Raw genomic sequence first — 144,179 nt, forward strand, 5'->3', positions numbered from 1 at the left:
CATTTATTTATTTATTTAATTTATTTATTTATTTATTTATTGCTTATTTGATTATTCAAACGGGGGTTTCTTTATGTAGCCCCGGCTAACCTGGAATTCACCAGGTAGCTCAGGCTGGCCTTGAATTTAAGAGAGATCAACCTGCCTCTGTCTTCCTAGTGCTGGTATTCTCTTTTATTTTTAAGTTATCTTTCCTAATTTTAAAAACACTTCTAAAACAGCATTTCCTTCCCTAGTTGTGTGGAAGGTGAAGGAGAGCTGGCTGAGATTTACGTAGGCTTCTTACTTTGCCCAGCGTTTCACTCATGTGCACCCTCCCCCCAAGAAATCCTTTATGGCTACCGGTAACTTAAGATAAAGCCTGTACAATTTCACACACAGCTTATTAAAATGCAGTTTATATAACACCCTAAAAATACTTTTCTTAAAAGCCCAGTTTTCCCAGTGCCTCAAATTATAAAGTAACGATTTTGCTCCTAAGTCTAGAGTCTCCCACAAGTACCTGGTGGCAGTTTACTGGTCCCTGCAGGGCCACACAACTGCACACCAAAATAGTCCTGCTTACCGCCGGCATAAGCTACCATTCTTCACCCTCCAGCTGGGGTGTATGTGGGAAAACATACGGGCAGCCAGGGGGAGGTGGTGGCTCCTTCTAGACCCTCAGTGTTCCCACCTTAACGTGGCTGCAGGAATGGCTTCCTACCCTGAAAGGCCAATCGTTCCAGCACTTGGAAAGACTGGGTTCCCATCTCATGAGCTACACAGAGGTTCCCAGTGACAGCCACTCTCCAAGCAGGACCCTGAGGGTGATCAATATGTCTGCTTGGGCATTCACCACCATGTGAGGTCTATGTGAGAGGGTAGGAGGCAGACATGAAAAGAGAATGAGGAACAGACAGACAGACAGACAGACAGACAACCAGGTATGGATAAAGGTGAATTAAGGCCACCACTGCAGACAGCTAGACTGGACTGTGAATAGGGAGTGAGAAACCAACTAATCCCAGATGTAAGCACACGGAGTCACTCATACCCCATCCCTGAGGGAGCCGGCTGGTCCTCAGACTGAGCGTCTGCTGTGGTCAGGCAGAAGCCCCTACAGGCACGCACGATTTGCTGGAGCAAACAAAATGGAAGATGCAGGCAGTGTGGTGACAGTGGCAGCTGGAGGCTGCCTATAACTGCCCACCCGGTTCCAGCTCCCCTTTTCTTCAGCCACAGCCTCTGACCTGGGGCAGGAGTCCCTTCATCCCCCATCCTTGTGGGTATCTGTGGTACATGTCGGCCAGCGGGTGAGCATCAGGGAGGCAGGCGGTTTCGGCTGCTTGCAGAGCCCTAAGGCATCGCAGTGAATCTGTGTGGCTGGGATGGGGCTGCGCATTCCACTGTAAAGAGGTTTACAGGACCTAAGTGAGGCCAAGTCTACAAGCAAATCCTTTGCTCTGTTTGGGGGTGCCACGTGGCATATCCACAGTGGATGCCGCTTTCCCCCCCAAATACGTCTCTTGCTAGCTATGGGAAGTTGGGGAAGCTAGAACTACCAGCTGCCACCTTGCTGCCTTAGGGGGAGGGGTATTTGAGAACGGGGTCTAACCAGAGAGTCTAAATCCTGCTCTGTTGCTGGACTCCTGCCTGAGCATTATGGGAAACCAACATTACCCCCTTACATCAGTTACTTGAGCCAATCCTGGTGTTGCCAGCTCTGGTTGCATTTTATGTCTCCAGCACCAAGAAAGGCTCTAACCAATAATTATAGAGTGTCACGACTGTCGCTGGGTTGGGCCATTGATGAGCGATTTTATCATCCCATACTGATCTTATACGAAACCCAGAGACTCCTGCTGGCTCTCTTCTAGCCTCTCACTTGCTTCCGCTTCAAACTTTGTCAGCGTGTAGCACGCACTGGCTTTCCAGGAGACTGGGGGGTTAACTCTGCCACCGCCTACCGGTGGGGTGGGCTGGAAACACACTCCAGGTCCCCACCTGTCAACAGAAAGGCTGAGGCGGGCTCTCAGGCCTTCCCGCACAGCGATTTTCTTTTTCTTCATGTTTGTATTTGGCCAGGCCAATGACGTCCCTAACCACCTCAGTGTTTCTCAACCTGTGGGTCAAAGGACCCTTTTATAGACCATCAGAAAACAGAGATATTTACATTATGATTCATTACAGTTACAAAGTAGCAAAAAAATTATATGGTTGGGGGTCACCACAACAGGAGGAACTGTATTAAAAGGCGGCAGCACCAGGAAGGTTGGGAACCACTGCTCTAACCCTTCCTTCTGCATTTCCTCTCGTAGCCGCGCTGGGCCCCTCCCCTTCTCCCTTTACTAAGTAAAAATTTGCCTTCGGTAGAGTCCTGCAGGTCTTCTCCTAGACAAAATATTCTGGATCGGCAAGAAGAGACCATTCTAATTCCCAAACAAGGTACCAAACTAACCATAAGCCCTGGGTTTTGTATTATTGGATGTGTCCCGCTTCCTTCTCCTATCTCCTTATGATTCTGAGTAGGCCTTTTGGGTATGAGTGTTTGAAATCCGCATAAACTTCAATTAGGAAGGTCTTGTGCAGACATGGTGGGGTGCGGGAAGGTGATACCAGTAACTTCCAAGATAAGGAGCAGGCCTAGTTAAGTGCTTCAACACACTGGACTCATGAAATTCAGAATCCTGTTGGGACACTTTCCATTCGAAGAGCTGGGTTTTTGTTTGTTTGTTTGCTTTGCTGTTGCGTTACCAAGTTCCAGGCCTTAACTTTGTCCTTATGAAGTGTATAATTTTATGAAATTGCTGCCATCACTATGGCCCAAGAGTTTTTTCAGCTCTCGTCCTCCCGTTTGCCTTATTGGTTTTGTTAAGACTCTGAGTTTGATGAGTCCAAAGCACCAGGGAAACTGGTTGACCGAGCCGGGACCAACCGGATGAGCTGGGAGGAGCCGAGCATGCTCTCTTAGTCACTTAGATCTCTAGAGGGAGGAGCCACTGATTGCGCGGCCCAACTGTCAAGTGCCCTCTGGCACTTGAGATGCAGACTGCCTAAATTTTAGCAAAAGCCGAGATGTCTTTATACTGCACCTTCCATGGACTTTGGCATCCAAGCCGTTCATCTCGGATAAAAACCATTGATGCAACAGCGTCTTCTTCATAGAGCTAGGCTGAGCCTGGGGTTCTCTACGCCTGTTTCCTGTGCCGTTTGTCCTGAACTCATGATGCTCCGCCCATCTCAGCCTCCTCCGAGCACCTTGGGACTACTGGGATGCGCTACATACCTGACTCCTTATGTTTTCACAAGACTTTGGGGAGGGGCCTAGGAATTGGGCCTTTGAAATGCTTTCTTGTTATGCGGCCTAGGCTGGCCTCAAACTACCATTCCTCCTGTTTCAGCTTCTGCCTCCCGAGTAGTGGAATTTCAAGTCTGTGCTCCCACATCTGTCACATACCATCTTTTAAAATGACGTGCAGACGTCAGCTCCCGAGTTAGTTAGCAAACCTCGTATGCTGTCGGGAAAGCAGAACTCAAGGGGACTTCCAGTTAAGACAGCGTGATCCGGAATGAAAGTTGCCAACAAGGGATAACGAGGAAGTATATGTTAAGCCTGGTGTGGTAGCACATACTGTAGCATTTTGGAAATAGAGGCAGCAGTATCAGGAGTTCGAGGCCATCCTCAGCTATACAGTAAACTTGAGGATAGCTTATGCCACATGAGACTCTATCTCAGAAGAGCAAAGTGTATAATAAAATGTTGAAATTAATTTGTGGTTAAAAAATATTCCAGGGGATGGAGAGATGGCTCAGCCGTTTGTTCTTGTGGATTACCTGGGTTCAGTTTCCCAGCACCCAGATGGTGGCTCACAACTATCTGTAACTCCAGGTGAGAGAGTTACAGTGCCCCTTCTGGCTCCCATGGGGGTACACACACACACAAACACACACACACACACACACACACACACACACACACACACAAACACACACATACACACACACACACCCCACACACACACCACACACATATACACACACACACACCATACACACACACACACTCACACACACACATACACACACTCACACACACACACACACACACACACACACACACACACACACACACACACACACACACACACACACACACACACACACACACACACACACACACACACACACACACACACACACACCACACCACACACCCCCACACACCCACCCCACACACATACACACACACACCCCCACACCCACCACCCCCACCACCCACCCCCACACACACACACACACACACACACACACACACACATCACACACACACACACACACACACACACAACCACCCACACACACAAACACCCAACCACACACACACACACCCCACACACACCCCCCACACACACCACACACACACACACACAACACACACACACACACACACACACCCCACACACACACACACACATACCCCACACACACACACCACACATACACACACACAAAGACTCATATACATAACTTTTTTTATTCATTTTATATCCATATTAATGCCCCCTATCTCCTCCTCCCACAGCTTCTCCTCCCATTCTCCTCTGAGAGGGTAGGGTTCCCCTACACCCTGATACCTCATGTTCTACACTGTCATTGGATGTATTGTTTGTTTGGTTGTTTTTTGTGTTTTTATACAGGGTCTCACTATGCAGCTCTGGCTTGCATGGAACCGGCTATGTAGACTGGGCTGTCCCTAAAAACCAGGCTGCTTCTGCCTCCTGAGATGCCAGGATTCTAGCTTTTTTTTTTTTTTTTAAGATTTATTTATTTATTATATACAAGTACACTGTCCCTGTCTTCGGACACACTAGAAGAGGGCATCAGATCTCACTACAGATAGTTGTGAGCCACCATGTGGTTGCTGGGATTTGAACTCAGGACCTCTGGAAGAGCAGTCATTGCTCTTAACCGCTGAGCCATCTCTCCAGCACAGGATTCTAATTCTAACTTTCTTTCTTTTTTTTTTTTTTAATTCTTTTTTTCGGAGCTGGGGACCGAACCCAGGGCCTTGTGCTTCCTAGGCAAGCGCTCTACCACTAAGCTAAATCCCCAACCCCATAATTCTAACTTTCTTAAAAATTGGTTCTTGTTTATTTATTTGGATTTTTTTTCTTTTTGAGTCAGGGTCTCTCTGTGTAGCCTTGGCTGTCCTGAAAACTCACTCTGTAGACCAGGCTAGCCTCCAACCTGGAGATCTGCCTGCCTCTGCCTCTCAATTGCTGGGATTAAAGGCGTGTACTAACACTGCATAGTTGGTTTTAAATTCCCCTTTTTTATTTATGAGGGTGACCTCCTGTAGAGGCCAGGAGCAACTCCCCCAACCTGTTAGCAAACTCAAGGCCAGCCTGTGTCACATGAGACCCTGTCTCAAAAGACAAAAGAAAGTGTAGCTGGTTAAACTGCCACACAGTGTTTCTATCTTTAGAGTTTTATTCATGTATTCACCTGTGTCTGTTCGATGCTTATCATCGGGCCTGGTTTTGACCTGTTCCAGTGTGTGCGTCATTAACCGTTACCATGCCATCAAGCTCAGAGCTCAACCCTGTTGGTCTTGGAGTGCTGTCGCCCACACACCTTCCTCTTCAGTGGTGCGTGTGCAGTCAGCAGGTTGTCTAGGGCCCTGTTCTTACTGGGTGTCCACGCTGAAGCGCTGGAGGTGATGTATGTCTTACTGAGGCATCTGGGGAGACTGATCACGAGTTGTGCCTCAGTTTCAGAGCCGACAAAATGGGAAACTGATGGACTGAAATAGCTCTGACGAGGCCCCCTTAAAGATTTATTTATTTATTATATATGAGTACACTGTAGCTGTCTTCAGATACACCAGAAGAGGGCATCAGATCTCTTTACAGATGGTTGTGAGTCACCATGTGGTTGCTGGGAATTGAACTCAGAACCTCTGGAAGAGCAGTCGGGTGCTCTTAACCACTGAGCCATCTCTCCAGCCCACGAGGTCCCCTTAGAGTGAGGATGGTACCCTCCCTAACCAATGAGCGACAGTGTCTGTCATCCAACAGATCAGACCAAGCGTGTTCTGGAAACTTGGGATTGGCACTAGCTTCTGTGGGGTGAGCACAGAAAGTGGGACAGGCCAACAGCAAGAGAAAGCAGGCCTCAGGGTTTCCCAGACCCTGTGTCTGGTCCTACTTGAGGCTACTCTTCTAGCTCCTGCATTCCGTGACATTCTGAAGCCTACCATGTATGGTTGAGCTGGCTGGCTAGTCCATGTTATTAACAAAAGGTTCCCTTGTGTTGACAGTTGTGTCTCTATGCCTCTTCTCTTTTTAGGTGGTAGCCTCCCCCACCTGTGGTTACAACAAAAGGTGGAACTGGTAGCACCCCCAATGCCTCCTTTCACCCTCTGAAGAAGCTGCCACTCTCCATCCTGGTGCTGTGGGTTTAGATCAGAAATGTCCCCTAAAGGCCAAGTATTGATGGCCCTGACACAGTCTGGGCTGCTGTGGGGAAATGGATCCTTAAGAAGTGGAGCCTTGTAGAAGGAAACCTCTGCTGCCTGGCTGCAGTAGGCACAAACCTCCTCAGGATATGCTCCCCACCATGATGCCTTGCTACAGGCCAAGAGGCAACAGGGCCAAGTATGGATTGAAACCCCCAGAGGCATGAGTCAAGCATCTCTCTTACAGATTACTCCCCATGTATTTCATCACACGGATAGAAAGCTGGCTAACATGCTCCGTACTTACTAGCCAAGTGACTGTACTCTGGCTACTACTGAGTTTGTGCCCAGAGGGAAACTTAGAGATGGTCTAGCAATGGAAACAGCACTGAGTCAGCCTGGATGCTCAGACTAGTCATTAGAGATTTCAAAGGTGCTGTCGAGTCAGAAAGAGGCTCGTATCCACAGACCGGCCTTGTGGGGCTGTCAATGGTCTCCAGAGAGGTAGGATGGATGAAGATGTAAAGTTAAAACATGTCATCTACACAGGCAGGAAAGAGATGCTTCCCATAGGTAGAGGAAGCTGTTAGCTGGGTCCTAGAAGGGAATTCCATCCAAGCATTTAGAGTAAGCTGGAATACTGACCAAGAATAAAATACAATAAATGTCTACAGACAAGTGATAAAAGGCAGGCTGGACCACCTGGTGATAGGCAGACAGCTTCTATTAAGAGATGGGGTTCACCTTGAGCGACCTTAAGTGAAACAGAGCTGAAGACGGTTGTCACATGCCTGTTTACAAAGTCCATGTGATATGATGGAACAACCTCAAAGGTGGAAACGTAGCAAGGACTTTGAATCTAAAATAAACAACAAACAGGTACAACTGAAGCGCTGGTGTTTGACTTGTCCCCAACATGACCAACTGTCACAAATGAGCAAAAGAGGCTGCCACGGATTGGTTTTGTGGTTTTAGTCTAAAATGCGTGACTAAGTCAGGCACGTGATTTTAATTTGGGCCGTGGGAGGGGATCAGCTAGTCAAACAGCATTAGATTGCTCACAGGAATTGATTTATGATATTTATAACAGTTTCAGTTGTTTTGTGCTCAGCAAGATGTCTCAGGAGTCTAATATCCCGGGGAAAACCATTAAAACTTGTAATTATGGTTTAAAGTGTTCAGAGGAGTTTAATGAGGTTTGCCAGTGGGGTTGTTTTGGGGGAGGAACTAAATCAGTTAAGATGAACAAATGATTAAAAAAAAAAACCCACAAGATGTGTACGATGGCCTTAAATGCCTGTTTTAATAAGGGGAGAAGCTAACTCAGTGGTGGAGTACTTGTCTGATTCACACAAGGCCCTGGGATCCATGCTCAGCACTGAAAGAGAACCTTTATCCTCAATAGACTAAAACCTAATTTGTGGGATAACTTGGTGGGGGTGGGGGGCACACTTTTGTTCAAACGACTTATGAGATTGTTAAAAATAAACACTTAAGAAGAACCATCCACCAGGTAAAGCTCTTGCCATCAAGTTTGGTAATCTGAGTTTGATCCCTGGAACCCACATGGTGGAAGGAAGCCAACTCCAAGTCATCCTGTGACCTTCTGAGTCACAGGATGTACACACATGACCCCTACCCCAGGTAAACAAATGCTTAAAAAAATATTTTTTAAGCACTGCTAAGGACATAGACTAACCACACCTTCAGAAACTGGAGCATCAAAATGCCTATACTCTGGGTCTGAAAACCCTGACCGCCTATATGTACCTTTAGCTAATTTGCATATAAATAGCTAAGAACAAGTTTGTCTGCCAGCTCAAGGTTTAGAAACCAGGATCAGCCTACTTCTGTGACTTTCTCCACATAGAGATACTCATTATCTTCCGATCTTCCCATTGTTCCATGGTAAACACAGAAATTTCCCAAGGCAAGTGCCAATCCCTCACCTAGTATCCTCAGTAGCCCAGGGGCCAATTTCCTAGGTTGAGAGCCCCAGAATGTCCCCTGAACCAATCCCTACAAGGTTTCACCACAGACTTCTCTAGCTCAGCCCAGAAAGTTCTGATGGCTGGTTCTCTTTCCCATGTAGGTCCCAGGGATCAAACTCAAGACCTCAGGCTTTGCCGCAGGGGCCTATCCACTGGCCTACTTGTAAGTGATTCTTCCAACGACACAGAATCTTTAAAGTGAGATTGGCCACAGCCAGCACACGTATGGACTAGTGTTCTCCACACGCCACCATCATGTTTATAATAGCAGCACTTAATGAATGAGAGTGTGGCAGAGAGCCAGCCACCATTTTTTAGGAGGCCCAGCCACGGATTTTAAAACCGACTCCAGGGGCTGGAGAGATAGCTCAGTGGTTAAGAACACTGACTGCTCTTCCAGAGGTCCTGAGTTCAAATCCCAGCAACCACATCTGTAATGGGGTCTGATGCCCTCTTTCTTCTGGTGCATCTCAAAACAGCTACACTGTACTCATATAAATAAAAATTAATAAAAAAATTAAAAGGCTAAGACATCTGGAAAAGGTTTAAAAAGAAAAAACTGACTCCTGGCAGAACTCCCAAACACATCTATATAACTACCTGAGAAGTTATTTTAACCATGATCATGCTTGCACTGCTCTGAAGCCTCGGGACTTCTGACAACAGGCTCCTAGCACCACCACCACCACATCGTCTATATCTTAGACAATAAATGATAAGTTGGAGCTTATCATCACGTATGTTTGGATATGGGGGGAGTGCTGGCAATCAATCTGCACTATCAATGACCAACAGCTACTATCCGAGGTACATTTTGGGGATTTTAGGGATTAAATTCACTTCTGGAAATCAACGAAAGGAAAATGGGCCTGGCGTATGCTCATTGTATATCCTGCCACCAAGCCTCCCTCTATGGGAAAGAATTGTATAGCCTGACACAATTTAAGCTGTCCCCTGCAGCAAAAACAAAATGGTTGGGGTCACAGAGAAGTCGCAGATGCTACAGGAAACAAAGTTGGGGCTTTTTACCAGGGGAGCCTCATGTACTCGTGACCTTTCAACCCCCAGTACACTGAGGAGACCATCTTTTCCTCTTCAAAATAAAGAAGAAAGACTAACCATACCAGGCTCGAAATCTAGAGGCGGGGAGATACGGGTACCACACAACATTCTTGACACAACCCAGCCCCCATTTCTGGAAATCAGCAAAAGGAACAAGCAAAGTAATCTCGTGGGAGTGTTGTTTTAATACAGTCTGTGCCAAGCAACATCATAATCTCCAAGTTTCTCCTATCTTTAATAGGCAATATTCAGAATTTAAAAAAAAACCAATAACAACACTGCAGTCATAAAACAGGCCAGCGACACTTTTGAGGAGACTTAAAAATGAAAAGCCATGAATTATCTTCTTTGAAAAGCAGCCATTTCAAAAGGTTTTCTTTAATATCATAAAATATTCTCATGGACAAGTGAGCGAGCAAACACACATGCACCAGTGTGCCTCTGACAAGAGTACCCACCTACCCCACCCCCAAGTGGACATGAAATTAGAGAAATGAACACAGCAGATGGAACAGGTAGAAGGAAAAAAATTCAGTAAAAAGAATGGAATATAACTTTGTGCTTGGTTATTTTCCTATGTCACAACAAAAACATTTCGGTGCAAATAGTTAATTTTTCCTCTTTTCCATTTAAGACTGGTGGAGAAAAAAATACTTTTTTTCTATAATAAAATATGTAGTTTTTTTTTTTCTTTTTAAACTTTTTTTTAAATGTAACTTTTTTTTTCCTTTTTTTGCAGAAAATAATTTTGTAAACTGTCACTTTGCGGGCAGGGAGGCTCGGTGCCGCCTGGGTCGGAGCTCTGTCCCCTTGGTGGCTGAGCTGAAACCAAACGCAGACAGCCATACTGGGCAGAGGAGGAGCAGGGTGGGGCGCACGCGCAGAAGGCCAGGGTGGGGGGGAGGCAGGGGTGGGTTAGAGGTCACTCTCGCCGTACAGCGCCGTGGAGAAGGACATGTAGTCTAGAGCACCCGGCACGGAGTCGGGGCCCGCGTAGGGGGCCATTCTCGCGATGCAGTACTCGGCTTGGTCAGGTGGCAGCTCGCGGCGCAGCTCATCCCCGGTGATGTAATTCTGCGGAGAAAGCATGGTCAGGGTCGCAAAGCTCGGCAGTGGCCGGAAAGCAACATGGCAGTGCCGCAACAATTAGGTCGTAAACTTGCCAGTCATGTTCAGCAACGCGGCACTGGCGCGATTAGGTCATAAGCTTGCCAGTAAGGTTAGGTACCTGTGTTTTTCCTCTCCTAGCTCTACTTGATCCGTATAATACATGCATGCATACATAGAACACAGACATCTATACGTATGTACATATATATTTTAAGTGCATATTACATATTTACAAATTATATGTCAGATGTATTTGTTATAAACATGTTATGTTTTTCATTTTAGTATCTACTTCAACTTCCTTCCAATCCTATTTTACTCGGACTCTTTTCATTCATCCTACTGGTATATTGTAACTACGTGCTGGCTCAGTGTCAACAGGTTGGTTGGTGGGACAAGTATATTCCCAGGAATCTTTCCACGTCCACACAACTGGCTTCTCTAGAGACCTCCCACCGTGTCTAATTGTGAGAGTAAATTGAATGTCTATTTTAGGCGTCACATCTACCGGCCATGCCACACATCTCACCCAGTCTGGGCCTCTGGGTTTCTTTTCCTTCCCCCACTGGGTAAGTCAACATGGAAGTGGCTGTTTTTAGGAGCTGAAGAATCTAGGGCAGTGGTTCTAACCTGAGGGTCGAATGACCTTTTCACAGTGGTTGCATATCAGATATTTACATTACAATTCATAACAGAAGCAAAATTGCAGTTATGAAGTAGCAAGGAAATAATTTTATGGTTGGAGTGTCACCACAATGTGAGGAACTGTATTGAAGGGTCACAGCGTTAAGTCACAGTTCTAGGACTCGCCAAAGACTTTATACCTCCAAGCTCTTCAACCAGGAGACCCTTGGGACCCAGTGTGAGGAAGAAATGGGGCTGCCTTCTGTTCACTGCAAAAGTCAGGGTGACCACTTCCTCTTTCTGAGCTTTTTACAAATTTATTCATCTCAACTAGATGGCTTCTTAGGATCCTACATACTCCGGCGACTCTACATTCGCCTCCCCTTCAACACACGTGCTTTTGCTGACTTGCTGGGTTCCTTGCAAAACCTATACCATGTCCTAATGGGCAGAGACGCACAACAAGGCCAATGGGACCCTGAGAGGAATGACTGAGATGCTCATATCCTAGCCCCGTGGTCCAAATGGTGCCTGAACCACAGGAGACCCACCTTATCTCCAGCCAGGATCTTGAAGGAAGCCATGACCTGATCCGCTGTATCTGTGTCAGCCGTCTCTCGGGACATGAAGTCGATGAAGGCCTGGAACGTCACTACCCCCAAGCGGTTGGGGTCTACAATGCTCATGATCCGGGCAAATTCTGCCTCTCCCTAGAGGAAACAGCCAACGCACACCTGTCACCCTAGTGGCCTACTGGGTGCTCAGGTGTACGTCCAGCCCTAAGTAGCCTATGGTTGGAACAGGAGGGCACAACAGACCTCTGATCTGGCTTGGGTTGCCCGGGGGTATGAACGTGACTCAAAGGTTGGGATTCTCAGGATTTCCCACCTCCCAACCCCCTGCAGTGCCCTTGGTTTCCTTTATAGGAAATGATGGCAGTATTAATTATAATGACAATAAAATCAACAATGGCTAACACCCACACAACACGTATTATATGCCATCTACTATTCTAAATTCATCTTGTCATCGCAACTGAATACAATCATAGTGTTCCATCGCATGGGAAATCTGAGGCCCACACAGGCTAAGTGACTTGCCCAAGGTCACACAGCTAGTAGGCAGGGAGCTGGGATTAAGGCTCAGGCAGTTTGGCTCCAACATTTGCTGTTTCCCTAACACTGTGCCAGACGTGTGCACAGTACTTGAAATCACTTTATTTAACTCTTACAACCACTTCATGAGGCTTCCTCACTTCATCTGAGACCACAAGAACTGGATGGCAATGTGATTTACTGAGTATACTTCTGGTCTAGCCTTTAACCCTGCTGGGCATCCCATGGGCTCCGTACTCGGTTCAATGGACACCCTTCTGTCCAGCTAAGGTCCTATCCTGCTCAGAAAGCCGGATACAGAGGGGACAGAACAAGACTAGAGAGAGGCCTGGGCCAAGAGTGGTCTGGATGGAGCTGTTATCTGGGCAGAAGTATAAACTTCCATTCTCATATGGGACAAAGCAGAATTATCACTCCATAAGCCTTGGGGTTGTCTGTCCATAGCTGGTGTCCACTGTGGGGGTGAAAAAACCCTTTTTCCACAGTATGTACCATAAGATAAACTGGTCAGAGACCATGAGGAGGAGGCCAAGCTTCCCAGCCACACCCTGATGCCACGGGTGGGCTATTTTTCAGGTGCCACTTTCCCCAAGGATGGCGATGAGACTCCCCCTGAGGAGGGCAGTTCTAACCTAAGAGCCTTCGTCCACCATTTCTAAGACTTAGCTTCTCCAGTCAGGTGGCTGCCTCCAGGCCAGGGCAAGAGAAAGCCTGGCAGGTGGAGGATGGGGTTTACATTACCATGTTGTAACCCATGGAGATAAGGCAGGCGCGGAAATCATCCGTGTCCATCATGCCCGTCTTCTTCTGTGGGCAGTGGTGCCAAGACACAGGAGGGACAGACAGGTGGGAAGAGGAGGGCCCAGGCAGAGGCCAGGAGGACAGCAGAAAGAGGAAGGGCCCGGTTTATGGTGTGAAGATTAGGAGGAGCCGAAGAATGTAGGAGGAACATGTCGAAGGAGGTCAGAGCAAAGAAATGCAGAAGTCCAGTCCACAGGTGAGATGTGACGAGGGAGAGGAGGCGGATACCCAAGCAGGTTCCCAGGAAAGATAGCCGAAGTCAGAGTCAGAAGTCAGAGGAACCCGACAGGGGGCAGGCAGGGAGAGCAGGAGAGGACGAGCCCCGTGGCCCACAGGAAGGGAGACAGGGAGAATTCAGACAGAAGAGAGAAGAAAAAAAGGAGAAATGAGTTATTTCTCGCCCCAGAGGCCACCCTTGAGCGTGCTCCATGCAGGAGGCGAGTACCTGGGGGTCGTTGCCAATATCATAACCCAAGCTGATGAGGCAGGCTTTGAACTCTTCGGGACCCAACGTGCCGGAGTGATCCTGGGGCCGTGGTGCGCCAGGCAGCGAGCCATGCGGTGCCAGGGAAGAGGAGACCGTGAGGGGGGTGGGGAGGTGGGCCATGCCTGGGTGGAAGGTGGTGTGGGGGGGAGACACAGGGACAAAGGCATGCGGATGGAGAGGGTGGAGGGGAAGGGTGGGGGAGAGGGGAAATAAAAGTGCACACAGTTAGACACACAGACAAGGTTCCAGAGGGGCGCCCTGTCCCTGGCACACACAGTCCTGCTTAGGAAAGCAGGGCTGGAGGGGGGAACATGATGAGCCACAAGGGTGAGAAGCTCCCAGAAGTGCCCCAGGTTACCTGATGTCTCCCAGAACCCTCCCCCCACACCTCGCCAGGTCCCTGGAGGGCAGTGAAGCAGGCAGGGTGGTGGAGAGCACCTGACCTCATGCCCAACCTCCCTTGTGGCTGTCCCCAAGCTCAGAGCACTGGGAATGTGCAGCCTACTGACAAGGCAGCCTGTCCTGAAGCTGATATGAGAATCCAGGAGAGTGGACTCTAATGTCCCCAATAGCGGGTCCCAAAGGCAGCCTGGGTAGGGGCAGAGTCTCTTTTTGTCCCTTTGTCCCAAGGCAGAGGTAAGGGACAGTCCCCATAGCCACAGGCACAGGGCTTTACTTGTGGCTCCAGCAGCCTCGTTTCCAGGGGTTGATTTCTCTCACAGGAGACACAGAGTGGAGAATGAAGAGGAGCTTCCTCTTCTCACCCACAACATTAGCATTCTCTCTAGGAATGCCGTGAAGGTTTACGGGGCAAAGTGGGATTTCCAAGGTCAGCTCAGAAAGCCTGGCTCTGTGGGGTATACTGAGTCAGGGCAGGCTGTTATCAGTTTCTTCCTCTCTCTCCTCCTCACCTACCCAAGGAGCAGGCTCATGCCCTGGGTGATGCCCTCCAGGGCTCTGGGTCGGGGGTTGGAGGTCACTCTAGGTGAGCAAGGATTGGGGCTCTCACCCGGTCAAAGTGGTTGAAGGAGGCCCGGAATTCGTTCATCTGTTCCTGGCTGATGCCTTTGGCATCCCGGGTCAAGATCTGGTTTTCCACTTCATTGATGGTCCTGGCAATGGTGGTGAGCAGCTGCTCCCAGCCCACACGGATGTGCTAGGGGCAAGCAATGAGCCCATCAGAAAGGAACGGCAGGCCTGGGCTCCAGGCTGTCCAACTAACGATTCCTCCTCCCAACTCAAAAATGGTGGTTAAGAGCATTTGTTGCTCTTCCAGAGGACCCAGGCTCACGACCATCTATAATTCTAATTCCAGGCCTTCTTGAACACCAGGAACAGACGCAGTGCACAGACACTCACTCAGGCAAAATACTCATAGCCATAAAATAAAAGACCAAAACAGTTAACTTGATCTTCTATCTGGAGTTATTGTATCAGCATCAGGAGGGACACAGCACACTCTACCAGGATGGCAGGCCTGCAAGAGGCTGGAAGGAACAGGCCTTTGCCCGAAGAGCAAAAGACCCAGATTTGCTATTGAACTCTGCTGGTGAAGGAAGGTAGATCTTGTGGTGGGAAAAGCGAAAAAGAAAAAACAACAACAAAAGAAACCAAAACAGAATGCCCCTGGTGGCACTACATAATGGCCTTCTGGTCAACGACAAGCCAAATACACCATGGTGGTCTCCGTGACTGCATAGTTAGTTATACTGCAGCCGGTGAAAACACACTCTGATATTTGAACAACGAGGAGACCACTTAACAAGGCAAACCTCAGAACATACCCTGTGGTTAAGGGATGAAGAGCTAACATCATTTAGGAAGCAGGTATCTAAGCCAGTGAGATCTTGAGCCTACTAGCATCAGAATCACTGGGGAGTGCTTGTTAAAAATTAAGGTTCATTAAGTTCCAGCTAGGGACCGGATGTGTACCCTTGCAACAAGTTCTCAGGCATCCAGAAGGTACTTGCAGACTGAAAGTGCAGAGTTTCAGGGGTAGAGAGCACACTCCTCCTATAGCCTGATTCAGTGGAAGATGCTACCCCAAGGAGGATAGGGAGAGCCCCAGGCTTCCTTCCAGAGACACAGGGCCAGGCCTATTTACCTCCATTGTGTAGTTGGTGTGCTTATTATCGAAGATAAGTGCCTCCTGGATGAGCTGGTGGTCGCCCTCCAGCTGGTCAATCTTTGGCTTATAATTGACGATGCTCTTTTCATACTGCCGCAGGTGGCTGAGTTGGTCCTCCAGGGTACCGTGCATCTCAATGGAGATCCTCCCAATCTCCTGCTCATCAGAAAAAGATGCATAACACCTTACTCTGCACTCGCGGGGCAGAGACCTGTCCCTATGGTCACTTCTCCTAGCCCTAAAGAGGTTAGCACTGGCAACACTTAGCAGGAACAGATATTTAGCACGGTGATCCTTGGTAGGGAGGCTGCATCCTCTAATTATACCCAACCATCTTCCATCTATCTCATGCTGAGCCCTCATACTTCTCAATTCACCTGATGTGCCTCCTCTACAACCCTGTTGCTTTGCCTCCTAGAAAGGTTGTCCAGTCCCTACTGAACCCCATTCATCTCCAGGAGCCAGGCCTAATGTACACTTCTGCCAGCCACTCACTCATGTAAATGGTTCTTGGTGAAAGCAAGTTCATTCAGTTCAGTCCTGTTAAAACATACCAAGCATTTACAAGTAGAGTCTTGGGGATGCATGCACATGAGTGTGTGTGTGTGCATGTGTGCTTGAGTGCACATATGTGTGTAAACTTGACTCGGACTCCACACACAAGATGTTCAGTGATCACACCCTGGTCATGCTCCTTCCTTGATTGATCCTTTCCATCCTACAAAATATTCTATACTTGTTGAGAGGCTCCATTCTCTTTCTGAAAAGAATCAGACCCACTGCCTAGAGAGCAGTCATAGAGACAAGACAGCCCAGAGGGCCTGAACTGACTATGTTGCTCTTCCTATGGGACTTTCATAGGTAGCTCCTTTATAGCATCCTACTTTGCTCCAACAGAGACAGGGACCAAACCATCGTCATCCCCTGCAACTGAATAATCATGGGTTTGGACCTCGAGACGTCATGGTCCTTCCTAGTAAGCAGGTGACTGGGCTGGCTGCAATGGTGCTAAGTAGGAAGAGAAAACATTCCCAGCCTGCTTCTCATGACAAAACTCACCTCCATCTTGGTCTGGATCCAGGGTCCAATGACATTGGCTTGTGCCCCAAACTGCTTGCGTAACCTCTCGTTGTGCTGCTGCCTTGAGTGCTCCTCTGTTAGAGCCTGGTCCCTCCGGGGCACCAGCTGCCGTACCTGGGGTGGGAACAATGGGGGACTCTGTGGGTGGGCCAGACACCTCTCAGGTGAGAAAGTGGGGGCCCCACTGAGGAAAAGGGGCAAGTCAGAACACAGCAAGAGTAAAGATGTCAACTTGGACTAGAAATTCATTCACTGATAAAGAAATGAAAGCCAACGAGATAAAGATAAAAATCCCGCCCTTAAGAAATGTACGATGGCTCAGCCTAGGCCCGTCCGCCCTTCAACTCACATGGTCCCATTTGCCATTGATCTCCTGAGGTGTGATGGTTGTATAGGGGTTGGTGCCTGCCATGTTGACATGATAGGTCTGGACAATCTTGGACACTTCATTGTGGATGCCCAGGATGGCCAGGCGCTCCTTGTCTGCATCCGGGAGGGTAGCCTTGAACTGCTCATGGGCTGTGGTCAGTCCCTGGATAGACAATGGCATGATGAGTACTGATACTCAGGGGGAGTCAGGGCTCTCCTCAGACGCAGTAAACAAAGCGAGTCCAAGAGGTAGGAAAGAAAGAGTTGAAGAGCCCTGAAAGCCAAGTTCCACACCTAGCAAAGACCTGGAGACATCAAATCAAGTTCTTAAGGCAGAGAACCAGCAAGGCAGGATAGCTAGAGAAAAGCAAGGGCAGAGCCCGCAGGACAACAGCTGTAGCCTGAGGGCTGGTGACTCAACAGTCACTGTTGGGGGATGTTCGATACCATAGCAGTCATATGGGGGTGGGGCAAGCCCTGTTCCCCAGGTAACTCTTCCAATACTAGTTCCTTCCACTTCCTGCAAATTCCCCTTTTCTTCCTCTACCTTGAGAATGCTAGGATTAAAGACATGCACCCACATACTCATTTTATGCAGTGGTTGGAATAGAACTCAGGGCTTCATGTGTGCTAGACAAGCATACTACCAACTGAGCTATATCCTTAGCCCCTGCAAACATTTGGATCTAATGTTCTATAATTACACAAGAAATTGGGGAAGATGGAGCCAATGGGAGCTCTAAGATTAATGTTAAAAGTCAAGATTTGGGATATGATATATAATAAAGTCTACATTTTTGTGTATACAAAAGGTACAAAGAACACATAGAGAAATGCATTTGTCTGTATACACGCAGACTCTGTTTATATATTACTTACCCCTGAAAAGGGGAGTGGGGGCCAGAGAGGGCTATGGGAAGACAACCTTGCATTAGTATCCCTTTATCTTTAGGATATTATACTATGTGCACATATTACCTTGTCAAAATAATCTAAGTGCTAGACTGGGTATGGTGACATACTCCTTTAGTCCCAGCACTTGGGCAGTGGAGACAGGAGGATCTCTGTGAGTTTGAGGCCAGCATGGTCTAGTGAGTCCCAGACTAACCAGGAGTACACAGTGAGTACAAAGACCCTGTAGGGGTAGGAGGTTGGAGAGATGACTCAGCAGTTAAGAGCACTTGCTGCTTTTACAGAGGACCAGGGTTCAGTTCCTGGTATACATGTGACCATCACCAACCACCTGTAACTCTAGTTCCAGGGGAATCTGGGCAATATATGCAAGTGGTGTACCTACATGCATTCAGGCAAAACACCAGGATATACAACATAAAAATAAATCATAAAAAAGTCATGTGATCTCACATGCCAATACTATTAATCTATGGAACCCTTAGGCTATTGTTCCTCAATTTATACTAAAAAGGACCAGCCTCTTGGGGTTGCCCACCTGGATCTCCTCAATGGTATGTACGATGAAGGTGTCTTGAAGGTCCTCCATGGCCCCCTCCATCCAGTTGTTGAAGGGTGCAGCCCTCTTGGCGTACTCCAAGTATAGCTGGTCGATGGTCTCCAGCAGCTTCTCTGTTCGCTGGGAGTATCAAGTGGGGCAGAATGTTTAACAGAGTGACACCCAGAGTCAGCACCCCACCCTCCCACCCCGACCCAAGCATCTTGGTCTAGGAGCACTGGACTGGATGAGGCAGAAGGAACCAGTTCTTGAGTGGGTCTGAGTCGTGGTTGTCAATTGACAGGACATCTCCCATTGGAATCAACTTGTCCTGGCCCTAAGAGGGTCTGGTTTACAGAATAGGACAGCTCTCAAAAGGCTAGAGCTAGGCTGACAAGTTCACTGAGCTGCAAGATGAGTTAACGTTGAGACAGGAGGAGGGTCTCTGTAGTGAGAATTCTGGTTTCTTTAAAAAGACAGAAATGTTATGGGAATATGTATCTGTTTTAATCCCTGGTATGGGACACGGGGCTGCTCTAGATTGTCCACAGCAGCTGATAATGATTTGCTTCGTGCTCTAGCAGGGGCATGATTTTGCCAGCTGCAGAGAGTTTCTGCAAGTGTATGACATTTGAAATTCTGGGGACTCTTGACAGGGCATATAAATGCTAGGGCCCCAAGAGGCATTGTAGGTCGGTGATTGTTGTGGTTTGTTAAATAGTTGTGTACAAAGAAGAAACAGTAAGAAGTTCAAAACAGTGAAGATCAAACTTGCTCCAAGGAGCTCAACGCTCCTAATCAGCAGGAAATAGACTATCAATAACAGTATCCCTTTCCCTTCTATCCCCTTTTCTCTCCTAATTAGTGTTAGGGAGTAGAAAGGGTAGAAGAAGAGGGGTGGAGGAGGGTGGAAGAAAGAAGAACCCACAAAGTAGCAACAGATCTCCACTTGCACACTCTAATCAAAGAGAGTCATTCCAACAGGTCAGAGCAAGGGATGGTTCAGAGAATCATGGGAATTCATAAAGCAAAGAACTGAGGAAGAGGGTCCTACCTCTAAAGCTTCCCTCCGCTTCTGAGTCAGGGCCCCTAGATTGTCCCACTGGTCACAGATCTTTTGGCATCGAGCGTTGACACTTGGTGAGTCGTAATAGTCCAGCTCGCTGTGGAATGAGAGGAGACAAGGAGTCAAGTGACAGTGACACAGACTGAGGGGTTTAAGGGGGTACTGCTGTTCCTGTTCTTGGGAATGTTGGGAACACTAATGGTGCTGATGGAAATGAAAGTGCCCTCCTCCACACACCATCCAGCACCCTCCCATTCCTGCCTCTTTGGCATTTAAGAAACGGGAAGCAGGGAAGGTGGCCGCTCCCCTCCAACAGTCCCTGCCCCAACCAAAGTTGATGGTAACTCTAATGACTGATGACAGGAAGCTGCTGAGGCCCAAGGGAAAAGCTCAGGGCCACAGACCAGGGCTTGGGAGCTGGGCCATGGTGACTCATGCCTGTAATCTCCACAGTCTCCTAAGAGACTGAGACAGGAGGATTGCCACATATTTGAGGCTACCCTGAGCTACACATTGAGTTCTAGGCCAGCCTAGGCTACAGAATTTGAACCCGGTTTCAAGAGAAAAACAAAAACAAAATCTGAGCTGGCAAGAAAGGGCACCATGTGCAAGCCTGAAGACCTGAGTTCAAGCCCTGGAGCCCACAGTAAAAACAGAGGAGGAACCAACTCCTTCAAGTTGTCCTCTGACCACCATTGCACCATGGCGAGCATATGCCCGCGTGCACACACACTCTCTCTCTCACACAATTTAAAAACAAGACAAAAAAATATAAAAATGCGGTAGCAAACGCTATGCAAACCCTAAAAAACAAAAGGCAAAATCAAATAAAATAGGCTGTGAGCACCCTCTGGTCTTGCCCTGGTGATAGGTGAGATAACCAAATGTCTGCACAAGAATGGAATGGTTGGAGCTCTCTCCCACCAGGAAGGGGCCTTGCCTTCTGTATTGCCTCCTTTCCCACGTGGGCACAACTCTCCTCACCCCCACGCCGAGCACCACCTGTCTGTACAGTCCCTTATTTCCCACCCTCATCTACAACAGCTGAGAAAGCAGATCTCAGACGCATGCTGGGGCACCAAAGGGAGAGAGGTCAGAGCAGGCGTACTTAAGCTCCTGGGCAATGGCCGCAATCTGCTCCACGCGGTCCTGGTGGGCAGCCAGGTCACTCTCAAAGGCCTCGTGCTTCTTGAGTAGGGCCTTGATCTCGGACAAGGTGGCCGTCTCATAATCCTTCTGCCGCAGCATGGCTTCTTTGCCTGGGGCCGGGGGGTGGGAGGGAGAGACATGGATGAGCAGGAGCTCGGCAAGCATGTTTGGTCTAGTCCCAGCTCTGCTTGTCAGGGTATTTCTCATGGAGGTGCTTGCTGTGTAGCACTGTACAGAGAGTGGACGTGCAGCCCGAATATCCAACTGTGGGGAGGGACTGGAAAGACCACTACCTCAAGGGAGGGTTTCCAGGCCATTTAAACTAGTTGTGTATGCAGGTTACACAGGTATGTGTAGAAACACATGAAGCAGACATTCGCTTCCTAACCTCAGGAAACACAGCAATATATGCTATGTGGGATAACCAGGAAAAACCAAAGCGAAACAAGCCAAGCACTTCATCAGTACCCAGGTTTCGAATGTCCCTGTCCCTGTTACTATGGATGAGTCCTGAGAGCCCAGCAGGAATCCCCTTCCTAGACATTCTCAGTGCAGTCAGAGATCTGCACTCTCTGCTCCACACATCCATGGGGTTAGAGCCTTCTCGGACCATCGGTCATGTCCCAGCCTAGGGCAAAGGCAGCTCTTGTAGTTTTGAACCTGTTCTCAGAAGAGGAAGGCAGGGATGAAAAATAACCTCTCTAAAAACCTTCCGAGCTGCCTCAGGAAGGACCTTCTCAGGACAGGGGCAAACTTGCTTACATGTAACATCCGCTATGCTGGGCCACCACAGGATGTCTGTACCTTCTTGGTCTGTGAGGTTAAGCTATGCACAACAGTAAAGCATTTCTGTCTCTCTTCTGGTATTGAATTCCCCCCCCATTCCCTTTAAAATTGTAACTCAGTGACTTTAAGATTTAATTTACAAATAAACCCATTTATCTATTCCTATATAAATTATGTTTTCTGCCTTCAAACTACTTAGTAGCACACGTTATCAGAATTACTACTTTGGCTTCATGGTCTTCCTGGATACAGTGGTCCTTCAAGATCTGTAGGGGACTCATTTCAGGACCCTTAAGGATATCCCAAGATGCTCAAATCCCTTATATAAGACGGCACAGTATATGCATATAATCTCCATATATTCTTCCCTATACTTTAAACCACTCAGGTTGCTTAGTATAAATGCTATCCAGCTAGCTGCTCACCCATATTCTTCAGGGAATTATGACGAGAAAGCATAAGCGCAACCCGGACATAATTCCTTTCTGTTCTTAGTACTTTGCTTCAAAGCTGGTTGAATCCTGAGACACAGAACTCATGGATATGAATATTTTCTTGGCCAGACTCCTTCAACAGAGCTTCTCACTGCTCTGTGGGGCACCACACCCAACCCCACCCCAGCTTGACCCATGGCAGATACCCCTGTGTGCTTCCATGGCTAGGGTTAACTCCTTAGTCTCAAGAAATGAATTCCTGTTGGGTGTGGTGGTGTGGACCTTTAATCCCAGCACTAGGGGGCAGAGGCAGTTGGATCTCTGAGTTCCAGGACAGCCTGGTCTCCACTCTGAGTTCTAGGTCAGCCAAGGCTACATGATGAAACTGTTTCAAATGAAAACAAAAATAAAGTAAAACAAAATATACAAATGGGTGAGTCAGGCCCAGCGATCGCCACCATGCCTGTCCACTCTGTACTTAATTATATGGGGTACTTAATAATATAATTATATTAATTATATTATATGTACTAAATGTGCCACTTAGCTGGTTGTTTTCTTACCGACCCAGGACACTCACATTTGGCTATAGACTGTGATCCTCCCTGTTCACTCCCAGCCCAAGGCCAAAGGGACATGACCTGGGGCTGAATAAAGAAGTCTTACAGCACCCAGTGACCACTGGCTCTGCCTCTGGGGCTCCAGCCAATGTGGCTAGCAAAGTGCAGGAAAATGGGTGGGAGCCATTCCACTCTCTACACCATGGCTCTCCACCTTAACGCTGCGACCCTTTAGTATAGTCCCTCATGCTGTGGTGAACCCCAACCGTAAAGTTATGAATCATAAATCATCTGCATTTTCTTATGGTCTTAGGTAACCCCAGTGAAAAGGACAGTTGACCCCCAAAGGGGTCCAGACCCATGGGTTGAGAACTGCTCTAACCAAAACCAGCTTCTGAAGAAAAGCCCCATCCTGCCTGACTGTCTCTATTCAGTTAACCCTCAGCATCACTAAGCAGACACCAGATACCAGCCTGGGTGACTACATGGGAGGGACATTAACATCTACATGTCAGAGATTTGGAAACAGGCAAACTGACCATGCTTCTCAGGGACAGTGTGTCAGCAGGACTGAGAGCCACACTGAAGGACTTGGGAAAACCAGTGGCGGTGATCCGAACAAGGCAAGAGTAGTGCTCTCACAAACTGCTCTCAGCGATCCTCAGCCTGCCTGCGATCTCACCATTTAGCCCTTACAGACCCACGAGGTTGGAACTACTAATGTCCCTACTTTACAAACACAGAAAACAAAGCAACCAGAGGTTAATGAACTTGTCTAATGCCAGAGAACTCTGAAGGGACAGATAAGATGCCACGAACAAAAGCAAAAGGAAAGGAGTTACAGCTGGTGGCTGGCTGGGTGGGCGTCGGAGGCGGGAGCTGGCTCTGCCTCACCGTCTGTCCAGGCTTCATGGATGGAGGCCTTCTGCCGGAACTTCTCTGCCAGGTGGTCCAACCTCTCTAGCCTCCGGATCTCATTCAGCAACCACTCCTCGTAGCCCTTCTCTGCCTGTTCCAGGCAGCCCCAGGCATTGTTGATATCCTGCAGAGATGGGAAGCACAGGCTCAGAGAACCCGGAGGGGCTGCAGCCTTCCAGGAAGAGATGCTTCCAGATCTTAGCACCCGTGCACACCACAGTCAACTGCTCCACACCCATTCTATCACCTAATTAGTGTTTCCCCGACTCTTGGATAGGAAAGGAATTTGAGTCCACATAGGCCATCCAGCCATGGAACCCCCCTTGCACAGATCAGCTTCCAACAGGATCCTGGCTAGTCTCAGAGGCCCAAGAACAAGCCAGAGGACCAGACCAATTAAGAATGAAGCAATCTGGGGTTGGGGATTTAGCTCAGTGGTAGAGCGCTTGCCTAGCAAGTGCAAGGCCCTGGGTTTGGTCCTCAGCTCCGGAAAAAAAAAAAAAAAAAAAGAATGAAGCAATCTGACACACAAGATCCAAGATATGCATCGTCCTATTACGCTAAGGATCCCAGATTCTGGACTTTAGGCTCTGGAGAGCAGCTTGGATGAGAGAGTCAGCCACGATCATGAGAAGAAAGAAATGCATATACCCTCTGTATAAGGTACCCAGCCGGAACAGCTAGGGCAGAGCCAGTGTGAGCACCATCTTCCTGGGCAGGCGGCAGGCGGCAGGCATTTGCCCCACATCGGAGGCACTCCTTTTATTTCTCAAGAGTACCTGTTAACTCACAGTGACTTTAACAACCCTAAAGCAACTGACTAAGCCCTGAGCTTTAAGGGACTGGTATTCCAAACTGCCTGTATGACACACACACAGGCCTATTTCCTCTATGCAAGACCACCTTGCTCCCACCTTCTCCCACTTGGCCTGGCCTCTCTGGCCCTGCTCAGTGTGTCTGGGTTTGGTTTGCTCGGTTTTTGTTGTTATTGTTACTCATTGTCTGAAGGGATAAAAGGTTCCACCTTGATGAGTTTGTCCTGTATTCTCCAGGCTCAAAAGCCCTGGGGAAGGATAAAGGGGAAGGAAGGGATGGTAAAAACACAAAAGAGGACATAATGGAGGGGCACTCCTGATACAGAAGATTGATTTTGATTGCAATATTAGGGTTTTGTTTTTGTTTTCCAGATAGGGTCTGGCTTATACAACCCGGGCTGGTCTCAAGCTTGCTGTAATCCTCCTGCCTCAGACTCCCAAGAGCTGGAATTAAAAACATGTGTCACACTCAACTCCTTATAGGTGTTTTTGTTTGAAAGAATCTTATATAAAACATGCATGGAGAGTTACTTAAAACTATATTTATACATAACGATTAAAACTGGACTTAATAGCACAGGCCTGAAATCCTAGCTACTTGGAATACCAAGGCAGGAGAATCCTAAGTCAAGGTCTTCATGGGCTACACTGGAAAGTCTTTGGCCAGCCTAAGGAGTTGCAAGACCCGACCTATCTCCCAGAAAAAAATAAAGAAGGGGCTAGCACTTGTATCAGAGCACTTGCCTAACATTCATGAGGACATGGGTTCAGTGCCTAGGATCACTACTATAATAATAATGATAATTAATAATAATAATGTAAATAAATAAATTAATTAAAAATCTTTTCAAATTAAAACAAAATTTATAGTAGGTAATAAGATCATAAACAACTTCTACTTCTTAATATTTTACTTATTAGCATATTAGAACCATACTACGAAAATTAAATTTTATTTAAGATAACAAAAGTGGGTTTGTTTTTGCTGTTGTTATTTATTTTGAAAGTAGTCAAGGTTATTATGAAATTAAAAATTAGCATTACTGTTCGGTTCAGTACGACCAGATACTCTGTTTAAAAGTTTATTTTTTAAGGTGTAGGGGTGTTTGGAATGCTCGGGGCTTGAGACGGACAAACTGGGCAGTCCGGGGGAGAAGGTGGCTGTCCCTTTGTGCCTGGGCGCACGCCTGAGTGATAAAGTGTAAGAAACATGGTTGGTAGGTAGAAGAAAGCCCACCTCCAAGCAGCTGGGGGAGAGAGGCGGCCAGGCAGGCCCCAGACTTGCGGCCAGCACTCACCGAGACCATCCTGCCCTCGGAGGGCATGAAGGCCGGCCGGTTGCTGAGCCGGAGCTTGGTCTGCAGGGTGTTGAAGTTGATCTCCAACTGGCACTTCTCCTGCACCTTGGGCGGCTTGTGCAGGCGTCGGTAGTCTCGGAAGTCCTCCAGCTTCTGCTGCATGGCCTGCATGGTGTTCTCGGGCACCCGATTCTCCAGCCATGGGATGGTGCGGCGGATCCACTCTAACAGCTGAGGTGGCAAGGCAGAGGAAAGAAGGGCACCAGGGTAAGGATGTGCAAGGGCCAGTTTGCCTTTTTTCCACAGGCCCTCCCCTCCCAGGAAGAGGGCTGGCAAAAAGTCTCTCCTGATGGCACACTCCCTTCAACCAACTACCTACGAAGACCTCACCATGCCATGTAGGAAGGCTTCTGCGTACTTCCTCCAAGTTGACCAGGATATGGTTAACTCAGAGCCCACATCCCTCATCTTCTCTGCCCCGACACAGGAAGAACCAAAGAACCATGGGCTGCTTTAAAAGCAGGGAGACCTGAGGTTAAGTCTGGCCAGGCCTCAATTTCCTCATCTTCACCAAGCAGGAGTGTAACAGAACGGGAACCTCTGGCCCCAGAGGAAGAGGCTAGGTTCTGGGACAGCCTAGATTTCTATCCTGGAGCCATGGTGAGGGTGAGGAAGAAGATGCGGGATTACTAGGGTGGATGACAGGAAGCAGGTGGAACACCTGCACGTTGCCAGGCATGACCCACAAAGTGACTCACAGGAATAATCATAGAAATACTACATGGTCAAGTGCTACGATCACCCCCTCACTGTAGAGGAGGTCCCCAAGGCTCTGCCAGGTCACGCAGCTTGCTGCAGTGACTGGCCGGAGTAGTGAAGCAGGGATTAAGGCCGAGGCAATTGGCTCTCCTCACTCAGCTGGAGGGCAAAGCCACTGAAGGCCAGGGGAAAAGTTCAAAGGGCTGAAGTCTGTAAGGAGGAAGCAAGCAGCACCTTAACCAAACAGCAGGTCAGCTGATTAACTCCTTCCCATCCTGTCCCCTGCTGGCCTGACTACTGAGTACTAAGTACTGCTGAGTACCAAGCCTGAGACAGTACTCAGCCCTCCCTGGCACATGTCTTCTAAGTACCTGGCACAGCCCTGTACTATCTAGTTCAGGCAAGCCTTCCCAAGGGGCAGTTTATCAGGCTGCAAATGCCTCTGAGGTCTAAAGGGCTCAACTCCCATTCAGTAAGTGAAGGAAAGCAAGAGGCAGAGAGGTGAAGGCATTTCCCAGGCCCACTGTAGCCTGGAGACCATCTCCCCTGACTTCACTTCTGCGCTCCCGGAGGCCCAGAACCAAGCGGCCCTATGCTAACGGTGGTTGACTGGATCATGCACTACACCAGCCTGGGACTGTGTGGGCAGAATGACAATACAAGTACAGATCCTGGGGGCTTCACTCTCTCAGGGTATAATACAGGGCCTTGCTGGGGCCAGGCTAGAAGAACAAACACGGGGGTACCCACATCACTGGCCAGCTTCTCATAGTCTTCCATAAGCTGTTCATTCTCTTGATTGACGGCCAACACTTTGCAGATGCGATTGGCTGCTGTTTCCGCCTGGTGACGAGACAGAGAAAGTCATGACCAGCCTGTCCCCAGCAGCAGGGGTACATGGACACACCTGTGCCAACAAACCCCTTCCACTCTGCCACTCCATGCGGTTGGAAAGAAGCCCCAGAGGCTCTGAGTCACATTCCCACCCTCCCCCAACCCCCACTGTCTTCTGCATCAGCACCTCTTTGCCAGCCCTGGACAAGGGCTGATTTCCATCATGCATGCTGGGAAAAAATTAATCAAGTAACCAAGGCATTCAAATATCTCAGGCCAGGTGGAGAGAGGAAGAAATTCATGCCCAGCCTGGAATTCCAGGCATCACAGGCCTTGGGAATCTTGAGCTGGATTTGATGGGATTTTGAAGATGTGAGGAGAAAGTGCTGGCTGACAATGAGGTCTCTTAGGGTCCCTGAAGATTCTCGAAGGCTCCTGGTTCAAACTCCTTTAGAGAAAACCTAAGGTCGTGGCAGTGCACGGAGGATAAGATGTAAGGGTCAACCCAGCACTAGGGGCAAGCCTAGGAAACCCAGCACAAATACTGATGACTCAGCTAAGATCACACGGTGGACCAGAGATCATCCTCAGCATCCAGAAGAATGAGGGATGGAAAGGTAGCCAGCCACAAGGCCTAGCCCCACGGAGACTCTGGTGGCTGGAAAAGATGCTCTTATCCAACACCAGCAGGGGCCCCGGGCTCCAAATCTACTTCAATTAAGTGGTTGGGGGTTTTGTTTGTTGAGACAACATCTTGCATGTAGCCTTGGCTATCCTGGAACTCAACTCTTGTAGACCAGGCTGGCCCTGAATTCATGGAGATCTGCCTGCCTCTACCTCCCGAGTGCTGGGTGTATATGTACTCACTGCCACCCCTGGCCCACTTGAGTGGTTCTGAAGTTGAGCTGTGTTTCTATACATGTGCCAACTCTACACTTTGATTCTGAAGCTCTTTTGGGACCACGGGGTAGAAAGGAGATGGTTTAGAGAGGACAATGCCTATGAAAAAGTAGATATGAACCCAGAGACCCTGGGACAGGTAACCTACAGAGGACACCTGGTGTAAGAGAAAAGGCGGCAAAACCTAAATCTGGTTAATGAACAGAAAGACCTTCTGTTACCACAAAATGAGACCGAGCGTGAAGAACTTCCCGAGAACCGGAAGGAAAGTCTATGACATGTGGCTTTTTCCAAGAAAAATTTCAAAGAGGAAAAGGCAACCAAACCCATGCCTGTGGGTAAGTGTGCTGGGACACACAGGGGATGGGGACAGAGCAAAAGTGTCCTAAAGCTCGCTCAAGGGAGATGTCAAGAGACTATCCTATGGTGTGTGGGTATTGGAACAGCTGGGGCTCCACGAGGAGAACATGGGAGTGGGCAGAGGGGATCTAAGAGTCGTCTGGATAGAGACTCTGGGACTCCTGACTGCCATGAAAGCCATCAGTCATCACCCCTGCTCTCAACTCAACCCTTGTCCTGGAGATGACATGGTCCTCTGTCAGACAGACGTCCTACTTGTCATCCTTCTTGAGAACCACTGAGTAACTATAGTGAATTACCTGAGGCACCGAGGAAACTGTTGTTTCTCAGGAGCCTCGTAGCCCTAACACGCAGGATCCACAAAGACTGCACTTATAGCACTAAGTCAGTATGCTCCATGAAGCTGGCTGAGGTGACAATCTTCCTGGTGTCACCAAAGCTACTTCTACTGAAGTTAGGGCAGAGGACCACAGGCAACCAGGAGGTGGTACAGCCGCAGACACTGCCACAACGAACCGTGGATAGATCCTCATTGTAGATAAACAGGCTGGCCCAGAACTTAAGATTCTCCTGCCGCACACCCCAGAGTACAGAGATCGCCGGTGTGCAGCACCGTGCTAGCTTACTGCTATAGTCTCTAATGTAAACAAATCTCACCTTAAGCGTGCTGTCCTCCAGATGCACCCTGAAATCCTGGGCTCAACAGCTATAAGTTTGCATCTTTTTTGGCTACCCTGGAACTCGCTCTGTAGACCAGGCTGGCCTGGAATTCACAGAGATCCACCTGTCTCTGCCTCCCGAGTGCTGGAATTAAAGGTGTGTGCCACCACTGCCCGGCTAGAGTTTGCACAACTTTAAGAGCGGTGCCAGGTAGACTAAAGCTTTACCACAGTCTGTGGACCATTCCACAGCCAAAGACGACTCCTTCGGATGAAAAGTGGGGAAGATTTCCACACGGGGGGCTCCTGGGGGCTTTTTGCAGGGATCTAACTAACCCTTTTACAAACGAAGCCTGCATCCTGGCCTAGCCTTTTCAGGCTAGCTTCATGGAGAGAGAAAGCCAGAGGACTCCACCGTACGCCAAAAGGACCTACCTTTGGTGAAGACAAGCCAACCGAACACAAGAGTGCTTTCTTTATAAAAGACCCATCCGTGGGTCACCATTAGGGACAGTAGTCCTCTGAGACAGAGGCTGTCCTCAGAACACTGGTTCTCCACTTCCTCTTTAACCCTGAATAAACCTTCCAGGGGCATAGGTGACATGAGTGCTCTCAGGTGGCCCCCTTATGAAGAGAGGCTAGTCACTACCAACCAACCTCAGTCAAAGAAGTGAGACAAGTCAGCCCAGTTGGCCCTGCATCCCTCTCTCATAGAATGAGGGGAATCAGGCTACAGATGGCAACAGCAGCCATCCCAAACATCTGGCTTCCCCTCCTCAGAGCTACAAGAAGCCCATGGCATGGTGGGAGCGGAGGTGGGGTCAGGGGAGGGGACAGCAGCACAGTGCATAAGCAACCCTAGCAAGGCTGCTAGAGATCAGAAGTACCAGGGAGGAACTTGGCCCAGGAGAGGAAAGGAAATGGACTTGGGAGAAAGGTGGAGTTGGCAGCCACCTCAGAAGAAAACCCAGGCTGGCTTCTGACTTTGGGTTTTCTGTGATGGAGTGGGCTGTTCTAAAACCCATACAAGAACCAGGCTGCTCAAGTTTCTCCAAATGACAGACTGTGTGCAAGCACAGATGCCAAGGGGCCGAGAAAATACTCCCAAGGAAGGGGCCAGATGTGTGTTTCCACAGTCTTTGTGACCACTTTCAACTGTACTATGCATACAACTTAACGTACGCATTATTTCTTTATACAGGGTTTCTCTATGTAGTTCTGGCTATTCTAGAACTTGCTTTGTAGACCAGGTTGCTCTCGAGCTCACAGAGATCCACCTACCTCTCTGCCTCTCAGGCGCTGGGATTAAAGACATGTATCACCAGACCTGGCCACATGACATTTAATTTTATATTATAATCGCTTTCAAAGCCATGAGCCATTGTTTTTTAGAGACTTAGCTATCCCATGCCAAATTTCCACCCTGATAATCAGAGTGCCAAGTCACCTATAGAGAGTCCTTCTATAGAGAGGCTATCATCAATTAAAGTGTCATCAAATATTCAAACTAGGCAAAGTGACATACCAGGGCTCCATCACCCACAACCCACAGTTCCTACCTATGATCTACAGGATCTCTAACTCTAGCTTGAATTACTTTTTCTTCCTCCCTGGTCTACTACCAACTACTACTGCCCGGTCTACCCCTTCCTCTGCCCAATCTACTACTACCCATCCCTTGGGTTTGCTAGGTCCAGCGATGGCTCCTAGCCCCAGGATTGGGCCTCCCCAAGACAAGCAGGCTGGGATGGGTTTGGGAACACATATCTATCCCTCTACCTGTGCCTCGATTTCTCCAGAACTCCCCATTCAGTAGTGACCTGGTAATAAGGACTTCCTCTCCTCTCACAGCTCGAAGCTTCTGCCTTCGCTGTGCTGACCTGAGCCACCACTGTTAGTAACTCCTCGTGATGGTCTCCTCGCCCTTCCCTAGTGGTACCCAAGCCTTTCCTGGAGGCACCTGATCTCAGTGTAAGCCTCCAAGCGCCAATCTGCTGCTCGCAGGAAGCACCCGGCAGCACCACAGCCGTCTCTTCTGCACAGACCAGCTGCAGTGCAAGCCCTGCTCCGGGCACTGCCTCCCTTCTTCTCCAGACAGCTTCTGTGAATGGGAATACTGTTTGTCCCTTAGAAGGTTTACTCTGGAGGACCGAGTGATTGATGGACAGGTGGATGGATGCAGGCAGCTCCATCTGTCCTTAAGCAACCAGAAACACCCGCATCAAATCAAGTCTTCCCATTCAAGAGCCAGGCCTAGAAATAGCTCCCAAGAGACCCCCACAGCACTAGCAGCATAAACAAAACCTTGATGCGCCCCCACCCATTCCAAACCTGGGCTGGGAAGGAAGGAATCAGACTGCAAACCAGCATTCTATACAGAAGTCGGTCTCGCCCAGCGAGGGCAGTCTCTCAGCAGCTGTGTACACTGTATGCTTGCATGTCAATGTATATAGGCATTTGCACATGGCTTTTATCTGGGAATTTTCTACTTCTATTATGTCTGACTGGCCAGAGAAAGGTGTGGAGAGGAGGGCGGGTCATGGATACAGCTCTGGAAGGTGTTTGTCACGGTGACCAGCCACAGAGGGAGTCAAGGCAAGAGTGTGAGATGCAGAAAGGCTCGTTCATCTCCTCGTCCCCCACACCAGAGGTTTGTATCCCTCCAGAGACGATCTTCCTAGGCAGGCGCTGTGGGATAACTCTGCTGGGGTCTCTGACCAGGAGACCCGAGGATCAAACAGTATGCCCCACACTCCGCCACACTGTCTATGCTCCCATTCTGGGGTATGGACAAAAGCATGAAATGGTTGCAACAGGGATGAAGAAAGGGAAGAGAGCACGGGGGAGGAGGACTCCAGAGGGATAGCCACACAAACCCCACACTCTGCCCACCATACACAGAAGAGATACACTTCATCCATGCCATGCATCTGTGCATGCACATGTACACACACACGAATGCACACACACACACACACACAAATGCACACCCTCCACCCCCTGAGCATCATCTCCAACCAGGCCACAGAGAAGGCAGCAAACACAGGCAAGGCCAGTGTCAGCAGGCATGAAGCCCTGGGCAGAATCCTTAAAGGTAAAGGATCATGAAAAAGAGGATCAGGATAGTTGGATGGAGGGGAGAGGCCACCTCAAGTCAGCCGGGCAGTGCACTCTATGTGGTTAGCAGGCTGAGTAACGCCCAATCAAGGCAAACAGAGAGGCGGCTCATATGCTGGCTAAGAGGTGGGGGACAGGGTTCAGGAGAGGTCGGGAGGAGAGCAGCAGAGGTGAGGGGACAGAGGAAGAGCCAGGAGGCCAGCAGGGAGGATCCCTTGGCAGCTGGAGGCTGGCCGCTGAGAACCAACAGGAAGGGTTGCATCCTCTATAGTCAGTAGAAAGGCAGGTCCAGGTGCCCATGCCCTGGGCCCCGGGGCTGCTGACTGCTCATCTGGTTGTCTTTGGACAATGTTTGGAGGTGCCTTTTCCTAAATTATTTCTATGAGAGAGAGGGGGGTGGGGCAGGCAGAGACATTTTTTTCTGCTGGACATGAAGCTTGGTGGTAGAATGTTTATCTAGCAAGCACAAGGCTCTGGGTTGAACCCCAGCACCAGAAGCCAGATGGTGGTGGTACAGGCCTTTAATCCCAGCACTTGGGAGGCACAGGCAGTTGGAGCTCTGTGAGTTCAAGGCCAGCCTGGTCTATATATCAAGTTCCAGAACAGCCAAGACTACACAAAGAAACCCTGTCTTGAAAAACACAAAACAAAAACAAAAAAGAAACCCAAGCAAACAAAAAACCAAAAACAAGCCAACAAAAAGACCAACTGAAAAAAAAAAAAAAAAAAAAACAAGAAAAGAAAAACAGTTTGCTGCTCTCTGCAGGGTAGGTTTTAGTAATGAATGTTCAAAGTTCCACGGTCTACGGCACCCTAGTGGTATTCTTATATTGTTTGCAACTATCCATGAAAGGCCTGTCTGGCAAGTGACATTCAGGACTCTGGCCTGGACACCAGGGAGAAGGCAGAAGACTTCTCCCCACCCTGACTGCTGCCTAGATTTGAGAAGATGGCCTTGATCAGGCAAGAAGAAGGAAGGTTCAGAGGTAACAGGGATCCTGGGTCTTTAAGGGAATGGCTTAGGATCCAGGCTCTGACAGTTTGTCTGCCTTCCCCTGTGAGGTCCACTATGCCCAGTGTTCACCAAGACACAAAGGAAGGCCACCAAGAGGCTGGGCTTCTCTGGCATCCCTAAGTGTGCTTGCCAGGATTCTGAGAGTGCCCTGTCCTCCGTGGGGATGGGTGAATTAACTAACCCTCTCTCACACAGGAACTACTGCTACTGTCCATCGAGGTGGACAAGATGGACCAAAGGGCAGCCGGGAGAGTGGGCGAGGCCGAGGGTGAGCTCACCTTCTGCGCACCGAGAAGGCGTGGCAGTGACATGAAACATTAGGTCACATGGCCTTCCCCTCCGGCCTTATCGTGCCTACACATCTGCACAGAGAAGGAGAAGAGGTTGAGGAGAGAGTAGAGCAGTACAGAGAAAACTCAAACAGCAGCAGCAGACGGAGAGCACAAGACAGAAGGGGAGTGAGCAGGAGGAGAGGAGCAGGCCAGAGGGAGGTGAGCAGACAGGGAAATGAGCAAGGGAGGTAGGGGTGGGGGCAGAGCCTCCCATCATGCACTTCTGACAGGTCACTCAGAGGTCATGAGGAACATGTGGCAGGCCTAGGGACCAAAGCCATGAAGGTTTGTGGTCACAGCCAATGTGCTGCTTCTGGGAGGGACGCCTGCTGCCCCAGTTAAGCATGGTACTAAGTGACAACTTCCAGTTTTCCAGTGCCCACAGCAGGAACTGGGCTCTGGTGTATTACAGAACCATACAACCTGGCTTTACCCTCTGCCTCCCAGAGCATTCTGGGACAGGATACCAGAAGTGGCCTCACTGCCATTCACATCCTCCCACGGGTCATGCTTACGTCTAAGAACAAAGTGTATAGTGGGGGGACCCAGGCAGGAGAGGGTTCAAGGGCTGGAGACTGACTTGTTAAATCATGCCTGAGGGGGCAGGGGTGTGACCACTTTGCAAACTGGGTAAGTGAAGAGAGGAAGTGTACCATAGCCCAATGGAAGCCCCAGTACTATTAAGACTGTTGTTTCCACAGGGGTGGGACTGCGGCTTTTGGTCTCCTGCAGCCGGGACCCACTGATCTCTCACACACCCCACCCTTCTGCCTGGGCCATGCAGCTGGGGCACGAGGTTCCAGAGGACTAGCACTTTGCTATATGTTTTCAGTACTGAGAGTTGGTGAGAGACAGCAGAAATGCAGAGTTGGGGAGGAGGCAAACAAGACCTCTTTAGAAACACAGCTAACTACCCACAACACCAGAACCAGGCCGTCCCTGCACTTGGATATGGAGGGATGGACGGAGGGAGGGGGCAGGAGGGCATGGCTGGGTTCTGGCATGAGGTGTGCTGGGTAGAGAAGGAGCAGGGGCCCGGGTACCTTCTGGGCTCCAGAGAAGGCATGGTAGAAGCTAGACACATAGGTCATAATGGCTTTCTCATCTGGCCGGGCAGTTCCGACGATGTCTGTAGAGAGACAGAGAGTTGCAGTTAAGAGCTACCTCGTAAGCACACATCTCTCAAGGGGATGCAGAAGCCGGCACACTATGAAGTGACCTTGCCACTTGGTCCGTCCTGAACCTAGCCAGCCTTCAGAGTCAACTTCTAGTAACAGGAACTTGGGTCACAGAGGTATGGGTGATGTGATGTCCCAGAAGGCTAGCAAAGACTACCTTACCTGACAGTCCTCCTCCAATCACAACGTCAGTGGCATCAATAGAAGGGGTCAAAGGAAGGAGGAAGTGACCTATAGAGCTCACCACCCAAGTACACGCATAGGTACAGCCAACCCACCCTCAGTGGCCATATTAAACTACAGGACTCTGGTCATGCACATGACAAGAGATATAATGGAATCACTGTCATGTTTGCTAGATGTGAAACTATTTTTGTTTTTGAAACAGTCTCATTTATAGGACCCAGGTTGGCCCCAGATTCACGATCCTCCTGTCTCAGCCTGAGTGCTGAGACTATAGGCACATGTCAGCACATCTGGTCCCTGGAAAGTATTTTAGTTACATGCGAAAACACCCGTTATCTTTAAGGCATGTACTTGGAAGGAGGTGGCGGTGACATGAGATTTGAGATTTAATACAGTCCAAGAAAGACAGCAAAAGGACACAGGAAAAAAAAAGGTGTGATGGAATGTCAAAAATCCTTCTGGAATGAATGGTGGGTGTTAGACCAGCGTATGCTTCTGTCCATGCTTGGAATCATCTTGAAGAAATTTTCAGATCTAAAGGGTTATCAGGAGGACAGCTAGGCTGGGGGCGATCTTGGACAATTTCCCTGCCCCAACACACCTCACCCTAGACTCTCTTCAGCTCCTCTATGTGGGGCTAAGGCACATGTGCATTAAGATCAAGAAGAGCCCAAGGGACAGTGGCTGTGGTGCATGATTCTTCCAAAGGCAAGGGCAGAGCAGGAAGGTCTACCTTCCCCTCTCCAAAAGATTGCTCTCTGCTGCTTGTGTGCTATCAGCCAGTGCCTCTTCCTCTGACCCACACGGAAGCCCTGGCAGGCAAGTGATCCAAGCTCTTTAAGCTGAGCTTGTCCAGGAAGACAGACCCACTCACTCCCTTCGTTCCTCGGCTGCTGCGGGGTGAGGGGACCGGGCACTGGTGGAGAAAGCCCTTACCTTCTGCATCCAGCATCTTAGGGATGTCCAAGTATCTCTCTGCCACATCAAAGGCTGTGTTCAGGTTTGTGAGTGGATCATCCTAAAGGAGAAAGTGACCAAGTGAGTGTGTGGAGAGTCACAGGTCACAGGTCACAGGTCAGTCCAGTTGGGAAGGGATGGGGCAGGCAGGCAGGCTGTGTGTGTGTGTGTGTGTGTGTGTGTGAGAGAGAGAGAGAGAGAGAGAGAGAGAGAGAGAGAGAGAGAGAGAGAGAGAACAGAGAGAGAGAGAAGAGAGAGAGAGAGAGAGAAATCCAGAGAGAGAGAGAGAGAGAGAGAGAGAGAGAGAGAGAGAGAGAGAGAGAGATGGTAGGTATTAGACCAGCGTATGCTTCTGTCCATGCTTGGAATCATCCAGTCCCCTCTCAGGTTCTGGGTAAGAAAGGCTGGCTGCAAGGCCTTTTTTAGGAGCCACTATTTAGAGGTTTGAAACATTCTCTTTCCCAATCATGCTTCAGTATGTCAGGGAAATGGGGTAAAAACATAGGCCCGATGTTTGAGTTGGGGTAGGAAAGAACTACTAAGAAGTGGGATTGAGAACCATCAGTTCCGGCAGGACACGTGGGTAGAGAACTCAGACTTAGTTTCCCCACTCTGAACTCAATAGTTGGGATGTGTGCTCCTACTTTGTAAAGATTGAGTGAGAAGTTGAAGGTGACCCACTGTGTATTCCCACGTGTTGGGTTATTCTAAGAAGCCGTGGCTTTCTTCATGCCTCTGTGATCTTCTCTAGAAAGCTAAAGGTGGCAAAGGACGCTGGGGACTCTGGGATCCCTGCAGCCCGGAGTGCATTTCAAACAAGGAGTTAGTGTGAAATGGAGTTAGGCGCCTTCTCAGCCCAGCAGGCCACACACCAGTCTCCTAAGGTGGTGTAGCTGCCATGGAGGACCGTATGGAGGGTCCTCCAAAAGTCACACTCCTGCATAAGGCTCAGGGATTATTGTGAAAGGGGGTGGGCGAGACTGTAGCTCCTATAAATGCCAGAAGCTACTCCCGTGAAGCCTTGCCACCGTGTCTGCCTACACGTGACCTGAACAACGGTGACACCAGTAGCCATGCTAACTCAGAAGGGGGAAAGCCTCAACCCTAGACAAAGAACTGCAGGCCACTTAGGAACTTAGGCCACTTAGGGAATTGGAGAGCGAGCCTTCCCCAGGGAAGAGCACGGCAAGCAGTTACCTAATACCACATGGTCAGCCCTGAAGACATAAGCATACAAGTACCATACGGACTGAGCGGTTTATATTTATGTATTTAGGAACACACACACTGCCACCAGCAGCAGCAGTGACAACAATAATTAAGGAAAACAACAGCAATGGTAATTAAAGAAAAGGTGGCTATGATTTGAAAGAGAGCAAAAGGGAGGAGATGATTCATGGGAGGATCCGGAGAGAGGAAGAGAGAAATGATGTAATTATATTAATAACCTCCAAAACGTATTTAAAAAGATTTAACATGGGATTCCCACTGGATCAGGATTCTGAGAGGTAAGCAAAGAATTGAAACTGAGGTGTGTGTGTGTGTGTGTGTGTGTGTGTGAGAGAGAGAGAGAGAGAGAGAGAGAGAGAGAGAGAGAGAGAGAGAGAGAGAGAGAATATGGGAGATGTACACTGGAATCTCAGGGCAGCCTTTTCACAGGTCAGAAAGTGGAAGCCAGGAGCTCTCCAATAGGCACGTGACATATGGGACATTCTGTGACATATGGGACATTCTCCCCCATACAAAGGCAGCTGAGCTGATAGGCTAGGACTCACTTCTCCCCCAGAAGTTAGCTTGAGACCAGTGGCTCTAACTTTGCACACAGGGCCAGGCCTCAGGCTCCTCTCCATTAGTGGAGGGTGGGGATGGCTAGAGGGTGGGAATCTGCTTTTTCTACCTCACAAAAATCTCTTTTTTTCCCCCTAAACCAGGGGCCCTACCACCACCAGTTGCCTGGGTAGGAGCCACCAGGGCTTTCCTGGTTCCTGATTAGCAAGAAGCCCCAGGGCACAGGTGTGTCTGCTTGAGGGTACCGGTAGGCTAGACACTGCCCTCAGGTATCCTGGGGGAAGGGGAGAACAGGCTTGTCCATCTAGAAGACCACCTGCCAAGAGGGCTATACACCAACAGGTTCCATTTCCATTCCATTCCAGAACAGCATAGAGCTGGGAAGAGCTCGTGACCCTGGCCTCATGGTAGATAAAAACATTCAGGACAGGCCTCACCAAGGTGTCTAGGCCAGTGCCCATTGACCAGCTCGAATACTTGGAACCACCATGAGTTTACAACAGCCCCACCTCCTCAGCCCGTGACATACACTTCTCATGCAAGAAAATCACCAAGTGACCTGACATCTAGATATAAATGAAGGTTATGTAATGCCACATGGCTTCAGTCCCAGATACCTGGGAGGTTGAGGGTCACTTGACTCTAAGACTTGGAGACCAGCCTGACAACATAGTGAAACCCATCACTAACTCAAAAACATAAATAAAATTGAGGGCCAACACAAGAGATCAAACCCACTGCAGTGCCTGCCTAGGACACAGGGACACAGAGACACAGGGACACAGGGACACAGGGACACAGGAACAAAATATCTCTTGGGATAAAAGACACTTTACATCATCAATTAATACTGTCGCCTTATGAAACCAGAAATGATGGAAGGGAGAAATGTCACTTTGCATAGCATCACTCAAACACTGCCATCTTGTGCTGGTGGCTTTCTTGGTGGGCTGTGTACGTACAAAGGGATCTGGGAAGTGCACACTGGGTAATGAATGGAAAAAGTCTTTCCCGCTTGCTTCCGGGTAGGGCTCAGTCTAGCTGGCCCATAGGCCAACAACTCTCAGGCTGGACAACAGGCTCTCAGAAGTGGTCCTGTCCTATCGTCCCTCAGCTGGTCTCCACCCACTAGGGACCAGTCACCAAGCAAGAGAAGACGGCTTGCGATCAAGTGAGCACAAGTACCTTTCGAAGCTTTCCATAGTCAATCAACTCGGGCCGGTGCCGGTGGATCAAGGCACAGAAACCAAGACCATCCTTCCAACTGTCCAGGGAGAGAGAGGTGGAGCATGACTTCTGATGTTTATTAAACAGTTCTTTGAAGCATGATTTAGAAGACAGGGATAGAAAGGGAGTTCTCTGCCTGCCACATTCCCAGGTATTGGGGTCGAGCTTTTTTGAGTGGTTGGCAAGTTGAGATGAATCCACCATACCCACCCGACCCCCTTGCTAAAGTCTTAGCCTGTTGGTCTAGAACCCTGGGCTTTCTGACACAGTCCTGGGGGTCTTCCCAGTGTCACAAATACCAACAGAGGTGTGCCAGGCAGTGGTCAGGTTTAAGACACCACAGGCAGATTCAAAGGGACAGAACCTTCCCAAGAAGAACTATAAGCCCTCCCCCCACTCTTCCAGCCAAGGGTAGATCAGGAGATGCCCTAAGGAGGCAGGCCAGCCTCCGTGTGACCCCCTGGCTCCAGCACTCACCTGATGTGGAAGTTTTGGATGTTGACATTTTTATATGGGGCTGTCTTCCTCTGACACCACAGGAGCAACCCTTCTTTAGCTGATGTCTCTGTGAAAAAAGGGGTGGAGGGAGGAGGTCAGTGGGCTCACCCAGGGAAGGGAGGACACTGCTCAGATGAGGCCCTACAGGGACCTTAAGAGCTCAACTCCATCGCTACAAGAAGGGAAGAAGTCTAGGCTATCATATCTATTTGCTAGGCAAAGTTGGAAAAGTTATTTAAGAATTAAAAAAGCAAGCCACTTACACCATAGACTAAACTGTCCAGACAGCAGCAGCTTTCTGAGGTAACCTGCCTCATTCCCTCCTGTTCAAGAGATGACTTTAATATAAGGGGAATCAGCAACTGGTGGCTGCCCCAAGCTGTAAGAGTCCATGAAACTTACATGACCAGAAGCCCCTGACAGAGTGAGCATGGAGAACCAGGAAGAAGGGATTCCTGTCCAGGTTCATCTGCAGTAAGGCTTCTTCCCATTACTGCACCGATCTGACTCTGGTGCCCTGTCATTCTATGTGGATCGGGTGGGCATCGGTAAAGCCAAGCACCTGAGGGGAATGGTGAACTCCCAGCACCCAGGCTGCGGGCTGCCCTGCCTCTATGTGTTCATATCTTTGAACTGCAGGTGATATCCTTTACTAAAACAGGTTCCTGGGCGACCTCACATAGTTAATTCACAAAATGGACTTAAAAACAATGATAAAGAATGAGTGCAAAGGTTATAATTATTCAAGTACAAGCAACCAATTATAAATCGACACAGGAGCCAGGTATGATACAGCACACCTTTGATCCCAGCACTCTAGAGGCAGAGGCAGGTAATCTCTGGGAGTTCAAGGGCAGCCTGGTCCACAAAGTGGGTTCCAGGCCAGCCAGAGGTACATGGTGAGATCCTGACTCTAAATAAATAATAATCTGTGAGTCGTCATGGGGCTGGAGAGGTGACTCAGTGCCCTTGCAGAGGATCTGAATTGGGTTCCTAGCACCCATGTTAGAATAGCTCACAATTGCCTGTACACCAGCTCCAGGAGCCAATGCGTCTAGCCTCTGGAGGGCACCAGGACTCACCTGCATATAACCACACACAGACACATACGCATGTGCATATTCATATAAAATTAAATCTTTACGGGACTGAAGAGATGGCTGGTGGTTAGGAGTACCTGTTGCTCTTCCAGGGCTCAAGTTTAGTGCCGGCACTCACACTGGGAGGCTGACAACGTAATTCCAGTGTCAGGAGACCCAATGCCCACTTCTGGACTCTGGGGCACAAGGCACGCGCACACAGTACACAGACATACGCGCAGGTAAAAACACCCACATGCGTAGAAAATTAAAGCTGCATATTTTAAAAGCATCTTATCTCAATCTCATCGTTTAAAAAAGTGTTTTTTGAATGTATAGATCATGTACATAGGAAACTGTGAACGGTAAGTGATAAAAGCAGAATTATCAGGCACAAAGTTTTAAAAAATAAATAAGTAAAATGGCTGGAGTAAGGAATACAGAGAGGGTTTACTCTCTCGTATCAGGGCAACCTGTGTACATCTGGTAGGTGGCCACCAGAGGGAGCAATGAGCACATCAGTGGACAAGGGCGCCTTCACTTTCCTAAGATTCCTAATTCTCATCCTAGCCTTGGCCTTCTCAAAGCCAGGAATGCTGCTGGGCCAATACTTAGGAGGGTTATTTGAAATCATACGAGGGAGTTCCGGATGAGGCTGGAGAGGAAGACTGGGTAGGCAAGGCAGGGGGAGAAGTGAGAGTTTGAGAAGGGACAGAACAAAGCAGAAACCCACCTTCCACAGAGATGTCTTGGATGGCAAAACGAAGGATGATGGTCCAGATCATGCCCAGGGTCATCTTCACATTCCCATCCACAATTTCTACAGAAACATGCAGGACATGTTAGGTGAACCATAGCAAGACAGATACAGGTTCTCAGCAGTCCCACGTCACATCACAAACCGCCCACTTACGGGAGGGAAAACAATGAACAGGTGACTCTCTTGAGACAGTGTGTCTTCAGCAAGGATGCTGTTCTACACCCTGAACCAGTCACCCGTCTGAGGGGACAGATTTCTAAGCCCTCACAAAGGTGGGGGAGGCGGGGCAATGAACTGGGGGTCTGTGGACAATCACGGCTCTCAAAATAGCCACTCCTGCAGGGAGCCCGGGGAACAGAAAGCTACACACGTCTGTTTTAAGAGGCGCCATTTTAACCAACCCTCTGATTGGTCAACCTCCAGATGCCCTAAGTTTTAAAATAGATTTTTGTTTTAAAATGCATTCAAGATGGCAGCTCAGAAACCCTGCTATATTTAGTGCTTGCACTTTTCAGATCTTAGATGCTACAAATTATATCCTATTTTCCTTCCTCTCCCTCCTTCTCTCCCTCTCTCTTTCTTTCATTCTATGTATTTTTTTTCTTAGTTTCTAGGCTTGGTTTCAAGAATAAATATATAAATCAAGGCTAGAGAGATGGCTCAGGAGTTAAGAGCAGGGGCTGGAGAGATGGCTCAGTGTTTAAGATCACTGACTGCTCTTCCAGAGGTCCTGAGTTCAAATCCCAGCAACCACACGGCCGCTCACAACTGTCTCTAATGTGATCTGCTGCCCTTTTCTGGTGTGCCTGAAGATAGCTATGGTGTACTCATATAAATAAAATGAATAAATAACCCCTTTAAAAAAAAGAGTTAAGAGCAGCGGCTGCTTTTCTAGAGGACCCAGGTTTGATTCCCAGCATCCACATGTGTCAGCTCACAACTGTCTCTAATTCCAGTTCCAGTTCCAGGGGCTCCAACGCCCTCTTCTGGCCTCTGCAGGCAAGCACATGGCATTCGTATAGGCAAACACATACGAAATAAAAGTAAATATATCTTAACACAAATGAAAACTATAATTTAGCCTAAACCACAGAGCTGTTTTGGTCTTGTGGGCTGAAAGGTGAGGTTCAGCTGAGGCTTTAATCCAAACCAGTTTGCAGAACAGTAAGCTCCTCTCAGTGAAAGGCAAAGTCTCCACTGGATATCTTGCTTATTGCTCTCCGCAATACTACTGCGTTGGGTCTGCACTGGCGTGCTGAGTAAAGGAACACCAGTGATTGCTTGGGACACAAGGCATGTTGTAACTTGCTAACAGAGCCACAGATAGTCATGGGCCACAGGCCCATGTTAGAGTCCCAGAGAGCTGTGGTGGCAGGCAACCATTTCCCCTTCAGTACAGTCAGCCAGAGCTCTGCAGGAAATACTAGAGGGAAGGCACTGGATCAGTCTGTAAAGCTGGGGTGGGTGGGGTCATGTACCCAGGCTGACCTGTCGCTCCTCCTACTTCCATTTCCCATAGGCTGGGATTACAGGTGTGTGTTGCAGAGCCCCACCTCATAATGACCTTTTTTTTTAAAAAAAAAGAAATGTGCTTTATCTACAACAGCTGTTCTGAACGCATAGGTCTTGACCCCTTTGGGGGTCAGACGATTCTTTCACACATCAGACATCCTGCATATCAGACATTTACAATTCATATCAGTAGCAAAAGTACAGCTATACGTGGCAGTGGTGATAATTTTATGGTTAGGGGGTCAACCACAACCTGAGGAACTGTATTAAAGGGTTGCGGCATTACGAACCATTGATCTACAACCTCCAATACTTTAACATCTGTACCACCACAAAGGTTTAAACTGATATGGGTGAGAGACATGAATAAATACAGAACATGAAGTCAGGTATCATTTTCCCCAGACATTACATTAGGTAACTTTAAACGCAAATTTAAACACACACGTTAGCACACCTCGGCTAAAAGCATAATTTGGCTTTAAAAAAAAAGAAAAAGAAAACTTGCTGAAAAAGCTGGCAACAGGGAGCAAGCATCCCAAAGCTGGTCAGTTCTGGCAGTGAAATTCTATCTCTGTCCCTGGCCAAAGACCTGTAGTACAGAGTAAAGTTTCTGTATAAATAACCTGTTGTTCAGTTATTTATCATGGAAACTATGTTCAAAGGACAGAGTGACTTAAATCCCCTGAGCCCCACCACCTTTCTCTTCTTCTCAAAGCCAGGGCTTTCCACTCCACCCAGAGGCTAGTGGCCAGCAAGGCCCTTTGGGGCTAGTAGAGCCTCTAGGGTCCCTCCTTCTGTCCTCTCTGGCAATCTTCATTGTTCCCTCTCCCAGAATATCCACATGGCTTGTCCCTCCTCCCCTCAGGCCTTCTCACTGCAGCCTTCCTGGACCACCCACTTAACCCTTCACTGTTCTCTACCTGACATCTGTGGGAGCTTCCTGTTGTCTTCTGGATAGACCAGGGTTGGGACTTGTCCTGTCTTGCATCATTACTCAGAGACCAGGGCGGACCTAGCGCTGAGCAAGGCAAGGCCTCCATGAATGAATGAATGAATGAACGAACGAATGAATGAATGAACGAACAAAGGAATCAGGCATGAATCATGATAGGCAGAGGCACGAAGGCCTGTCATTGGCCCTCGAGGACTTATCAGTGCTCAGTCACTCCCAAGGCAGGCCCACGTGACAGAGCTCAGCTGTGCTCAAATAGATATTAACAGAACCATTCCAAGTTGCATTCCTGAGGTTTTAATGACTGGGCAGGGGGAGGGGGGTCCTTACAATGAAATTTTATGGGCAGCATTCTGACTCTAAGGGGAAATCTTAAGCTTATGAAAGTGATAACATTGAAGTTCAGCCTTTCTAGAATGGATGTTCTCTTCCAGTCTGCCTGGCTCCACGAGGGCTGAACACAGGGCCCTCCCACAGGGACCTTTCAAGTATGCGGGAGAGGTGGTTTCTTTTTTTGGAGTCCTAATAATTCCTCTCCCACTTCTCAGAACTTAGTGGATTCTAAGTCATAGTGAAGAGGCCAGCGAAGAGGAAGGACAGTGGGGTTTGTTCAGAATCCCTCACTCAGCCCTGCTAGTCTCATACGACCCTGGAAGCTCACACAGACCAGGGAAATTGCAGCTCACAGGTAGCCTGACTACAGGGCTGCTCAGAAGAATGAGGCCCACTGCCATTCCGGGTCCATGGTGAGTTAAACTCTGAGCTAAACTCTGCTCACATCCTGCTGGCTCAGACTCTGTTTCTCTTCCCCACTCCCAGGAATGCAATCGCGTGCCCACATTCAAAGACCAAAATGACCCATGTGATGTGAAAGGTGTGGAACCTCAGGGGCCACGAGCCTCCAGGCCAATGCTCAGGCTTCTGCACCCACTCGCCCCCATCCTGACAGATCTGAACTGTAGGGATGGCCCCAAGCTCTTGGCACCCAAATATCAAGCTTCCTCTCAAAATCTCATAATTCAAAAGTCCCGCTTGGGTCCCCTCCCCCCTGGTTAAATCACAAGCCCTCACCCAAGCAAGCCTCCACTTCATGAGATCTAGATGTCCCAGACACAAGTGTCATAGAAGAAATCTCCCTGCTCCATCTAGACACCCCAGGGACAAGGCAGGCCCACAGGAGCATGGCTTCCATTCCATAAGGTCTGGCAATCTCTCCGGGCCTGGTCCACACATGGGGTCTGTCTGCCAGGCCTGGTCAGTCAGTGTTAGTGCTGGAGTGGAGGGATATCCTGCCAGGGCCTGCTCCCCACATGTAGTCCTTGGTAGTCCCCCAGGTCTTCCCACTTCCCTTCTAGGTCTGCCCCCATGGCACTGAAGCGCTGTCCCATAGAAAGCAAATCCCCAGGGTGTGTTCAACTGGTTTCCTAAGGCCACCTCAGAGCATCCTGGGTTTGGACTGAACCCAGAAGTCTCAGCCTGCCTACTATAACGACTGAAGAAGACAGCTAAAATCTCACTTTATAACAAGGTTAAAGGGACCAGAAGGTACCGGATCAGCACAGCAGTGGGGCACAGGGACCCACGTGGCCTGGCAGAGGCTGAGCAGTGTCAGGGGGCCATAGTGTATCAGGGGACACAGTGGAGCCTGTCAGAATAGGAAGAGGGCTAGAACTCGGCCCTGGAGTCTGAACTCCAGGCCTGGGCCTGACTCTGCTGTGCAGGTGTGGAATAGTTCAGAACGACCTGACATTCTCCCTCTCTGGCAATTGTTCTCCACCCTAAAACTCAGTCTGTCAAACTCACTTCACCAGCCTGTCCCGATGAGGTCATCCTCCTGTTGGGTCAGGCTCAGGCTAGCCCAAGACACTTATCCATCTTCCACCTCCTCCCTTCCCCTTTGGTGGTCCTTCGCCAATTTTTCTTTCTAAAATTCTTGCCTTTCGGGGCTTCATTTTAAAACCTGCCAAAATAGTCCCACACTTTCACGTACAACAGTCGATCAGAGCTATGTGAGCCTGCCCTTCTTCGAAGGAAAAGGCTCTCTCAATTCACTGCAGTCCCCACCTATGCCTACTGTTTCCCCAAGACCATTTCCCACACTCTCTCCTTCCCTCCTACCCTAGTGGAGACCTGAACTGGTGCCAGACCATTGAGTGGCATTTTTCTTGGCTTCCTCTGCCAGAAAAAATTGTCCAAGGTTTCAATCCCTCCTGGTAGAACACAATGTTCTTTTTATTCTTATTAAGAGGCAAAAAAATGTTTTTCCAGCCACAAAGTTGAGTACCTACCACACACACGTGCTTTGAACTACACCGATTATCATCAGCTACCTATGGCCACGGGGTGGAAAGAACATAGCCTCCGCCCTTGAGATGGTCAGGGCTGCAAGAGTGCCAGGATCCAGGTGTCTGACACCTTAAGCACCCACCCAGACAGGTAAGGCCAGGGGTCAGCCAACTTTCCCAATACAGGGCCCGACAGGAAATCGTTTTTGGCTTCGCTCTCCATGTGGTCTCTATAGCAACTACTGAGCTTCGCTGCTGACCCCCAAAGCTGCACCAGATGACAGAGAGGCCAACGAGCAGATGTGGCTGTGCATTAAGACCTTTGTCAAGGAGACTCAACGTCACACACTACAGTTTGCTGCCCCTGTCTTAAAGCTCACGGATGTGCAGCATAAAACCCCTCCACGTTGGAAGCAAAAGGACTTTTCACTTTACCCACGAGCAATCTGCTCTCCCAGATTTAGGGGGGGCAATTTCCCCCCAGGTGCATTTCTCCGATGTCATACTTGGACTGGACTGGGGTTCTGTGTTGACCACTCACAGAAGATAGGACCCAAGCAAGTGGCATGACATAGTTTCCTACAGTGGGGGTGAGCAGTGGAGATGCTCCACCCTGGGGGGTTGCTGGCTAAAGCATTTCAGCATGGCTTTCCTCACGTGAGTTAAGATGGCACCATTCAATCCCTGCCATCCCCCAGCAGGAGCCCAGTGACCGCATGCTGTGTCCACAGGTCACGCCATCAGAGGGCCTGGTTAGAATATTCTAGCCTCAACTTCAGAGCCAGCACTGCAGACGCCAGGAGCCTGGCTACATTCTTTTAACTGTGAGGAGCATGTCAACAATGGCTTCAGCAGCTTTTTGTTCAAAAAAACAAAAAAACAGACAGTTCAGAGGTGATGGGAAAGGAGCCAGGGAACTGTGGTGCTGGAAGAAGCTATTAAAAATTCGGCTTTGGCTCTCCCCAAAAGGTGGTGGTGGGCGCGCACACCTTTAACCCCAGCACTCAGAAAGAACAGAAACAGGCAGATCTCTGTGTTTAAGGTCAGCTTGATTCACAGAGTGAGTTCCAGGATAGCCAGGGCTACATAATGAGACCCTGCCTCAAAAATGAATGAATGAATGAATGAATGAATGAATGAGTGAATGAATAAAGCAAGCTACTTCGGGGGGGTGTGTAACAGGGGAGGTGCCCAGCATTCCACGTGCAATTGCACATCATAAAGACTTTAGTGAGAGAATGGGCAAGGGGTGAGTTCTGGTATGGCTGAACCATGGAGGTGGTGGGGTACCTGTTTCCAAGGCCACGTGAACCCAGGAGTCAGGGGAGAGAGGGCCAAGGAAGCAGTGACCACAGCGTATTAGCCTCACCTTCAGCTCCAATGGACACCAGCTTGACCCCTTTGCTGGCTATGAAATCCAGGGCCTTGTTGACGTTGGAGATCTTGTGCACTCGCATCTTGCCTCTCTCTGGCTTGGCCAAACGCTCACCTGATGAGGAGGAAGGAAAATGAAGGTGAGTGCAAGTGTCCTGGAGCCCGGGTGACCCACAGTCCCCCTCACCTGAAGCGCTTCTTAAATGGGCGCATGCACGATGTCCCTGTCAGGTGTTTGGAGTTGGCGTCCAGGCAGGGAGTCAGAGAGAAGTAGGGTGTATCTGGATTCTTCCTCTTCCATATCCCAGAGACAAGCCTGTGTGTGTCGCTCAGAATTTATATCTTCAAGATGTGTGAGGTTGAGAGTGTGTGTGTGTGTGTGTGTGTGTGTGTGTGTGTGTGTGTGTGTGTGTGTGTACTCGTGCATGCTTGAGGCCAGAAGAAGGGCCCTGGGTCCCATGGAGCTGGAGTTACAGGGAATTGTGAGCCACCCACTGTGGATATTTGGTACCAAGCCCGGGTCCTCTGGAAGAGCAGCCAGCCTCTTAACCACCGAGCATTCTCTAGCCCCGGCATTTATTATGATGTTACTAACAGGTGCCAGAAACTGGCCAGGTGCTCGGAATAGGAGAATAAACAAGTTTCCTGCCTTTTATGTAACTGTAGTCCAGTAGGAAAGAAGGTACTAAATTAAAAGTAAACAAACATACACAACGGGCAAATATCAAGAAGGAACTGTGTTCTTCTAAGGAGGAGGAGGAAGGAGAGAGGGGGAGGAGGAAGAGAAGAAAAGGAGGTGGGGAAAAAAAGAAGGAACAGGGGAGAAGAGAGGAGAAAGACGACAAGAACTATGGACTGGTTAGGAAAGGCCCGTGGCTTTCAGTCAGGCTACCACTGCAGGGAGCTGTGTCAGGGCAGAAGGAACAGCTCTTCTAAAGGGTCAGAGTGCTTTGTGCAGGACATGGTACAGGCCACTATTTCAGTATTTTAGTGGTTTTGAAAAACCACTTAAGTGTTAAAATGGGGCCGCCTCTAGCATTCCTGACCCCACTCACTGGAAAACCACTGCTTGTGCCGTTACATGATACACTGCCTTCACGTGGACACCCTCAGCTCCACTCCAGGGCCACACCCTACCCTTCTCCATAGAAGGATATCTCTGCTCCTCAAGCTTCAAGGTCGGGAGACTAAAAGAATATGGGGGGGGAGGGGTTGCCTAATGTTCCACTAAAGGCACTTTACCCTCCAGAACAGACACTGTCTAGGGACCTATTGATGAAATGACACCTCCAAAAGGATACATGAAACAGATGTATGGAAGCATGAGTAGACGTGTACCAGGGGAGTCCAAGCGTGCTATAATCAAAGCTTAATGAGCGAGGCAGAAGACCGGGATGCAACAGAAGCAAAGCCAGGCAGATAGGCCAAGGGCACATGAACGGACTAGAGGCACTCATGTTATAGTCTGGCGAAGAATTGGTCAATGTTTTGAGGGTGACCTGAAACTCTATGGGAAGCTGCATTGAAGGGGAATGGGCTAATTGGGTGAGTAATGAAATAGCATCCATCACACTCAGGCTGCGGCGTAGTTACTGGCAGGTGCTTTTAGCAAGGTTTACAGTGAGAATCAAGGGCGAAGAGCAGCACGGAACAATCTGGAAACCCTGAAACCTCGCCTGAAAAAGAGCAAGCGAAGCTAAAAGCTGTGAACAGGCAGGGTGTGTCTGTTGGAGATCAGTGGCATGGAGAAGCCCCAGACAGTATTAACAAGATCCAGGAGTTTCTTTCTTAATGGCCTTCCCCAGCTAGTCCTCTCTCCACTGTGTGGGACCTAACGACTTGTGACTGATAGAAATCTTTTGAACGCTACTGACTTAGCAGACTGCTAGCTCCCATCAAAGCTTAGAATGTCATCAGATAGCATCTTGGGCCTAATAGAGAAGCCTGCCCCATCCTGTTATAACTGTCTGTCTCATGCAGCCACCAACATATTTTAAAATTGTCTTGATTTATGACTTTCTTTGTTCCGTATAACTACAAAAACTTCATGATCCATGTTGCAATGTAGAATTTAGGGTAACCTAAATCTGTGTTTCTGGGCCACGGTCACTCAAAACAACCCCAGAATAAACTATCCCTTATTCTCTTGGAAAACAAAACAAAACAAAACAAAATGCCAAGCACTTTACACTGGGTTAGGAAGAAAATGTCTGGATTATAAGGATGGCTTTGGCATCTAAAGAACTGGCCAAACCCCGCCCATCACAGGCTCCATAATATAAAAATGTAAACCCGTTCAAAAGACTTTCCTTCCCTCCAGGAGAGGGCAGTGAGGGAGGGAGATGAATCAGAACAAAGTACTCAGGCATGTGCATATATAATGAAACCTATTACTTTATACGGTGACTAAAAGTTAGTAATAACAAAAGTAAGACCTAAGGAAAAAAGAAGTTTTCCTTTAGAAGGGAGAGCTCCAGGAAGCATTCTCCTATGTCCAGCATCCAGGCACTCAGAGGCCACTGCAATGTGGGACAGAGGGATGTGCAGAAAGCTTGGCTTCATCCCTATGATGCTAGTTTTGCAGGCATGCAAAATTCAAGAGTTACAGAGCCATGGCAGTGTCTATCCAGATTTCAAAGGAAGGCCTGGAAGGCCAGGAAATTTATAACATGGTTGAATTACCTACAAAGAGCTCTGTTGGAGTGAAGCCTGCGCTGTAATGGAAACCCCACAGATGCTGAAGATGCTGGGAATATGGAATGTCTGCTAATGAAAGCCTAGGGCAGTGGATGCAACCAACACAAGAGAAAAACCATGAGGAAGGAAGGGCTACCCAAGCCCACTGCGTTCACACGTACCGCCATGCCTCCCCAAGATTGGACATGGTTGTGCAGGCTGCAATCTCCACCCTTCTGAGTTTTGGTCTTATTTCGGTACTATTCTTCCTTCCTATGCCCCCAGCCCTCTCATTAGTGCCACAGTAAGTTAGAGGTATTTACTGAAGCAGTTCGCAACTAAGGAATCGCCTTGAGTCTCAGTAGGGACTCTGGGCTTAGATTTCTGAACAATGTTGGAATTATTAAGTCCATGAGGACTCATGGAGATCAATTGAATGTAGTCTTTTGGGGTTCAGGGGTGGAACGTTCTGATTTAAAGTGACGTGTTCAGGTGTCAAGCTGACAAGAGGCAGACGGTGACGCTCACTCAGTCTTAAGTGTTGACCTGAATGGATTAAGAGATGCCAAGATTAGTCAAGTACACGCCTGGGTGTTCTCAGAGATAATTACATCATTAGGGATCTGACCCAATCAACAGGATGATGCCTTGACGGCTCCATAACATGATGGCTTCATTAAAAGGCGGTGAAAGCAGAAGGCGGGGCTTTGGGAGAATGAATACCACTGGGCTCTGGCCTCTTCACGAACTCTTTTCTTGGCCTCTTGCTATCGTGATGCCCACTGATCTGCTCTGCCACATCCTCTCTGCCACAACATGCTGACACGTGTGAAGCCATGAGCCAAAATAAATAATCCCTCCCCTTTAAAAAAAAAATCCCAAATGGTTATGCTTTCCATTGTGTATATTTTGCTCTGCTCAGGTTTCACTTTAAAGGAAATAGGAAAAGCTGTTTTTAAAGAAATGAGGCTGTCAGAAGTCACACAAACAGGAACGGGACAGCCTGTCATCTGGGGAGACGGGAGAGCCTCCCAGTATGGCAGAGGGCCTGAGGTCTGCTACCTTTTTGGGAAGAGTTAGTTGGAAAGAAAGCAGGTGCCAGCTCTCAAACGATCCTAAGGGCTCTGCAAAGGAATGTGGACCCAGGCTGGAAGCCCTGGGGAGGCACAAAAGCCTTCCCATCGAGGGAACAACTTGACCATATTTGGGCTGTCAGAGGATCTTATGCCTGGGGCAGCTTCACAAAGCAAGACTGCAGGGAGGAGACAGGGAGGAGACAGAACCTAAGGCCTTTGTGGTTTCCTCTAGGTGGGTGTCACCAGAGGCCCACAGGATAAAAGGCTAAAAGGGGATCCTTAAAGAAGGAAAGAAGGCAAGGACTGCAAATGTCATGTAGGAAAGAAAGGTGGAGATGGAGCAGTCTGCGGTCCCAGGTTTGGTTTAAGATGATAGGATGATGTCTGCAGCAAAAACAGAGGCCTGCACACCCAAGAGGACACACAGTGCTATGGTTTGCATATGGTTTGTCCCCTAGTGGTTCGGGTCCTGGAAGCTTGGCTGGTCCCAGCATGGTGATACTCCAAGTAGTAAGATGGACTGATAAGGTCATTAGGGTAATCCCTCCAAGGAATGAAAGTAAGTGGTGTTACTTTATTGTCATGGTGTTACTTAATTAAAAGTGATGTCTTAATTAATTCTTTTTTTGTATTTATTTTATTATATGAATGTTTTGCCTGCATATAAGCAAATGCACCATGCATGTGCCTGGTGCCCAGGGAGGCCAGCATGAGCATGGACAGAATACAACCAATGATAGGACAGAAAGAACCCAGAGGGTACCACCCGGTCCCTCTCACCTGAGATGACCTCCAGGAGCAGCATGAGCTTCAGGCCATCTCGGAAGTCCTCTTCAATGTTCTCAATCTGGGTCCCTGCTTTGCGCAGGTGGGAGTTGCACCAGGCCGTGAAGGTCTATTACAAAGGGAAGAAAAGCACATGGTTCAGTCTCCTCATGAGCCACACTGTCTCTGAGGCACTCACCACAGGCCTCAGTGGCTTCCAGGGCCCCCACACCACATCTTAACAGTTGTTCTGGGAAAGGCCTTCTGGGAAAGGCCTTCAACAGGCTTGGGCCATCTTCATCATACAAGCCACATGAAGAAACCAGAGAGGATGGCCACCCACTCAGCAGAATCTAGAGAAACTCTTAGTGTGGTTGTTCCCTGCAGTCACATTAACTTTATCCTCTGCTCTTAGCATATATATATATGTTCCATCATCTGCCGGGTCCAGGTATTTACTCAAAATCTGCATCCAGGACAGCTCCAGGGCAGCTCCCCACAGGCGATCCAGTCTACCCTCACAGATGCTTCAGTGGGGCCTGCACCTTCCCAGCTGCAGATATTCTCACAGATCCTGGACATCAGCGAAGCAGCCAGATCCCAGGACTTGGCCAGCATCCCAGTTTTCTTAGGGCCCCCAAAGACATTGTCACCCCCAGTCATCAGGAAGTAGTCTAAAGAACACCTCACTCTAAAGACCTCCGTCTGAAGACAACCTCACTCCTGTCCCACCATTACCCCCTTCTAGCTCCTCATTTTTAATTAAACAGGAAGGGAGAAATGTTAGCTTACAGGTGCTTCCCAGGGACCTAGCAACGGTTTATATTGTCACCTGCTGTCATTACCTGCCCCTGCCAGGCATGGGTGAGGTATAAAAGGAGTGCTCATCACCCAGTTCACTTTTTCTTTCTCTGTTCCCAGCCAGTCTGTCTGTCTCTGTCTCTGTCTCTGTCTCTGTCTCTCTGTCTCTCTGTCTCTCTGTCTCTCTCTCTCTCTCTCTCTCTCTCTCTCTCTCTCTCTCTCTCCTCCTCCCCTCCCTCCCTCTTTCTGTCCCTCTCTGCCCCCCTTCTCTGCCTTCATGGCTCTGCTCCCATCTGTCTGCCTCTACCCCTTCTCCCCTTCCTCATTCCCCCATATACTAGGTATGTTGCATGGCGTGATTTCTCAGGAGGGCATCTAGGCATGGGCCCACCAGGTGCCCCCTACCCCCGCCGAGTTACATTTCAAAGGATGTGTGAATCCTTAGAGTAAGTAGAGTACAGTTTCTACACAATCTCTCCCAACTGTTGCCTGTCCATACTTCATTTTGGGGCAGAGCCACCACACTGCACATTCACAGGGGCCGGGGATGGGAGTGTCTTATTCCATGATTAACATCTCCTATCTCCCAACACCTAGTTCTTAAGCCTCTTCCAGCGTTTAGTCCCTTCCACCCTCAGCCAAAGGCTTCCTCCCAAAGGCTTCCAGGGAAACTGGCCAGTGCTAGCAATGGGAAGACAAAGTTCCTGAAGGGAGTTGCCCGGCTGAGGGCTGTGAGTTCTCCTTGTTTATTAACCTGGTCTCTAAGAGGGGGGAGGAGCTGAGGGAGGAAGAGGCTGTTGTAAGAAGACACTGGCTTGTGAAAGAGGCGAGCGCTGTAGAAAGCAGCTAGCCCATATCCTGGGGAAGCCACAAGGGCCAAAACAACACCTGTGTTTGTTCAGGTCTCCAGGACAAAGCTCTGGGGCCAATAAGCCTTTCAAGGAAGAGTCAATATAAAAGCCCTGGTCCCCAGAGCCCCACAGCTTAGTGCCCTGCCCTTAGCAATAAAATGGGGATTGCAAGGCACTTTCAAGTCCACAGGATTTAAAAACCGATTTACAAAGTGCCTGTCAGGTAGTGAGGGTGCCATTAACAGTAAGAAGGAAAAAGATACCCACCCACGCAGCAGCAGCAGCAACAACAACAACAAAAAAACCCCACCACCACCACCAGCAAAAACCATGACAAGGCTGGGGAGCGTGCTCGCTCGCTCGCGCTCGCTCTCTCTCTTTCTCTCTCTCTCTCCCCCTCTCTCTCTCTCCATAATCTCTCCCTGCCTCCAGTCACCAAGCTATCCGAGGCCCCGCCTTTCCAGGTGCTGCTTTGCTGCTCTGAGAGACCTTTGGGACTGGTGCTAATACTTAAAGAACAGACCTAGCAGACGGGTCAGTAAAGTCTTGACAGCAACCCTTTGCATCACAGCAGAGAAGCCACAGACCACCATGTACTGCGCAACTATGTTCTCCCCAGGTTGCAAGGTCCCCACAGAAAGACCATCTCTTTAGCAGTAGCCCGAGGACTCAGCAAGAAGGAAAAGCTAGCAGCCAAAGGGACACCCATTTCAGAAACTCCTGGCCCTACACAATACCCAACAGGGTGGGCAGTGCTACACTCAGAGGCCTAATGATCCAACTTCATAAAATAAAAGGGCGGGGCCTGCATCCCGGGGCCTTCCTTTACCTAAGGTTCCCTCACCCACAAGTCTTCACTCTCCTCCAGGAGCCTGTTCATCTCACAGTCTAGTAAGGAGACAGAGAGAGGGAGAAGGTGGTTGGCCCCTTCACAAGATCCACTTCGCTCTAGAAATGTGCTTGGAGGAGGGGTGTGTCACACACAGGGTCTCAGGAGCTATGCTTAGGCAAGGACCATACTTGAGACTTACTCCCACAACTGTGGCAGTGCCTTTGCTGTACCCCTCTAACCTGTACCCCCCACCCCGTGCACACATATACACACATACATGCACATGTCTGCTGTACCCCTCTATACCTGTATCTCTCCCCCCGTGCACACATATACATACATACATGCACATGTGTTCATGTGCATCCAACTGCCAGCCTCTGCAGATCTTGGACAGGGAGAGGAAAAATGGGTCCCCTCACCCCTCCCTGTCCTTGGTACCTAATGGCGGCGTGAAGGGAAGAATGCATCCATATAGCAGGGAATTTTAGGAATTTTACTCCAAAAGATAGGAGTACATGGGTTGGCCAGTGAGAGAGACACATCTTGTCCCAGCTCCTCCTAGGGCCTGGCTCTCAGTTTCCCGGCTTCTACCATGTTCTCATTTTGCCCTTAACAACTACCATGGCAACACATCTCCTTTAATATACCTTGAGAACGCTCCTGGTTTTTGAGAATGTGTCTTTCCTGTCTCCTGGCTCAAAGGTGTCTATAGCCACACAGCCTTCTTCATATACCTCAGTTTTTTATATACAATGGGGACAACAGTTAACTACCATGCATGACTGAGGCAAAGCTTAAGTGAAATAATACTAAGTAGTAGTATTTGCTTATATTAATAATGGCCCTGAAATATGAATGTGTCTGAAAAGGCCCCTGCTGTTATCACGACTGCGTCCATTGTTGTTTCTATTAAGATTTCCGAATGGTCACACCCAGCAGGAACTGGGGTAACACGATTATTCCCTTGGCAGGAGTCAGGGGCTGAGTTTTAATGTCAGTGTCAGCCATAGCCTTGACCTTAGTGGAAGGAGGGCAGCAAACACAGGAAAGCCACAAGCTTCTGTGGCCTCCCTCCACAGAGCAGGAATTGCAGGACCACACAGGAGGGATGGCCACAAAGATACCCACAAAGACCCCACATCTATCACTGTGGGTGAGTGGCTTGCCACCACTCCAACTCAGGTATCCAACAGCCACAAGAGAGTAACAACACAGACACTGTGGACTGTTAACAGAAGGTCTGAGGAGAGTCCTCTTAAAACCCGGGGAGGAGGGCATGGTGGCACACACGTTTAACCCTGGCACTTCAAGGAAGAGGCAGGTGGATCTCCATGAGCTCAAAGCCAGCCTGATCTACATACCAGGACAGCTACATGGGGAGACCCTATCTCAAAACAAAAACATGAAGGGGGTACCTGACCTGGGGGGTGGGGGTAGGGCTACTCTGTGGCTTCTGAGCACCCCCATTGCCATGCCAGAGGGAGAAAGCTACTGTCTTCACAGTGCATACAATAAGCACACTCCATCAACGGCTTTAGGCTTGAAGAGATGTTTAAGTGTTGAGTCCAACATCCTCCTTTTATTACTGAGGGCACAGGATCAGAGAGGGTTAAGTACATTTCCTCAGGTCATTGACACCAACTCTAACTCCCTTACAACTTCTGCTTCCCAGAATGACATAGCTTTGCGGCTCAGGTAAGGGCGAGTAGGGTGCTTGAAGGGGTATAGAACCAAGGCTGAAACTTTCAGTGGTCACACAAGTGAGCCAAATTTCATGAAATTCCACTGAAAACCAGTGGCCGGAAAATGAAAGCCACATGGGTTCTGGAAACCCCCACCAGTGTCAGCAGTGCTGGTAAGAGAGAAACGGCCTCCCTGGGTAGCATGGCGGTGAGATATAAGAAAGGGGATAGTGGGTGATTGTCAAGAGATGGGAGACCCTCCAAAGGGAGGCAGACCAGAAAGAGATGGGCAGGAGGAACAGGATTCAGGAACTGGGTCTCTGACCAGCAGGAGACAAGGCCTGTCTGAGGAGGTCATCTCAACTTCCATAGTCAAAGAGGCATGCCTGATTCGGCCCCAGGCAGAACAGGCAGCTGTTGGGAAATATGGATTCTGTGCAGCTGTACCCAAATGATCCTGTGCAAGTGACTTCACTTCTACAACTCTCCATGGCCATATCTGGAAGATCACGGTGACACAGATCCTAGGCAGCTGCTTTCAAGAGGATAAAGGACAGAGAGCTTTGGGAAAGATCGGAGCTCAGTGGACTGAGGGACCCAGAGCTGGACGTGTGGTATGTCACAGAACACGGTGTGAATGTGCTGAAGGGGTTCACACAGTCCCCTGGGCAGGGCTCAGTAAGGTTCTTTACAATGGTAATCCTACAAAAGCCCAGGCAGCTCCTGGAAGTGTTGATTAAGACCAGAACAACTGTTAGGCCACACCAAGGGTCATAACCCTTCAGTACGCAAGCAAGGTATCTTGACCTTGATACTCCGGGACGTAAGGTCAGAATATCCTGCAGCTGGAGGATATTCTGGAGCACGATCTCAGAAATCAGACGTTTAGCACCATCATGGACCCTACCCACTAGATGTTAATAAGCCTATCTAAAACTGAGACAACCCCTCATCATGCCCTGTGGAGAATCTGGTCTTACAGAGGCAAACATACATGCCACAGTTGACGTGACAGTAATCGTGCTTACTAAGCACGCATGTGCTTACTATGGGATGGACCCTCTTCTGAGTATTGTGTCTCACTGAACTCATTGGATCTTCACAGCGAATGCCTCAACAAGAAAAGAAAAGGGCCAGAAACTTGGACTTCTATGTGGAACTGCTCAATCTTTAAATACTGCCAAAACTGAAAATACAATGCATGTTGGAAGGACCCGGTCTGCCTCCAAAAAATTACAGTCGGCAGCCAAGTCTAAATTAAGGCTCACTGGGTATCTCTGCTCCCACAGTGGGACGTCATGGACCCTTTCTAAGTCTGTGAACACATTATATACAAACACACTGTGCAACGCGTAAGCACCAACTGATACTGTGTCTATCACTCATAAAGGACACCGGTGACATCAGCCATTTGAGAATCTGGTAGTAAGAGCTGGGGGCATTTCTGTCAAAAGTAGAGGAGGGGACATCCTGTGAGGAAGGGAGAGGACTCCTCGGCTGGAACTGATTGACAGACCATGTGTTTCCCAGAGGACATTAGATGGCTACACACATTCTGCCATGTCCTGTGAATTAAAACAACCGGTAAGCTCATTGTGCCGATTACCTGGTCAACCTGACACAAGCTGGGATCATCCAGCAAGGGAGCACCTCAACTGAGGATCTGCCTCCATCAGATTATCCTGTGGCAAATCTGTGGGGGCCCTTTCTAAACTATTGATTGATGGGGTGGGAAGGCGACGCGCTTCGGCAATGCCACCCCTGGTCGGCAGCCCTTGGGAATATAAAAATGGTATCTGACTGCGACACAGATCCTAGGCAGCTGCTAGGATTAGAAAGTCAATGAGCAGCCATCTTCCGTGGTTCCTGCTGCTGCTCCTGCTTGAGTATCTGTCCTGGTTTCCCTCATGGATGAACTGCGATCTGGACATGGAAGCAACATAAATCCTTTCCTCCTCAAGTTCCTCATGGTCCTGGTGCTTATCGCAGCAATGGAAAGCAAACTAGGACGGCCAACCATTATATTTGCAAAATGAGTTCTTGCTAATTCCTATTGTTAGAGGGTGTGCAAGGCAACGCCCCTGTACAACGGTGTACAGGCTGCTTGGTTACAGCTCTAGAGGAAATCAGCTTGTCAACATGAACCAGCACAGGCCTGAACTATACACCCCAATTCAGAGACTCTCTCCTGGGTATAAAATGCCAAATAAAGAAAAGGCATTCAGCATGATAACTTGTTCCCTAGCCTAACTGAAGTGAAGAAAACCAGAAAGCCCCCTAATTGTGTTAATAAGGCATATAGTTACGTAAATCATGATGTGTCCACTTAGTAATGATTAATATGATGGGTTCTGAAACTATGTGAGCACAGGAAGATGCTTATGTGTAACTAAGTCTGGAATAAGATTGCATGACTTCTGCTTATAAACACAGGTTTAAAGCTGTATGCAGTCACACAGATGTGACAAATGACTAGGACCAAATGTGTCCAAATGCAAACACACTTGTGCTCCAGGAATTAAAGTTCCCAGGATCCTTAGCTGCTCTCCTGGCCTGACTGTCTATAAATACAGTTGGCTGGTTACACTCTCAGCCTTCTCCCATGGCAAGCCTCTTCTTTTGGACATTTATTCCTCTGTTCATGCTCAAGTGACCTGCCCAGAGAGGCTCCCCAGTGACACCAGTACAGAGTAAACAATGCCCTGCAGCCAAATGAGACTGGCTAGGCAGGAACAGGACAGCGGCAGCCTACCACAGGCTGAGGCCTCACCTGCTGGCCACACCTTTCCTGGACACAGCTCTGTTTCTTGGAACCAAGGTTACCAGTCCTGGCACACTTCAGGGAAGTTGGTGTTCAAAGGACTGGAGTCAGTCAGGAAGCCTGGGCCTGCCCACGTTCAGCTAGGCACGTGACCTCAGATAAGTTAACCTCTCTCAGCTCTGAAATCCCATCATCTGGTGCCCCAACAACACAGCTAAAGAGAACACTTGGTAACAGTCTTCTGTTCCTCTGTAGTTTCTTCCCAACAAATTCCACAGGGACCGATGGTTTAATCTCAAGGGACTCAAAACATGACCAGTGTTTTGGTTTTAAGACCACAGCTCCTGACCCTCCCAGCCCAGCAGAAAACTGTAACTAGTGTACTAAACAGGCTAAAGCTTGGCATCCAGGGGGCACTGGAGGGCACCCCCCACTCACGAGGTTGGAGAAGGAGAACCATCAGTCGAGGTTAGCTTAGATGACCTAGTGAGACCCTCTCTCAAAAAATGAAAAACAGAACCAACCAAGCTTGTACTGGAATCTCCTTAGAGGACACAAGAGAATGTGGGAACCGGGACTGTCTCTAGGGTGGAGGAAGAGAGGTTTGGAACTGGGGAGGGAGAGCTGTTTGCTTTCCACAGAATATCCTTTTTGTTTTCTTTTGAATGTTCATACCGCATGCCGCGGTTATCTATTTAAAAACCCATCCAAAGGTAAAGAGAGTCTGTCTGAAGTGTGTAAATTTCAACATTATCATAAGGTTTCTGGGATGAGACAGAAGACACTTCCTGTTTCTCTGGGACCATTTGGTGGAAGAGAGTGTCTATGCTATTACTGTATTATTGACGGCTTCCATAAAAAGAGGGGAATCTATTCCCTTATATTTAAACGAATGAAGGCTGTCTATGGTGCCTTGTGCTTATAAGTCCAGTACTGGAGAGCTAGAGGCTGGAGGTCAGTTCAAGGTCCTCCTCAGCTACACACTAAGTTGGAGATAGCCTGAACTAAATGTGATCCCGCCTCATAAATACATACACACAGAGAGAATATGACAGCCGGGCAGTGGGTGCACCTCTTTAATCCCAGCACATGGTAGGCAGAGGCAGGCAGATCTCTGTGAGTTCAAGGCCAGCAAGACCAAGGGTGCCAGAATATCCAGGGTTACACAGAGAAACCCTGACTCAAAACAAAATTTTAAAAAAGCCAAAGCATGAGAGAGACAGGGGGCGCTGAAAACATCCCCTGGTAAAATCCCGTAAGACAAGGCGTAACTAGACACGACAGAGGACAATCCGGGGACATCCCCCCCCCCCGCTAAGTCTATAGTGGTTCATTGTGGGGAAAGTCAAAGGATAGCCCCTTAGCCACATGGTCCCAGAGCACCCAAAGGAGAAACTAAACCTCTTGAGGTTGGCCTGGGACTTCCTATACAAACTGGCTCCTCTCCTGGGATCTGCTTCCCTGGAGCGGAGCCAGCAGGTCTAGGCAAAACAAACAAAAACAACAAACAAACAAACAAACCAACCCTCATTGGACCCTACAGTCTTTCAACTCCACCAGCAAGTGCCATGCTAGTTGAGATGCCATGGGTACTGGACAAAGCCAGACCCCAGCTGTGGCCAGAGTTCCTGGTGTGCTTGGGTGTAAGTTCCCTGCTTCACCTGCCAGCTGACATAGGGAGGGGCACTCCCCAGGGCCACCCTAGAGTCCCTCAGAGTCCACAACTGGCCCGGGAACGTGTTCTAGGTATTTTGTCTAAGCAGAGACCCACCCAGAAGAGATCTCAGAAGCCTGGTGTGCTGGTAATGTCAACAGGAGTGTCTGGTTAGCTTATTAAAGGCCACTGGCCAGCTTTTCAAAGCAAGCGTCATCAGCTGGTTTCCCCTTCACTCCCCACCCCACCCCCACCCCCAGGATAAAAGGCAGAGCTCCGTGGAACATCTCCACCCAGATCTGTTTACTTTCCACCCACCTGGGAGCTGCTGTGAAGGAGTCCTCAACCCCTGGTTGCTCTCTCTGCTCTCTAAGTCAACCCATCCACCCCTCACATCCATGCGTGAGTGCAGGGGTCAGGGCAACTCAGAATACAGATGGCCAAACAGGCTAAGCTTTGGGTCCCAACCTAACCTCTCACTAGCCTTAATTCCACGGGCAAGGTTCTCAATCCGAGGTCCTCACAAGTAAAATGGGGCTAACTAGACCTACAGTCAGTGTTCTGTCCACAGCAGACAGATGCTTTAAACGTGCCAGCCCAGCTGGTCCAAGTGACCTTACTAATCCACCTGGGCCTCAATTGCCTGACCGCACAAAGAGAATAAACAATGCCATTACTCTGAGGGCTTTCAGGATTAAGACAATGTATGCTAACCAGCCAGCAAAATGCCCTGGTTATAGCAGGAGTCCAATAAATGTCCCTTGTCACTTCCTCTCTTCTTTCTATTTAATCAGAGTTAATCATTCACAGGGAACCAAGTATTGGCAATCAAGGGGCCCTGTTTTCTCCCACTGATGAGGAGAAACATATCAGCTTCAAGCGGAAGGGGAGCTGTGTTTTCTAGTTCGTGTCTATCTAGAGCCCATTTCAGCAGACACAGTGCCAGAAACCGGAAGGGTCACCAAGGTCAAAAGGGCTGCTGGATCCCTGCTTGGAAAGGGTCCACCATGAGACCCTGGCATGGTCTTCCTCGCCCTGTACAGAACCTGCAACCTGGGAGAATTCATGACACTGGGACACATAATCCAGTGAAGACACACAGTCTGTCCTCTTAGCTCCTAGCCACGAGCGTCAGCTGCACCTACCAATCTGCCAGTGTCACATCCCCATCGCTGCCTTGCTCCTAAACACGGAAGAGTCCACAGCAAATGCCCAGCAACTGCAAGTTCTATCATCACCAGCTTTATAGTTCCAGTCTTGCTTGATCTCTCTGAGTCTTGGTTCCAGCACGAGTAAAAGAAGAGCAAAAATAACCTCATTCCATAGGACTGCTGTGAGCTATGGCAAAGGGACCAGTCTAGAGCTCACGGCGTGCGTGCGTGCGTGCGTGCGTGTGTGCGTGTTCCTTCTACACAGACAGAAAGTACATTAATAAAGCTAGGCTAAGGGCCTGGCGCTTGGAAGCCCGAGGCTGGAGGACTCAAAAATAAATAAATACAGCTGGGTATGGTGGCACATACTGGGTAGGAAGAGGCAGGTAGATTTCTGTGAGTTTGAGGCCAGCCTGGTCTACTCAGTGTGCTTCAGGCTAGCCAGAGATGAGACCCTGGCTTCAAAATTAATCAACAAGTTAAGTAGTGGTTGCTTAGAGCTGGTGGTAATAGCCAAAGAGTAAATATTCTAGAATCCCACTGAATCTTTTATGCAAATATTGGGTGGGGTTGTTTTTTTGTTTTTGTTTTTGTTTTGTCTCTGTCTACTTGGCCCATTGGAAGAATGCAGTCTCAAAAGCAGGCCCTGGATCCTTCATGGCTAACGACAGAAGGAGGAGCTCCTTCTGTCCATTGCTCACTCCACTTTAAGCCTTCGTGTAAGTGGGATGAGGATTTGAAGGCTGAAGGAGCAAGTCTTCTCTAAGCAGAGTGGCATCCCACTCCCGGAGGCGAGGCGGGGATGGCTGTCCCTGACTCACATCTAGAGTGATTCTGGCCCTTGCTGATCTGACAGCACACAGACCTCAGCAAGTCAGGACCCACAGGACTGGCCTGTGCATTCCTTCCCCATAGAAGGAAAAGCCACCTAGAAGTGAGCTCATTTGGTTTTGTCTGGCACCGATCCTAAGACCTACAGGTCACCCAGTTCCACAGAGAACTCCCACACATGACAAGCCTGCTAATCTTCAATATGGGAGGGAGGGTTCTGTGGTCTGGCAGGCTCTAGCCCCTAACGCACCTCTTCCCTAGTGTTGAAGTACGGCATTGACGCAGTAATGTTTGCACCTATGCGCGAGAGGATTGAATCTACCCCTTCCGTGATGATGGAAAAACACTTGATTTCTGATGAGGGCCCAGAAAACAAGATCAGGTTAACGGCCGTCTCTTCCTGGGTCATCTCCGTGGAATGCACTATGCTGACCAGAGATGTGGAATTGGACTGGATTCCAAGGCCCTGTGTGGAATTTGCTCTCCAGGGGTCAAACCACAAAGTATAATTTGTTTGGTTTTGTTTTGTTTTGAGACAGAGTCTCTCACGTAACCCAGGCTGGCCTAACACTATACAAGAGGCTGACCTTGAACTCCTGATTCCACAGACAACAGACAGATCGGTTTATGTGCTGCATTTTTTTTTTTTTAACCAAGTTACCACATCCTTAGCACAAATTGCAAATTCCAAGGACAAAGTACTGCTTAGGCGAAGACGCTGTCCAGGTCTCCCCTCTGTCACTCTGGCCCCTCTGCTCTGAGTTGTACCACAGTCCACACACCTAGGCTCATCTAGATCCTTTGACCCAGTGTCCAGAAACTCGATCCTCCATGCAGTGGCTGGAGATAGCTGGGACCCTGTCCTGCCGACAGCTTTCAGGGATTTGGGAGGGGCGGAGGTCTCAGGCTCCACAGAGACGCATCTCTGTCTGTAACAGACACCCAGTACCCTGAAAAGCAGCCTGGGCTCACACATACTAACCCAATGTTGGGAAGGAAGAAAGGAGGATGGGAAAAGAGAAGGACAGAGGAAACACCTGAGGGGAATGGGCCTCCAATTTGAACACACAGCAGAACCACCAGTTAGAACAAGTACGGATGTGTCCCACTGCCAGAGCTCCTGCTTCCAGTGCTCTGGGAAGGTGGAAACATCCTATTTCTCCAGATGCCGCTGCTCTGTGGACCCCGCCATCTAAGGACCTCGGGTTTGGCGGTTAAGAGATGAGTCTGGTACAGGAGACCTGATGCACCCCTGGCCTACCACTTTACTGACCTTGGGATCTAATTGATTCCTGACCTATCTGAGCCTCAGTTTCCAGGATACCTTTCCTGCTGAGGGGTAGAGGATATTCAAGGAGCTCATCCTTGCAAAAAGCCTAGAATGCCTCAGAAGAAGTCTAAGGTACAAGAAGGGAAGGGGTACGGGAAGGAACACGAATAAATGAGACCATGAGAACCACCCTGGGGCTGTGGAACTGCTGTGTATACCAAGGAGCTCTGTGAACCCTGGAGAGCTCCTGGAAGACGCTGGGTGACATGGGGACTCCACAGCACTTCCAGAGTGTGGTCTGCATCCCATGAGAGATTCAATGTGCACCCACCCTATAACCCAGCAACCCCCATCCAGGACACTTTCCCGTGGCTGAATGCTGGGTCACATTGTTGGAATGTAAAGAGTGGAGGGGTCTGAGGGGGTCTGTTGTGGGGAGACTATTTAGGGTAAATGTGACGGTCGGTCAGTCATCTGCCATGGACCCTTGATGACAGTGGACTATGATCAAAGGACCTAATTACCTCAATTCCCTTAACCTAGGGTCCAGTCACATTTCTTTTCCTTGAGCACATACAGTACAGATCAGCACCTTAAAAAGTAGCTCAGAGCTGGGTGGCGGGGGAGGAGGCAGCAGTGCACACCTTTGATCCCAGCACTCAGGAGGCAGAGGAAGGCGGATCTCTGGGAGTTCAAGGATAGCCTGGTCTGCGTATAGACAAAGCTCCAGGACAGCCAGGGCTACACATAGAAACTTTGTATTGAAAAACAAAACAAAACAAAGTAGTCCAGAGAAGCTTTGGGATATAGCTCGATGTTAGACACTGACAAGTATGTACAAGTTCCCAGTTCCCAGAACTGCATACATGCATGTGCATGCGCACACCAAAAAAGCAGCACAGAAACTCTAAACCCCTTTAGAAGGAGAATTAGCCAACCCTTACCCAGGGTCTAGTTGATGGCTACCTGTTACCATCACTGCTCTCCCAGCTTGTCCGGGAGAACCATCAGTAGCCAGGGTTATCAGGAGCCCAGCCTAACAGATTTGCTGGCCTGGCAGTTAGCCAACCCCTCATGATCAGCCTGGCTCCAGGGACAGGGCAGACAGATCTGCTGCAGGCAGCTTAGGCACAGATACCCATCTGTGGAACTGAAGATCTGGCAGAGGCTTTCTGACTGTGCTGGGATGCTCAGAGACCTCTGTCTGGACCAGAGCCAGGAGCCTCATCTCTGGGTCAGCATGGTTACTGCCCTCCAATGAGATCCAAGAGTCCACCATTCACAGTTCCTGGGCTGTAGAGGCAATACGAGGCCAGCTATTATTACTCCAGCCTCCTGCAAACCTTGTGAGGAAAACACAGTGTTATAGCCTCACCTAAAAGATGGACACTGAGGGCGAAGAGAACAGCTTCAAGGCCCAAGAGAAGCAGAGGCAATCAATCAGGTTCTGAAGCTAATCAATGACTTTGGCTATTAGAAGCACCCAGGGAATGGCTCATTCAGTGTGTACATCCAACTCACTGTGGCATGCATCATCTCGGATCTGCTCCACAATCCTCCATTAAAGGAGGTGACAGGGTGATAGGCAGCGGCAACCTCAACAGTACCAGATGAACCGAGACCTTTACTGTGGTTCCTGGGACAGCTCAGTCTCTGCTAGGAAATTCAGCCAACCATAAAGACACAGTGTGACCACCCAGCTCTGCCTGCCACCCTGTAGAAAATCTAGATCAGGATATACAGCCATGCGGAGAGCTTTCCAGTTGTGCCCAGTCTGGGACTGAAGAGGGCAGCGAAAGGGCAGTCCAGGACACAGACCGAAGAATCACCTCCAGTGCTCAGATCCAGCCAGAAGAGGGGCGCTAGCCCTGCGGCTCCCTGGGGACGAGGAATGGGTCAGGTCGGGCGGGGTCCTCTTCCAAGGCTCAGTTTTGGGAAGGTAGAAAGAGGGTTTGAATTCTTGTCTCTTGGCTTCCGAAACACAAAGCCCATTGAGAGAGACAATGAATAATTAAAGAGGCAGCCAAGCTGGTGGTGTGGATGCCAGGGTGTGAGCAATACCCTGTTTGGGTTTGGGCTGGCCCCCTGTCAGCAGCCTCTCTGGAAGCAGGCCACCGACGCAGATCCTCCTGATCAGCCGTTCTCTCCACACCTCCCTCAGGGGGTTGGAGCTGACTCATTCATTCATTCATTCATTCATTCATTCGTTCGTTCGTTCTTGGTTGAGTATTGATACTGTAAGTAAATAAAACCAGTTCCTGGGTCACGGAACCTAGAGTTCCACGGGGGACATAGGAAACGTCACAGAAGCATGGCTGGGTTCTGACCTGACCCCCTGTCCAAAGAGCACTACTTAGGTGAAAAGTTTGCAAAAGAGACCCTCCTGATAATAGTGAAGGGGGTGTGTGTGTAACAATAAAAGCCATCCATATTACATCGCCAACGAGAACTGGGCTGCATGCATATGCTGTTGGGGGGTAAAGGGAGTCGTCATGCAAGCAGAAGAATCAAAACAACCAAGGCTCTAGGTAGGGCAGAAGTCAACTCAGAGAAAAAGCAAAAAGAAACAAACACAGCCCCTGTGGGCGAGCACAGTGCCAGCCGCCCAGGAACCTGGGTGCCCACTGCACATTGAGATTATTTTCCCTGAGAACAATGGAAGCCACTGAAGATCTCTGGTCGGATTTCAGCTGAAATAAATAGAAGGGTGGTGAGGTGGGTGTGAGAGGTGGGTGTGGGTTAACACACAATGACACCTTCATCTGGGAAAGAGACTTCGCACTGCTGCAAGCAGGTGGAGACAAAGGGGTGACCTGAGACAAGGTAGCTCAAACCCCGCTAGTGAAGACAGGTAAGTGGGTGGGGCCTAGACACACTCCAGGAGAGAGAGTTCAGAGACCACCCCACCCCTACCCCACCAGGTGTCGGATCTGAGCTGAGCCCACAAGGGAGGGCAGGGGAAGGTGGCAGAGTCACTGCGCCCCAGCCATACTCCTACAACTACCTCAGCAGTAGTTCCTGCTATTCACCAACACTTAGCCAAACCACCCTGCGAGTCGTGAGAGCCTCCAGTAAACTGGGGTGTAGAGCACCTAAAGATCATCTCCCAGGCACTGGGCCAACAAAGCCATGCAGCAGCTACACACATTCCCATCTGAATTGGGGGAGCCAGCCTTGCGCGTGCTCCTACAAAGCTCTCCAGATCAATCACGATGGAAGGGACACTGTCTACCCATGGGACTTCCTCAGGCATTGCAGCCCTGCCCGCCCTACCTAGCCTGCGCCACCTGAGCCTTTCCAGTCTTTTACATTCCAACACCTGTTGATGCTCAATGGCTCTGAGATGAAGACCAAGGCCCACCGGGGTCTCCACCTCACCATCTGTCACCTCAGCTGTTCTTTACAGTCCCTAAGATAACCTGAGTGAGTCACCCCTTCCCACCATCCTCTTTCCGCCCCTCACTTCTACATGCTCTAAAGGAATATTTGCAGGGCACACAGCATCAGAAGACCCGCGTTCCAATTCTGGGTCCATCGCTGGAGACAAGGTCTCCCTCTACAATGTCCAGAGGATTCATACCTGCCTCCTATCAATACATCTGGTTAAGATCAATTATTCAGGGAGAGTGAGCTAAAGAGAGGGGAGAAAAAAGTCACATTTCTCAAATTAGCTGCATTCTATAAATCAAACCCTGTCAGAAATCCCACCCTGACAAATACCATTCTAGTTCAGGAGTCCTAGGGTGGGGCCCACAAACTGGTATTATAACAGGTACTCTAGGCAAATCCTGTAATCAAGCAAGCTTGGGCAACTGTGGGCTAAAGAAATGCATAAGAAGTCAGGCTCCCGGCCTTCGCAAAGAAGGCTAAAACACAGTTTGGTTCATCCCATTATTATCATATCTATTGACAGGAGCTCGCCAGGTACAAGACACCAGCCCAGGTGGTCTACATCTGTCATGCTGGTTTAGTTCTAACAATGTCCCCACAGGGTACACATCCCTGTCTGCCTCCACTGATGAAGAAACCAGGGTCTGGGGAGAAGCTTCAATGAGTAACGTGCTTGCTGCCCAAGATTTCCCAGCACCCAGGTAAAAAACCTGGTGCAGTGACACAAGACAGTAACCCCAGTGTTAAGCAAGCAGAGACAAGTGGGGCCCTCAAGCTCCCTGGCTAAATCAGGGGGCTTTAGCTTCAGTCTGAGCAACTAAGTAGACACCTGACATCAAGCCCATGTGTACGTGTGCAACCACAGGAACCATACACGGAAAAACGAAAGGGGGCTGGGAAAGAAACTGAGGCTCAAAGGCATAGCTGCTAAGATGTCAACTCCCTTCCAAATACAACTGCTGCAGAGCCTCTCTCCTGCTTAAGAAAGCATCGAATATGGCTCCCAGCAGGACTCAGGCTCCAATCCACTTCCCAGAGCCTCCACGGGAGTGAAAGAGGAGAAATGGACGCTGGGCTGAACCGAGAAGGAAAATGGATGCTCTGGAGCTTGAGAGGAAAAAAAAAAAAAAGAAAAAAAGCAAAGCCCACCAATGAAACAGTAACAAAGTAACCAGAGAAGCTGGGATTCTCCGCCAAATGCCTGGAGCTGCAGGGAAGGAAGGATGTTCAAGATCAGAGAGCACAGCACATCGGAATGAAGCCTAAAGCACTCTTTCTCTCCCTCACACATAATCCCAGTTGAGAGCACAGAGCCAGCCCCATGACAGAGTTTAGTAGCTCCGATCTGCCCAGGGAAGAGGCAGTTCCCTTTCTACAGGAGAGCCTGCCTGCCACCTGTCCCTCTTCCTCTCAAGCAGCCTGGCCAAGGAGCCTGATCTAGAACAGACCCAGGGGAAGCAAGGAAAAGCATGGAGGTTGAGGAAGTCGGGGCAGAAGCCCCGCCTTCCTGAAGAGTCCCACCCCACCCCCACCCCAGGCCTCACCCAGCTAGTGCAGGGGACGTACCATCGACAGCTGGCCCTTATTTGGTCGGCACTTCATACCAAGGGGCATACTTACTGTTTTTATCAGGTTTATTAAGCGGTAGTTTGCTTTGATCCCCATCTTAGAGATGGAAGCATCGACACTCAGGAGGGTTAAGTAGCACAGGTAGCAAAGAGACAGCACAGGGGTGAAGGGATGGTGCTTGCTGCCAGACATGGCAACCTGGGCTCCATCCAGAGGGAGAAAACAAGTCCTCCAAGATGTCCTCTGACTTTCTCATGAGCACCATGCTCACCACACACGTGCACATACATTCCAAATGTATTATATATTGAGAGAGAGAGAGAGAGAGAGAGAGAGAGAGAGAGAAGAGCGAGCGCGAGCTGGTCCCAAACCCAAACTAGAGTTCCTAACACCAGATCCCTAATTCCCTCTCTTTTCTTGCTGTCTCTGGGCATCCTCTCAGTACAGAGGCTGATGCCATCCTATGATTGGAATTAACAGGTTTTCAACTTTCCGGGGGTTCTGCATTCAGTGGAAACCATATTGGAATTCTGAACCGTCATCATTCCCCGGGGCAGTGATTTTCAGTAGTATCTTCTTGTGACACTGGGCAGTGGCAGTGAGCCATCACACCACTGGGCAATGCATTCACAAGGGGGCCGGGGGGGACAACTGGGCTGGAGAGGAGCTCGGTAGTAAAGGGCTCATACTACTCTCGAGTAGAACTCAAGTTTAGTTTCTAGCGGCCACGTTGGACAGTTCACAATTATCTACCGACTCTACCTCCAGGGGATCTACCCCCCTCTTCCGGCTTCCTTGGCCACCTGCATTCACATGCATATACCACACACCAACACCCAAGATAAATCTTAGGCTGGAAAGATGGCTCGGCAGTTAAGAGTGCACATTGTTCTTATAGAGGACCTGAGTTTGATTCCCAGCACACATACGAGATAGCTCGCAATTGCCTGGGACTCCCGCTCAAGGGGATCCAATACTCCTCGAGCACATGCACAGACACACACACGGACACATACAGAATAAAATATTAAATAAATAAAATCTTTTTAAAAGTGAGGGGGGGTAGGGGGTACAAGCAGTGCTCTGAAGTGTAGCACTTGCTAAGCTACAGTGCTGTGTCACCGGCAGCTTGACAGAATACTTCCAAGTTCCCAATGTCTTATTGGGAACGTGACTGAAGCATCTGTACAGGGTGCTGGACCTGCCGCTATTAGGCTCTGGGAAAGCATAAAAACTGGACCCACTCCAGAGAGCGCCAGTTAGCTGACAGGCCCACTATCAAGGAGGTACAGGCTTTAAAGTAGCTTGAAGCAGCCCAGAGGGGACCACATGCAGATCTCTGCAGGGAGCAGGGCCAGGAGTGAACACCGGCTGCTTGACGATGAGCCCACACGAACAGCAGGCAGAGACCGGTTTGCCTTACACTTGACTTGTCTGAAAGGGCTTGCAACTAGAGGCTGAAGAAACAGGGGCCAACCACCTGCTGGTTACAGCAGCCTGGGAGAGAGCAGGAATCAGGACAGAGGATCCTGCTGTTAAAGAAACAGATGGTGCTCAGCTCCAGGGGAAGCTAGGAAGTTTTGCATTAGTGAACCGAACTCACTGGCCAAAAATGTGTCATACGCTAACCTTGGGAGAGGAAAAGCTGGGGATAAAGTGAGTGTAAGGAAGTGGGGACCGCAGCAAGCTAGGGGGTCTCTACTAATCCCTGGGGTGCCCAGGAGGGCGCAAGCTCCTTCCCCAAGTCTGAGGCTAAAGAAAAAGAGGGGCAGGAAGAGGTGGGGACCTGGCCCCCCCAAAAAACTCTTCTCTCAATGGAAGATACTGAAACTTTAAGCTAGCTAAGTACGTTCAGACTCCCCCAGAATGGTTTAGCAGCCGCACTAGACATGATGTGTCCTTGGGGACCAGCCAGTCCATTGGCCTTTACAGACAGCTACCGTGATAAGCCCAGTCAGGGGGGAGAAGAGAATGGAGTAGTGTCTAAGGCCTTCTGATGACTTGCCAACCCCACCTGAGGGCACAAAGGTCTCAAGGACACACACAGAGATGCCACGACTCAACTCTGCACCAAACTTCATACCAACGTTATTCACCATAGCCGAGCTACTGAAATAACCCAATCATCTGTGAACAGATAAAGAGAATGTGCTAATACATACAATGGAATATTATTCAGCCCTAAAAAAGTTAATTCTGACACAGGATTCTACTTGGACAAACCTGAAGTGAAACAAACCAATCCCAAAAGGGCAAACATAAAACAGGTCCACTTTTAGGAGGTTCTAAAACCATTTCAAATGAGTATACTGACAATCCCTGAGTTAGACCGTCCCATGGCTCCTCCCTTCCTGCCTGCTCCAAAAAAGAACTAAGACCTCCCAAGATAGGGGGAGGTAGGGACAACTGGACTGCCTCAGGCCCTGCCCTGCCCTCTGCCCTGGCAGACGGGCAGAAGGGAAGTACTCTCCCACAGCCAGAAGAGAAGCAAACTGGGGGCCCCTCCCGGGTCCTGACTCTGGGGTGACTCAGGCTCCAGTTTCTCCAGAAGGAAGTGAGCCACTCCAGTCTGCTTTTTTTTTTTCCCCTTTTAGGAAGACACAAGAGAATGATTCAACTTAATCCTGGAGGCCTAGATTCCACTTCACTTCACCTGCACTGGAGACACACACGCCTGACACACCATCCTCCAGGACAGGAAGTCAAAAGGACAGGACACAGACTTCCCTCTCTACCTCACCTCCCAACACTGGAAGAGTCCTAAGTAAGGTCTCGGCCCACTCTGGTTAGATGCTGTGGTGGTCTCAGTCTCCTCATTGGTAATCTAAAGGGATGGGACAGAGGAAACTGAGCTTCTAGGTTTCTGGAAGAGCTGAGCTGAGAAAAGACAGGAGAACACAGGATGTGGCTTTGGGACCAGGCAAGCTTTAGTACATGCCTGGCACCCCTCCAGAAGCACGGGTTCCAACTGGAACACCTGTGTCACCCCTCCCCCAAGGCTGGGCCATCTCATCACTCAGTAGCTCCCCCAGGCTACTACTGTTAGAAGACAGCGGTGAGCAAACCCAGCCTCTGAGACGTACATAGCCTGGTGAAACTTCTCCATGGACCTTGGAGTCCATGGAGACCCTTTAAGCCCTCTCTTGTCCCCAGAGTTTGTGTGTGGACACCTGAAAGGCTAAGAGGCAAGGATGGATAATTTGAACAACGCAGCAAAAGAGAGCCACGTAGAGCCACAAGGAGCACAAAGGACATCAGAGTCCAGAGTCTGGTTTGAATCCTGAGTTTGACACCAGCTTGTTGTGAGAGACTTTGGACGAGCTTGGCCATTTGTCTGGCCCTCCGTTTTTCCTACTGGCAGAGGGTGGGACTTTGGGGGCCCTCTGACAGTCCATCGAGGGATCACAGGAGGAAGGGTTGGTTGCTGGAGCCACCCCGCAGCTTCGCTTCCTGTGGCCCCTGCTTTGACCTAATAGTGGCTGACCCACCCAGGGCAGGCAGACAGCAGACTGCAGACAAATGAGCTGACAGGCGGCCAACTCCAGGGAGTGCTGAGGCACGAGGGACACAGCTTCAGCCTGGCAAAGTCCAGCTGCTGGAGGCTGTCTGAAGGCAAACATCCTGCTTTAATGGCAGAGATGAAAATAGTATGGCTGTTTTCTCAGCGTTGGACCCAGCTGGCTGAGATGGGGTTAGGGGACAAGACAGTGGCTACATGCATTGTCTTTTTGCTGCAAGGTCTGGTGCTGGATAACGGTATCCCTTTCAACGCCCCTCCATCTCCCCACCCCCACCCATCTCTGCCGGATTTTAACCATAAACACAGCCTTTTTTCTAAAGGAAGGGCTTAACACAAACCAGATGCTTGGGGACTTTTCCCCAGCCCCCTCCCTGGCCCTAAAATTAAACACTCAGTGTGGCCTCTGCCAAAATTCACTAGAAGGTCCAGCCTTAAAGAGCCAGAGCCTCCAGTTCTCACCCTTGCACACTCTCAATAACGTCCCCACCTAAACAAAATGTCAAAGTCCTCCCAATGCTGAGCATGGTGGTCTCCTGAGTGCCTAACACTCAAGCAGACAGGGGTAACTAGCACAAAGGGACAAACAGAACAACCCGGGCATGAGAAAAGGCTGCTCTAGCAGGGGTTTTGCAGGAGCCCAGCCTGCCTACAAGCTCTGACCCAAAAGGCTCTGGACACAACAAGAAGAGTTCTTCAACTTAGCTCCTAGGGTCTAGAAAGCAGGAAGGATGACAGACATCTCACTTAAACTTGAGCCCACAATGGTGGGACAGTCTGAGCAGGTCTGTTTCATGCCAGCCGGGATCTGCTGCCCTTCTGAGGTTTTTCTGGATGGTAGGCTCATTGTACAGGGTAATCTGGTCACTCCCACCAAAGTATAAATCTATCTCCCACCTTCTTGAACCAAGTCCTACACACGCCTTACCCTCTGTGACGAGTCTGCACACCTCACAGAGTTCATACCTAATGTTAAGAATTAATGAATTTTCCAAGCTTTCTCTGCTCAAGAGGCCACCAGCTGCGGAGTCCAAGGCAGTAGCTGGAAATTAGCTGAAGAGTAAGTTTCCGATTCCTTTTCTGTGCTGTGGCTCTCATCTCCCCTGAGAAGTTCCCTGGACACAGAAGCAGCCAGGGCGTGCGTTTCTTCTTGTAACTCCCCAACACAAGCCCTAGTCAGTCCCTCACAGTGCAGCATCAGGGGTTATCCTGGTAGACTGTATCCTATAAGCCTCCTGAGCTGCCCTCACAGGGCTTGTCTACAAAGGCAGTTTGAGTCTGTGCCAGCAAACACAGCTGCTGGCTGACCCCCAGGTAAAATGACCCAGTCCCATGGCAGTGAGGAAGCTGCAGGTTCAGGGCCAACCCAATCCCCTGCTGTCACACTGCCATACGGAAGCCAGAACCACGACAGAGACATCTAGGACAGAAGTTGGCTAAATGGGGACTAGAGGAACAGAAGTCACTGAGGTGGTTTAGGGAACCAAGCAAGGCAGGATACAGAGTCAAAAAGCCCTCCCGCCACAGGAAACCAAACAACAGAAATGGGCAGGTCAGTAAAGGACATAGCTGTTTGTGCTCAGCAGAGGAACAACACAGGCTGTGAGGAATCCATGAGCAGTGTGGGTTATCGGCCAGGTTAACATGCTGGAGAATCCCCAGGATGACTGACATCTATCAGGGCAGACTCCCTGCAGCCACTGTGAAACCTCTTTAAAGTAGCCTTGCAGTTTGTCTACCAGCCCACCAGCTCCAGACCCAACAACATGGACGGCAACCACATTTCCTCTCCTTTCTTTCACTCTTAGTAATGGGAGGTGGGGCTCTGGATCCAGAGAGAACACTTCATTCCCACCTGGGGTCAGCTAGAATTGAGGATCTGAGCCACAGGGGAGAGAAGGCTCCACTACAATGTCCTGGAGGTAGGGGAAGTTATGAGTGAAGGAGGTGAGTACGTTGAGCTTAACCACTCCCATATTCACACTAAAGGAGTAATACTCCTCTGCCAGAGTCTGTATTTTTATCTTAAAAAACAAAACAAAACAAAACAAAAAAAATTACATGGGAGACTTGTTAGAAACACACACACCTGAGCTCTGACAGGGCCATGTGGTTCATAGACCTGGAGTGCCCAGGAAGCCCACTGATCACTCTTTAAAGAATACAGTCCTGAGGTGAAAGTCCCCTCTTGGGTGACAGAGGATAGCCACATTGTGAGACACTGTATACCTATGGAGAAACTGTGGTCACTGTGAATGTGTAGTTAAAGGATGGAGGATGGGAGGCCCTTCACTATACTTACAAAGCAACATCTTTACTGGCCACCACCAAAAGCCACAGCTGTCCCCAAGAGGCCAGCCCTACCTCATAATCAACATGATCTTAGTAGGCCTTCTGTAGTGCTAACTGGGATGCTCTGAGCGTGGAAAGAAAGAAAGGCACAGTGCCTAACAAGTGAAACAGAACAAATCAATTCCTACTTGAGACAGACAGAACAAATCAATCCCCACTGGCCCACGTGGCTACAACCTGTAGGCAAGACAAGGTGCCAATGGGGATTACTTTACAAAGATACCACTAACAGTGGTAGCCTCATCACTGATTCTAAGAAAGAGCCCTTGGCCAGGAGTCTCTCTGGTACATCCCATGATTCTGATCCTCCACAGCCACTGGAAATGGAAATCAGTTCTGGAATGTGTGTCACATGGTTAGCATTAGGACACAGGACATTAAGCATCTTCTACATCCATCTCTAGAGAGCAACAGTTTCACATGTGGCACAGGGGTTTGGATACATCATTCGTGTATTTCTCTCTTCCTCCTTCAAGGGACACTTGTAGACCTTGTGACAGTCCCAGCTCAGAACCCATTCTACTCTATGAATAGAGTCAGATGACAGGGACCTGGGTTTCAGTGCCTGTTCACTGAACAGGCCTCAGCCACCCAAGTGAGTCACTGTTGTGTATACAACACTGAGCGCCAGCATATACACCAATGTTGGCATTTGATACCATCTAAGTGGACTTAAACATTTATTTTTATTATTTTTTAAAATTACAAGAATATACATTTATCTGTGTGTGTGTGATCAACTGAGTGTAGGTATCCACAGGGGCCAAATATGAGATCCCTTGGACCTGGAGCTACAGGCAATGTTGAGATACCCATTATGGGTGATAGGAGTCAAACTCAGGTCCTCCACAAGAACTCTATGTGGTTTTTTTAAAAAACTTTTTATTGATTCTTTTTGAGTTTCAATCATGGAGCCCAATACCACTCATCTCCCGGTTGTAGAGGAATTTTAATCCAGCAATATTGCCATTCTGGCAAGGGATCACATCCAAAGATCTTCCAGGTCTGGGTGATCTGCTGGAACGACATATCTTTAATCCCTCTGGCTGGAATCAGACATATCCTTAGTAGCTTTAATCCCAAACAATGAAGATAAAGTTAATTTGTAGAAGGAAACAGCCATGTTTGAAACTAATGTCTAATTGAGGGACGAAGTGACAAATCAGAGAAATGTTTGACAGAATTGTCAGAGAAGGGATACAGCCAACTCTCATGAGAACAGACAAGAGAGGCTACTTAAGAGCAGCACAGAGAGCAGAAGTTGAATCGGTTAAGTCAGTGCAGTTCATGCAGCCACAGCTGAGTTCAGCTGAGTTCATTTGTGAGTTCTGTTCAGTTCATACAGTTTGTGCAGTGCAGGTCAGCAGAGGCCATTGAAGACAGAGAATAAGAAGGGGCAGAAGATTAGAACAAATTGCCAAAGTTAGTTTGAGGCCAAGCAGAACAACTCAGTCAGAAGCTGAGAGAGAAGCCAGTTCGAATCAGTCAACTTGGAGAGGAGTTTGAGCCGGAACAGCTGAGTTGAACCAGCCAGCCAGAGTTCAGAAAGAACTACAAATGGTGAGCTTTTTCAGCAGTGAGCCTCCAAGATGACAATTACATCTGGCAAATAAAAGTTACATTTATATCCCGTCCATCCTATCTGCCCTCCATCCTCCAAAATAAAACACATACACACAAACAAACAAAATAAAGCAAAGCAAAGCATAGAAAACATCTGATGGTGGAAGCTATAGCACGTCACAGTGTGTCCCACAGTATACCCCTCTGTTCACACAACTTCACTTGCAAATGTTTACTGCAATGAGTCACTGTTCTGATTCAAGGTCTCTGGCTTCTGTGACTCCATCAATATTGGATCCTCATCAGGACTCCTCCCGGTTATCCTGTTGTTGCCCTGTGTCATGGAGATCCTGCAGCTTTGGATCAACAAGACTGGCCCTTTTACATGTCCCAACTGCTCACAGATGATGTAGATTTTGGGGTGGGCCAACTCAAAGCCCTGGATCTGGAACTGGGTGGTAGTTGAGCTGGTCAGTCTGTCAGCTCTCCTGCATCTCCATCACAAGCTCTCCAGAATTGCTCCTGCTAGGCCATCCTAGGCCACCTTGGCAGGAGGCAGGGTCAGCTCCCTGGCTCTCACGCCCTTAGGGTTGGATCACCCACATGCATGCCTCCAGAACCAGCTCTACTGTGCTGCCCAGTCAAGGCTTGGAGCCTACTCTCCTAAGTGCTACACCCTATGAGGGGCTGGCTCACCTGTGCTTTCACCATCAGGGCCAACTCTACTGTGTTGCCTAGGCAAAGTGCAGGCTCAACTCTCTGGAGTGCTACAGCCAGTGAGGGGCAGGGCCAGCTCTCCTGCTCTTTTGACCTCAAGGCTGTGAAGGGGACACATGATATGGTCTCTTATGCACTAAGCCAGTAGTTCTTAACCTTCCTAATGCTGCTACCGTTTAACAGTTCCTTATGTTGTGATGACCCTGAACCATAAAATTATTTTCATTGCTAGATTATTCCCAATGATCCTAAGCCATCTTTGTGAAAGGGTTGCTTGACCCACCCTGAAAGCGGTTGCAAACCATAGGTTGAGACTCACTCCTCTAAGCCATCTCTCCAGCCCTGTGTTTTGTCAATTCTTAGAGCAAATCAAGACAAGGCCTTATTCCCAATTTGAGGACAAACAATTCCTCCAGTAACCAACTCCTCCTTGTCCCAAATCCTGGGGAATACAGAAGATAATGGCTTAGGTAACAGTAGACTGATGAAAAGTAATGTTCTAGGTTAGGAGATCAAGAACTGAGCCAGGCATCCTGCCAGCACAGAAGAGGTCCTCAGCCTAGGAGCTTCCTCTTGAAGTTGGGGGAGTGGAGGGTAGTGTGCACCTGAGTCATGGTGTGGTTAGCTCGGAGAAGTGAGGAAGGGAAGTGAGAAAGCAGGCTCAGACTCCCTCACACTTCCCTCCAATGTTACCAAACACCTTGCCTGTTCAGACAAGCCTCTCCAACAGGCAGAAACTTAGGAGATATGGTCAGTGTCCAGATCTAGGCACAATACTCTTGGACACAAATTCCATGCTTGAATAATCCTCGCCAAAGCTTGCTGGCCCCTGTCCACCACCCAGATCTCGACCCCTTAATGTCTCACCTGCTATTCCTACTGTTGCAGAAGTTACTAAGGAGAAACAAGCACTGGTGGTTTAATCTCTCAACACTGAGAATTTCCTGAACCACATTCCACATAGCACCAAACAATTAACATGGCCTTCAGAACCTGCCAATGTAAGCCCAAGGTTCATGGATGAGATAGTTTAAGATGCTGGGCAGTGGTGGTGCACACCTTTAATCCCAGAACTTGGGAGGCAGAGGCAAGTGAACTTCTGAGTTCAAGACCAGCATGATCTACACATTGAGTTCCAGGACAGCCAAGGGCTACACAGAGAAACCCTGTCTTTAAAAAAGTGTCCCCACCCCTGGCAGTGGGCAAAGGTCTGCCTGCCATAGGCAGTAAGTTCGCCAATGCTCTTGGGATGGTAGATCTATAATAATCTTTATTGTCTTGTTTCCAGGCTGTGATGGCTAACTTTGGCTGTCAACTTGACATACTGGGGAAGATGGAATTTCCACTGAGGAACTGCTCTGTGGGCAGGTCTCTGGGGGATTTCTTGATTACTAACTGATGTGGGAGGGCCCAGCCCACTGAGGGTGACACCATTCCCTAGAAAGGTCAGCCTGGGTTGTTGAAAATGTGAGCATGGAGGCAAGCTAATGTTCCTCCATGTTCTCTGCTTCATCTCCTGCCTTTAGCATTCAGGAGCCTGAGACAGGAGGATTAAAATCCAAGACCAACATTAACTATACAAGACTCACACAGACACACACACAGACAGACAGACAGACAGACAGACAGACACACACACACACACACACACACACACACACTGATCATATTACCTCCCATCAATGTACACAGTTCTCCTGAGAATACCAAGAAAGGAAAGGTCACTGTCTATAATAACCAAAAGCAGTAAAGAAAAAACAAAATGCCATCATGGCGACATTATTAGACAGTGTCAGCTGGGACCTAAGATGGCAGGCAAAGGTGACATGCCCAGCCCAAGTGATCACATGGTTTCTTCCCCGAAGTACCTCTACCCTGCTGTGTGAGGAGGCCAAAGCCAGCAGCACCTGCAAGATGCAAAACAGCCTGCAAGAGACAACTCTGGCTTCCTCTCAGCATGCTGCAAAGGTAGAGTGGCCATGTTCTCATGTTCATAACGAAATAGAAGCTGCAGTACCCAGCAGGCAAAGCAAACATTCTCCTCATAGTAAAGGCCTCAGAAAACCTGTGGACTCCAAGCTGGGGCACCATGGCCTGTCCCCTGGAGTCTTCAGGAAACTCTGTGCAGCATCTAAGGACCTGTGCTCTCCCAAATTAGGCTTCAAGAAACAGCATCACTGGATTTCATGACCTCCACTTCCCATAGCAACACCTTGAGACAAGTGCATTTTAACACCAAGCCTTGACTTCTACTCTGAGTTCATTTGAAAACCAAGAATACAGAAGAGGTTTCTGTGTGTTCCATGAACTACTGACCGCACGTCCAGTGGACCTCTCTCCTAACTGCTCATGACCTTGCTGGTTAGCGCTCATAAACGAATGAGCCCGTAGACTTCCTCATACTAGAAGACAAGCAGTTTATTCCAGTTTTTCCTCCTGTTTTGGAGGCCAAAGGGGTCAAAACAGAGACCGATGCTGGCTTACAGAACCCACTGCTTTTAGTGAAACAAGCTTACAAAGAGTGCTGCCTGCTTAAGCTCATGTCAGGAGTCTGAGGGGGCCTCAGAAACAGAGTGAAGACTGGGGCAGGACTATGCACCCTTAATCTCAGCACTTGAGGGGCAGAGGCAGGAGGATCTCTGTGAGTCTTAGGACAGCCAGAGCTACATAGTGAGGCCCTGCCTCAAAATCAATCAGGCTGGTGAGACGGCTCAGCAGGTAAAGGTGCTTGCTACACAAGAGTTCGATTCCTGGGGTAGACACAAAGGTAAAAGAAAAAGTACCAACACCACGAAGTTGTTTGTCCTCTGATCTCCACCCCCCCATACACACACACACACACACACACACACACACACACACACACACACACACACACACACACACACACACACACATACAGACACCCTAGGGCATGTGTAACCCCCACTCCCATATTATTTCTTTATTTTATCCTTTCAGCTTTTCCCTTGAGGTATAGTTGACAAAACAATTGTGTTCCTGTGCTTTGGTTTTGCTCTTATGTACTTAGTGCATGTCTGTGTGCATGTGCACATGAGCACCCACACATCGTGTGCAAAGGCCAGAGGACACTGGGTGCCTGCCTATCACTCACTCTCTGCCTTCTCTTTAAGACGGTCTCTTATCAAGCCCCCATGAGATCTTCCTGTCTCTGTAGGCTTATAGTGCTGTTACAGGAGTATGCGACCATGCCCAGCTCTCCGCTGGGGATTTGAACACAGATCCTCCTGCTTGCACAGCAAGCACTCTTACCCACCTAGCCATCTCTCCAACCTTCTTCCCTTTGGGGATTAAAAAAACAAATTTTAGACTCATTTATGTGTAGGAATGTGTCCGCCTATATATATGTATAGGCACCGCATGTAGCTGGTACCCAAGGAGGTCAGAAGATGCTATCAGCTATCTCCTCCAGACCTGGAGTTCCAGATGATTATGAGCCACCATGTGGGTGCTGGGAACTAAACTCAGGTTCTCTGGAAGAGCAGCAAGTGACCTTAACCACTGAGCCATTGCTGCACCATGGCATGTAGTGGAGGGTAGAAGACAGCGTGTGGGAATGAGTTCTCTCCTTCCATCGTATAAGCCCTGGGGATTGAACTCAATTCCTTGGGCTTTGGAAGCACATGGTGTCTTTACCCACTGAGCCATCTCCAGCTAACAACCTCTACCCTTTTTAAAATAGTTTTGAGACAGGGCTCATTTTGTAGCCCAGGTTAGTCTGGAACTCAACCTCTCAGAGTTCTGAAACTACAAGGAAACTGATCTCTTATCTTTTTCAAATTAGTGCACACGGCGTACGGGGCACACATGCAAAAGTAAGTGCAGGTGCCCAAAGAGCCAGTAGTGTCAGCTTCTCCCTAGAGTTAGTTGGCGACTGCTGTGGTGGGAACTGGGGATCAAACTTGGATCTTCTCAAAGAGCCGTGCACGCTCTTAACTGCTGAGCCACCTCTCTAGTCTCCTGAACTGACTTCTTCCTCAACGATTTCCAACTAATTGATTCTCAGAGGCCTCACCCTGACCTACCAACACGCTCTGGGTCCTCTGACGCTGAGGCCTGGCTATGCAGAAGCTTTTGCATATGCCTACCTCTAATGCTTTGGGGGAAAGAGACAGGAAATCTACAAATAAGTACACGTCTATGAAAACAACCTCTATTCCTGGATCTCACTTTCCCTGGGGGAGAAATACAGAGGCTGCAAAGTTCTGTTTAAAAAAAAATGTATTTGGTAAAATGCCAAATAGGAAAATACAAAAGCCAAGCTAAATTTTATATACACTATGATTACTGCTATCCAAATACTACGGGGAAGATTAAATCACCGAAAGATTTCTGGAAACATAAGTGGTTTTGTTTAGGTGAAAGGGCTAGACAGTCCTTTTCCTGTTGAAGTCATTTATCTTCTCAAACGGGGGTGGGGGAGTGAGGGGGGGGTGGACGTGTGGGTAACGCTACCAGATCAAGAGCCAGAAGAGCACGACTTTTCCGTGCGAGGACCATGACAGCCACCAATGGCAATGGTACAAGCGTCTGGCTCTCTCAAATCACGGTCTTCCAGATTCCCACAGTCTATCCCCATCTGATGGTTGACTCTCTCATGACTAGGTGCATGTCGGATGAGTTATTCATGAAGGAACCAGAACCTCTGGACCTCTGGGTACCTAAAACTGTCAGAAAACTCTAGCTTCCTTCCATCAGATAGAGCAGCACCACCTAACCCCCTGGACACTCTATTCACCCCTAAAAAAGCTACTCAGTACCTGCCGTGTCCTCCCATAGACTCCATTTATTAAAAAAAATTGAGCCCTGTACTCCTGCCCCCACTTTCTGCAGTCACTCAGCCTCTGGCTGTAAACAACTGTGGCTGAGGCCCAGTCCACTTCAGCTAAGGGGTTAGCAGATGTCTTCTATGCACAGAGGCCTAAGGTTTGGCTGAGGTGACCGGAGACTACCTGGACTCAGAATTTTAGTATGAATGAATGAATGGATGGACGGCAGTCACTTTCACCGTCTGGTGACAAAAATGGGCACCCCAGGCAGGGTATTTGCGTGGCCTATAGAGCAGGCAGGGGCAGGGGTCTGCAGTTCAAGCTTCCATCTGGCAGCCCAGGCGGGGCTGACTCATCACCTTGCAGGTAGGATGAGCTCACTCCCTTCTAGGGCATCCTTGCAAGTAGAAACCCACAGCAGAGAGAGTTCCCATGGCAACAGGCCAGTGCCTCCTCCACAGCCTTCCTCAGAGTGCCTATGCCCACAGTCAGTCTGAATTCTTAGAACATACAGTAAAGGGCCTTGATGCCAGGCATCGCAGAGCCCTCTCCCCGCACAAGCCCCACCCAGCTGCAGGACAGAGTCCAGCCAAGCGCATTCAAGAGCACGTCAATCCCACCGTATCCATTTAGTCCCTCTGGCTAGAGAGCACTATTAGATACCTGACTCAGAGCTAGCCTGCGTCCCCGCACGGCTCCCACAGAGACCTATTTCTGCTTTGGCCCACCCCCACGCAGCCCCTCTCATCTAAACGACAGCCTGTGGCCTCAAACCAACTCAGCTTCCACCAAATATCCCTATGATGCGAGTCTCCACCCTGCCCTACACATGAGCTTCTGTACATGAGATCAATCCGTGGCCCTAAACATGTAGCACACAAGTTGGATGGCTGTGTGCTTCAAAGATCCCAGAACAAGCCTAGTAACTGCTAATTCCCTGTAGATGGCCAGAGCTTATCTCTCTACTGACTCAACCAGGGCTCACCCAGGGCTACCCAATCCCCCCAACTCTTGTATTCCAGCCCACTCCTTCACACTCACTTGGCCCTTTGTCCCCAGAGCTTTCCTGCCCTTGGTTACACTCTGCCCATCTCCACACACCCTACTTCTCCAACACATTTGCCTGACTGGCTCTCTCTCCCTCTTCCTTCTCCTCTTCTTCTCTTCTCTTTTCTTGGGGCAGGAGAGGATTGGCACAGGGTCTTATTCCAGAACTCTGTATTGTCAAGGCTGGACTCAAACATGTAGTGATCCTCCTGTCTCAGCCCCCTGATCCTAGAGTCATAGGTCTGCAGAACCATGCCTACCATGCTGTTTTTTTGTATATGTGTGCCCATGCATGCGCACACACGCACACACACACACACACACACACACACACACACAAACACACACACTGAGAACCTAGGACCTCAAGCATATTCAGCAAATGCTCCACGCATGCGCACACACACACACACACACACACACACACACACACACACGCTGAGAACCTAAGACCTCAAGCATATTCAGCAAATGCTCCCCCACTGAGCTTCATCACCAGTCCTCCAGGTTGGATTTTGACATCAAGTATTACTACTTCCTTACCTGTGGATTTTTAGCTCAGTGTCACTTTACCTGTCTCCTGCAGGGGCTGACCTCTGAGTCCTTAGAATATGCCAGCCTGGGACTCTCACCCACTTGTCGCCTCATTGGCAGAGATCACACGCCTGGCTGTTATCTGGATGGAACAAAGGCTTAAGGGAGGTAGGTGCCTCATAATCACCAGATGGAACAATGGTGCCTGTGGTCCTAAGACTCTAACAGAGCAGAAAATGCTTATTGCTCAGTATTGATCACCAAAAGACTCAGATCTCAGGCTGTGTCCTGGTTGTGAACTGACACACAGCACATCTGTTAAATACAGATGTCAGGCAGTGTGGCGCATGCCTTTAATCCCAGCACTCAGGAGGCAGAGGCAGACAGATCTCTGAAGAGTTCCAGGACTACACAGAAGGGTGGCCAGGCGGGCTAAAAGTTTGGGCTCAGGATATGTCTCAGCAGATAAAGATGTCTGCTACCAATCCCAAAGACCTGAGTTCAATCCCCGGGACCCACAGTATAAGGTGAGAACCAACTCCTGCAAGTTGCCCTCTGACCACACACATACCATGTCAGAAACAAAAGAAACAATGTTAAGTGAAAATAAGTAACTAAGCCGCAGCAAACGTGGGTTGAGCAGAAGAACTAGATGTAGCTGGCTAGAATGCTCTCCTTCCTAACTTTCAAGTGTAAGAATTGCATGTACCTGCTAACCACCCACTTCAGACACTGTCATGGCACCCAGTCAATGATGCATGCTGTTAGTTCAAACCCGTTGGTAACTGCCTGCATGAGGAGAGGGTGGATGCTCATTTGTACTAAGACGGCATCTCCTCTCCTTAGCCTTTCTACTCCAGTCACTCCCAGCAGGTCACAAGAGCATGCAGATCTCAGTGCACGAGCTGCACAGTGAATTGTCCAGGCACGATCTGAAGCTAATTTGCATGACTTCTTCTGTGCCTGCATGAAAATTTCCTGTAAGTTCTGCATCATGCATGCAAAATCATGCATGCAACACACAGGCATCATGGGTCAGGGCAGGAGTCAGAATCAGCCTCCAAGGAGATGACACTGTCTTTAGATTCTAAAGTATTTGCTATCTTCACTCGATGTAGGAATGAACTGGCTGGTGGCATTTGTGACAGCGAGCCATGCTGATGTGCCCAAAATAATAAAAAAAAACAGAGAGAGCCTTCTCTTTCCAACTTGGGAGCAGAGGGGGAGCCTTCTGGACTCCCATCTACTCCACCTAAATTTAAATTTATCCCTCAACCCCAACAGTGACTACAGGGAGTCAGGGAAGGACTTTAAGGAGCCTCCCATCCCCAGGGGGTACCATACAGCATTTCCTCCAACAAAGAAGCCACTTTTCTTCAAGGGTTGGGGCTCCAAACCTTACAGCTCTTCTGAGAGCTCACTGGATCCCAGGTGCAACACCAGCTTGGAGCACAGACACAAAGATCACACAGAGGCCTCTGCAGAGGAGCCATGGCCTTAGCCAGATGGGGTGGCTCACACGTGTAATCTCTGCTACCAAGACAGAATGTTCTAAGATTGACATCTAGTGTATGCAGTAAGCTACAGGCCACAGTGAGTTACAGGACAGGACCCTCTCTCAGCAAACAAAAGCAAGAGAGAAAGAATCATGGTCCTTGGAGTCGGATCCTAGCTCTGTCATTTACCAGCTACAGGACAGTCACTATACCCCTCTGGACCTCAGCTTCCCCAGGTGTGAAATGGTGGCTACGAGACCTTGGATAGGTTCCTACGTGGAAAGTATTTGCTGGGTTAACTTCTCCGTCCACAGAAGAGAACACAGCTCCAGCCACATGCTATGAGACAGGTTTGCACCCACACTGCCCAATATTAAAGTTACCACTATTGCTCTGGGTCACGGGACAATGAGGATGCCTCTGAGCCTACACTGTTGGGAGGTTTTTGTCATTGTGTGAACAGGACTGTGCACTCACACAAAGCTAAGCCTATGGCCTCCTGTACGCCCAGATTAGATACTGTAGCCTATTGCTCCCAGGTGGAAAGTCTACAGAATACACCATTGTTCTGACTGCGGTAGGCTAGTATAACACAGTGGCAAGGCAGAGGTGCGAGAGGAACCCTCGGCAAGAGCTGGCAGTGTGGCTCAGCGGAGAGTGTGCTTGCCTGGTGTGCACAAAACCTCAGGCTTGATTCCTAGCACAGCTCTAACCAGGTGTGATGTCCCATGCCTATGATTCCGAGCACTTAGTGGACACTGGAGAATCAGAAATCCCAAGTCGGTCGTGGGAGAGCCCTAGGACCTTGAGTTGTGTGCAAGCATGAGCTGGTGGCGGGGAGTGGTGCGCTCTGTTTGGAGCGCCTTGTCCACAGAGGTAAGGGAGCACGTGGGCCCGGACCATCTGGGGAACAAATACTACTACGTTGCCGAGTACAAGAACTGGAGAGGGCAGACTATTCGAGAGAAAAGGATTGTAGAAACAGCAAACAGAAGAGAGGTAGACTATGAAGCAGGAGACATCCCAACAGAGGGGGAAACGTGGATCAGAAGAAACAGAAAGACTCCACCTACTATGGCGGAAATACTAAAGAATGAAAAATACAGAGAAGAAATTAAAATAAAAAGTCAAGATTTTTATGAAAAAGATAAACTCGGTAAAGAAACCAGTGAAGAACTCTTGCCTTCACCTACTGCAACTCAAATTAAAGGGCAAGCCTCTGCCCACTATTTTGGGAAGGAAGAACCCTCAGTGGCTCCCACCAGCACTGGCAAAACCTTCCAGCCAGGATCCTGGGTGCCAGGAGACAGCAAAAGACAGAGTCAGTGAATGCATGCGCTGTGGTGACGTCATATGGATATCGTTATTTTAACAAATAAAGAGATTAAAAGTTGAAAAAAAGAAAGAAATCCCAAGTCGTCCTCCGCCACACAGTGCACTGGAAGCCAGCATGGGCTTCCGAAGAGGAAGAGAGAGACAGCAGAGGCAACAAGATCGTCGTCGTCGTCAGCAGCAGCAGTTACGTAACCTCAGAGGACCATCAGGTCCTCGGTCCCCGCGATGCATACAGCCCACCAGGCTCCCTCACTCAGCCCCTTGCACCCAGTCCGGGTGACAGTGGGTACCTGAAACTTTACTTGAAAGGAAGGAATCACTGAGGTGGGCCATTAGAGGGCCGGCCTCAGACTGGCTTCTGGTTATCTTTATATCACTGTGTTCACCTCCCTGGGATTTTCTGCAATGAGTGGCCCAGCCCCAAGCCCAGAAGCTCCCAGAAGTTTGGTGACTGCTTTACATACAGCCTAGGGAGACCCTCCCAGGCCCAGGATGCTGTGGGCCAGGCTAAACCGTGGGTTGTGGCTTCTGAGCCTCCTACCACTTTCTGTTCACTGAGTGTGAGGTGCTGGGGGTGTTAGTCTTACAGAGCTAGTGTGGCGGTCTGTCTGCTCTGACAGCCTAGGTGAGTTCTCAAAGAGTTGATCTGGGCACCTGTCCAAAGAGCCAAGTGTCCCCTACTTTGTTATGGGAATATAACAAGACAGTTGGCAGCAGTCAGCAGAGACTCTACAACAGAGGGTCACCATGACCACAGCAGCTCCGAAGAGTGGAGGCCTGGAATACCTACAGACCAGGGAGGGACTTTACTCAGGGCTGCCTATAGCAGCAGGACCAATAGCAAGTTCCTGGGTGCTAGGAGGGTTGCCTTGACAGAAGCTGGCCCAACAGACCTCACTTCCAAGACCATCCTTGGTGCTGAAAGCCAATCAAGGAAATGTGGAGGGATAATAAGCCTTCCTATGACCCCAGGCTACCCCTATCTCAACCACTTGATACATGTGGGACATCAGGCAGGGCCACCTCCTTGCTCCTTAGGAATGTGCTGTGCTATTAATTCAGAAGAGCATCTCCCGGGACCTGGGGAAGTAGAGGCTCAGCTCCATCTCTGAGAGGCGTCCATGTTCCAGGCAGGGCTGGGACATCACCAGCAGAAGGAAGGCAGCTGGGACAGCAGGTAGCTCCATGTGCTCTGAACAAGGAAATCCTTGCCATGTTTAGCCTCCCCCACAAAGAGTTGTGTGAGCTGCAGCACATCGCAGCGCCACTTCTCCAGAAGGTGGTTACCATGATTCACCTAGAGTGCAGGAACTGGACTCAGTACAGGACCGGGCATGTGGGAGTCGAGTATGAGCTGTAATCACCAGGACTGTCACTACCACTACCATCACCACCCCCTCCACGCTGCTGGGTCCCTGTAGCCCTGCTCACACGCAAACTCACGGGCCAGTCTAGGATGATCAGTGTATAGAAACTTATCTGCCCATCCCTATCTCTAACTTGCAAAATTCACTTGAAATTGGGCCCCCCACATACTGGCCAGAAGCCCAAAGAGCTTTATCTGCCTCAGAATACAGTGTGTCAGAGCTGGGCATGTCCACTCTCAGGTTCTTGAGCCCACTTGAAGGGATGGGAAAAGACAGTTCCTTCCCATGTGTCTGTAAAGACAAAGCCAGCCTCACACGGAATAAGATCATAGCAGAGTGCCCCTGGCCAAGTCAGACTGCAGCTAGACACTCTCATTTCTTCATCCACATAACCTTCCAGGTCCCTTCTGACTTGGCATCCTGTGATTTGCTTTCTTCAAACTGGTGTTGGAGAAAGAAGGGTGAGAGCAGGCTCTGAATTTGAATGAGTGAGGGGCAAGGCCGACTGTGACACCAGTTCTTCTTAGATTCCATGCAAAAAGTCTTGCCTGGTTCTTGGACCCACTGAACCCACAGAGCTCACAGGACAAGAAAGTTCCCTCACACAAGTGATGGTGGCCAAGGCAACCCTGGAGCTGATTATGTCAGCCTACCTTGCAACAGGCAGAGACAGTCCCTATTCTCCTTGAACCTCCCATCCTAGATCATGCCTGGAGCAGCCAGGCTAAGGGACAGAAGCTAAGGTACCACTGATAACTCCAAACAAAGTCTCACCCAGATGTCCTGGGGCAACTGGCTTCCCACTCAAGGCCACACCCTAGCCAAGCATTTCCGGAGTCAAGACAAAGAAGGCTGAGCCTACGTCATGGAACACTGACTTCTGGGTAAGGGAAGGACATTCACTTGGTTCTATCCACCTGGCCCTGCTCACCATTCAGGTGAGGAGACCGAGAGTACAGAAAGTTCCCACAAGTAAGACTGCAGAAGGCTTAGCTTCAGGGACAGGCTGGGAAGCCCACTGGCCCATCTTAAAATCACCCGAAGAAGTAGCTTGAGTCTGCTGAGCGTCCCTTCATAAGGGACCAACATGGCTAGGGAGATGGCTCAGTGGTTAAGAGCATTTACTGCTCTACGGAGGACTTGAGTTCAAGTCTCAGCCACAATGTTAGGCGGCTCACAGCCACCTGTAACTACAGCTCCAGGGGATCTGATGCTCTCTTCTGGACTCTGTTGGAACCCAAACACAAGTGTACACACACTCACATAGACACATGAATAAAAATAAAAACAAACCTTAAAAGAAAAAGTCTACCACCGACAAGTCAAGAACAGTGGCACGCACCCTTAGTCCCAGCCCTTGAGAGGCAGAGGTGGGCGACCCTCTCTGCGTTTGAGATCTGCCTGCTCACTACAGAGTTCCAGACAGCCAGAGCTACACAGCCGAGACCCTGTCTCAAAACAAACAGACAAAGAAAAGGGGAGGGAGGGAGGGAGGCAGACACCAAACACCAACAAGGTCCAGGCCTTGGAGATGATTCCCACGTGGTAATCCATGACCCTGAGCACCACCTTAACCTTAACCACCGGCATGAAGCACTGACCACCATTCTGTGATTATAACCAACCTGGGTAATAAGCCATGGTCAGCTATGGCTGGTCCAGCACCAACAAAAACCCCTGGGTCTCCTGAGGCTTTGGAACTTTATATCACCAGTGCTCCTGTGCTGAGGGAACAGGACAGGACTCTGCCAAGCAGCTCTTCAAAAGGGACAGGGTCCCAAATGCCACTCTCCAAAGTCCTGACAAGGAAGTGGCAAGAGAACCAAGGCTTTACTAGACACCATGACCTGGCCCCAAGGTTCCATCTAGTTCCACACCTATAGTGATTTGAATAGGAATCGCCCCATAGACTCTTGCGTTTAAATGCTTGGCCTATAGGAAGTGGCACTATTGGGAGGTGTTGGAGTAGATGTGGCCTTGCTAGAAGAAGTGTGTCACCATAGGGGTGGACTTTGAGGTCTCCTTTGAGGACTGTGAGCCATGCCCACAGGTGGCACAGGTCTTTACCTGCTGCCTGCTGATGAAGATGCAGAGCTCTCAGCCCCTTCTCCATCACCATGTCTGCCTGCTGTTATGTTTCCTGCCATGGCGATAATGGACTGAACCTCTGAACAGCCCAAATTAAAGGTCCTTTATGAGAGTTACCTCTGGTCATGGTGTCTCTTCACAGCAATAGAAACCCTAAGAAAATAAATACTAAGGTGGCTAAAGACAGCAGGCTAAGGCCCACCCTCAGGGAGAGCACTCAACATTAGCCCAGCCAGAGAAGAAGGAAAACCGAGACCTTAGTTTGATCTCCAAGCAAACACAAAAGGACCAGAAACTCCTTAAGACTTTCTGAAGCAGGGATCCCAGCCAAATATCCAACCTCCAGGGAGAAAGCAGTGGGATGGTGGGGGAGGGGCCAGCATGGATAGTCCCTCCGGAAAGAAATCTGGAGTGTGCACGTGGCTAAGAGGAAAACCATAGCTGGACTGTCTTCAAGGAAGCTGAGAGGTGATCAACAGCACCCTCGTGACGAACACAAAGGGCACAGTAACAGGAGGCCTAGCAGAGTCTGAGCTCATCCAATGCTCTGACCCAGTCCAATGATGAGAATGGTTCCAAGCTACACCTGAATCTGAGGAACCAACCAGACCTCTGTCCTGAACCCAGGACACAACCTCATGGCTGGAGTAGAACTGGTCACTCAGACCCTGACACACAAGACTTTCCTGCTGAATTTTCCTGCTACCCAGACCCCTGGCCAGAGGCGCACAGTGAGCTGGGAAACAGCCCCTTCACACAAGCTTCTGTGTGCCTTGTCATCAGGGAGCAGGACGGCGCCTGTCAGGGAGACTTTTGAAGACTCACACTTGCCACACCAAGGCACCTCAGATCACTGATCCTCCAAATGTCCTCAGAGCCAAGAGTTTCACAGTGATGCTCTGAGACAGTATAGCAAGTCTGCCAACATATCTGTCTCCTCCAAGTTTCTCACCAGCCCATCCTGGAAGCCCAGGTGCCAACTGGGCAAGGAAACAGCTATGTGGCTGACAGCCAGGGAGAATAAGGGGGGGGGCAAAGAAGCCTGGCAGGGACAGGGGTGACATGCTGTCATCCCACTAGCTGTCCTTGGGACTGAATAACAGGGGTTTACCATGGCTCCTGTCTCTGCTGTTTTCTAAAACTCTTATGCTCATCTAAGCCCGCGACAGGAATGTCTGTTTCACAGAGTACAAGTAGCTTCTGGAACCCTAGTTTCAATTCCTATCACCACTGAAAACCAGGCTTGGTGGAACTCACCTGTAAGTCCAATACTTAGAAATGGAAGAAAAAGGATCACAAGTTCAAGGTCATACATGAGACTCTATCCCAAACAAGTCAAAAAGATAGAAAGATAGATAGATAGATAGATAGATAGATAGATAGATAGATAGATAGATAGATAGATAGGTAGGTAGGTAGATAGATAGATAAATAGATAATGCATGGATGGATGGATAGATGGTAGATAGATAGATGATGAATGGATGGATGGATGGATGATGCATGCATGGATGGATGGATGGATAGACAGATGAATGGATGGATAGATAGATAGACAGACAGACAGCCATGATAGAAAGAAAAATGCTACTCTGGGAAAGACAATAACAAGGAAGTGTAAGTCCTCAAGACCCTAACCTCAAAGCCCTAGGATGGCAGTCAGGACATGGAAGCAGGTAACCGCAGGGCATGGGAGTTAGATGCCAAAAAACAGGCTTAGGAAAAATGACAACACTGAGACTGACTTCTGAGATAGGCTACCACAGAGGCAGGAAGCTGGGCCCTGGCTTTACCTGCCACCTGCAAGGAAAAATGAAACCTGAGCAAAGCCTCAACAGTGTGCAATGGGGGCTATGAGCTTCTCCAGCATCCATCTATCTATCCACCCATCCACCCACCCACCCATCATCCATCCACCCACCCACCCACCATCCATCCACCCATCATCCATCCATCCATCCATCCATCCATCCATCCATCCATCCATCCATCCACCCATCCACCCACCCACCTATCATCCATCCATCCACCCACCCATCATCCATCCACCTACCCATCATCCATCCACCCATCCACCCACCCATCTATCATCTATCCATCTACCCATATACCCACCCATCTATCATCCATCCATCCACCCATCTACCCACCTTTCATCTATCTATCTATCTACCCACCTATCATCTATCCACCTACCCATCTACCCATCATCCATCTCACCTACTTACCTATCTGTCTATCTGTCTGTCTATCTATCTATCTATCTATCTATCTATCTATCTATCTATCTATCTACCTACCTACCTACCTACCTATCTATCTATTTTATTTTATGTGTATTAGTATTTTGCCTGCATGTATGTCTGTGTGAAGGTGTCAGATCCCCAGGAACTGGAGTTACAGACAATTGTGAGCATCTGTGTGGGTACTGGGGATTGAACTTAGGGCCTCTGGAAGAGCAGTCAGAGCTCTTAACTACTGAGCTACCTTAACCACTGAGCCATATTAACCACTGAGCCATCTCTCCAGCTCCATTACCTCCAGTGTTAAAATGGTCACGGATACATGCCAGCTGCCTGGACAGGATTAAGATGACCATATGCTTATTAACAAAACATCACGCTCAGGATACAGGTTCACACCACCAGGGAAGCCAATGGGATTCCAGAAAGGAGTGCTCCTGGACTCCTTTCAAATGTGCCATTGCCTTAAAATAGAACTCTAAAGCCAGCATGCTCTTTAAGAACTAGCTTCAAAAGCAGACACTCTAGAAACCCCTGCTGTGCTCACCTGAACCTTTCGGGTCTTTCCAGGAACCTTCACTTCCCTGCCAGCCATTCCATCTCAAGTGCTGCACGTGAGCCCTAAATGCAAGCCTATCTAGGAAATGCCATGAATGTTAACCCACAGTACTACAGACATCTGCTTCAGTGGGACACATGAACAGTCACTGTCACAGGCCCAGGATGGTACACCCCCAAGTTGGACCTGCTCTTTAACCAGGGGCTTCTATGGAGAAAGGCCCAGGGCAGGGTTCCCCAATCAGGCACTCCTGGCTGTCAAAGTGACCCTACCACTCAGGGCCAAGCAGCCTCAGTAGGGCGGCAGTAGACAGGCCCAAGAGCAAGCATCAAAGCTGTAGTTCTTAATTTTCAAAAGAAACGTAGAAAGCCAGGCGTGGTGATGCACACCTTTAGTCTCAGCACTCGGCAAGCAGAGGCAGGTGAATCTCTGAGTTCCTGGCCAGCCTGGTCTACAGAGTGAGTCCCAGGACAGCCAGGGCTACAGAGCAGCCCTGTCACAAAACAAAAGAAATAAATAAGTAAATATGTATTGACGTACAAACACAGATAAGAAAAAGTTACAAATATATTTAATCAGGGTCTAAGATTACTGTTGTTTAACTTCGAAAAATAATTTATTCCGTTATACCTTAACTTGTTTTATGCACCTGTGCAAATATGTGGAGGTCAAAGGACAACTCCCGGCAACTGGTTCTTTTCTTCTTTCATGTGGGTTCAAGGCACTGGACTCAGGCTGTCAGGCTTAGCATTAGCAGCAAGACTTTTTTATTGCTAAGCCACCTCACCAGCCCCGCATTGCTTAACTTAAATTTTAAAAGGAGACGAGAGTGGGGGCGTCATTCTGGTCTAGGATGCACAAAGTCCTAGCTAGATTACATTCCCAGAACCACAGAACAATACAGAGAGTGGGGGTGATCCAGAGAAAAGGGAGTGAGTGAGCTCAGGGCCCCATGTGCACAGATACCTCCAGTCCTGTCCATAGTAACCCGAAGGGCAGGAAACAGGGATCTGGGCCCAGTGCCCGCCTCCAGGAAAACACATTCATGTGCCTCCTCATCCCAGCTCCCAGAGCTGAGTCTGGAAAAGCACTTTTGGGTTCCTGGAAAGAAAAGCCCTTTGGAAATATCGGGAACTGGACTGGAAGGTGCCATTATGTATTATCTGGAGGATGTCTGTGGTGTTTGAAGGGAACCACTCCCCCAGAGTCAAGACTTCAGCCAGAAACAACAGAGGGGCTGCTGGCAGCCAGCGAGACACAAAGGGGCCTATGCTTCAGGCAACAAGGCAGAGCAGGGCAGGGCCCCATTTCCTAGGCTAGCACTGGGCTGAGAGGGATTAAAAGTTCCGCTTTTTCTCCATCCCTCAAAACAAGCTGTCTGGCCTCTCTATGTGGGACGTGAGAAGAGAGGATCTGACCCTCACAACACTTCCATCCGAAAGGGAATGGGTCTCATGTCCTACAAGGGAAGGCAAGATACACTAAGAGATTTGCCTGAAGGAGGTCGTTCACCTCCAGGTTCTGTCTCCTGTGGCTTTCACCTACAGAGGATTGAAAAGCGGGACCCAACACCATCTTTCTCCCATCATATTCACCTCTGCAGATGACTTTAAAAGGGGCAACTTTCCCTGGAAGAGCCCATACCGATATTTGACGTCTGTCTTTTTTTGAGACTCCTCTTTGAGAAACCCACAGTCATGCTTGCAGGTGTACCTTACTTTCTTCTGAGCACCTTTCTTTCCCTTTATCCTTGTGTTTAAGCCTACACTCAAGTATCTTTCTTCAAAAGAGGCGCATAGTAGCTCATACCTGTCACGTGCCTATCATTCTAGCATTCAGGGCACTGAAACAGAATTGTTGGGCGTTTACGACCAGAGTGGGCTACACAGTGAGTTCCAGGTCAGCCTGGGCTACAGAGCAAAAACCTGTCTCAAACAACTAAAATAAGTCTTCAGGGCCCTATAGGCCGTGGCTTGGTTAACACAGACCAGGGCCTGCAACCCCACTCCAGACGGCCCCACAAACTCCAACCACCGTGCAGCAGTAGCAAGGTTAAGCAAAGAGGGACCCTCCCACCTGGCTGTCTTTCCACCCAGAACCAACAGCTGGGGCCTCTGGTTTAGACCCTCTGAGGCCTAGGATGTTCAACGTTGGGGCTCAATAAATGGCACTATCCTTCAGCAGGAGATATTTCCTCAGCCTGGCCCAGAAACCTCCAGTCCTGTCATGGCAAAACCAGCCTAGGCCTCAACTTTCCCCTATATCATTCTGAACATCACTATGAAGGCTTAAAGTGTGGACACCTGTAATCAAAACAGTCCTGCTGCCTGGGGCAAAGCCTGTCTGGTGCCCTCTTCCCCAGGTGACCATAAACAAAGGACAGGGCAGGTGAGAGAAGGAAGCTGCAAGGAGGGAGAGTTGCTGAACCCCAAAGCAGAGGAAGCTACTCCCCAAAAGCCGGAGTCAGGGCCAAGAGCAGCTTGGGGTGCACAATGTGGCCACTGGCACCCCCCCCACACACACTTTGGAAGTGTCTGCATCAGCTAGGATCTGTCAAGCTAAGAGACCCTCCAAAGACTTTGGCCCAAACTCCCCCTAAACATTCAAGTTGTGTCCAGACCTTGGTTAAGGTCACCTAACTTTTCTGAACCTCATTTTCTCTACCCTAACATGGAGATGAGTCCTCACAAGTTTGCTCATCACCATTAAAGGCAAGAAATCACATCATGATTAACACAAGAGTATAAATGTGACAAACCATGAATCACAGAATGAGCCCTTGACTACAAACCACCCTGAGGTATTATTCACTCACATTTAAGACTCAGTTAAAACATAAGCCCCTTCACAGCAGAGGGTGTGTCTACTGATGGCTAAAAATCAGAACTCGGAAGCTAATCTGCCTAGCTTTGCTCTTAAGTCAGCTTATTCACTGGTCAGCTCCTGGGCAAGCTACTTCTGTATCTCAGTTTCCGGTCTACCAAAGTAGACTAACAGTGCCTTCCTTGAAGAGGCATGCAGACTGAGGTCATCTCAGTCAGTTAACCTTAATCACTGTGAGCTGTTGGTCCTTTTACTTACTTACTCACTTACTGTTAATAAAGTTGGTTGACTGATGCAAAACAGACAGCAATCCTGGCCAGTCCACCTTTGAGAATCTTCCCTTCCCTTCCCAGGAGGTGAACAGGGTTTACATTTCCCTCTCAGTACCTTGTGCTCATGAAATACTTCAAACCAAAATGAACACCTGGGTCTTCATGTCCAACCCTTTCTTCTCTGTGGGCCAGAGTGCATGTTACTTTGTGTCCCTAAATTCAGGTCATTCTAGGAAGACCTCTGTCCCCTGCTGTCGTGGATGCTAACGGTGGCCTTGACTAAGCGTGTCTGACTTACAGGCTGGCATGCAAGTGTCCCTCCGCCCTGGAAATTTGGGGACACAGTCTTGAAGAAGACTCTGATCCATCTCAATAGATAGCAAATCATAGCCCCACGAGAGGCCCCCGGTAGCCAAGGACCAAGCAGGCAGTTTCCAGGGGAACAGCATCCTCCGCATCTACACCCAGTTCCCATCCTCATTGCCTTTTATTCTCCTCCCACCTCTATAGTGGGCTAAGTCACCTACCCACAATTGCTAGGCAACTTCCCAAGGAGGTGGGGCTGCCTCCCCAGCCCATGCCTGCCTGGGACCCTGAGGAAAGCCACCCTCGCCTGCTGACCCTGGGGACCGCAGAAGGTGTGAAGTGACCACAGTCGAACGGGGTTTATATTTGAACATCCCCAGGACTCTCTCTCAAGATAGGGACTTGGGAAGATAAGAAAAGCCACCTTTCCTCCCCAGCCCCGTTCTGGCGTTTATGTATCATATATTCTCAGGCGGTTTCCAAGAGGCCAATCAGACAACTCGCTTCTCTTCCTGATGACTCTTCAGCTCTACTCCTACTATAGCTCATGGTTCCAAATCCCAGCCCAGGAGTAGAGAGGGAACAAGAAGAAATGGGGATGGGGGTGCAGGAGCGCTGTTACCAAAGTGAGGATAAGTTATGAGGCCGGCAGATACCATCTGAACCCCCGTGACAGTGCTCACATGGGGGAGGTGGGATGACAGGCAGCTGTCAGCTTCTTCTTTATATTATTAGTCTTTTCTTGGGTTTTTCAATTGAGACAGAATTCTCACAACATCAATGTCACCGTTTTCACAATGCGCAATCCAGTCATTTTGAATCTATTCACAAGGCCAGGCAACCACCACCACAGTCTAATTCCAGAACATGTCCACCCCTGGGGTTTTATTTGTATACATCCATCCATCTTTGCTTAATGTTCCTACGCATGCTGACTATTTTATAAGCGGCACAGCAGCGAAACAACAGAGGGGGAAGGGACCACCAGCCTCAGCTCCTAAAGCCACTGTCACCCTGACCTTGAGATCCTAAAACGGTCAGACAGTTCTCCAGGTGTGAAACATGACGGACACACATGCACACAGGTCCTCAGGATACCTATTGTAGGCTGGACTCCTAGTGCTCCACCCACCGAAGTATTGTGAAATAACCCCAAGTCAACGGAAGGCCTTGAGAGGTCTGAGGAACTCTTTGTCCCCTCACCGTCACATGCAGCTGTAGAACCTGCCAGCATATTATTATTCCACAGGGTCTCACTGCGTGGATGTTGTGGAACTAACTACACAGACCGGGTAGACATTGCACCTGCCTCTGTCTCCTAAGTGCTACCACTGAAGAAGAGGACGCACCCCACATCTAGCCCTGACAGCAGTCTTGCTCAGTAAATGGGCTCAGCTCCCAGGACTGCTCCTGTAGCGATGTGAGGTCACTGGCCATATCCAGAGGAGAAAAGGCAAGGCCAGTGGAACAGGCAATTCTTGGCTGCATGTCAGCCTGTGGATCAATGGTGCTGATTGGCTGGGAGGACCCCAAAAGTACAAAGAGGTGTGATCAGTGACCTATCTGGGCAGACTCGCTTAGGCATCTCTCTTGGAAAGTAAAGAGACAGAGGCCAGATACATAGCTCAGTTGGTAGAATGCTTGCCCACCATGTATGAGAACACCAAATTCAATTCCCAGCACCACAGTGTGTGCTGTTACACATCGGTACTCCCAGCCCTTAGGATGTAGAGACGGGAGGCCATTCTCAGATAAGCAGAAAATTCAAGGTCAGCCTGGGCTACATGAGACCCAACCCCCAGCCACCCAACCCCTAGTTTCTCCACCTAAACTGAGGTTGTCATGACCCACAAGGCAGAACACCCAGGGTTCTCAGTTGACACCCTGTAACTGGTTCCAGTAATCACCTCAACGATTCAATGACATTAGGTCATCTCAACAATTCAATGACATCAGGTCTGAACTCTTTCCAGGAGCCACACAGCAGAACACCACGGCCAGGTCGTATCTCAGGCTGGGGCTACTCCATCTCAGCTCTAGACCCATACAAAGTACATCTTGTATGACAAGGTCTTAAGCCCAATTTCTAGTCTGTGGCTATCATCCAGGTGCCCAGTGCCAGGCCTTCTTAGAGAGGACCTCCCTAAGCCATCCTCAGGAAAAAGAGATTCCTCCAGAGGACACTCACCACGTACCCTAGGGGAGCCTGTCAGCCTCTTCTTCCCTCAAACCCACCTCTAGTGTCCCTCAACTTGGAAACTGGTTGTCGGACCACAAGCCAGGCCTTCTCAGACCTGCCTGGTCTGGGGCCAGCTGGCATCTGTGGCCTGATGGCCCAAACCCTTCCCGGCCCCCTTCTTCAGGCCTTGTCCATTGCTGAACCAGTTGGGGGTTGGGGGGAACTGCTCCCACCCTACCCATGTGGAGCAGGGTTTGAAGAGGAAGCAGCTCCATCAGGTTCTAAGGTGAGTGAGCTGGGGGAAGTGGCTGGGAGGTCTGAGGGCAGGGCAAGTTCCTGGGCTAAATGGCTCTTAAAGGACATTCATGGGCTGGAGAGATGGCTCAGGAGTTAAGAGCACCAGTTGTTCTTCCAGAGGTCCTGAGTTCAATCCCCAGCAACCACATGGTGGCTCACAACCATCTGTATGTAGCATGATCTAATACCCTGTTCGGGTGTGTCTAAAGACAGCTATAGTGTACTCATATAAATAAGTCATTCTCGGTGTGTCAAGTTTGTTGCAACTATAACATGATGACACAGGTTTTAAGTACTTTTCTTCTGATTCGTTTTCTTTGGGGGGGTTAGGGAGAGGGGCTTTGAGACAGGGTATCAAGCTGGCTTAGATAGAATTCACTATGTAGATCCAAGATGGCACAGCTACTCAGTGAGGAAGCCAAAATTTAGACTTCCCATCCCCAGCATACTCGGTGCACATTCATCTGCAGAAACTGGAAGCAGAATGCAGGCCTAGGATCGGGTCCTTATCTAGAACAAAGAGCATCTATGTCCCCAAGCAGCCGCCTCAGTCAGTCCTATCCCTGTGCTCAGCATCAGAAATTCAGGGCAGACCGGGTTCTTGGCCCCAGAGACACTGTCACAGGCATGGCAGTCAAGAGGACAACGAGGAAAGAGTCTGAGGTTAGAAGAGACAAGTCTTTGTTCTTTCTAATTTCATTTCTGCCAGGTACCATCCTGGTTTGGGATGTCTAATCCTTCCCAGGTAAGCCCATCCATGCAAGCCCTTTCCTTTTGGGAATTGTAGGTAAGTTCCCATGAGACTGCACAGCTGCCCAGAAGCCTGTGTGAATGAGGTGGTGGCCTATCTTGCTGAGACCTTGCCTACCACTGGTGCAGAATCAGGATCTGAGTCCTATCCACAGCCATTTTCATTCACCTGCCAACAGCTGGTAAGTACTCAATATTGATTAAGTGTCTCACTATGAAAAGCCCCAAGGCTGACACCTATGGGAATATACAGTCACCCAGAACTTCCAAGACCAGAGAGAAGAGGAGAAAATAATTCAACGGCACAAGCACCACCCTACAGCTCAAGTTAAAACTGCATCAGCTAGGAGGCTGGAGAGAGGCAGTGCAGCGGTTAAGAGCTCTGGCTGCTCTCCCAAAGGACCCAGGTTCCCTTCCCAGCACCCACATGAAAGCTGGTAATTGTGCAGTTCCAGGGGATCAAACACCCTCCTCACACAGACATACAGGCAAAACACCAATGCACATTTAAAAAACAAAAACAAAAACCCTGCATCGGCTGGTTTTTTTTTTTAACAAATATGGAGCCTGATTCGAAGCTGAAAGGACCTGACCAGAGGTCACAGGGAAAGAGGATAGATCCAGGATGTGACTCCAAGTCAATACTCTCTTTAGTCTGCCTCCCACCTGTGCTCGCACACTTAGGGGTGTGGCAAGATCTTGGAGAAGGAACACACAGAGAGACGCCTTTGGTCATCATGAAAAGAACTGTCTTGGGAAAGAAAGGTGACTTCAGGCCTGATCCTGGGAGTCAGGAAGGTGATCCAAGCGATCTCCTCTGGTCCATAGGTGCTGCGCCGTGGTCTTACATTGCATTTGGAGGTATGTGGACCAGACCCAAGAACTCTGCCCCAAAGCATTCTCTGGAGAAGGGATAAGCACAACCACACCACCCCCCTTTGGCTCCTGAGTCATGCCTCTTGCCTGCCCAGGCTTCTATCAGCATCCACCTCAGGAAGGTGCTCCCACCACACTATTTCAGAGGAGTGGGTAAGAGCTGGGGGGTGTGGAGGGTTGGGGGGGAGTGGGGCAGAAACACAACGGGTTCACAGATAAGGAAACAACAGAGAGATCTGCTCTGTCTCACTCTACATCCCACTTCCAACACCCAGAACTCAGCCTGGCTGACAGTCAGCATTCACAGTGCATTTGTGAAATATAGCTAGAAAGAGCTCAGAGCTGGGGAGATGGCCCAGTCTTGGAGGGGCTTTCTGCACAAGTATTAAGTACTCTAGCACCCACATAAGAAGTTGGGTACAGGGCTGGAGAGATGGCTCAGCGGTTAAGAGCACTGACTGCTCTTCCAGAGGTCCTGAGTTCAAATCCCAGCAACCACATGGTGGCTCACAACCATCTGTAATGAGATCTGATGCCCTCTTCTGGTGTGTCTGAAGACAGCTACAGTGTACTTATATATAATAAATAAATCTTTAAAAAAAAAAAGAAGTTGGGTACAGTGGCTCGTACCTGTAAGCTTAGCACTGGCCGGGGCAGAGAGACGGGCAAATCCCTAGTTTGCTGACCAGCCAGACTAGCTGAGTCAAGAGCTCCAGGTTCCGTGAGAGAGAGACCACCCCACCTACCCACCCCCGTTTTCAAAAACAAAGTGGAGAGTTGGCCAGGTGTGGAGGCAGAGGCACACCTGAGTTCAAAGCCAGCCTGTTCTGTAGAACATAGAATGACTCTCAATAGAGACTGACTCAGGAAGTCACTGAACATCAACCTCTAGCCACCACCTAGGCCACACACGCGCACACACACACACACACACATACACAGAGGTGAGAAAAAAAAGTGACTTGCCCCCAGTCTCACAAACAGCTAAGCTGCACCAGGGCTAAAAGCAGGCTGCCTTCTGTCTCTCATGCTGTGACCTTTGGCTCCCACTGCACCACGCCATCTCAATTCTCCCCTGCCTCCTTTGGCCCTGTTCACTCATAGGCAGTGGCCCCACATAATACCTGCCCCACTCCCGGTCAGTAGGAAGAATAGCAAACCCTACACGGTGTTGCTTTAAGCTTTTAGAAATGCCCCTATCATTCCGCTAAGGGCTACACAGGTGAGGAAACTTATGCTCACAGAAGGCAACAGAGAACGAACGGCCAGGGGCACAACCTTGGACCAGGTTTTCCAATCAAAAGTAGAGGGCCTTCTGCCAGGCTCCCACTATTAACCTAAGCAAATGTGGATCCCCTGATTCCAAAACCCCCTGGCTTGGGATGCCAGACTGAGTTCTCCATCCTTCCTCCAGCTGCTTCCAGTGCCCTGTGTCCCGGCCCTCAGCCATGGCTGGCTACTTCTCCCTTCACTGGTCTACTCAACCTCACATGTGTCTAGCTCACAGGGCTGCTGGGATCTCCAAGATAAAATGGGTACCACGCTGCCACACATTAGCCAATATCAGCCTATATATGTTACGTGTGCCCGGAGATGACCAAATTCCCCAGATGACCAAATTCCCCAGATGCCTGTTCCTACCAGGTCAGTCAGTGTTCTGGGAAGCTATCATTTTCTCTCCAACTCTATTGAATATGTTTGTCCAGCCATTCATTCCTTAATACTGAATGAGGGTATAGGTCCGAGACTCAGTATCTGGACACTAGCCAGGCCTTCCATAGCTCCATCATTTGTCTCTTCCAGCACAAAGTGGACTCCTGGAAGGGACTTCTATTCTCCATGGAAGATCCCAAGATTTCCACCATTCTGATCCCACCCCGCCTGTTCAACTTAAAATCTATTCTTAAGAAAGATTTAAAAAAAAAAAAAAAAAAAGTCTGGAGAGATGGCTCATGGATTAAGAGCTTCGGCTGCTCTTTCTGAGGACCCGGGTTCAATTCTCAGTACCCACGTGGCAACTCATAAATGTCTGTAACTCCAGTTCTGGGAGATCTGACACCCTCACAGGGACATAAGTGCGACCCTCACAGGGACATAAGTGCGGGCAAAACATCAATGCACACTTTAAAAAAACGTCACTTAAGAAACATTGGTTTTTTTGTTTTTTTTTTTTTTTTTTTTGGACAGAGAAAGAAGCAGGGGAAGGAAGGAGATCTCTTGCCTTCCCTGGGAATCTCCAAACTGCTCACTCAGTTTTCTCTCCCACCAACAGTCCCAGGAAATAAACTCAAGAGGGAAGAACCGGGAAAGACCCTCAGCCCTCAGTCCTGCCAGCAGAGGGGGAGGGGGCTGACAGGAAGAAGGCGGTGTCCGTAAGCTAGCTACCAATACATCACAAAGTTAGTTCAAAGCCAAGGGAAGGCTCTTAAGTTGCTGTTGCAGTCAGAGACAGGGGCAGGGCCCCAGGTCGCCTGTTTAAGGAAGCCCATTGTGGTGTGTTTTAAATTACCTCTGCTTGTCTGATGAAGTGAGTAAAAGGGCACCGTTTCAGAGCTTAGGATTCCTGAGTGAGCTAATACAGGATGCCTTACGCTGGAAAAAAAAACTTCGGCCGGCTCACTAAACTCCCCCCCTTTTAAGTTTAAAAAAGGGAATGAATGTTACCATTTTTGGACATGAGCATTCTCCCTCAAGCCCAGCCCTAACCGCACTATCCAGAGGGACGCGCCATCCTGAACCCCCCCATCCCCAGATCACGAAGTATGTGTGGGGGGAGAGTATAAAATGGGGAGGGACTGGACGGAAATTGGGGGTTGGGGGGGTCAGGGTACCGCCTTTAAAAAAGCGCTCTCTGCTCAGGCAGGAAGCCGTAGTAGAGTTAATGCCTCCCCCTCCCCAACCAAGAGTGGTTTCTGTCCTCTCCCTACCACTAGCCATTACGCTCGGGATCCATCGCTAATTTCCCAGCTCAGACGGAGCAGCATATCCTGAACCTCGCTGATGGCGACTAGAATAAAAGGCCGTGGCTAAGCAGGGATCCTCGAAAAACAACCCCAAATATCTCCTGAGACTGTCTCTCTTCCAGGAGCCCAACTAGAGCCAAGCTACTTAAACTCGCGTTTCACCGGCAAAAGAAGAGGGCAGAACGCAGATGCAAGGCTTGCAGCCACCAGTTCACTGAGTTAGGCAATAAAACGGTTTACCGTCCTGACCCCGCCCCCACAAGGCCCAGGGGAGCCCGCGAACGATCCCCGATTTTTCTCAGCCCCAGTCGCACTCCCGCACGTCCACTTCCAGGTAGACCCCGAGGCGGTTGCCAAACCATCCAGCACCGGCTCGCCCACTGTCTGCGGACCGAGCTCAGCGAGCAGTGTCCGGGGCAATTGCCCCTATGGTACAGAGCCCCAGGGGCGGCCCAGGAAACGTGCTGCCACCGCACGCCATATGGAGGCGCCAGGAAAAAGAGAAGGAAGGGGAAAATCGATCCCGAGTAAGCAGCCATGGAGCCTAAGTCTCAGTCCCAGCCCCCGGAGCATCGCCCCCGCGCCTTGCCCACGGGGAGACGGTTTTGGCAGCACCCGGGTGGCCCGGACCACCCGCTCCGAGCCGATCTACCCGCCGGCGGCGCCACCTCCCCGTGCCGCGGCTAGCAGTTCGCGGGCTCTGGGGCAAGGGTGCTCCCCTCTCCCGCCCGGTGCCTGTAACCCAATACCCCACCTCGCAGTGGCCGCGATGTCCCCGCCTCCGCTCTTGCGCGCCGGGAACTGGTTTCCAACCCGGAGCCCAGGAGTGCAGCGGGCAGAACCCAGATCAGGGATCGGGGTTGTGGCGGGTGGGGGTGGCCGCTAACCTTTCTCTGCTGCTTCTCCCAGGCCGGATCCAGGAGCAGGTCCCGGTCCCAGTCCTCTTCAGGCTGCATATAGTCGTTGGTCTGCTGGGAATCATAATGGTCCATGATGGTGCGTGCGTGCTAGGGGCTGGATTTCTTTCTCCACCTTCTCTCCAGGCGACGGCGGCTGCTACCGGGGCGTGGGGAGGGAGTCGGCAGGGTTGGGCTGGGCTGGGCTGGGCTGGGCTGGGCTGGCGGGGCCGGGCTCGCTCCCCTGCGCCCGCTTCCGCCGCGGCTCTGCTCGAGGAGGTTGCTGCTGACGGCGGCGGCTGGAGCTCGCGGACTGCCTTCCCGGGGCGCGCGCTCCGACCTAATCTCCACGCACACTGCGCTCAGCGAACACTCGCGCTGCGGGAGCAGAGGCGGGCGGAGGCGGGGAGAAGGGGCAGAACCCTCCCGAGGTTCTCTATTGGCCAGGCCGAGTTGCCCAAACTTCCCCCCAGCGCCTCTCATTGGGAATTCCTGGCATCCGTCAGGCGGGTCTCTGTGCATATAGGTGGACTGGGCGGCCCCCTCCCGGCGCGCACGCCACCGCCCACTCCCTGGGTTCCCACTCCCCCGCAGCTCATGTGACACCACCTTAAGCTGAACGGGAGTGGAGCCTGGGGACGCCTCCCAGAGCTCAGGGACCAAAAGGCACTGTGCTTGGGAGCCCGAGGAGTCGCCGAGGATTGGTCCCGTTCCCAGCGGGCGGGAAGGCCCAGAACTCGGGCACACCGGTCTTCCTGAGGTCCCACGCAAGCTACAAACCCCGGCAGGGCGCGGGGAAATCCGAGACATATTTCATTCTCTCTATCTCGGGGGAACCTAGGTTGGGACAATTCGGCACCTTGGAAAGGGGTGGAGAGGGCCCACAGTAAAAAGGAATTTCCTGATTCCACCACCACTCCCGCCCCGCCCCTCGGGACCAGGCTGATCCCTGTCCTTCTGGAGCCAGGTTTGTGGCTAGTTGACACGTCTCAACCCACTGAGTTTCCCGCCTCACCAAGGATCCTTGGGTACTTCTAGGGTTCGGTGCACTGGCCCGCTGCCGACTGCTTGTGTGTTTGCCAGGCTACCCAGGCTCCCTGGCAGGTATGCCGTGGTGTACTGACACAATTGAAGCTACCTTCTGGAGACCAGTTTCCTCCTTCCCCACTTTTACAGCTTCCCTACACTTTCCTGAAACTAGGAAGAGCCCTAAAATGGTCTACCTGTATCATACACCTAACAGAGGGGAAACTAAGACTAGAAGAGTGGAGTGGACAAGAGACTGAGCCGGCATGGACTCTACAGGCCCGTTTTGTGTGTAACTTGGTGCCTGACGAAAACCTTATTAAACTTGGAGGAGGAAGAAACAGTGCAAGACTAGCTAAATTGCTTGGTGACTGGGGGTACTCCCTGGGATCAGTAAAGGGAGGTGGGGACGTGTTGGTCCAGCAGTGTTGCATCCAGGGAAGAGACCACTCGGATTCCTGATGTTCTTGTGAGGGATGCTGAGTATGAGAACCAGTAACAAGAAAAACTACAGTTGTTTGTGCATTCTGATGTGGACAACAGATGCATCCTTCTTGCACGAATAAGGTTTAATTTATACAGTCATCCCTTAATACTTGGGACTGATTTCAGAACCACTGCAGATACCAAAATTTGCAAGTGTTTAAGTCTCACAGGTATAAAGCAGAACAGGATTGATTGGTATGTAACCTACATACATCCACTGTACACTTTAAATCATTCCTGAACAGAAGTGCCATGTGACTCAAGGGCTGGAGAGACGGATTAGCATTTAAGACCAATTCCCAGCACCCACATGGAGGCTCAAGCCTACCTGTAACTCCAATTCCAGGGCTCCTAATACCGTCACACAGCTGTGCGTGCAGCCAAAAAGAAAAAGGGAGAAAAAAAAACAGAAGAAAAAGAAATCTCATGTGATTACTTACAGTGTTGAGGAAATCCTGACAGGAAAATGAAGTCTACAGGGTCAGGCAATCCCCTACTCTTGGGATACTTTTAATCTGTGGTTAGTTCAATCCAGGATTCTAAACTGTGGAAAGGGAGGCCAGTTGTGTTTGTAGGGTGGCTATTTATCCCAGAGGCTAGTGTAGTCTACTTTTTAGATGTTTACTGACAGGAAGAGTTCTGAATTAGGGTACTTGAAGCCCACAGTGGTCAGAGTAGGAGAAAAAAGCGTCTTTGGTTGGCAGAGGGACACAGGGATGGGTTTGTGTAAACATATTCTCCTGTCATGAGTCAACCACACACATTCACGCCAGTGTTACCATCAGTACTGTGTCTTCTCTAAGTTCCGGGCCAGGGACACAACTGCTTGTGGGATAGAGACAGCAGATTTATGAGCTGTTTTATAAGCACTTATAAACTATGGCTCTAAATCTAACTTAGCAATAACGGGGCTCTGTCTGTTCATTCACTCTATAAATATCTTCCAAACACCTTCTGCCTGTCGGAGAACATGCAAGATGCCGCGCATATAATAATGAAAAATCCACAAATTTCCCCCACAAGTACATCAGAGACAGACTTGGAAGCAAAGATGAGACAGAAACAGGGGGAGATCGATGTGGTTCTATAGAACCTGGAAGAGTACTGAGCTCTGTAGAGAGGAAGGCTCCAGGTAGAGCCTGAGTAAGCTTTAGGGAGGGGATGAGAGTCGCACGAGCTTGGGAGCTTCCAAGGGAAGATCAGGGAAGTTAGCACACAGGAGCAGGCGACTCCATGGCATACAGCTGGATGCCTTAAGATCTGAAGATAGCTAGACTGGAACTGTGACGGGGAAAGAGAGACAGGCTAGAGAGGAGGCCTAGTGTGCCCCGTGAAGTCAGAGAGAAACAGCTGGCTGCAAACCCAAAGACCTGTTGTAGAAACCAGGCTGTGACAGGAAAGACGTGAATAGAGGCGATACCGGGGGACAAACAGGAGTTTAACTGGACATAAAGAGGAGTAGCAAGTTGTTCACGACACACTATGGAGCAGACTGTGAGGTTTACCTGTAACAAATATTTAAGTTCCATATAACAGAAAATAAAGGAAAGTCTAGAGAAGTAGAAACTTGTCCAAGCTGCACAGTGATACCTAGATACATGCTTTTCGTCTAGTGACTTTCAATCCTAGTAGATTTTAATCCCTGTCCTTACAAGAGGATATGTCAATGTCAAGAATCCCTTTGTGAAGCCAGGCTATGGTGGTGCATGCCTTTAATCCCAGCACTCAGGTGGAAGAGACAGGCAGATCTCTGTGAGTTCCAGGCCCAGTCACTTTATGGTTGTCCTTAGTGACACCTAGTTGATAGGAAGCCAGGACGCCATTTGAATCCTACATTAGCCACACCAGCCTCTTCACAACAGTGAATGTTCTGACTCAAAATATCACTGATGCAGAGGCTGAGAACTGACAAGGATTTGTAGTTTGGGAAATTTGGTGAATGAGGGAAGTTTGACCACAGGAGCTGGGATCGAAAGGTTTAGGTGCAGGACTGTGGATTGAGTTCGAACACACTCGAAGTGCCCTTCAGACGTCCAGCTTTGGTTGTCTAGAAAGCAGTCTGGCTTCGTAGTCTGACCTCAGAGGAAACAGATGGGAGAATCATCTGTTGTATGGATGGTGTCGTCACTAGGAGAGCAGCAGCGACAGACACCAGTATGGACTGAGAAGAGGTCAAAAGAAGATCCTTGGCACACAGCGCTTAGAAGGAGGTAGAGCCCGGGGGCTCAGCGTTATATATCTGCTTCACATATATCGGGCTCTGGGTTTGATGCCCGCATAGTGAGAAAGGAGAAAGGAAAGGCAAGGGGGAAAGAAAGGAAGGGAGGGAGGAAGGAATAAAGGGAGGGAAAGAAATAAGAAATAAGAACTTACGAAAGAGACCAAGAAAAAGCAGTTAGCAAAGGAGGAGGAGAGAGCTTGGAGCTTATGTATCATGGAAGGACAAGGGTTTTCAAGGTGAGGGAAATGGGCCACATCAGATAGAGCAGAAAAATCTGGGGGCAGTACCTAAAACAACGGCCTCTGGACCTCACAGCTGAAAAGTTTCTGGTCTAGGCTTTCAGTGGAGTGGCCACAGCTGTGAGTTTAAGAGCCACTAAGTGGGAGGCAGAGGCAGGCGGATCTCTGAATTTGATGCCAACCTGGTCTACAGAGCAAGTCCCAGGACAGCCAGGGCTACCTGGAAAAACTAAAAAAGCAGAAGAAACGGATTTACTGAGTGGTGAGTAAGTTAAGATCACAAGCACAGAAGGAATCGTGGCAATAGAGGGGAGCCGCACTCAAAGGAAGGTTTCCTAAAAACAGAAACCTGAGTTACTTGTAGTCTGAAAGAGGGATTCAGTTTGAAGGAGAGGGCTAAAAACAAGGGAGAACTGAGGGGCGGCACAGAGTTCTTGGGACAGGACCATGTGGGTTCAAGAACACCAGCTTAATTAAGGATGGGTGATTACCAAGAAGAAAGACCTGAATGTTCTGAGAAAAGAGGGAATGATGGGTGAAGGTGACCATGGCATGGGGCGGCAGGTCAGGAAATGGGTGGAAGACCCTGAAGGTGGCCACAGCTTCTCACAGTTGGTGGTCTCTCTGTTGACATTAATCCCAGAGTAATGCAACCTGCTATAGAGGAAACATAGTTACTAAAATTGTTGCTTTTTTAAGGTGTTTGCAGGTTTATTTTGCTTGCTTTTTTTTTTTTTTTTTCGGAGCTGGGGACCGAACCCAGGGCCTTGCGCTTGCTAGGCAAGCGCTCTACCACTGAGCTAAATCCCCAACCCCTTGTTTGCAGGTTTATAACATCCACTTTTAAATCAGAGCGTATCTCAAGAAAAAGTACTGACCCAAGCATCTATGCCCTGTCAGCAAAATATAGCTAAAAAGCATTTCCAGGTCCCAGTCTGGTTCATATCCCAGAGATGTTCTGCGGTTCTTACCATCTTTCTTCTTCTTCTTCTTCTTCTTCTTCTTCTTCTTCTTCTTCTTCTTCTTCTTCTTCTTCTTCTTCTTCTTCTTCTTCTTCTTCTTCTTCTTCTTCTTCTTCTTCTTCTTCTTCTTCTCCTCCTCCTCCTCCTCCTCCCTCCTCCCTCTCCTCCTCCTCCTCCTCTCCTCTCCTCCTCCCCTTCCTCTCCCTCTTTCTCCTCCCCCTCTTCTTCGTCCTCCTCCTCTTCCTACTCTCCTCCTCTCCTCCTCTCCTCCTTCCCCCCTTCATCTAATAGTATCTCACTATGTAAACCAGCTTGAACTCTTCTATCTCTAAGATCCCAGATTAAAAGCGTGGGCCAGCATACCCAGCTTAACTTTGTTGTATTCTTGTTTGGCAGCAGTGTCTCATGTAGCTCAGGCTGCCTCTTAATTTCCCATGTAGCTGAGGATGAGCCTGAGATGATGCTGCTGCTGCTGCTGCTGCTGCTTCTCCTTCTTCTCCTTCTTCTCCTTCTTCCTCCTCCTCCTCCCCCCTCTTCCTCCTCCTCCTCCTCTTCTCCTCCTCCTCCTCCTCCTCCTCCTCTTCTTCTTCTTCTTCTTCTTCTTCTCCTCCTTCTTCTTCTTCTTCTTCTTCTTTCTCTTCTTCTTCTTCTTCTTCTTCTTCTTCTTCTTCTTCTTCTTCTTTTCTTCTTCTCCTTCTTCTTCTTCTTCTTCTTCTTCTTCTTCTTCTTCTTCTTCTTCTTCTTCTTCTTCTTCTTCTTCTTCTTCTTTTCTTCTTCTCTTCTTCTTCTTCTTCTTCTTTTCTTCTTCTTCTTTTCTTCTTCTTCTTCTTCTTCTTCTTCTTCTTCTTCTTCTTCTTCTTCTTCTTCTTCTTCTTCTTCTTCTTCTTCTTCTTCTTCTTCTTCTTCTTCTTCTTCTTCTTCTTCTTCTTCTTCTTCTTCTTCTTCTTCTTCTTCTTCTTCTTCTTCTTCTTCTTCTTCTTCTTCTTCTTCTTCTTCTTCTTCTTCTTCTTCTTCTTCCTTTTTCTTCCCATGCCCAGTTATATGCACTACTGGAAATTAAAACTAGGGCCTTGTGAATGCTAGGCCACGTTCTATCAAAGGAGTTATATCCCCAGCCCTGTGTAGCTCTCTCTCTCTCTCTCTCTCTCTCTCTCTCTCTCTCTCTCTCTCTCTCTGTGTGTGTGTGTGTGTGTGTGTGTGTGTGTTTCATTACACAAGTATATCCACAGGCATTTATTTTCACTGCTTGCTGGTTGTAACTACCATGAAGAAAGTCACAATGAACATTTCTGTGTCTTTTTGGTGAACATAAGCATTGATTTCTCTTGAATGTATACCTCTGAGTGAAACAGCTAGGTCACAAGGTTGGCATATGCTTCATTTTAGTAAATATTGTCAAACAGTTCTTCAAATTGGCTGTAACAATTTACTCTCTAGCAGCAGGAGAAGAGGACTTCAGTTGCTTCATATCCTCCTACCACCTGGTATTGTTTAAAAAAAAAAGCCATTATGGTGAGTGAGCAGTGGGTTCTTTTGGGTAAATCTTTTTATGTGTTATTGATCATCCAAATGAATAAATGACTCCTATCCCTGTCACCATAGTGTTCAGTAGTAATTCATTCTCTATCTGCTATGCCTATTTCACTAATTCCCCAAATGTCATTCACTCATTCCTTCATGCCCTCACCAGGTCTTTATCTGTGCCTGGCACTGTGCTAGAAGTAAAGAATGAAGAAAGGTGTCTGGGATGCTTCCTTCAATAAAGTGCTTGCTGTGTGAGCAGGAGGACTTGATCCTCCACACCTTCGTAAAAGCTGGGCATGGTGGTAGCACATACCTGTCATCCCAGCACTGGGGAGACAGAAACAGGAGGATTCCAGGTACTCTCAGGCCAGCCAATCTAACTGAATCAGCAGACTTCAGGTTCAGTGAGTGACTGTCTCAAAGGAGTAAGAGGTAGAGTGATTGAGAAAAGCCCCTGACACCAACCTGCATATGCACATACATGCACACATGCATACACCCGAGTATATATACATGCACATGCATACACACATGAGTATACACACATGCACATGCTTACACAAACATGCACACATGTATATACACAGCACACACACACAGCGCACACACACACACACATACACACACACACACACACACACACACACACACACAGAGTAAAGAGGCTGATTGTGATGACACAAATCTCTAATCCTGGCACTTGGGAGACAAAGACAGAGGATCCGAGTTCAAGGCTTGACTTAGCAGCATAGCAACATGCTAACTCAAATATAATAGCAAAACACAACAAAGCAAAAAGGTGAGACATGGGGCAGGTCCACAAGGTAGAGACGGGACCTTGTGTCTCTTAAAATAGACAGTGTATGTTTAGTGACCATTCAGTGGACGGTTGTTTGTGAGGACTGCTTATCTCTAAGTGGAAGGTGTTTTATTTTGCTTTAGTAGAAATTGAGCCAGCTGAATAAATAAAGTCTATTTTGAATGCCATTTCATTTGATTTTTCTTTCTTCCTTCCTTCCTTCCTTTTCTTTCTTTCTTTCTTTCTTTTTTTTTTTTTTTTTTTTTTGAGACAAGATTTTAATTTTTAACCCTGGCCAGCCTAGAACTTACTATAGACCAGGCTGACCTTGAATTCACAGAATCTACATGTCTGTATCTCCTGGGTGCTAGGATTAACGTCTTATACCTCCATGCATCAGCTGATATTTCAAATGAAAGTTTAAAAGAAATATATCTCTCCCTAGGCCCGGTGGCTCACACCCACAGCGCCACTGCAGTGTAGATGGAGACCAGAGCATCATTTACGACTGAGTTTGAGATGAACCTAGGTAACGTAAGAAGACACAAACCAAATAAGTCAAACAGAGTCCTGGGCTGGAGGTGTAGTGTGTTTGGAGCCCTGGGTTCAATCCCCATCACACCCTGGAGTTAGGTGTGCAGAGAAAATGGAGGCGAGATGGTGAAAGGGCAAAGGGGAAGAGTCAACAGGAAACAACGCTGACCCCTCCTGGAGTCCTGGTTGTTTCTCTTCTGCATCTTTTGGATTTCTCTGACTGCAAGAACAAAGGAGCAGAGGCCGTGAGAAGAATTCTTGCTATTATACACACTAGAGGGTAGGGCTGAAACCTACCGCATTTGCTCAGGTGAGATGAGAACTCCAAAGCTTCTCCACCCTGGCAGCCCTTTCTGTGGAGGTGTTCAAGAGAGAGGCCATCACCTCCTACTTAGTCACAGCCTCCTCCATTAGGCATGTTCAGAGCCTCCTCCATTAGGCATGTTCAGGGTAGCTGCTTCTGTGAGTCACTAGGAGCCACAGGTGTCCTGGTGTTGAGAGAGATTTGCTCTAGGTAGAGAAGCAAACCTCCCTGGGAAAGAAGGAGACACAGAGATGCCTGAGAGTTCTGGGAATGCACAGCACACACCCACTCCAAGCCCGCAGCATGCTGGAAGCCTTTGAAAGTGCAAATGCCCTAGCTGGGCTCAGACCTGGGCTTCCTCCAGTAGACTCTGGCCATACAACTGCTAGTTACAGACCGGCACAATATGAGAGGAATGAACTGGGTGTGAATTTGTTAAAGCAAATGCAAATCAAAGTATTTCTCTCTTTTTCAGCTGAAGGCTGAACCTGGGCCTTCATGCCTTTAGACAAGGACTCTTCCACCGATCTACAGCCCTGGTCCTTGGACTGACATTTGAAGTGAGACAAAAACCACAGAATGAGGGGTTGGGGATTTAGCTCAGTGGTGAGCACTTGCCCTAGCAAGCCAAGGCCCTGGGTTGCCCCCAGCTCGGGGGAAAAAAAAAAGGACCTGGTAGACAGCAGACTTCTGAACAGTCACTCATTCTCCTTGCCCTATTATGAGCTCTGGGCTCTGCAGAGCCTTATAGGAAAACACAGACAAGTAAGATCTATAAAATACTAGAAACTGACACCACTGTGAGGCCCCTAGTCCATCAATCTGGGGATTTCCTTCTTTGTTTTTGTTTTTGTTTTTTGTTTTTTTTTGGTTCTTTTTTTTTCCGGAGCTGGGGACCGAACCCAGGGCCTTGCGCTTCCTAGGCAAACACTCTACCACTGAGCTAAATCCCCAACCCCGATTTCCTTCTTTGTATCCTGGGTTCTCTTCCTCTATAGGGTGAGGGCAATGGGTTCCTATAAACGTTTCCTAAGAACACAGAGACAGAGTAGTCATTTGGACACAGAATGAGTATGCACCCTTAGTCTGAACTTCTGCACTGTTTGCTTGCTTGTTTTTATTTTTATTTTTTAAAATTTATTTATTTTTATGTATGTGAATACACTGTCACTATCTTCAAACACACCAGAAGAGGGCATTGGATCCCATTACAGATGGTTGTGAGCCACCACATGAGTGCTGGGAATTGAACTCAGGACCTCTGAAAAGCAGTCAGCGCTCTTAATTGCTGAGCCATCTCTTCTGGCCCCCATTTTTATTTTTTTATGACAAGGTCTCACACAGCCCAGGCTGGCCTTAGCTAAACATGACCTTGAACTCTTGTCTTCCTGCCATCACCTCCCAAATGCTGGAATTTAAAAAAAATTTTTTTTAATTTATTTACATGTATTTTGTCTGCAAGTAATTCGGTGCACCACACGTGTGCCTGGTGTCTGAGAAAGCAGAAGAAGACTTCGGATCTCTCCTGGGACTGTAGTTACAGATGGCTGTGAGCTGCCGTGTGGGTGCTGAAAATTGAACCCAGGCCCTCTCGAAGAACAGCCAGCGCTCTTAACCTCTAAGCCAGCTCCGAAGCACCTCAGATACTGGGACTCCAGGCATGCACCACCAGGCCCAGTGAAATCCAAAATGTGAAATGTTCCCTGAATTGAAACTTTGAGAGGGCCAACATAACATCACAAGTGGAAAATTCCACACCTCCCTCACATGATAGATTGCAGTCAACATGCAGATGTACTAAAAATATTGTGTAAATTTGCCTTTAGGCTGTGTATTTGCAGCAGAAATTAACTTTGTATTAACACCTTGGCTCCGTTCCTGAGATACCACATTATGTATAGGTAAGTGCTCCCAAATCAAGGGTGGGGACCCTGAGATCCGAAGCAGTCTGTAGTCCTAAGCATTTTTGAATAAAGGATATTCATTTTTAAGCCACAGAAGGTAGAGGGAGATGGGAAAATCATGTCTCCCAAGGTAGCCTCAGCTGTCAACTTGACACAACCCAGAGTCATCTGAAAAGTCTCAATGTGGGGACCAAATCAATCACACTGGTTTGTGAGCATCTCCGTGGGACATTTTCTTGAGTGCTAATTGATCTAAGAGGGCCCAGTACTCTGTGGGGAGTATCATTCCCTCGCCAGGGGGTGTGGGCTGTAAGGAAAGCTAGGGAGAAGCAGCTAGGGAGAGCAAGCTAGTAAGCAGTATCCTTCCGTGGGCTCTGCTTCAGCCGCTGTCTCCAGGAGCTGCCCTGACTTTCTTCTGTGATAAACTGCTACCTGGAGCTGTAATATGAAATAAACCCTGTTTTCTTTTTTTTTTTTTTTTTTCTTTCTTTTTTTTTTTTTTTTTTTAGAGCTGGGGACCGAACCCAAGGCCTTGCGTTTGCTAGGCAAGCGCTCTACCACTGAGCTAAATCCCCAACCCCAACCCTGTTTTCTTAATAAAAAGTTATATTTTGATAATGGTGTTTATCGTGGTGACAGAAAGCAAACTGCAGCCCTTTTTCTTGGGTTTCTAGGTCCAAAAGGCTGAAACTAGCTTGGCCCTCAGACCCAATAGCAAATGAATTATTGAACTCACATTCTCTGAAACTCTCACAGCACACCTCTCTGAGATGACAGACTGTTTTCTGCTCTAATTGAGCCCTTTGTTCACATTTTCCACCTCCAGTGTTTCTGTGAGTTATTTGCTGTAGGAAACATGGCTTTAGTAAAATCCCAGCCCTCTGCCTCAGTTTCCCTATCAAACCTGAGACAGAAGTCATTCCTTTGCCGCGGTCTACACAAGCAATTCGTAAGTCCTTGAGTCTTTAGGAAAAGCGATGCTGGAGAAACTTGAGTGGCCTGTGTCCTTTGAGCAGCCCAGTCAGCCTCTCCCAGACTTCATCTTCTGCTTGACTGAAACTGTTTCCTGAGGGCCATTCCTCCCCTCCTACCACAGACTGCAGGGTGTGTGGGACAGTGGGCATATTGCCTTTCAGGATCTCTAAGAAAAGACTGGCCTGTAGCTGGCAAAAGAGTTTCTTTGCTTCCCACACTGTGCCCAGCTCGCTGGTCTCAGGACAGAGCAACTGGCTTTCTGGTACCCTCTTTTCCTCAATGAGCAAACTTCTATCTCTCTCCCAACTTCCTGGGCTAAAAGCAGGAAAGGACCCTAGACTAATCTCTAGCTCCAGCAGCAATTCTGGGGTCAGCTTTGAGAACAAAGATAGCGGTGTTCGACAGCTGCCCTGCCCCAGACAGCTAAGAAAAGCTGGGAAGACCTCCCAGATATCTCTAGTTCCCAGCAAATATCAGCATGCAAACACCCAAAGTACAGCTGGGAATTCCTGGTGAGTAATCCCCCCAACCTGGGTGTTGGCAGGCAGATTCCTGGGGCTGGGGGAGGCAGAGACAAGGAGCACTTGCTCTCAACCCCAGAGGCCAGCCAGGTCACTTCCTGGAGTTGATGCGACAGCTTAGGGGGAGGGGTCAATTCTCCCTAGGTGGGAGGCACGAGAAGGTCAGGAATTGAGCCTCGAGTTCAGCTAAGCAAACCCAGCCTTTCCTCGGAAGCAGCGTGAGAGGCTAGACTGACCAGGTGATCTTTGAGTCCTGGGCCTTCTCTTAAAATCCTTCTTAGACTCCCCCCTCCAGTGTCAAGGACAAAGGTTTAACTCTTTCTAAAGTGTTTGGCCATCTTGAGTAGTAAGTGTCTTTGTAAAGGATACAAATGCTCGCTAACCTATTAGTTTCTGTTATAATGTTTGAGTTAGTTACTTTTGTTAGCTTACAAAGTGACATGTTGTCATTGTAACAGTCATGCATATGTCACTACACTTGACTATTTTTCTCACTGCCCCCTCTTGGCCCGTTCTTTTTCCCTTTTCTTATTCTCCTTCATCTCCCTTTTCTTTTCACCCCCTCCCACCCCTTTCCTTTTTTTTTTTTTTAAATAAGGTCTCCGGTCGGTCCTGCAGCCGGTGGCTCAGTAGCCTCAAATTCACAGCAATCCTCCTGCTTCAGTTTCCGCTGGGATTACATGAGCTACCATGCCCGATTTTTAGACTATTGTTTCTACACACACAAACGTAAAACTAGGTACAAACGTTTTAGGTTTGTTTGTTTTTTTTTTTTTCCATTAGCATTGGCAACAAAAGCAAAATAGATTCTATTTCAAAGAAGCTATAAAACCAGTAAAGTTCAAATGAGCCACGTTAATTTAAAAGTGACTGCTGCTGTTTACTGAAACGGAATGACTCTGGGTGACTCAGATCTGGCTGAGCTGGGGCAGGTGTTTCCTTCGTGCCTGGGATGTCTGTATTACCAGCAGCCAGGCGGGGACTCCAGTCTCCTGCCACTTTCTCAGTCTGAACTGTTGCATCAGGGTGCCTTCTAACCTTCACTCCGTGGGAGCACACTGTAATGCATCAAGCTCCCCTCTGCTCTTTTCTCATTAACACTCAACAATTAGTGTTTAAAACAACAACTGTTTTGGGTTTGTTTTGTTTTGTTTTTTTCAAGCCAAGGAGATCCTTTAAGTTTTAGGGCCTCATCTGTAATTGCAGAAGCCTCACTTTCCTCTCAGCTACTTCACAGGGTAGCTGTGCTCACCCCTTCCTTCATTTAGCCTTTGCTTATAGAGTACCTACTATGTGTTGGGCACTAGGTAGAAAGGAAATAGCAGGGACCAGAATGGATAAAAGGCTCTGCCCTGTGGAGCTTACATTTCAGTGGAAATAAATAATTAAGGCCTTGTCTCAAGGGGAAAAAGAAAAGAAAGAGAATCTAGAAGAGATGAAGGGGAGAGAAGGCACTTGCATTTTCAAGGTGAGGTTCAGATTAGAGAGAGGGTTCAGAGCTGGAGAGATGGCTCAGTGGTTAGGAGCACTGACGGTTCTTCCAGAGGTCCTGAGTTCAATTCCCAGCACCCACATGACAGCTCACCACTGTTTATAACTCTAGTCCAGGGGATCCAGCACACATGCAGATAAACCAGCCATGCGCATAAGAGAAAAATCAATAAATAATTTAAAAAACTATTATTAGAGAGATGGCTCAATGTTTAAGAGCATTTGCTGCACAGACAAGAGGGGCTGAATTCAAATCCCCAAGTAAAAAGCCTGTGGCTCAGGCTAGCCTCAAACGCACAGCAATTCTCCTGCTTCCTTTGCTCCGTGTTGGGATTTCAAGCATGAGCTCCCACAGCCAATATTTAAAATATTCTTTTAATAGGCACAAACATAAAACTAGGTACAAACTCTTTAGGGTTTTTTTCCCCTTAGCATTTCCCCCTTTAGCAGTCATGACAGTGTATGTGCCTGTCACCCCAGCAATGAGGGGGTGAGACAGGAGGACTGTGGGAGCTGGCTATTTTCCAGACTTAGCTCTAGGTTCAGGGAGGGACCCTGCCTTAAAGGAATAAGGGGAAGAACAATAGAGCAAGCCGCAGAGCATCTGCCTGTGGCACTGGCGGACACGCCTGCGTATGCCACGCACAATACAGCCAGGCTCACACACCACAGACACAGTCACATCCAAAACAGCTGATTTTGAAAAAAAGATTAAAACAGTGTTGAAGGGAAGTGTTGTTGAAGGGTGGTGTTTAAGACCTAAACGAGAGGAAGAAACAAGAACTTTCTACAAAGAGCCAGGAAGCCACGTGGCTTGAGGGGAGCAGCACGAGACACACTGAAGAACACAAAACACAGGGACAATAAGTGCCTGTTCTTTGGCCGCTCAGCAACCACTTCCTGCTCCTGGCAACTGTGCCACGCTATTCCTGTGGGAAAGCACCGCCCTGGTGCTTCAGGTAGGGTTCACTCCGCCCCTTCCAGGCCTGACCAATCAGGCGCAATAATTGATTTCGGCATGATCACGACACCCAATCAGAATGAAATCTGAGTGAGAAGCTGCTTTCCCCTGAGATCCCAGCAGTAAGGATCAGCCTAGAGCCGCCAACTTTCCAACTGAGAAGGCAAAAAAAAACAAAAAACAAACCTAAGATAAGAAAAGAAAAATGAAGTTCTGGACATCAGAATCCCTGGAGTTAGAGTTAAGGAAGGTTGTTCTGAGAACTGAAGTCCTAGCAGCCAGTGTTCTTAACCACTGAGCCATCTCATCTCTCTCTCTCTCTCTCTCTCTCTCTCTCTCTCTCTCTCTCTCTCTCTCTCTCTTGAGCCCTTGCTTTCAAGTCTTACCTACCCCTCTCCACGTAAGCCAACAACTGGTTATCATGGCTGCAGGATTCAGCTGGCAGACTCGAAGGACAAGCAGGGCACCACTGAGTACCAGGGCTGGGGGCCCCAAGCTGTGGCTCACAGTCTCTTTGGTGACTTCAGACTGAAGCCTGAAGGGTAATCTGTCCCAATGGTCCTCTGATGTGGCTTGCTCCTTGCCACCCAGGTAATCTGTAACCAGTTAAGTGTCCTTCTGACATGGTGCTGACTTCCCTGAGCTGAGGAATCCAAGAGAGAGAAAAAGAAGAGGAAGCTTCATTGTACTTCTTGACCTCATCTCTGAAGCAACACATGCTCACTTTCTGCTTCTTTCTGTTCATCTCCAGCCCTGAAGCCATGGTCCAGCGATTCTGTGCTCTATCTATCTATCTATCTATCTATCTATCTATCTATCTATCTATCTATCTAAATATCTTCCAGCATCTATGGAGAAGTCAGGGATGCTGTGGACACATAGATGCTGAGATGGAGAATGTTAGCTTTCCCTTCTTTTCCTGAGCCTTCATTCAGTGCTATATGTTGAGAGTTGGACCTTCTTGAGGGTTTGGTTTCCATATTGGACAGCCATCTCTCTCTCTCTCTCTCTCTCTCTCTCTCTCTCTCTCTCTCTCTCCTCCCCTCTCTCTCTCCCCTCCCTTTTCCCTCCCCTCCCCTCCTTCTCCCTCTCTCTTGAGACAGTATTTTCTGTGTAACAGCCCTGACTATACTTGAACTCTCTCTGCAAACCAGGCTGGCCTCAAACTCACAGAGATCCTCTGTAGATCAGGTTGGCCTCAAATTCAGAGGTCTGCCTGCAGCCGCTTCCCAAATGCTGGGATTAAAGGTGTGGCCCCACCACCGTCCAGCTGGAAGGCCATCTTCACAGAGCACTCACCAAGTGTGTGACGCATGACAATTAATGTCCGTTTTCTGAAGAAGAAGCAAAGCCACAGAAAGACGTGACCAGAGTGTAACCCCCCACCGCACATTCTAGCCTGTGCCTGACATATGTGACAATAGAACAAGCGTTCTGAAAGCACATGCCGGAGTGAACTGGATGAGAACTGGATGCTAGCCAGCTTTCTATCCCTCACAGCTGGGGACAGGGACATTTACCAGCTTTTGGTTGGGTGCAGAGGCTACAGACAAGGCAGAGTGGACATATTCCAACTGGAAGCCCAGATCTCCAGCTTCTGGGTGAATTTGGGCAGTTCTTTCTAAGGACCGAGTAGGGAGAAATGGGATTTGAGATGACTCCAGATGACAGCCCTGGCCTGTGTGGCTGAGCCACACAGAAGTCAGAACCTGGCCCATCTCCACTTAGGCATACTGTTTGCCCTGGTAAGATCTCTGTCTACCACTTTCTGTGGCTGACCCTCACACACTGGGCTATCACCCTGAGCCCTGTCTCTCACAAAAGATGCTGAAACAAGATAGGGTGACACGTTTCTGTAATCTCAGCATTTTAAGCGTCAGACCGAAGGATTGCAAGTTCAAGGCCAGCCTGGTCTATATGAATTGCAGGACAGAATGGGCAACAGAGACTCTATCTGGAAGGAAGGGAGGGAGGGAGGGGAGGAGAAGGCAGGAAGGAAGGAGCACTTGGAGTCCTTCCTTGCATATATTCAAACTAAATGTGAGCTGCCACCCTTGCTGGGGCCCCGAAAACATTAACTCTGCATTAACCCATCTGGGCTTTCTTGCAGACCACAGCCAGCTGAGCCCGTGCTTGGATCAAAGACCAATTTCATCAGCTCATGTCCGCCTCCAGCCTTCTCTGTGCACATTAGGCAACAGCAGCCGCAGGTTGGCCTTTGTGGGCTCCATTGTCACAGCTGGTGTTGCGGACACAAATACTAGGCAGGATAATGACTCGGGGATAAACGGTCCTTTAATCAGAGGCCCCGGAGCACTCTGGGAACATTACCTCATACCCACCTGACACACTCCCACACACCTTTGTTTTCAAGGCCCTCTTATGTGCCCTGTAACTCCATCTTGGCACAGCTTTGGACCCTGTCATGGCCTTTCAGAGAGCTGCCTTGATGGGAGACCTTGAAGAGATGGTTGTCCAGGTCTCCAAGGCCCTCCTGGCCCCACCATGCCCACCCTTCTGAGGCAGTCCCCTTGGAACAAGAAAGAGCAGTGCTGACAGTGTGATGAAGTGTTTTCAAGTACTGGGAATGGAAATCAGTCGGTGGGTATAATTTTGTAAGTGGCATGTGGCACGCTGACATTGGTCCCCTTGCACTTAGTGTGCCAGTTTATAGGGTACCTGCAAACACAAGCTATTCCTCCAGAGGTATTCATCGAGACTCGGTTGCTGAAAGCTGCTAGCCATTCCTTCCTGATTTTCTGCTCTTCTTCCCTCCATGTACAAGCCAAGATGCTAACACAGCAGAACTCAGTTCCTGCTAAGACACACATTCCTTCTCCAAATTGCTCCTGGGAGCCATAGCAGATGGAAATGTGTGGGCCCTCGAAGTGCCCATCCCTCACTTGTTTTGGAAATAACCCTGCAGGCAGGCAAGGATCCCGTAGAATGCAAAAGGAAGAAGCCAGAGATGGGGTGAGAGCAGGGCCTTCTGTGCAAAGAGACTGTGAACAGAGGGGAGCAAAGTGAGTTCTGAGATAGTTTCACCTGTGGAAGGAAGAAGTGACATCAGGTCCAGGGACACAGACAGGTAGAAGCCTCTCCACTGTAGGAGGACAAAGCTTCCTGTTTCATTCCAGCCAGTCTTCAGCAACTAGACCAGTCCCGCTCACGATGGGGAACACAGACTGTTTTTATTCACTCAAACGATTCAGTTGTTAGTCTGGGCCAAAACAATACCCTCACTGACAAGCGGTGATAGTGTTCCTCCAGGTCGCTGGCTACCTCCACAGCCCTGTCTAGCTGACAGGTAAAATTAACCATGACACAAGGTTACTTCAAGCATAAACCAAATGCAATCCAGTGTCGGGAGCCTGGGGGTAAACTACACAGACGGAAACTGGATAGGTAAATCGCAGCAGAGTTTATTGTGGATCTGAAATGTCCACTCTCTGTGTCAAAGCGAGAGAGTGTTCTTGAACTGAGAGCTTGGGGCAGCCATGGAAGGAAAAGGGAGTGACTACTGACTCAAAGACCCAAGGGCTCAGCCAGGAGCAGAGAGCACAGCTTTGCTCTTGAGGAACTGCTGGAGAGGCCAAAATATACTCTCCTATACACTGTCTGCCTGTCTCTGCTTTTGTCTGTGTCTCTGTCTTTGTCTGTCTTTGTTTTTGTCTCTTTGTCTGTCTGTCTGTCTGTCACTCTAATCCTAGAATAAATTGAATGAGGATTCAGATTCTTATCAGCAGTTGGGATGCTACTCAATGGTAGAGCATTTGCCTAGCATATGAGAGGTCCATTCCCCTTACACATCTCACTGGCCTAGGACTCCGTGATTAGCCTACATTGCTGGCCAGCTGCGCCCAAGGATCCTCCTGTCTTTACCTCCCTACATCAGTATCAGGCTTACACCACTGCACCCAGCTTTCTCCCCTTTCTTTTTTTAACATGGGATCTGGGAATCACACTCAGTTCCTCATGTATGCACAGTATGTACTTTACCAACTGAGCCGCCTCCCCAGCCCAGCCACTCTCTTCTCAATGCAGCGATCCCCACCTCTGGCTAAATTTACCTTTTGGGCTTTAGAACAATGTCATCCCCTACCGAAGCATGTCACCTAGACACAGACAGTGTAGGGGAGAACCTGGGTGCTGTGTGCATCTGTGTTTTCTAACTTGCTGCCTCTAGCCTGTCCGGGACGGTAAGCAGACAGCTAGGCTTGCTAAGATAGAGTGGAATGGGCAGAGGGCCTTTTGCCTCCAGGTTCAAATAGGACCCAGTGACAAAGAGGCAGATTTCGGTTCAGACTGGGAAGAAATTCCTTACCGCCCCAGAAATAGCTTTTCTCCACCTGCTTTCACAACCGTAAGAACCACTCAAGATACCAGACTTGTGTGGGTTTATAGAGAGCACACTCATTGTGCCAAGCTGGGTGACTTACTCGGTTTGGTAAATGGTGCTCCAACCCTCATGTGTTTCCAAAACCTAAGCCATCTCTAAGAATTCTTGTAGGACCATTGGCCAGCAAGTCTATGGCCTCCCATTACCGTGTCTCACTGTGGTGACACTAGGAAAGGTGTGTGTGTGTGTGCCTTGTGCGTCCTGCTTGTTCCTGGATGGCAGAGGACCCTCACATCTGCAGTGGGTATCTGAAACACTGTATACATTCCCAGCTTTGAGAGCCAATCTACCCTCACAGAGGGATGAGGTCAGACAGCCTGGGTTCAACTCCTGACTTCCTCATTCCACAGGGATAGGTACTGGCTGGTTTTGTGTGTCAACTTGACACAAGCTGGAGTCATCAGAAGAAAGGAGCCTCAGTTGAGAAAATGCCACCGTGAGATCCAGCTCTAAGGCATTTTCTACACTAGAAATCATGGGGGAGGGCCCAGTCCATAGTGGGTGGTGTCATCCCTAGGCTGGTGGTCCTGGGTTCTATAAGAAAGCAGGCTGAGCAAGCTATGGGGAGCAAGCCAGTAGGCAGCATCCTTCTAAGGCTTCTGTATCAACTCTTGCTTCCAGGATCCTGCCCTGTTTATGTTCCTGTCTTGACCTCATTCTGTAATGAAGAGCAATGTGGAAGTGTAAGCCAAACAAGCCCTTTCCTCCCCAACTCTCTTTTGGTTGTGGAGTTTCATCGCAGCAATAGAAGTCTCAGGACAGGATGTAATTATCTGGACCTCAATTTCCTTGGTTGTTAACGGGTTTTTGCGGGCTTATATCCGTAAGTTCTGAGCACAGACCCTTGTCTCTGCCACATGTGCTAAAAATGTTGATGTCCTGTTGTCGCTGTCCCCCTCATGGGCTGCATGGGTGATATACAGAAGCACAGTTACTTGGATATTCAGATGTCATTACGAAAGCAGCCCCCAGTCCTGTGGCCACAGCTGGCCCAGAGGCTTGCTGACAGCTATTGCCATCCAGGTGCTTGGTTCCAGAAGTTTCCCTCCCACAGAGTTCAGCTGGGCATGAAACAGAAGCCAAGGAACTGTTTGCTTTGGAACAAAGGAGGAATGGAAATGAGTTTCTGGAGGTGTTCGTCATCTCGGAGCACAGAGTCATCTGTTTCTCACAAGGTGTGTGGAGTGGAACTCACTTTCTCCACCTGCCTGGGATGGCTCCTTACCTGTTTTGTTCAGTGGAAGCTCTTGTAGGTCAGGACCAAGCCCCAGCCCAGTCTCGCCACACTTTGAAGATAAGGCCTTTGCGGATGCTGCCTTCCTCGCCTTCACAGCTGTGTGTCTATGTGTCGGTTTGAGTGTGTTTTGCCTTACATTGTGCTGGGTCTTGAAATGTTACCCACCCCTCCCCCACTCCTACTGCCCCACTTCTACACCCCCGTCCTCTTCCTCCCTCTCCCCACCTCTGGCCTCCTAGACTCCTGCATGCATCAGCAGTACCAGCTAGAGCAGCCAAGCTGCTTCACCGATTCACTTTCTCTTTGAGTTTCAAGAAGCTGCTTTTCTCAGTGAGCTACCAGGATCAAAACGTAGAAGAAAACCCAACTGGAGCTCATCTCAGACAAACTCAGGCCACTAGGAACCAGGGAACTGTGTTCTTCTTCTGTGTGTATGCTGGCTTATTCTCTCTCTCTCTCTCTCTCTCTCTCTCTCTCTCTCTCTCCCTCCCTCCCTCTCTCTCTCTCCCTTTCTCCCTTCTTCCTTTTTTCTCTTTTCCTTTTGAGAGTTTGCAGAATTTTCCCCCCCAAGCATTACCAATCTACTTACAAAGCACAAAAGCCCTCACAGCTCAGTTTCATTTAATTTTATTTGTCCCCAGCTCTGAAAAAAAAGAAAAGAAAAAAATAAATAATTTTATTTATTTTTATTACTGTCCAGGCAGGGGCCAGGTGAGATGCCAGAGCCCTGAATGCTGACGCTCCCAAATGTTTCTTTTGCCCTCTTGGCACTGAGTGGCCAAATCATGAAGAATGGAGTGGGAAGGCTCTCACCCTCTAGTCCCCGGCAGTCCGGTTGATGAGGGGTGGGGATAGGTGGGGAAGGTGGAGTTGTCACAGCTTGTTACAAATGGAAAATGGGGGTTAGGGATTTAGCTCAGTGGGAAAGGGCTTGCCTAGGAAGCAAAAGGCCCTGGGTTCAATCCCCAGCTCCGGGAAAAAAAAAAAAAAAAGAACCAAAAAAAAAAAAAAAACAAATGGAAAATGGACATCAGTGGCTGTCAGAAGCGCATCTCTCAACAGCCTCAAATTACTGCCGCAGGATTTATCTGAAACAAATGGGAAGTGTGGAAAGACAGAACTCTAATCCCTGCCTTGTGTGTAATAGGGATTGTGTATCTGCTTCAGTGAGGAACTATTGACCTCCTGCTATGTCCTAGAGGCCTATGGGAAGGTCTGATCGGTGGGCTTACTTGCCTTCACCACAGAAGGGAAGAATAAGAGTCTCCATCGAGCTAAGAGAATAATATATATCCCATTATTAAAGCTCCACTATAGGGCTGGAGAGATGGCTCAGAGGTTAAGAGCACTGGCTGCTCTTTCAGAGGTCCTGAGTTCAATTCCCAGCAACCACATGGTGGCTCACAACCATCTGTAATGAGATCTGATGCCCTCTTCTGGTGTGTCTGAAGATAGCTACAGTGTACTTATGTATAATAAATAAGTAAATCTTTAAAAAAAAAGCTTCACTACAAACCATGTAAAATAGGTGTTATTCTCTCAAAGAGGAGGAAACTGAAATAGACTGGACTGTGTAGTGGTTACAAAGAGTCCCATAGCTAATGTGTTCTCCTCCCCCTCATCACACAGGTGCCTTCTGGTCAATAAGACAGCAATCTAGCCATCTTGCCTCATATTTCCACCTTTGTGCCAACAGGGAGCCTCCTCTAGCAGTGGGGCAAAGGAGACTGCAGAGTCCTGTTAGAATCCTTCACTTTGCTTAGCAGTGAACTTCCTGTCATGTCATTTATATCTTACCTATTATTGTGGGGAGAACACTGCAAATGTATGAAGGTCACAGGGCAAACTTTGGGGCTCTCTCCTTCCGCCCGTGTGAGTCCTGGAAATGGAACTCATGTCGTCAGGCTCTGAGAGAGGTGCCTCTACTCTCTGAGTCATCTCTCTGCCCCTCTGCCACACAATGCCATTGTCCAAGGCTAGTCCCGCCCCACCCCCTGGCAAAAGGGCTGGGATGCTGGACAAAGGAGGTGGAGTGGAGGCTGGGGAGCCATGATCTGTCTAGACTCAATGCTCGACCTCTGTCCAGTGCCAGCTGGAGGGATCCCTTCCCCTCAGCCTGAGTAGGCAAATGCAATGTGTGTATCCTGTGTATGAATATCCCATGTGTGCACACCTGCATGCGTGTACGTTCTGTGTGGCAATCATTCATAACTCCGTTTTACAAATAGCCCAAGAATATGAAACCAGAAGAGTGACAAGACCTGGCACACTGGATCTGGTAACTGGGACCCCGCCCCTAGCCTAGGTCCCAGTTCTTCAAAGGACTAATCTGACCCTCTTCCCAACACACCCAACTTCCTGACACTTTGAAATCTGGAGATATCACACTTCTCCCAGTGGTCTCCTTAACCTGCTCACCAATGCCTGAAATCCAGCCAGTGAGGCTCCGTGCCTTCCCTTCCGAGGACATGCTTCCGGGGGAGTGAGGAATGAGGTCATCATCCGCGCATATCAAACAATAAAGTGCCACCCACACCTTGCAGCCTCAGCTCCACAACTTTTGGGATGCAACTTGAAAGAGAGAGAGCAGGTGAGTAGGGTAGGTATAAGGCTTTGGATGTGAAGCTTCTAGATGAACACCCCTTTCTGACTCTCCCATCTCATCAGCTCCCCACAGGGACTTGCAGTATATTTCCCATTCACTGTGTTAAGGTCCATGAACAATTCTGACGAGGGACAAGAGAACAAAAATGACTGAAACCTGCAGAGGCTAAAGTGCATTTGCTAACACAAGGCAAAGACATGATTGACCCAGAGAAGAAAAACTGTCCCAGGAAACTGGGCATGGTGGTGCATACATCTGATCTTGGCATTTAATAATCAGGAATTCATAGTCATTCTCAGCTACATAGGAAGTTTGAGACCAGCCTGGGCTACAATGAGACCCTATCTCACAAAATAAAATAAAATAAAATAAAGTCATAAAAACCAAGAGCGTGTGGTGAAGCCCCCATATCTGTGACTCCTTATGTATGTGAATTCATACATTTTATTCATAAAAATAGACATGTGCCCCAGTGTTGGGCCCTCATCCTGTCTCCCTGGCTTCCCATGCCTCTTTAGTGGCTGATCAAGGGTGAGAGCTAGGATAAAGGGGCCTCTAAACTATGGCTTGTGTGTTTGTGGTCAGCTCAGAACAGAACGTGGGTGTACAGCACCATAACAACTGTCTCCCAGCCCCTGATAATGGATTTATCCACAGCTTGTGGCAAGGCCTAGATTTCCCTGATGCTGACTGAGAAATGAAACCAGGATCCGTAGCTGCCTGATGTCTGTACTTGTGGCATTATATTCTGGTCCGCACTTGGGAAGGCCGTCTGCTTAGGTTGGACTGGCTAGCCAGGAGTCTCCGTCTCTCCTCGCCCAGCACCAAGGCAAACCTGCTATTGCTCCTTGGTTTGGGGATCAAACGGCCCAGCGAACGCCAACTGAGCTGTCTTCCCAGTGTCTCCTCTTTCAATACAGTGCTGAGAATTGAACCTAGGACCTCATTTTTATATATCATATTTTGTTCGCTCTTTGAGAATTTTATGCTTTTTAAAAATTTAAAACAGGGGCCTATTCTGTATCCCAGGCTAACCTGGAACTCACTATATAGCTAGCACAGGGTAGCCTTGACCATGATGATCCTCTTGCTTCAGCTTTCTGAGGTTTGTACCATCCACTCTTCTTGTGCTTTGAATATACTTAGCCGAGGGAGTGGCACTATTTGGAGATGTGGCCTTTTAGACTAGGTGTGGCCTTGTTGGAGTAGGTGTGGCACTGTGGGTGTGGGCTTTAAGATCGACATCCTAGCTGCCTGGAAGTCAGTCTTAGCAGCTTTCAAATGAAGAGATAGAAGTCTCAGCTCCTCCTGCACCATGCCTGCCTGGACACTGCCGTGATCCTGCCTTGATGATAATGAGCTGAACCTCTGAACCTGTTGTAACCCAGCCCCAATTGAATATTGTCCTTATTAGAGTTGCCTTGGTCATGGTGTCTGTTCACAGCAGTAAAGCCCTAACTAAGACACTGCTTTTTCCTACAAATGGCAAATTCATTCCCACATAATTCTTCCTGTGACTATTTCTCGTTTAGAACCATAGTGTCCCAGATGGTTATGATAGATGTTATGTTAGTTTTCCATCACTGTGATAAAGCAGCTGAGTCAGGCTACATGAGTAGAAAAGAAGTTTAGTTAGCTCCGCGTCTGAAGGTTCAAAGGTCAACAACAGTGACCCCATTGGTGAGGTCAGCCTGTGACACCCCTTATGGCAGAGCACAGGACACAGAATGGGCAGAGCCAGGCTTGCTATCCCAATAGCCATCTTCTGAGAACTACCGAATGGTTTCAGGAAAGTGACCAGTGTTCCCAGTGACCCAGGGACTTCTCAAGCAGCCCTACCTATCAGAAGATCCATTACCTCCCAATCCTGTCACTTGGAGGACTGAGCCACCTGGGTGACCTGTAGGGATACTCAGGCCACATGTATACCACAGCAGATTTCAACCAAGTCTTGGTTCCCCTATCACGGAATCCAAGTGTCTACCTCTGGGTCCTTAGATGGATCTGTGGCCCTTGTCACCGTCTCTCACTTCCCCACCCTTACTTTCCCTCATCTCTGTTACCCTCTGGCACTGTATCGCTTTGTCTAACTGCTAACGCCCTCAGTGTCCGTCCCACTCAGCACCCCATCCTAGGGCCCTGGAAAGACGGCCTTTGTGCAAGCCCTTGATCCCAGCACTCAGGAGGCACAGGCAAAGTTCATGGCCAGCCTGGTCTATAGTGAGAGATGCAGACCTGCCATCACGTGTCTGTCCTGTGTGGTAGCACATCCCTGTAATTCTAGCTCCCGGAGGTCGAGAGAGCGCCGCGTGAGTACTGACTTAGCCTGGGTTACAAAGTGAGGCTTGTCTATTACTGAAAAGTATCCATCATAGTTGGGAGGGCTGATGTGTGCTTGTGAAGCAGACTCCCAGGACTGGGGTGCAAGCTGTTGTTCACTCACCTCAGATCCCAGGCGGCTGCAGCAGCAGCAGCAGCAGCAGCAGCAGCAGCAGCAGCAGCAAGCACCTCTCTTGTTGGCTGGTCTTGAGGCCAGCCTGAGCCCAACCTTTCTTCTAGCAGAATGGCTGCCATTCAGATGTAGACTTCAGGCAGCCCACCCCCTGCCCTTCCTCTAAACCTTTCCGTTTTGGCTTCTAGCACAAAGCACAGGTGAAGAAAGCCAGGCCAGAGGCTCTGTTCAAATAACATCCAATCCACACATAATTAAGTGCAAGTCATTAGAAGACTCTCAAGTCAGACAATGGAAACAGTTAAGAGTTTCCACCGAAACAGGAACTTAGCAGAGCCGGCTGGGTCCGCAGAAACCTCTGAGTGCACCCAGAGACAAGAAAGCCTTCCTGTGTGGCCTGGGGTAGGGCACAGAATGAGGAGCAGGTGAAAGAAGGGGAACCCGACCCTCTTCTAGCGACTATCCTTTTCTCCCGGTAATAAAACCAAACATGTTACCGTAGGCAAGCCAAGAAAAAAACTTCGGGAGGTGAACGGAGGTGGTAGCGCACTTGCTAAGCCCATGTGACTCCCTGGTTTGGACCCATCTCATCCTAGTGTTTTCGTTCGGGTTTCGTTTTCGGCATAAATATGCTTTAAACAACGAAGATACGATTGTGCCCACACAGCCTCTACCCTGCTTCTCCCACTTCTTATGCCCCTATGTACTGTTTTGCGCTGTGATTTTTTTTATGGTTGTATAATATTCCGTTATATGTTGGCCATACCATCTAGCTAATCTCTATATCCGATTTTCTTCTTAATTGTTTCCAATTTTTATGCGCAGCCTTGGCAGTGACAATATCTGGAATTTGTTTATGTTTTTACTACAGGGACAAATTCCCAAAAGTAATATATTCTAAGAGGTTTCTAGGCAGCTATTTCGAGCAACGGCTATTTTATTTTGTTTGTTTGTTTTTTGAGACAGGGTTTTCTCTGTGTAACATCCTTGACTGTCCTGGAACTAACTCTGTAAACCAGGCTGGCCTCGAACTCACAGAGATCTGCCTGCCTCTGCCTCCCGAATGCTGATTAAAAGTGTACTGTACCACAGCAGCTGCAGTACATTTTTTAAAATTTGAACTTAAAGAGTGTTAATAACTGTGGCCCACTACCTTATTATTTATTTATTTTTATTTTCTCACATTTTTACCAACTGCTGTGGCACTGAACTGGTAACAGCAGCCCAAATTTACATACAAATGCAAATTCCAGTCTCCCAGGAACTTATTATCTGTTAAGGAAAACCTTTCAAAGGTGTTTTCTGAATTGGAGAAAAATCAAATAGAAGGTGACAGCGCCTTGATCAAATCAATTAACAACTTCAACATTGGCTCGTTTTCTCAAACAATTAATTAGCTTACTTAATAATCTAAAGTGTTCTCTTCCACACGCATGCCCACCTTGGGTTTGCATGGTCCACCATTCCGATGACTGACTGCTCAATGGGCTCTTCTAGCCTCTGCCTCCATCTCTGGTTTTTGACTACAGGAACCAGAAAAGTCCAAATTCACTTCTTTAGACCCTCCTTCCTGCAGCTTAGGGCGACCTGTGATTGCTCAGTGAGAATCAAGAGGCTGCTACTAAAGGGAGTCTGAAAGGGTTTTCCTTCTGGACTAACGGAGAGAGGTCACAAGCTGTCTCTTATCGCCTTTGACCTGTGTCCTTTTCCTAAGCATTGATTCTCATCATGTGATCGCACGATTCCAGGAGCTGTGACTACCACAAGGCAAGAACCCTAAGGGGAGGTGGGGTGGTGGTGGTGGTGGTGGTGGTGGTGGTGGTGGTGGTGGGGATGTCTCATGTTGGTTAAGCTCTTTCTTCGTCTTAGGGCCTGGAGACCCATTAGAATCCAACTACCTGATACGTGTCAGTGGCTCCCAAAGTCAGTGGTTCAATTAGTATGTGGAACTGCCAGCTGCATAAGCCACAACACAGCCCTTTAAAATTGGGGATATCTGAGAAGCGCAGAGATACCAAGACCTCAGTAGATCAGTGCTGTACTCCTGTCGGGGCAGAGGGGCACTTGAGACAAGGTCTCAGGTTCACAGTATTCTTGGCTAGCCTGGAGCTTACTATGTAGACAAGGCTGGACTTGAACTTGTAATGATCCTCCCAAGTGCTAGGATTGTAGGTGTTCTCTGTGCCTGGTTTGTGGAGATTGCTGTTTGTTTTGTTTTTGATGAGACAGGGTCTCCTCCTGAAACCCACGCTGGCCTGGAACTCACTATGTAGATTAGGTTGTCCTCAAACTCACAGCATGCTGGGAATAAACGTGTGAGCCACTTTGCCCAGCTATTGCTCCGCTGGTGTTTCCAAAATGCATCGTCTGAGAGTCAGTGTGGGGTGGCCGATGCTCTCACGTTTCTATGGGCAGACAGGCGGACATAGGCTCTGTAGCTACAAAGCAGGGCTGAGAGGTTGACAGGTTAACGTTGCCTGCCCAGGGACCGTGGGAGACATAGTGGTTCTTGTGCTCACAGAGAAGTTCTAGGAAAACCAGGAAGGTTAAACACACAGGGGGGTTCTCTTCAAAGGGAGAGACCTACAACCCGTGTCTTCCCAGGAGGCTGGGAGAAGAATGATTAATAGCCTTGTGACCTCGGCACTCTGTGTTGCCAAGGCCACATCGGATCCTTCCCTGACCTTTATCATGAACTTGTCTATCTATAAACCCTATCTTTCCTTTTTAATTAGGTCTTTTTTTTTTTAAATTTTATGTATGCGGTACACTGTCATTGTCCTCAGACACACCAGGAGAGGGCATCTGATCTCATTACAGATGGCCGTGAGCCTCCACAACCACTGCTGGGAATTGAACTCAGAACCTCTGGAAGAGCAGTCAGTGCTCTTAATTGCAGAGCCATCCCTCCAGTCCCTTTAAACCCTATCTTTATGGAAGGCACCATACAGTCAACCTATAGACCCCCATCTTTATGGAAGATTTTATATGCACTTTACAAAGTTTTGATGTAGCTGCATCTTAAGCTTCATTGTGCGTACGAGACTGCGTTATCGCCAGGAAAATTTCACCAAATTGTGCTGTGCTTAAATACGCCTAAACTAAACCACTCGGGGTCAGACACTGGAAATTTGAACCAGTACCAGTTATTTAAGTTCTGTTGAAATAAACTACCTTCTTGCTTTCCGTGGATTGTCCCTCTGCTAGCCATGGTGGTCACAGAGACCACTGTCACTCTGTCCCACACGGAGGAGGCCCTCCCAATATTCTGAGAAAGTAGGAAGGGCTGCTCCTTGCCTGGGCTCTCTAAGCCACTCTGCAGGTGTCACCAGCTCTGGACAATGTCCCATGGGTCCAGCAACTGGTGCATCAGCTGAACTTAGTGAAGTCCTGGGAACATTGCTCACCTTGGGCCATAGCACCTCCCTAGCGGGAGCAACTCTCGTGATAGCAATGAGCTCTTCTTAGGCAGTCAGAGCGAGGCTCATAGTGGGTCCTGAGCTTGCCACATAGCACAGGGGTCCACTACACTGTGAGGTAGAGGCGCACAGTCAATTCAGTGGGTGGACTGAGGGAGCGAGCAGAAGGTCTGTAGAGTGCTTAATGGCTTCATCCAGGAAATACTCAGAGATCCTGTCTCACAAAAATAAATAAGTAAATAATGAATGATTGAATGAATGAATAATAAAACAAAAGAGTTTCAATGAAGATTACCTCAAACTTCATCCAATTCCCAATATAAGATCCAGGAATAAGATCCACTGGGCAGGGCACAGGGCAACAGGACTGTCCTCTCTTGGGTCACCTTCCACCCTCGAGAGTTTTCCTACCTTCTCTTTAATAAGTCTATGTTCATTTTTCCTTATTATCCTCGAGGGTGTGACAAGCTCTGAAGCCACTGGCTTGGGGAGGCTTTGGAGCATTGGTATCTGGCACCCTAGCTCCCCAAATTAAGCTCATCAAGATCCAAGAAAGGCTTCAAACACCCTTAAAGCAAACAAAAAGAAACAAAACAAAAAGCCCCTATGGTTTCCTTTGGCTCACAGCCTCCCTTGGCCTTCACCTCAGTTTCACGTTTTGCTGTCTGTCAAGGGTGGGCTCTTTAGGTAGCGTCTTTTTTCTTTACTTTCTATTTCCCATTCTCCTGAAAACCCAGCTTCTAAACTAAAACCAGTGCTGGTTTAGACTGGGTTCGGTGGCACACTCCTGTGACCCCGACACTCAGAGGCAGGAAGACCAGGAGTTTAAGCTCATCTTCTGGTACATAAGGAATTCCAGACCATCTGGACTAACTGTGACGCTGTCTCAAAATAAAACAGACATAAGGACGTTTCCCAGGATGCAGAGGCAGGGAGATTGCCTCAGACCCAAGGTCAGTCTGGTCTACATAGTGAGTTCTGGCCAACCCGAGTTACAGAGTAAGATGCTGTCGAAAACAAAACAAAACAAAACAAAACAAAAAACAGTGGGACTGGTAGGATGGCTCAGTAGATAAAGGTGCTCCTGCCAACACTGGAGACTCAAGTTCTGCCCTCAGGATCCACACGATAGGAGAGAACTGATGACAAAAGTTGTCCTATAATCTCCACATGCAGGGTATGCGTGTGTGTGTGTGTGTGTGTGTGTGTGTGTGTGTGTGTGTGTACTATAACTAGAAAAGTGATTTTTTTTTTGTTTTTGTTTTGTTGTTGCTGTTGTTTTGAGATAGGGTCTCACTATCTAGCCCTGGCTATCCCAGAACTTTCTACGTAGTCCAGGCTAGCCTGGAACTCAGAGAAATCCATCTGCCTCCGCCTCTATGCTGAGATCAAAGATGTGAGCCATTATTGCTCAGCTTAGTTAAGTGTTTTTTTTTTTTTTTTTTTTTTTTTTTATGAAGAAAGGAAAGGAAAGGGGTGCTGAGGGCACTTCAGGCCTTTGAGAAACTCTGGGCAGAGGCAGAGGCCTGCCATCCCTGCACTTGCTCCACCCCCCCTCACTTCCTCACTTCCTCCAGTCCTGGCTCCACCCATGCTTGGTGCCTTCACAACACACAGCCCAAGTCCCCTGCAGCTCAGAAGCCTCTGCCAGAGCGCAGCCCACTAGCCTCCTCTTCCCCTGCACATCTGCTCAGCGAGTCAATTTTGCTCACTTTCTCTGGTCCCCTTTTCATCGTAATCTCTCAACTAACTGCAGCTCCTTCTGGGTCCCTAACATTCTACTCTCTCCTGACCTTGACCTTGAGACTACCCTGACCTCCAACTCTGACTTGTAACGTTTGGGGCTGCCTTGCTCACTGAATTCCAGTCTTTCTAAATGAGTTTGCAAGGGTGGGGCCCTCCTTCAATAGATTAGAGGAAGACAACAATGGTAGAGAGGATGTGTGCTCCTTCCCTCTCAGCCTTTCTCTTTCTCCTCCTGGATATACCACAAGAAGATAGCTGCCTGAGAAATTAGACTAAAAGGTGGCCTGTGGATATCTTGATCTTAGACTTTTAGCCTTCAAGCTATGAGAGATAAATGTCTGTGTTAAGGACCTGTTATGGTAGCCTTAACAGACTGCCACATCTACACAAGAGGCTCAGCGGCTCTTGGGGCAGCAGATTAGCCAGGCAGGGGCTAGGGGACTGTGGGAATGATTATGTCCCACCTGACTCTCTAGCCAGCCCCTGGAAGCCTACCCAAGGAGCTTGCTCCAAGGAATGCCCAGGCAGCTGTGTTCTCTAGAAAGCCTCTTAGAACATCTTCCCTACCCTTCAGAGTGCCCCACCACCACTTGCAGCAAGTCCCCTCCTTCTCCTGGGCTGGACCGGGCACATGTTCTCATTTAACCACTGAAGGTTGTCAGTCAGCTGAGCCTGTTGATGCCCTATACTGGATTCTTATCTGTAGAGATGCCTAAAACTTACTGGAAACACATGATAAATAAGGCAATCTCCTTTCTCTCTCTCTTTCTGTCCCCTCTCTTTCTCTGCTTCTACTTCCTTCTTAGCTCCCCTTCCCATACCCCCAAATAAACTCTATTTTAGAAGAAGAAGAAGAAGAAGAAGAAGAAGAAGAAGAAGAAGAAGAAGAAGAAGAAGAAGAAGAAGAAGAAGAAGAAGAAGAAGAAGAAGAAGAAGAAGAAGGCAGCAAACTCCAGGAACTGGAAAGTCTTGGTGCCCACCCCAGAGTCCTATGCATCTGGTTGTGTCTTGCACTTGGAGTCTGTACTTGAAACAAAGACTGTAAGGTCTGCTTGTGACAGGGGTGGGAACCTGCTTTCTTTGGAATGGCTGAGTATCCTGGGCATCAGAACTTTAAAGCCCTCTCCTGTTTCCCATCCTCTCCCCAACTCTGCCGTGCAGTCCGGGTTGAGAACCAGTACTTACCGTGTACTCCAGCAAGTACTGACATGAAGGTTGCTAGATCGATCCGGACATCTCCCTGGGAGGAGGGGCGAGCCGCTCCTGCAGGCTGCCAACTGAGAACAGTTGGGTCTGGCCAACAGCTCTGGAGCGTGGCTGGTTACTGAGGAAACACAAAGAGACACTACTGTCTCAGAGTTTCCACCCCCATGGAAGCCAGTGCTGGGAAGTACTTCACAGCCAGCCCAGGCGCCAGGATGAAGGGTAAGGGGGTGTCTGCGGCGCCGGGTGTCCACTCTGTGCCAGGAAAACTCCAACCCAGGCCGTGTCTGGACTAGTCCAGTCTTCCCAGCAGTCCTGCAAGTTGGGGTTTGACAGGTGAGAAAGTGAGGTCCACAAATATGGGATGGCTGACCATGAAGAAAGAGGTGTGTCTAACCTGGACCAAGCATCTCATTTCGCACTGGTCGGTGCAGAGGCAGGCCCCAGCATCCAGCCCTACTCTTGCTTCTTGAGAACTGTGGGACCTGGGAGTCTGCTGACCAAGAGGGTTGGTGGGGAGTCACCCTGGCAATGTTTCATTCTATCTGCTCTGACCTGACTGCCTCCACAGAGGATGAATGAGATCCAGTACCCTATCCCACCCACCATGGCTACCCACTTGTCCGGGGCACAGAGGCACTCAGTATGCCCAGCAACAGGAGCTGTAAACGGAGGGGATGTCCTGAGGTGGTTCAAGGGCTACAAGGTTGGGGTAACCTGGGAGGACAGAGAAGCATAGCTGAGTGGCCCTCAAATGGCCCCTTGATATGGCTGTGTACCAGGGTCCTCTTCAAATGTAGACTGTCTCTGCTCCATCCGTAAGGAACAAACGAGGTGAACCACAGAGGACTTGGTACGTCACCACCAATGAATTATCAAGTGACTGTTCTGACCGCTGCGGCCACTGTTCTCGGTTACTGTTGCCTGTTCTCTGGCTTGACTCTGGAGCCAGACGCAGATCCAGAACTCTAAGACTAAGCTGTAACTCTGGGGGTCCTCAGTCTTATCCAGGGGTGGTCAGGCCAGGTGGCAGAGCAAATGAACTCAGTGGCGTTGCTAGACGGTCCCCTACTAAGCCAGTGGTGCTTAGCCTTTGTTGCCTGTTAAAACCACCCATAAAATGGCCATACCCCTAAATTAAAGTCCCTGGGAATAGGAGTGAGGCCTGGGTGTTTTTGAAAGTTCCCAGAAGATTCCAGCAAGTAGAGTTGGAATCAGGATTCCAAACTACTGACTCATGCACAGGAGAGAAGTTCTTTTGTTGTTTGGAGACTGACGAGCCTTGGGAGTTTGGCCTTTGACCTACTGGTGACTTAATCTTAAAACCAGTTAAGACTCAGTTTACTCATTTGTCAAGTGCGGGATGAAACCTGTTAACAGATAAGTTTTGAAGAACAGGCTTGAGCTAAATGCGGTTGCCTGTCATGGAGCAGCTATTTATCATGTGTAATTATAGTCCGTAGCTGATGGGACCTCTTTCCAACCACCAAATAAGTTGTTATAATACCACAGACACAGACACACACATATGCACACGCACACACGTGCATACACATGCATGTGTGCACACAGAGAGACACGCAGAGACACGCACACATACAGACATGAATAGACATAAATGTACATTTACATGCACACACATACATATGCATATGCACACATGCACACACATCACATTTAAACACTCTCCTGTTTTACACCTTGTCAGCTCCCTTCTTCCCTCCCCAGAGCCAGCTAGCTTCCTGAGATTGAAATGTTCGTGGGATTGCCCCTGGGCACCACCTCAGATATCACTTTAGGGCTATCCTTGGATTCCATTTGGTGGCTCTGTTGATGCCGGCAGACTTCGGCGCAGGACTTTCTTATTTAGAACCTTCAAATACTGGGGCTAGGAGTGGGGGAGGGGCTCCCCATGCATCCACCCTGTGAAAGCCGCACAGCCTGGCTTCAGTGCTTTGCTTCCTTGCTTTGGGCTAAAATTATCTTATCCCATGCTGACTGGAGGCTCTGGCAGCTGAAACCTTCCAACTAATTAAAATGCAGAAGTAAGTCAATTATTACTTATTAAATGCATGCTCTTCCCCACAAATCTCTCAAGTATGTGATTTCTAGAGGAAGAGTCTGCAGCACAAGTGTCCACTGGGAAGGAATGGGATCCTTGGCTCCTTGGCCTTGAAGGTCACTGAGGCCAGGCCCCTCCCTCCTAATCAGCCACTTGGAAACCCAGAAACTAGGACAGCAGGATTCTGCGGACTGGTCAATGATGGAATGTGACTTTTTTTTGTTTTTGGTGTTTTTCATTTGTTTGTTTAATTTTGTTTTTGTTTGTTTGATTGGTTGGTTTCTAGAAACAAGGTTTCTCTGGCTGTCCTGGAACATGTTCTGTAGATCAGGCTGGCCTTGAACTCAGGGATCTGCCTGTTTCTGCCTCCCAAGTGCTGGGACTAAAGGCATTGTGCCACCACACCTGGCTTATGGGTTGTACCTCTGAAATTACAGAGAAGTCTGGAAGATGACTATGTAGCAGATGGCTTTGTGGGAAACAGCAGAGCCATACTATTGTCCCTCTGGGAAGAGTTAGCCCAAACAGGGGCTGGTTCTGCAGTTCAGTCGTAGAGCACCTGCCTAGCCTGTGTGGGGCCTTAGGCTCCATCCTCAATGCTGCCATAAAAAAGTCAATTCAAATGAGCCTGTCAATCACCTGAACAGGAAGCATGCCTCAGGGAACCATCCTAGAAACATCAGGAAACAGTATAAAGTCTACCGAAAAATTAGGTCAGTATGGTGCACTCCAGCCTGGAGAGTGTTTTCCTCTGCAGGGGGCACTTGGACCATTGTTCTTTACCACCCTTAAGAGGGTCTGCCCTTTTGTAGTAAACTCTACCCATCTTCTACACCGCACTCTGTGTGTTGTCTTGTCTGAATTCACTTGGCAGAGATTACAAGGACCATGGAACCAAAGGGAGAGCAGAGGGAGATCCCAGTAGGAATATGATCAGGGACCCCATGCAGGACAGGACCAGCCGATAAGTGATGGGGAGGCACGGGAGATAGCTTAGTATCCTGGGACTCCCATCTGGCATTGGCTGTGGACGTTCTCTGCTCTTGTAATAACACATGGCAGCCTTCTTTCTTCTGCACAGCCTTCTATACCCCTCTCCAAACAACACACCCGCAGCCCTCAGAGCTTTCGACCCCCGCCTGTACTGGGATACGCGTTTTCCCACCTCTGAACAACAGTCTGAGTTTCCCTGGCCAGGTAACAATCAAATGTAGATAGTCTCTAATCAAATCTACTCCCTGTGGGTCCAGGTCTGAAGAACAGAAAGGCCAATCTGGCTTGAACTACTTTTGGGTGCATGCGCAGAAGGAAAAAACAAGCTGTGTCCTCTAGTCACCTTTTGGGGAGAACCCCTTAGTTACCATTTTATGCCTATGTATAGCTTGGGTGTGGATATAATTAAAGTCAGATGCATTGTGGGAAAGAGTATTTGCAGAAGAGAAATGATTATATAACCTAATCTATCAATCAAAATAGGCAACCGCCCAGACTACAACCCTTCAAAAGCAGCCCCTCCTGCCCTTAGACCTCCTCCCTTAGAGACCCCAGGCTGGGCCAAGGACCCTGGAATAGTCTCATGTGGCCTGCTGTCAGTTTCGGCAGAGTCGTTCTCTTCCACCGACACTAGCACTACCTTCACTGCTCCAAGTGAAATTATCTTGCATCTTTTACAAATCTTCGCAAACCCTTATGTTCAGTTCTTTGGTAGGAGGTCAAGAACCTAGCAATGCCCAGCCCAGACTCTGACCACTGTTCAGCCAGTTTATCTTCAGGCATGGGCTCAGGTTGGATCCTGGGGTCATTCAGGTGGGAAGGGCTGACCTATATTCCCGAGAAGTAGCTGGATGTCACGCCCACTACTTGCCTTCATTTTAGACCAGGACTACTGTCCAAGGTACACGCGAGAGCATAACCAAGGGAAGCCATTTGCATAGGTCTTTGCCTTCGTAGACAAGAGTGTTGTAAAATTTACCTTTTCTGAAGTCCCATCATATGCCAAAATGTTACATATTTTATATTGAATTCTCTCAGCAGCCCTCAGCATCGGTACTGATGCCTCCAGACTGCCCGGGGGTGGGGGATGGGGAGGGCTTAATTTAAAATGTTTATTGAGCCTGGCTATGTTGGCCTTTAATCTCAGCACTTCGGAGGCAGGGGAAAGTGGATCTCTGTGAGTTCGAGGATAGCCAGGGCTATACAGAGAGACCCTATCTTGAAAAAACAAACCAACCAAAAACCAAACAAACAAGCAAACAAAACGTTTTATTGGGGGGGGGGAGGGCTGAGGCAATAACTTAGTTGGTAAAGTATTTGCTATACAAGTACGAGCAGCTGAGTTTGGATCCTGTGTATTCGTGTAAAACAATCATGGCCGCACACTCCTGTAATCCTGACACTGGGGAGGCAGAGACAGGAGGGTCCCTGGGGCTTGCTGGCTAGCAGCTAATTGAATCGGTAAGATCAATGTTAAGTGAGAGACCCTGTCTCAAAAAATAAGGTGGAGAGCGATTGAGGAAGACACTTGATGTTAACATCTGGCTTCCATGGCAAGTGCACACTCATGCATGTACAAACACATGTATCTATTGGTATGTTGGTACTTATCAGTACTGCAAGCATTCAGAAGCTAGACACAGGATGATTACACATTTTAAGGAAACCTGGACTATATGTTGAGTTCCAGGCCAATGGGACTACAGAGCAAGACCAGCAGGACCGACTCAGAGAAAACAAAAGGCAGTGGATGTGACTCAGTGATACAATGTTTGCCTAGCATACACGAGGCCCTGAGTTTAATCCCCAGGGCTAAACACATGCGTGCACACACACACATACATACATGCACACACAGGGACACACACACAGGGACACACACATGTAGGGACACAAGCATGGGGACACACACACACACACACACACACACACACACACACACACACATTTATTGAGCTACCAGTCCCTTTCAGAAGACGGGTACTCCTCAAAGTGTCCTTTTCTTTGGGTTGAGACCATTCTCCTGCTGTATCCATGTTTGTTTTGAAAAAAATAAAGGAGATGACTGTGATATGGGTGGGTTGCTCAGGGACTCGTGCCCCCACGGGAGATGGGCCCACTGACTGTCTAGAGGAGCGGTTGATCTTATCTGGAGAGTTGGAAATTTCCATTCCAGATGAGTCTCTCCTTCTGATATAGAAATGTTACAGAAAATACTTGAAGACACACAGTTGCATTCAAACAAACAAGGAAATCCCCCAAACTTCCCAAGATAATGGAAGAGCTCCAAACAAGACAGAGAAGGTTAGCCTGGAGTCATGGGATTTGACCTAGATAAAGGACCTCAGCCTTTATCGTCAAAGGTAGATAGATGGCCCTCCAAAGACTATTACTCCATAAACCTCCCCATCTTGAAACTCTTGTGCCTGTGTCTGTTTTGATTAACACCTGGACATTCTTGAGACTTGACTCTAGCACATTTCCCGCCTTTGCACAGATTATGAACCTGTCAATCCTGTCGTATTGTATGGTCAAGTTTCCACCAATGGGATGAAATACAGTCACTACTGTTTTAGATTTGAAGCTAAGTGAGTTTTCCCCTCAGCGTGCTTGCTCAGACTGCTGGGGTCATGGCACACCCTTTGGCAAGAAGAACTTGCCTTGCCTTGCCTTGCCTTTTGCTCTGTTCACTGAGGATATTCTCTTCCAGCTAGGAGAGGAACTGATCTCCCTGAATAGAGTTTGGAATCTTAAAAACATTCCAGGCAGGAGAAAGAAAACTGGAAAAACTATCAACCATGCCTGATGTGGTGGTGCCCGTCTTTAATTCTAGAGGCAGAGGCAGAGGCAGAGGCAGAGGCAGAGGCAGAGGCAGAGGCAGAGGCAGAGGCAGAGGCAGAGGCAGAGGCAGAGGCAGAGGCAGAGGCAGAGGCAGAGGCAGGAGGCAGAGGCAGAGGCAGAGGCAGAGGCAGAGGCAGAGGCAGAGGCAGAGGCAGAGGCAGAGGCAGAGGCAGAGGCAGAGGCAGGAGGATCTTTGTGAATTCAAAGCCAGCAGCTGGTCTACATGGTGAGTTTTAGGCCAGCCAGGGCTACATAGCAAGAACCTGTCTCAAAAACTTCAATCAATCAACCAACCAACCAATCAATCAATATAAAACCACTCGAACTCACTCCAACTATAACTACCAATGAACTCTGCAGAAGGAGAAACAAGACCACTGCACTATCCAGCACTTGGTTGTAAAAAGTTACTATAAAAGATAGAGGGTCTAGGCCGGTCTCATATGGAAGAGAGATGGACAGTCAGTCAGTCCCCTTTGTATCCTTCTGTACTCAGCAGCCTCGTGTCCCTGCCTTTGGTTGTCAGACTATTGAAACAAAAGACTCCAGGAAATCAAATTCTCTGAGGAGCATATTCCTGAAGAGAAGGTTGAAATTATAAGTAGTCAGGTGACCATGTAAAGAGACTGAGCTGAAACAATGGTAGTGGATGAGGGCCACATTTTTGCCAGCACAAGTCTCTTGCCTTCTCTTTTCTTCTTTCCTTTCTTTCCTTCTCTCTCTCTCTCTCTCTCTCTCTCTCTCTCTCTCTCTCTCTCTCTCTCTCTCTCTCTCTCTTTTTCTTTCTTTCAGAGGGTATCTCTGGCTATCCTGAGAAGAGCCAGAGACCAGAACTCTATAGACCAGACTGGCCTCGAACTCACATTTTCCTATCTCAAGTGCTGGGATTAAAGGTGTGCACCTGGGGTTGGGGATTTAGCTCAGTGGTAGAGCGCTTGCCTAGCAAACGCAAGGCCCTGGGTTCAATCCCCAGCTCCGAAAAAAAAAAAAAAGGTGTGCACCATCATGCCTGGGCCTCTTGCCTTCTATACCTTACCCTTATGCCAGTACTTTGGAGGTGGACTTAGGGTTATGTGTGCCTCCCATTGTCCTTCTTCCCAGTGTGGCTACATTGTTTCTCCTTTTCACTATTGACTTGGTTCTTTAATTGACTATTAAGGATGGGGTCTACTGAGGGCTCAGGGGGAGCTTCCTGTGACTGTGGTGATCTGTTTGCCACTCTAGGAGTTAAGTAGGTAGGCAGACATTAGAAGCCTTGGAGGCCATTGAGAAAACTCCTCCTTTATGGTCAGCTTTGGACCCCACCTCCTGTTTCCCTGAAAACTATATCCTCTGATCAGAAGAATGGTCCTAGGAGAGACATGACATTCTGATTTGTCCCAAAGATTAGAACACTACAGACTATTGTCTTCCCCACTTAAGACATAATCCAGGTGGTAAGGCCTTTCAGTTGAGTAAAGACACCAACATGAGTTCAGTTCCCTGAACCCACATAGTAGAAGGAGATAGCCAACTCCTCTAAGTTCTGAGACTTCCACATGCACGAGTTGGATGCACGCATGCATGCATGCACGCACGCACGCACACACACACACACATGCACATAGACACGCACACAGGCATGCACTAAAAACTGTGCCTCAGGAAAGTTGACTCACCTGCCGATCTGCTAAGGAAATGAGAGGAATAATCATCCCCTTAAGGATCTAATGTATTCACACTTCCTAGAAGCCCTGCTCCACCCCACCCTGCCCCGCCCCCCCCCCAACAGCTGCTTCTAGTGTCTGCTTTACTAAGCCCAGCCATTTTATAAGTTTTAAGTCAAAAAGTATACTTTCCTTCTCCTCGTTTTTAAGTGGGATCTTTTTGGTTTATTTAAAAATTTTTAGTGTGTGGTGGGGGTGGGGGCGGGGCACCGCGGTGCTCTGTGGAGATCGGATAACGATTCCTGGAGTCAGCTCCTTCCTTTCATCTTTCTGTGACCTGCACGGCTCAAACTCAGGTCAAAAGGCCTGTACAAGTGTTTTGTCCGCTGGTGTATCTTATCAACACAACACCCCCCCTTCTTTTTAATTTATGTTTTTTGGATATTTCTAGTGATGCTTTGAGACTTCTATTTCTCTGAAGACACCCTCTTCCCCTCCTCTACAGCTGCTTTCAGACCCCCATTGCTGAACACGCCAGCTTTCATGAACTGTAACCTGGAAGGCGTGACCTTCTCTCTTTCCCTTCTCTCTCTTCCTGGCCCCTGACAGGATTTACAGCCTGCTTATTCTGTTGTTTTCCTCTCAAACTCTTATAAAATTATTAACAAGGCTAGGAACCCATAAAAATGGAGTCCGGTTTCCCCAACAGTTCATGTTCCAAGATGGCGGCCTAGGGTGCAAACTAGATGAGGTCTCCCGGGAAGGTAGGCCAGGAGCTCCTACAGGAAGCAGGATTTTGTCACTCAGCCGGACACTTAACCCAGAACGTGGAAGGAGGAAAGGAATGAAGGAGGGCAGAAAAAAAATCCTCCCTGTCCACCTCCAGGAAGAGTGCAGATGCAGGTTTCTCTGAGCCAGGCTGACATGGAGCTGGAACGCTGGAGGTGTTTGAATATCGAAAGGTTTCCCTTTGTTTGGTCAGTAGCTACAGTCCTGCACCACTCAATCCCCGTGTTCCTGCTCCTCCCAGGCATCCCTCTGCCTCTAGGATTCTGTCCCTGTCCCTCCAGCTGCAGCCAGTTCTATTTAATCAGTTCCTTTGGGTGTCAGTGACTATGTAGAATGTCACCTGTGTGGAATGTCTCTGGTAGCAGCTACTTCCTGGCAGAGGGGTTTGGTGTGACAATCCCTATTACAAACCACTTCGCTGAGACCACGGGGACGAATTCATGTGGGAGCAACATATGGAATCAAGTGACGATGTACTTTTATTTTATTTTATTTTTTTTAATTTTCCTTGCAAGGCATAGTGGCATTCGCCTTTAATCCTAGCACTCGCAAGGCACAGGCAGACAGATCTCTGAGACTCTACATAGCAATTTCCAAGCCAGCCAGGCTACACAGTGAGATCCTGTCCCAAAACAAAACAAAACAAAACGACAACAACAAAAATAAAAAAACAGGCAAAAATATTTTTACTTTAAATTTTTTTATTAATTTACTTATTTTGCATACACATGTGTGTTTGTGTGGGCAAAACACACCATATACATATGGTGGTCAGAGGACAACTTGTGAGAATCATGTAGGACCCAGGGATTGAACTTGGTTCATCGGGTTTGGCAGAAAAAGCCTTTTCCTCCTGAGCCATCTCAGCGGCCCATTTAAGACTTTCTTTCTTTCTTTTTTTTACTTTAACTGACTTTTATTTTTTACATTTTAAAAACTTTATTAGCACCTGTATTAGTTACTTTTCTCATCCTTGGGTCAAAATATCCAACAAAGGCAATTTAAACGAGGAGGGATTGTCTTGTTCAGAAGCTGTCTAGAGTATTGTGGTGGTGACTAGCCCAGGCAGTGATGAGAACTTGCCCCTCCCATCTTGACAACCAA

The 144,179-nt window shown here is 48.8% G+C and overlaps 2 protein-coding genes across 4 annotated transcripts; one reads left to right on the forward strand and one right to left on the reverse strand.

The window, feature by feature from the left end:
• Window positions 1–9,654: 9,654 nt before the first annotated feature.
• Actn1 (actinin alpha 1) lies at window positions 9,655–104,080 on the reverse strand. 3 transcript variants are annotated; one of them, XM_032908024.1, is made up of 22 exons: window positions 103,728–104,078; window positions 51,987–52,101; window positions 47,450–47,569; window positions 41,302–41,388; window positions 39,469–39,556; window positions 38,950–39,028; window positions 35,956–36,037; window positions 34,699–34,784; window positions 27,189–27,281; window positions 25,680–25,910; window positions 23,543–23,690; window positions 20,828–20,978; window positions 19,708–19,816; window positions 18,654–18,794; window positions 17,184–17,366; window positions 16,814–16,948; window positions 15,731–15,910; window positions 14,636–14,782; window positions 13,585–13,665; window positions 13,080–13,145; window positions 11,775–11,933; window positions 9,655–10,563 (listed from the first exon to the last, which is right to left on the reverse strand). In XM_032908024.1, the coding sequence occupies exons 1-22, from the start codon at window positions 103,830–103,832 to the stop codon at window positions 10,405–10,407; spliced, it is 2,745 nt and encodes a 914-aa protein (XP_032763915.1). In that variant the 5' UTR covers window positions 103,833–104,078; the 3' UTR covers window positions 9,655–10,404. The 3 variants fall into 3 exon arrangements, with proteins under 3 accessions (XP_032763915.1, XP_032763917.1, XP_032763916.1); XM_032908026.1 differs by lacking the exon at window positions 13,585–13,665 and having other exon boundaries at window positions 103,728–104,080; XM_032908025.1 differs by lacking the exon at window positions 13,080–13,145.
• Window positions 85,605–86,111, forward strand: LOC116905212 (NADH dehydrogenase [ubiquinone] 1 alpha subcomplex assembly factor 2-like). The gene has a single exon (XM_032908027.1). It carries the CDS (start codon window positions 85,605–85,607, stop codon window positions 86,109–86,111), a length of 507 nt encoding a protein of 168 aa, XP_032763918.1.
• Window positions 104,081–144,179: the final 40,099 nt, after the last annotated feature.

The sequence above is a fragment of the Rattus rattus genome, chromosome 7 (genome assembly GCF_011064425.1).
Source record: "Rattus rattus isolate New Zealand chromosome 7, Rrattus_CSIRO_v1, whole genome shotgun sequence".
Taxonomy (NCBI): Eukaryota; Metazoa; Chordata; class Mammalia; order Rodentia; family Muridae; genus Rattus; species Rattus rattus.

Bases quoted from the DNA above. Each gene is read 5' to 3' on its own strand.
- LOC116905212 (XM_032908027.1), top strand. From the start codon at position 85,605: ATGAGCTGGTGGCGGGGAGTGGTGCGCTCTGTTTGGAGCGCCTTGTCC.
- Actn1 (XM_032908024.1), bottom strand. From the start codon at position 103,832: ATGGACCATTATGATTCCCAGCAGACCAACGACTATATGCAGCCTGAA. The intron at 20,979-23,542 runs GTGAGGCAGAGC...CCCCGGCCCCAG, and splicing joins CCATGAAGCCTGGACAGACG to GCAAAGAAGCCATGCTGCGG. The intron at 10,564-11,774 runs GTGGGTCTCCTG...CTTTCTCCGCAG, and splicing joins AGATCCTGGCTGGAGATAAG to AATTACATCACCGGGGATGA.